This window comes from Rana temporaria, chromosome 3 (genome assembly GCF_905171775.1).
Source record: "Rana temporaria chromosome 3, aRanTem1.1, whole genome shotgun sequence".
Taxonomy (NCBI): Eukaryota; Metazoa; Chordata; class Amphibia; order Anura; family Ranidae; genus Rana; species Rana temporaria.
In genome coordinates, this window is record NC_053491.1 from 127227904 (window position 1) to 127345109 (window position 117206).

The following is a 117206-nucleotide window of genomic DNA, read 5'->3' on the forward strand; positions in this document are numbered from 1 at the left end:
GAATACTTTGAAATTTTTAGGGACATTAAATATTTACAAATTATCCTTTCATTTGGCAAAAAAAAAGTTGGTTCCTAATAAAAAAATATCTTTATTTATTACAGGTACTGGTATAGCACGATCCGTTTACACAATGCTTAACATATACACTTTATTAGGTACACAAATTGCTAATCGGCCAATCACATGGCAGCAACTCAATGCATTTAGGCATCTAGACGTGGTAAAGACAATTTGCTGAAGTTCAAATCAAACATCAGAAAGGGTATTTAAGTGACTTTGAACGTAGCATGGTTTTTGGTGCCAGACGGGCTGGTTTGAGTATTACAAAAACTTTTTCACACACAACCATCTCTTGGGTTTAAAGAGAATGGTCCGAAAAAGAGAAAATATCCAGTGAGTGGGAGCATCCTTAAAATGCCATGGCCTACCCGAGTATTGTCCATCCATTTTATGGCTTCAATGCACCATCTTCTGATTGCTGCTTCCAGCAGGATAATGCACCATGTCGCAAAGATAAAATCTCACCACTGGTTTCTTGAACATGAAAATGAAGTCACTGTACTCAAATGGCCCCCACAGATCTCCATCCAATAGAGCAGTGGTTCTCAACCTCAGTCCCCAAGTACCCCAAACAGTCCATTTTTTTCCACAGCTGCTTTAAATCAATATCAATGACATGGTATTGATCAGAGCCATTTTATCCAAGGGAAGTTCTCAAAACAGGGCCCGTTGTGGGTACTTGAGGACTGAGGTTGAGAACCACTGCAATAGAGCACCTTTGTGATGTGATGGAACAGGAGATTTGCATCATGGATGTGCAACCGACCAACCTGCAGCAACTGCGTGATGCTATCATGTCAATATGGACCAAAATCTCTGAGAAATGTTTCCAACACCTTGTGCCACAAACAATTAAGGCAGTTCTGAAGGCAAAGGGTACACCTAATAATGTGGCCGGTGAATATATTGTACATTCACATCAGTTTCTGGCTTCAAGGAGCTTACAATCTAAGGTCCCTAACGCACATTCATACATACTAAGTTAAATAGAAAGAAGCCAATTAACCTACCGGCATTTATTTGGAGTGTGGGAGGAAACCAGAGGAAACCCGCACAGGCAGAACATTCTGACTACATTATTTAAAACTGAAGACCACTTTTATGTTCAGATTTAATCAATACCTTATCTTTATACTTCTTATTGCAGTACTTAACCTACATGAGTTAGCTTTATGATATGGATGAGGTGATGACATGAACTGTAGACCACAATATTGGGGAACAACCCAGCTTCCTTCTTTACATTATTCATACAAAAAAAAATAAGAATACTTTATTTACAGTAACTGCAGTACTGTAGGCTAAGTGGTTCAATTGCAACTGGAAGCTTACAAAGTATTTTTTTGCATTAGGATCCATAAACAAATAAAATGAATATGCCCTCACTACCTAGTATTTAATGCTAGCTTTGTCTATATGCAATCAAGTATTGTAAGTCATCATGGGAATAAACAGATGACAGTAAGGCGAGTTGCAGGAAAGAAATTTGCTTGATTCCCCAGTCCATGCAGATAATGCTGACAAGAATCCCTCCAGTGATTATTGGCTATGCCAGCCACTAGTGATAATCACAAGTAAAATCCAGCAGGCTGGTTGTACCCAAGTTTACCAATTTTGATCAACTTGGTACGTTCAGCCTACCCATACACAGTTTGAATTGATTTGAAAAGTCTATGGCTGGCATAAGATGACCTGCTCCTAGCAAGGATTGTCGGAACACCCAAGTTGCAGAAGCAAATTAAAACTGTAGAGGTCTAGACAGTGTTTGTTTTACAAGTGTTCTTTGTTTATTTGCTATAGTTGTTTTTTCAATATAGGATTTCCTTAGTTCATAAAAAATGGAGGTAATGAAACGCAGCAGCTGAAAGTGATGATTGTCCATGCCCAGCTCAGTTTGTGCCATGTGTTCTTGGAGATCAAATATATCTTCTGAACCCAATGTAAGTAGCGCATGGTGCTGCAGCCTGAGGACAGATATCCTATGCTTGGAGTTGCCATGATTCAGCATACGATGCATAGCCTTCTCCACTACTTGCAGAGTCCGAATTGTTCCATTTGAGGGCACAAAAAAAGCTGTACCTTCTTTGACTTGCAGTAAGTGATAAGCACTTGTAAAGTCCGGTGGGTATTGTTCAGTCACAAGTGCCCATCTGCACTTGTTACAGGACAGCTGGCTAAAGGCTTTCCTCACAACCCAGCCTGCAAAGTACATTTCCGAATTGTTTACTGCCACAGATAACAGATTGGATGAATAGATGTGATCAGGCAGCTCAATACTTGTGTCTGCAAATGGAGAGGAAACGTTCTGTCCATAGCCACAGAGACTCGGATCTATACTTGTATCTCCAAAACTAGCGCCAGTCTCCTCCACATCTGTATCTACAAGTCCGCACTGTACCACAAGCTTTTCTAGAGCACACCTTACCTCAAAAGCAGTAGGGCTTACATCAGATCCATCTAAAATGACAGAGAAAGTAATCAGAATGTGCTCTACATCAAATAAAAACATTTATCACTTGGCTGCTTTCCAAAATAGGCCAGTTCAGAAAAGGGGTGCAGGCCCCCCAAATTGCTACAGAAATCATTACCGTAATTTGGGGCTCCCTGGTACTTGCCTGCTGATTACTTCAGCTAAACTTCTGCTTTTACATGCACGTCCTTATTTATGAATTTCCTCAAACCCTAATATTCCTTTAAAACTCCAGTTTTGCTATGGGGGCAGATGATTGGTCGATGTTGGATATTGAGTGTTTAACCACTTCAATACCAGGAACTTTCACCCCCTTCCTGCCCAGGCCAAAAAAGTTTGTGGACACTAAGGCCCGGATTCAGAAAGGACTTACGACGGCGTATCTCCAGATACGCCGTCGTAAGTCCAAATGAGCGCTGTCGTATCTATGTGCTGATTCATATAGGTAGTTACGGCTAGGGTTGCCACCTCATCCCTTTAAAACAGAACACATATGAATTACACAGGTTCTGTGGCTGATTAAGGTGGTAATTGAACTCAAGTGGAGCCTCATCTAAATTAAATTAGCCTCAGAACCTGTGTAATTCATATGTGTTCTGTTTTAAAGGGATGAGGTGGCAACCCTAGTTACGGCTGAATTTGGCCAAGATACGACCAACGTAAGTCTCTTACGCCGTCGTATCTTGGGTGCATATTTACGCTGGCTGCTAGGGGCGCTTCCGTAGATTTACACGTCGAATATGCAAATGACCTAGATACGCCGATTCAGAAACGTACTTGTGCACGTCGGATTTAGCTACGCCATTTACGTAAGGCGTCAGTCCGGCGTAACTTTACCCCTCATAAAGCAATGTTAAGGTATGGACTTCGGAACAGCGTCCTATTTTACGTCGTTTGCGTAAGTCGTACGTGAATGGGGCTGGGCGTATGTTACGTTCACGTCGACAAAGCCAATGTATCTTAGGGAGTATTTGCCAAGTGACTCTGAGCATGCGCCGTTCGATCGGCCATGCATTTACATGGGGTCACACTTCATTAAAATACAACACGCCCACTGCCTTGCTACTTTGAATTACGTGGGCTTACGCCGGCCCATTTACGATATGCTGACGTAACTTTGAGAGCAAGTGCTTTCTGAATACAGTACTTGCCTCTCAATGTTACATCGGCGTAGCGCATAGGAGATGCATTACGCCCGCTCAAAGATACGACAATGTATCTGAATCGCGGCCTATCTTTCCAACAGACTAATATACACTGATTTGGGTTATTTTCACAAAAAAAGTAGCAAAATAAATTTTGGCCTAAATCTATGAAGCTTTATTTGCAAAATTTTATAAAGGAAATGAAAAAATAAAAAAAGTGTTTTTTTTTTTTCCGTTTATTTAGCAAAAAATAAAAAAACATGGCAAAGGTGTGTGTGTGCACACACACACAATATATTTTTTTTTTTCTTATTTGTGTCACACAAAATGATATTTTGCACCTTTAAAAAGCCGTAGGCATGTTCATCACATGGTTCAAAGAGGGTGCATGCTTTCACAAGGGATTGTAAGGGACAATGTCAATGCCTTTGTATATAACTGTTCCTAAATCTTTCCAATATAAAATACTCACCTTTGGGCCAGAGACTACTGAAAAATCTCTTGAGGTAATATGTGCTGAATCTGTGTGTGGTGACATATTCCTGCTCTGTCAGCAGATGTGGCAATAGTGCAGACAGAGAAATAATATTCACAAGTAGACCAATTATATACCACCCTCTGAAAAAAAAGAAGAGAAAAATTAGGGGGATGCAAGAAGAAAAATGTAATGCATTAGCGTGTGCACCTCAAAGCTCAAACACATACTTGTGTGCGCACATGTATATTGTGATGGTGTCAGTCGTTTTTTTTTTAAACACCTATTTTATATACATCGCCTTATTCTATAAATATACTCTATACACATCCACTACTTAATGCTGTTCATTTTTCAGGAAATAAATGTCTTGCTGTGTTTTTCTGCCTCCTTGAAATGTCTTCCACAAGCTCCGGAATCTTTTCTTTTTTCCTTTCACTTCCATTTGTTTGGAATAAGCAGTGCATGTTAGCTGCAGTTATGTGCACATTACAAACCCCATAGTCCATAAGCACTTTTCAAATGAATACCTACTTGAATAGAACAGATTTTTTTTCTAACCATGGGCCAATTCTGACACTTCTCTCATATGTAAAAAATATTTTTTGCGCAGCGTTTTTTAAAACAAGTTTTTTTTGGGGGGGGGGGGGGGGATGCTCCTTAATTAAAAAGCAAAAATAAAAAAGCACAATATATAACCCAATTTTTGATGATACGTCGAGTAAATGGATACTCAGCATGTCATGCTTTAAAATTACACACGCTCAAAGCAAACTATGGTAATTAAACATCTCCAGGATGACGTTTTAAACATTTCTACAGGTTACCAGTTTAGAGTTACAGAGGGAGATCTAGAGGTAGAATATTTGCTCTCACTCTGACGTTTGTGGCGATACCTCACGTGTGGTTTGAACAATGTTTACATATGTGGGCGTGACCTACGTATGCGTTGACCACAGGGGCTTTTTTTAAAAAAAAAGTGATTACTTTTATTCCTATCACAAGGAATGTAAACATTCCTTGTGATAGAAATAAGCAGTGGCAGGTCCTCTTTATGGAGAGATCTGGGGTTCAATAAGACCCCACATATCTCCTTTACAATGTAAAGTATTAAAAAAAAAAAAAAAGACATTGTTTACATTGGGCCGGAACCAGAAGTCGCTCCGTTCCTCCTAGACAAGGGGTCTCCAAACTATGGCCCTCCTAGACCAGGGGTCTCCAAACTATTCCCATCATGCCTAGTCATGTCTGTGAATGCCAGAGTTTTACAATGCCTCATGGGACACATAGTTCCGCAAGAGCTGGAGGACCGTAGTTTGGAGATCCCTGTCCTAGACCATAACAATGCCAGGGTTATGGCATATTGCTGCAGCTATAACCTTCGGTATTCCACTTCCGACCTAGGACGTCTTTTGTCTATGGCCCAGATGGCAAGTGGTTAAACCAGAATTTTGTGTCACTTTAAAGGTGTAAAGCTGCCTCTATCTATGACAGTAGGACAATCTAATAGTTTCATATTATAATAGTTGTTACCTTGAGGCCTGGAAAAGGAAATCTATGTCACTGGTCATCAGAGTCAATAAATAATCTCTGGTCTCTTGGAGGATCTGGAGCTTTTCCTCTACGTTAAAGTAATTGATTGAGCCTTTGTTACCATGGAGCCGTAAACTGCTGCTATTGAAGATGTCAAATAATTGACCGATTATCTAGAAATAAAAAAAGTTAAACCACACTTAAGGAATGCTATACGCTAATGGCAAACAAAGCCGGCTTCTCAAAATAAAACAATTCACAGAATTATTATTTTTAAACAAAAAACAGATAGTGACTTCAGTTGTGCAAACAAAATACTTGTTCCCTTTGTGACTTTTCATGTAGCCTTGGCTGTCAATCAGCATGATATAATTGGGGGCAAGTAGTCAGGTAATGAGTGCCTTTATCAGCAATTCACATTGATGAGAAAGTATTAATTGGCTGTACCTAATTTCAACAGTTGGAAAAAATGTTTATATATATATATATATATATATATATATATATATATATATCATTTTTTTTATATTATATAGTCAGGTCCATAAATATTGGAACATCGCATTCAGCCAAATGCTTCAGAACTCATTGGACAGCGCTTCACAGTGCAGATGGACCATGACCCGAAACATACTGCGAAAGCAACCAAAGAGTTTTAAAAAAAAAAAAGGAAATAAGTGGAATGTTATGCAATGTAAAACACAAAGGAGTGCAGCGCTAATAATGAATTAATGAAGTTAATATAAACAACAGATCGGTAATGCACCTAAATGAATTATAACAGACACAGTGAAAATGCTGTACAAAAGGTGAATAAATTGATAAACAGAAAAAACACTCCAAAAAAATAAAAAAATTATAAGTGTTTAACTCTCGCTTCCCATGTGTCTGTAACACCGCCGTCTCAATGGACAGAACGCGATGACGTCACCGGCACCCTACGTACGTTTCGTTTCAAGAGGACTTCTACGGGGGATTTGGCCAATCCCCCGTAGAAGTCCTCTTGCGACGAAACGTACGTAGGGTGCCGGTGACGTCATTGCGTTCTGTCCATTGAGACGGCGGTGTTACAGACACATAGGAAGCGAGAGTTAGCAGATGGAGACGCCGCGGATTTATTTATTTATTGACATGCTGGATTACTCATCGTTGATGCAAGTGCATTACTTCTTTCATTAAATGCTTTTTATCAACATATTGCGCTATGAGAGATTTTGTCTTTTACCCTTTGAGCATCCCTGGATGTATTAGCTGCCGACCCGATTTTTTTTTTGGGAGACCCATATCCCTGTGTTTGATGAGACTGGTTTACACAGTCGTTTCTGGTAAGCAGGCAACTACACTTTTGGGTGTTTGAATACATGAATTCTGGTTCTGCTGGGAAGATTGGTGTTCATTCATCACTTATATCACCTCTGAAGTAAACCCTTTACATGGACTTTTTATGAATGGGACACTGCTCTAGTTTTCTATTCCTAAACACTTGTAATTTTTTCTTTTAAAATGTTCTTTTTTTTTTGTGTGTTTTTTCTGTTTATTATCAATATATTCACCTTTGTACAGCATTTTCACTGTGTCTGTTATAATTCATTTAAGTACATCACCGATCTGTTGTTTATATTAACTTCATTAATTTATTATTAGCGCTGCACTCCTTTGTGTTTTATATTGTATTTTAGGTTTTTGTACTGAACCTCTGTGCTAGCTGCGTTTTCTTATTAATTTATACCAATTTTTTAACATTTAGTGCAGCGTCAGCCTAAAGGCTCATACACACGGTAGGACATCCAACAAAATTTCCCTTGGATTTTTGTCCTAATTGATTTGTCCTGCCACACCCATAGCATACACACAGTCAGACTTTTCTGCAAACTTTTCTAAAAGTTTCCTAACATCACGTGTTTTTTTTTGCTCTTTTCTGCTCTTTACCGCCACCCTTTGGTTAACTTCTGCTATTGTTTGTTGCTTTTACCATTGGTTTTGAGCATTCCTATTTGCACTTTGTCCAAAAGTTGGTTGGATTGCTGTACACACGGTCACACAAAGCACCATCGGACTTTTGTTGCCGAAAAGTTGGTCCGTTTTCAGACCCAACTTTTTGTTGGATGAAACCCGAAAAAGTTGGTCCGATGGAGCGTACACACGGTCAGACAAATTAGAAAACTTGCAGATTTTGAAGTTGGTTGGCAAAAAGTGTGACCGTGTGTATGGGGCTTTAGGGCTATTTTTTTCTTATAATGTTTTGCAATGGCCAAGTCAATCACCTGACCTGAATCCGATTGAGCATGCATTTCACTTGCTGAAGACAAAACTGAAGGGAAAATGCCCCAAGAACAAGCAGGAACTGAGGACAGTTTCAGTAGAGGCCTGGCAGAGAGCATCACCAGGGATGAAACCCAGCGTCTGGTAATGTCTATGCGTTCCAGACTTCAGGCTGTAATGGACTGCAAAGGATTTGCAACCAAGTATTAAAAAGTGAAAGTTTGATTTATGATTGTTAATCTGTCCCATTACTTTTGGTCCCTTAAAAAGTGGGAGGCACATTTACAAACTGTTGTAATTCCTACACCGTTCCCCTGATTTGGATGTAAATACCTTCAAATTAAAGCTGAAAGTCTGCAGTTAAAGCACATTTTGTTTAATTTCAAAGGCATTGTGGTGGTGTATAGAGCCAAAAAGATTATAATTATGTCGATGTCCCAATATTTATGGACCTGACTGTGTATATGTATATATTTATTAATTCATATTTTAAATGAAGCTTATGTTCTTGATAAAACCATGAAACATACCTGAATAAAATTGACAGTAGCTTGTGAATAATCAAAGTCTTTACACTTCAGTTCGTGTATCAGTTTCAATGCATCTGCTACTGTGTTGCTTAGTTTGTTAGCTAGTAAAGGCATTTTAGCCAGCAGAGGGAACATCCTGGAACATCTGGGCATATTGATCAGTTCATTGATATACTCCCATGAAATAGTTCCATCAGGACCCTGTAAAGAACCAAGCTCTTCTACCATGTTAGTAACCGTCTTTAGTTCATAGCACATGTCAAACATTATATAATGCTTAAAATCATTATTAGGCAGAGAGAAGTGTGTCTGCAGGTTCCAGGGGTCTGCAAATGTACAGCCCAGCAGAGTGCACATCTCTTCATTACGTGGACATCTTTCCATGGACACAGTGACCACCTCGAAACCATTCTCACATAGTTCATACAAAGCGTGACAAAGCAGTTGTTTCTGGGCTTGTGCGGTTAAGGATTTGACAAAAAAGTAAGCAAAAGGAACTTTCCAGTGTCCAGCAGTTCCTACAAGCATGAACACAAGCACCTCATTGGCCACTTCCTGATTTCCACTTCCTCCTGCACCCAAGTTTACAAAGCCAACAAACTGATTTCTATGTGGATCAAAGACAACATTTTGCTGAACAGGTATTGTGTCCATAACAATACACACACGGGTATACAGATGAGGCCGGGTTCCTCTTCTCTCTAGCAAGGCTTCAATCACACATGAATTAATTCCAGGACCTTCACAGTCTGACTTAAGCCAACTGGAGACAGAAAAAAAAGGATTGCTAAAACATTAGGCATTATATAATAGTATATATACAGAAACACATACACCCATTTATCGGCGTATAACAAGCACCCTAATTTTAAGAGGCAAGATTCAGGAAAAAATTTGATACAATTTTAAATAAAGAACTTTGAGGCAAAATAAGGGTAGCTCAGAACTTTTTTTAAAATAATATTTATACCTTTAATAAAAAAGGTAAATAAAGTAATATTAAACGCAAATTATTTGCACATTTCACAGCCTCTATACATTATGTAGCCCCCCCCCCCCTTACATTACACAGCTCGCCAACACATTGCACAGCCCTTTTTACATTACACAGTACACAGCCCCCTTACATTGCACAGCCCCCCCCCCCTGCACAGTACACAGCCCCTTTCATTATACAGTTGCACAGCCCCCTGAACTCCCAGGAGACGCCCCAGGCTCCTGGGACAGCCCTGCCAGCATACGTTAAGGTTAAAAATAAATCATTGCCAGACCCTTTTTTATAGATCCTTCCTACATTGTGTCACTGTCATTGTAAACCGATGCCTCTAAATACCCCATTATCTCCATTCTTTCATGGATAGTCACATGACCATTCTCCTCCAATCTAAAGCCACACTCAGAGGAGAAGGAGCAGGAGGAGGAGATCACCCGGAAAGACAGGAGCTAATGAGGTATTAACAGGCACCGTTTTTCAATGACAGTGACACAATGTAGGAAGGATCTAAAAAAAAAAAAAAAAAAAAAAAAAGGGGGACTGGCAGTGATTATTTCTTAACTTTAGAGTACACTGGCAGCGCTGTCCCAGGGCCAGGAGAGGCAGCCCCCCCCCCCCCCAATGTGTGGCACCCACATATTTTCTTCAGTCTGCAAGTGATGAACATAAAATAGAGCAGCTTTCTACTGGCAGGAAACATCAGATTGTACACTTCTAACTCACTCGGGCTCTGTTCACATCTTGGTGTATGGGGGGCGACAATCGTGGTAAAAATCGCACAAATAGAATCGTGGGATGCCCGTCGCTCAAAAGCAGCTCATGTATTTCTTTTGGGCGACAGTAATCCCGCGATTCTGTTTGCGTGATTGTCCCCTGGCGAATTGTGGGGGAAAATCGTGCCGTGTTTGGGGTGCTATCGAAATTGACAGGGAACGCATGGGAGTGTCACGATTTGCCACTATTGCGAATCGCAGCAATTCAGAATGCGGAGAACGAAGCCTCAGAGAAGGAAAGTATATCACCCAAAGCAGACATGACCATCAGGCTTAGTTATACACAGGTTGCAAACCAGCATGTTTTGCACACTGAATGCTCAACGTGTTAAATGTTTAATTGTAAAATTTAATTAGAATTAAAATGTTTAATTGTAAATTAAATAGAAATTGAAAATGCATATAAACACATTTTAGTTTGTAAACTTAACATTATCCAAATTTCATTGCACTTTACCAGAACACAAAACAATCAAAATGAATTATGCATTAAAGCCTATGGCTCTATCTCTATTAAAGAGATAGAGCCATAGGCTTTAATGCATAATTCATTTTGGTACACGTGATACATTCAATGAAGTTTATCAAAAATGCTCTGCCATAACATTACGAACACTGACAGGTAAAGTGAATAACACTGATTATCTATATACAAAGGCATCTGAATCAAAAAGGGTGGGATAGATTAGGCAGCAAGTGAACACGTTGTACCTGAAAGCTGCAAAAATGGGCAAGTGTAAGGATTTGAGCGACTTTGACAAGGGCCAAATTGTAATGGCTAGATGACAGGTGCAAGCAACTCCAAAAAGTGCAGCTCTTGTGGGATGTTCTTGGTCTGCAGTGGTCTGGTCCTACCAAAAGTGATCCAAGGAAGGAAAAACAGTAAATTGGCGATAGGTTCATGGGCATCTATGGGTATTGATCATTGATGCAGGAAGGGAGCAAAGGCTTCTGTAGCTCAAATTGCTGAAAAAGTTAATGCTGGTTCTGACAGAAAGGTGTCAGAACCCAGAGTGCATCGTAGTTTGTTGCGTATGGGGCCGTGTAGCCACAGACAGACCAGTCAGGGTGCCGATGCTGACCCTTGACCATAGCCTAAAGTGTCTACAATTGGCACGTGAGCATCAGAACTGGACCACAGGAGCAATAGGTGGTGTCCTGGTCTCATGAATTCAAGAGTGGTTCTAAATTGGAGCAACTGTGGGATGAGCTGGAAAAAGTCCAATCCATGGAGGTCCCACCTTGCAACTTACAGCACTTAAAGGATCTGTAACTGATGTCTTAGTACCATATACCACAGAATACCTTCATAGGTCTAGTGGAGTCCATGCCTCGATGGGTCATGGTGGGTGGTCATGTTATGGCTGATCCGTGTATATTTTTTATTTTTGAAGCCGGAAAAATGTGAAATGTTCCCTATGAATATGAAGATTAAGCACTTAGCTAATTTTCTTTGTTTTCCTTACTCTACTTACTGCTTTGATCATAAAAATCCTGAAATTTACACACACAAGTAAATGTATCAAAAAGCAGTGACACCCTCTCCTCCGCCTCTACGTTTTCATTTGGAGATGCTTTCCTTACCTCCTCGATCATAATTTTTTTTTTTAAAAAGACCATAATGTACACACACACACACACACACACACACACACACACACACACACAAAGTGACTGTGTCAGAACAGTGACACCTTCCCCTCCTCAGAAAGCATTTTCAATCAATCAGAGACACAATATCTGAAAGAAAAAAAACCTTTTTGCTATGCTCGCTTTTTAGAAAATCAGTTTAAAAATTAAATTCATCCAAAGCCATTATAGCTTCTCTCTATTAAAAAAATGTACTCACTTGCAAAGTCTTTGGGGCCCTGGAAGTGGTAGCTTGATTTCCTTCCGCAAATATTTATAAGACAGCGGGTCATTAAGGTGTAGAGTCAGCGAAAATAGGCGCTGTTGTGCAGAATACTCAGATTCTGGTTTTTTAAATAGTTCTAGGGGAATATCTAGAGACACAAAATGTTTGCTTTAAATAATCATTTAAAATTAATATATTATTTCACCGTTTATCAAAAGCCATACTGTATGTATGTAAATACATTTAAGCCAGCCCTCATATACCCCCCCCCCTCCTCTAACCGACATGTTTTATGAGAAAGGAAAACACAGCCCCAGTTAAAACACAGAGAGGTGGGACCCATGTACAGTGCACCCGGAAAGTATTCACAGAGCTTTACTTTTTCCACATTTTATTATGTTACAGCCTTATTCCAAAATGGATTAAATTAATTATTTCCCTCAAAATTCTACAAACAATACCCCATAATGACAACATGAAAGAAGTTTGTTTGAAATCTTTGCAAATGTAAGAAAAAAAAATAATAATAATAATAATAATAATAATAATATGTACATAGTTAATCCCAGCCTTTGCCATGACAGTCAAAATTGAGCTCAGGTGCATGCTGTTTCCACTGATCATCCTTAAGATGTTTCCACAACCTGATCGGAGTCCACCTGTGTTAAACTAAGTTGATTGGGCAGGATTTGGAAAGGCACACACCTGCCTATATAAAAAGGTATCACAGTTAACAGTGCATGTAAGAGCACAAACCAAGCCATGAAGTCCAAGGAATTGTCTATAGATCTCCGAAACAGGATTGTATTGAGGCACAGATCTAGGTAAAAATGTCTGCAGCACTGAAGGTCCCAATGAGCACAGTGGCCTCCATCAGCCGTAAATGGAAGAAGTTTGTAACCACCAGGACTCTTCCTGGAGCAGGCCGCCTGGCCAAGCGATCGGTATAGAAGGGCCTTAGTCAGGGAGGTGATCAAGAACCTGATGGTCACTCTGACAGAGCTCCATCCTTTCTCTGTGGAGAGAGGAGAACCTTCCGGAAGGACAACCATCTCTGCATCACTCCACCAATCAGGCCTGCAGAGTGGCCAGACAGAAGCCACTCCTCAGTAAAAGGCACATGACAGCCCACCTGGAGTTTGCCAAAAGGCACCTGAAGGATTCAGACCATGGGAAACAAACTTCCCTGGTCTGATGAAACAAAGATTGAACTCTTTAGCCTGAATGGCAAGCGTCATGTCTGCAGGAAACCACGCATCGCTTATCACCTGGCCAATACCATCACTACAGTGAAGCATGGTGGTGGCAGCATCATGCTAAAAGGATGTTATTCAGTGGCAAGAACTGGGAGACTAGTCAGGATCGAGGGAAACATGAATGCAGCAATGTACAAAGACATTCTTGATGAAAAACCTGCACCAGAGCGCCCTGGACCTCAGACTGGGGTGAAGGTTCATCTTCCAACAGGACAACGACCCTAAACACACAGCCCAGGTAACAAAGGAGTGGCTATGGGACAATTCTTTGAATGTCCTAGAGTGGCCCAGCCAGAGCCCAGACTTGAAACAGATTGAACATCTCTGGAGAGATCTGAAAATGGCTGTGCACCAACGCTCCCCATCCGACCTGATGGAGCTTCAGAGGTCATGCAAAGAAGAATGGGAGAAATTGTCCAAAAATAGGCGTGCCAAGCTTGTAGCATCGTACGCAAAAAATAATTGGTGCCAAAGGTGCTTTAACAAAGTATTGAGCAAGGGCTGTGAATACTTATGTACATGTGATTGTTTTTTTGTTTTTAATTTTTAATAAATTGGCAAAGATTTCAAACAAAATTCTTTCAAGTTGTCATTATGGGGTATGAGGCAAATATTGATTTTAATCCATTTTGGAAGAAGGCTGTAACATAACAAAATGTGGAAATAGTGAACTATCTCAATGGACTGCAAGAAAAATAATATTTTTTTTTTTGTCCAATGAGGAATACAGAAGCAGTCAAGACATCTGAAAGTAGTCCAACTGAGGGGAAGGCAACAGCCACTGACAAATCCAAGAAGGGATCAGGAACATTCCACAGCACAGGACTACAAGAAGGGCCAATGGCCAAACCTGAAGCAGATGAGACGAAGTGAGGAATTATCAATTGAGTGGAATGAATGGATCAGCAGCATAATCATAGTGAGATTTTACCTGACTGTAGGATTGTTTTTTTTTTCTTAGACCCCTTTCACACCGTGCATCTGTGGTAAAGTGCCGCTCGTTTTAGCTGCACTTTAACGCTCTTTAAGCAGCGCTTTTTGCCCACTAGGGGAGCTCTTTTAACCCCAAAAAAGGGGTTAAAAACTCCTGTGTTGGGGTGCTTCGGAAGCTCTTCCCATTAATTGCAATGGGCAGGGGCGTTTTGAAAGCGCTGTGTACAGTGCTCCCAAACCGCCTCAAAGATGCTGCTTGCAGGACGTTTTCACCGCCTGGGCGTGAAAGCACCCATTGCAATGAATGGGGGGCACTTTACAGGTGCTATTTCTAGCGCTAAAACGCCTGAAAACTGCCTCAGTGTGAAAGGGGTCTTACACATTTCATTCCCGCCCTTCTCTTGTACATGTCATCTCAGCCTCTCTCTATATTAACTCCTTTAACTACCTCATCCTGCACATTGACCCACCTCATTGCCATTGTATGTGACCTGTACTTCAACTCATTTAAACTCCTCTTCCCTCTGTGTAGGACATTTATATCAAGGCCCACAGACTAAGAATCAATAGGAAAAAAGGGGGGGGGGGTGAACAACGTTAGGAGAGTAATTTTCAACACCCTACAAGCCCCCAAAGTGGAAGGGGGTGAAATTTTCCTGCCAGTTAATGAAGTGTCCAATGACCCACAGGATGCAGGACTCCTTTGGTGAGGGTATAAGCCGAGGTGTCTTGCCCTTCGGAAGAGTACATAAAACTGACTCTTCAGGAAAGGTCACCTAAGCATTTCACAATTTGGATACCAAGAAACAACACTAGGGTGGAAATAAGAGTCATTCCTTTTAGAAATAGCAGGTGCCACAAATAGAGACTGAGGGGACAGGTTCTGATTATGTAGCAGTAGGAACTTATCCAAATCTAACCTGTAGGACAGGGGCGCCTTTAAAGAGGGGGAATCCTAAGGAATACCCAGTACCAAGTGGAGATCAAATTTAGGGAGGAAATAAAATTCCCCTGTATGGAGGAGTGTAAATCTGTGCAGAGAGTAACTCCAGAAGCCAAGTCCCCAGTGGAACAGAGCAAGGGGTCCAAAGAAGCAACAAGGACTCAGGCAGACACACTTCAAATTGTAGTAGCTCAAAAAAAAGTGGCGATTGATAGATGAAGGAAGAGGTTAGCCTAATGGCTAGGAGGGGTGTCCTGAGCACCCAAATGTCAAGGAGAAAAGCTAGAGAAAGATATACAAATAGCCCCCCTCATTTAGAAAGCTTTTAAGAGGGCTTAACTGACCTCTGCCTATGAACCCTAAGAGCTGAGTAGGATTTTGTTTCTTGGGGCCTACAGGAACCTTAAATAATTAAGGGAGAAAAGGGCAAACTTCGTCGGACCACGTCACTGACCTCTGGCACTGAGGAAGGAGCACACTTTGGAAACCTGTGACATAGCAAATCACAGTGTCAAGAGCATGTCTGAAAACAAAACATTCCTTAAAGGCCAACCTGATTGGATGCCCTTAAAGTCAGGTCCACGTTAGCTGCAGTCGCAGCTCGTAGAAGGGGGTCCGCTGAGGCCCTGTTCTCCGTTTCAGGGGCAAATCAGGTCAGAATTTTTGCCTGAATTCAGACCTGAAACTGAGCCAATAACGCACAGGACCCTTTTCCTGTGTGGATTGGGGGTGTGTAAAGCTGCTCCATTGAAAGCCAGTCAGTCTCCCGTTATGCAAATTGTATGCAGGGTTCACATAAGTGTGAACCCAGCCTTACAAAGCTCTGTCATGTTTTCCTGCAAGGACAAAACAGCTGCTCCGTCAAGCGCCCTCTACTGCTCGATGAAGCAGCACCGTCCTTTTCTCAAGGCTATGTATGCAACGTTCACTCTCTCTCCCATCGTCTTGGATGATTGCAGTGGCTGCACCGAAGGAGGTAAAGAGCACACTGCACATGTGTGTTCCAACGGTTACAACTCAGGCTAGACCTGCACATTAAGTCCAGTAGGATAACCAAAGTTAATGCTGAGCAAACACCTGACCAGTAAGTGGCTATGCAGTGACCAGCTTAAGCAAGACATTTTGATTAAAGCCACTGAGGAAAGGCTAGCAAAAAAAAAAAAGAATCAGAAAAAGGTGTCCGTACTCCTAGGACATTGACAAACAAACAAAAACTGAGGCATACTGGGTGGAGGAGGGGTTTGTAGAGTGGCTGTCAGTGTCCTAACCATCAAAAGGTAGCAGTATAACCACAAATGTTTCCGAATACCTGTGGCCCACAATTGATGATAAAAAAGGCTTATGCAACACTATACAGTATGTGTGTCTATGCAGCTAGCATAAAGCAGTTGCATGCTTTAACCAGAAAATCTTGTATTACAAATCAGTTCTTAGCTCATAGTAAAAATTGTAAAATGCTCGCTTGTACCTTCATAGGGCTGAAGAACTTCCTGGAGCTGAACACACAATAACTTCCTCTTCCTAAGCTCCTGGTATATGCTACGACAGGTCTGGCGTAGCCGCTTCTCTCGATCTTTTGCATTTCTTAGCTCCTTCTCTTTCTGGGCCCTGGAATCTTCAGATGCTTGCAGTTTCTTTTTTAACGTTTCAATATCTGGAATGAAATATGGGTGATCCTAGAACAACAAACACAAAGTACATAAATAACAAAACCAAGATTCCCTGACGTCCCCCCTCTATAACTTACCCCTTCCCCCCCCCCCCCATCTTCTGTTTTCTCTCTTGACTTTCTCTACCCTATTTATAGTTAAAATTTAGGCAATTTCTAATGCACGCAGGGCTTGCTCTGGGCATACTTCCTTGCCGGTGGCCCCTTGGTGGGTTCCCTGACCGGGATCTCTCTCCGATGGGTCTGACTGATGCAGGACTGCTTATGTTTCCATTGCTCTCAGGGGCTGGGGAGGTACTATAGTAGGACTGCTATGTGTTTCTTTTAAATCTTTTATGTTTTCAGACAGATTATATATATATATATATATATAAAAATAATAACCGATAATAAGATTTTGAGATGTTTTTGTACAAGGTTCTGCAATGGACTGAATGTCCTCCAGAAATAAAGAATAGTAATGTATCAAAATCTTTTTGTGCGTTTTTTTTGTTTTGTTTACAGAAGATTACCATTACTCAGCTAACAATGTGTATTTGCAGTCCTGCAACTGGTCTCCAAGGTTAGGATGGCAAAGAAAAAAAACAGCCAATTTCTTATATAAGCTAGCACTCCCATAATGTCAAGCATGCATACACAACTTTTAAAATAATCTAAACTGGAAGAGGAGAAAGTGGGTGGCAGTGGCATATTGATGCAGGAGGTAGTATTCCCTATAGCTCTCAGTTGCAGAAGCATTAATTAGACCTGGCTGGCAGCGTGGATGCTGCAGTGCATTCCAGTCATTCTAGGGACCCAGAAAGAGCAGCACAATGGGTTGTCAATAGGCTTAACAATGGGATTTGCACCATCATTGGCTGCCCTATGGACAAGGAGAAAGATGCCAGAAGTGGGAAAAGCTTCCATGAAGATGGCCCCAGTAGATATGGAAAGGCAAGGGAGGAGCTCTCGTCATTGGAGCAGAGCAAACTTGGATATGTTTGTCATAAGCAAGTATTCCAGTGCTGCCATCACTCCCCAAGAACAGTTAACCTCCAAGCAAACAGCTAAAATACAAAGCCGAGATACTGTACATGTAATGAAATTTTCTTGCTTGCCATAAAACTTCACTAGTTTCTACCCTCCCATAGCAAGGGTTATATGCTTGATTATTCTAGGGGAGGTTTAATGCTCCCATGCAATTTGTCTTATGAAGTTTCTCCTCTTCGACAGTTGTGCAGCTGCGCCCTCTCTGTTGCCAATATGTAAAATGCAGACCTGAAGCGGAGGCGAGTGTCAGCTATTAGGGGGGTGAAGACTAAGTAATTATTTCTCACTGGGATTAAATTACCATTTTACCCTTACTATTGGGAAGGGGGTGTGGTGGTGTTACAAATTAGTGAAGTTTAAAGAGGTTATAAAGTCAAAAGGTTTTTTATCTTAATGCATTTGATGGATTAAGATAAAAAGCCTTCTGTGTGCAGCAGCCCTCCTCAGCCTCCCTAATACTTACCTGAGCCCCATCTCTGTCCAGCAATGTCCACGAGTGTCTCGGCCATCTGAGCCTCTCCCTCCTGATTGGCTGAGACACACCATTGGCTCCCGCTGCTGTCAAAGTTGGCTAGTCAATCAGTGAAGAGAGGGGCAGGGCCGGGTCACCGCTCCGTGTCTGAATGGACACAGGTAGCTAGGACTCGGCTTGGGTGCCCCCATAGCAAGCTGCTTGCTGTGGGGGCACTCAACAGGAGGGAGGGGCCAGGAGCACAGAAGAGGCACCTGAGAAGAGCAGGATTCAGGCTGCCCTGTGTAAATCCACAGAGGAGGCAAGTTTAAAAAAAGAATTATATATAAAAATAACAAACAATACATTACAATCACTTTAATTGCTGACTGGATATAATCTGCATATGTATGGCATAGTAACAGGTTTACTCAGTTGCAGACTGGGTGGGTTTAGGGTTCTGTTTATGCAAGATTTCATTGCATTTGTTTATTCTACTGGCTGAACTCATCTGACTTGTGTCTGTTTTCAGCCTGACTATCTGCCTTCCTTGTTTCCTTCCCTATTTGCCAGCTGAAGTCTTTTAAATACTCGATTTAGTACACTTTGGGCTATAAGACAACAGGTGACTCCCAAGGCTCAGTGTCAAAGTAGCCAACAGCTAGATCCAATCACTGTCACTAGGGGTCAAGGCAGAAGGTCTTCAGCTTAGTATAAGTTCCAATGTATATTGACAGTAAGCTTATACATGGCTCACTTTATCAGGAAGCCTAAGCCCACAGGTATATTTAGCTTACATTTTTATAATTCATCTTAGATTGTACCAAAAGGTTTACCATTCCGACTACCTATTTTCACAAACCATGAACTGAAAAAAAGGCACGATTGTGACAATTTAACAACTAACCTGCAACTGTACCTGACAGTTACTTGAAGTATCTGTACTTGTGCTGAAAGTCATATTCTCTTCAATGGGGATTTCAGAAATTCTCAGAAGATCTTTGCTGGGGGGTTCGATCACATCCATTACGTGGCTTTCAAGCACTTCTGGCTTCTGGAGAAAAATTTTCACCTAAAATACCATTCAGATACTTTAAAAAGTGCAAACAAAAGATTAATGCATACAATTTTTTTTTTTTTTTTAATATGCTGTTTGAAAAATATTTTGTAAGAAAGAAGAGATTATTTTACCCTGACCATTAAACCATTCTGGATCCCAGTGGCTAAAACAGGCAACTTAACAGCCATACAGTCTGGAGCAGACTTCTTGTAACATGCTCACACTCAGCCATTCATTGACTTTTAGCACCTCCACTGTTTCTTAGGCCGCGTACACACGATCGTGTGTACGCGGCCTTATAGTTTTTTTTCACCTGTAAGTTCTTTTTCATGTTAAAAATAAATAACTCAAAACAAAACAAAAACTTTTCAAACACTACACTGGAAAGCAGGCATCTTTTGGTACATACAAATTGCCTCTGATCTTTTTTTTTTATAGGAGCTCAATAACCTAAGATTCTAAATATTGATTCCATGGTCAATGGTTCTTCCCCTCGTCACCTTCCCACCTCTAGTGCCCTGTCAATAGCCCATAAATATGAAAGATGGCCCCACTAACCAATAGCAAGGTATAGAAGACAGTGACAATGGTGCCTTTACAAAGTACTAAGAGGGTGCTATTCAATGTGATCACTTACAATTGTATGTAAAATGTATGACACATCATTCTTCATAAAATACACATTAGCACTCAACTGCTTTGGTATGAAGAAAATAAGCAGCTTCCCCCCCCCCCCCCCCCCGCTCAGTACTGTCATTACTCCATCCGGTCAAGTTACTAAGCAGGCAGGCTCTCAAACAATAGTTAATTTTGACAATCCAATATAAGCTTACCTAGATAAATATTCCTTTCATGTTTTGTGTGCTGCCTGTCTGTTGGCCCTCTTTCCACAACTTCCTGGGCTCCATGAATGCTTTGCAGCTTCTCCTCTGCTGTTTACGTTCAAATGTCTGAGGACTATATATCCCATGGTACCTTACTGCTTGCCAGCAGTGATTACTGTACTGACGCCGCCTCCTGTATTGTAACTGTTCCCTCACCAAACCAATAAAGCGCTGTGCCCAGGCTCTATATCACAATTCTAAATATAACCCTGTCCTATCCAACTGCAGAAAGGCAAGTTGACGTGGCTTGGGGCCAGTGCAGTGTTTCCTACGTGCAATATAAAATCATGGCGTAGGAACATCATGGCCAAGATGGAGAGAGAAATACATCATTCATGCTTACACGGGTAAATGCCAATATAAAAGAGTGTCTGTATGTACACGATTACAGCCATGCACTTCTTTGGCTGTATGCACCACCTTCTGGAGTTTAGTAAACATTGGGGGTTATTTACTAAAGGCAAATCCACTTTGCACTACAAAATTGAAATTGCACTGAAAGTGCAATTGGAAGCGCATTCTCTGGAGATCTGAGGGGTAGATCTTAAACGAGGGGAAGCTCTGCTGATTTTATCATCCAAACATGTGCGCTAAATGCGTTTTTTTTATTTTCCTTGCATGTCCCCCTCAGATCTACAGCAACTGCACTTCCAAGTGCACTTTCAGTGTAATATCAAGTGCATTTTGCACTGGTAGAGCAAAGTGGATTTGCCTTTAGTAAATAACCCCCATTGTGTCAGCACTGGGAGTGTTCTTTTATTTCTTTTAAAAAAGAGCTAAGCTAAGATATTCACCCCTTTTGAAGCATTAAAGTACAACAAAAACTATCAGCTAAATAGGCAAAGCTGAGCAGTACGGTATCTACCTGTGAGTCTTCTGTAAAATGAAAAATGCTGGGTATGACGTCATCTCGCAATCTCTTTGTCTGCCCAGTAGTGTCAAAGCAGCTTTGTTGGAAGTGCAGGCTGCAAAGCCTCTGGTACCTGGATGGCACCCATAACTCTCCTGTACTTGTGGCTCTTTTCATAGCGCGACACCATTTATCCAGTAAGGCAGGATTTGATCTAGGAAATCTGCAATAACAATGTTTAGCTTATATTGTATTTATTTTAATGTAGCAAGCAAAACAACCATACAGAGGATCTTCAGTCACCTAAAAAATAAATAAAAAAATTATAATAATTTAAAGTCAGCAGCTACAAATACTGGACTAGGCAATTCCAGAGGAAGTGGGATTGGATACATGTCAGAAATAAGTACTCCCCCCACAAAAATAACTGCCAATAATGTTAGAGAAGGGGGAGGAAAGTGGAACTTCCCATTTAGGGTGAAGTCCTGCTTTAATGGAATTCTAGATGAAAAAGAAAGGAAACTTCTACGACTTTTCTATTGAAAAAAAAAAATCTTTTAATTGGCATCTGTATGAAAATACACCCTGAGAATGATGACCGTGCCTACCTAAAAATGTAATACTTTCCTGAATGAGCTCTCAAAGTTTGGGTGCTGCAGCAACAACCAAATGTATACTGGTTCAAGTCACAAAGTGGGTATTTGTCAGCACACCATGGATCGACACAAAGTAGCATCCAAATGGGTAGTTTATTGCATGATCACAACATAAGAAGAGTGCAATGCTTCGGAGTCACGCAGGACCCCTTCGTTAGTCGGAGATTAACAGGAAAAGTTTCAATCGGAACTCCAGGAACAATATTTTTTTAAAACTTACATTTGTCCAGCTTGTCTTTATTAAAAATATGTACATCTGATATGTGAACCCAGCCTTTCGGCCCTCAGGATATTTGCGGCTGCAGTTTGCAGTCCTGTGCGTTTCTGTTTATTAGTTCACGTGAAAGATGTTCCCTGAATTCACACCCGACCCGGACCCAAAAAACGCACAGGACCCTTTTCAAAACCACATTGCAGCCACCTGGACATGTGTGAACCAGCTCCATTGAAAGCCGGTCACACTCACATGTTATGTGAATTGCATGCGATTAAAAAAGCATCCAATTTGCATATATCTGAACCCAGCCTTAGGGATGCTGAAAATCACTGTAGTAGTCTGCACTACATAGCCTTGTTCTTCCAGCTGCTGCTCTAGCAGCCTTCCCTCTGCACTTTGACTACAGCGGGTCGCTCATTAAGCACCAATGCCATTCAGAGAACACCTTGTATTTTATTTTCAATGCAGGTGTTCTCTGATTGAACAATATGGAGAGGAAGTCACAATCTCCACCTTTTCCAATCAAAAAATTCCTTGTAAGTGAATAGTGGGTATGCCGAATGAGTGACACCATGTGCTTAGTGTGCAGGAAAAAACCTGCGTAACCAGAAGATCACACCTGTCACTCTACGGTATGTAGTGCAGACTACTACACTGAGTTTCAGGAACCCCAGTAGCTCTCCAGATATCACAGAGGGATACTTACACTGAGCCAAGCTTGACCAATGAAGTTTACAAAAAAGATCATTCCTGTAGCTCATGTTTGAAACTATCCATTCCATGATTCAGTCCACAGAATGAATCCAAAATTGTAAATGATCTACACCTAACAGTGGATTGTGGGTGCAATGTATGTACTGGATTTCAGTTATAGAGCTGGAGGAAGTGTCAATGGACTATGAGTGTGCCGATTACCACACTTGGACTGTCTGTCTGCTGTGAAGGAGGAGACAATTACAAAAGTGACAGCTGCAGATGGGGGTGAAAAACCTCTGCATGCTGTCACAGGGGGAGGTGCTCTGTGAGTGGGAGGTTTCTTAGCAACCCATTACATGTCACACCCTGAATGTGGCTGTAACATGTTGCTAAACCCGGAGTTATCCTTTAAGGTTGCAATGTAGATTAAATGTAAAGGCCATTTATGCTAAACCTAATTTTAGTTTTTAAGAACAATCCAAAGAGGCTGCCTTTGCTACTTTCTGAGTTGTCTGGCTGTCAAATTGACCCTTTTGCTTCAGTGCTTTGAGTCACTAAACCAGAAGAAGAATGCAGATAAGGCTTCGGATTTTACTTTGAGAATTTAGAAAATACAGAAGACAGCAGAATACAAAGGCAACAAGTATTTTCTGAAGGAGGTAAACTATGGAGGCGCCGTGCTTCTCTTAATAAAGGCTTACTTTAAAATTTAAATGAAATTTTTTTTTTTTTTTTGTATTATTTATTATCATTATACTGTATATATAATGCTATATCATCCATTATACATTTACAACAATCCTTAGGAAAAAATATAGAAAAACTAAGATAAACAAACATCACGCATACAAGAGTATAGGGTACCTGTGAAATGTAATTCCTTTTTCTCTTGCCTCAATAGTATACCTTGATTTGCATCCGGAGGCAGCACAGGATACCGGCATCTTGATGTTGTCCTCAGAAATAAAAGAAATGAAATGTGAATGAGTGTCAGAGTTTTTCCAGTTCAGAAAGGCCTCACATTCCATGGTAGAGGGAGCAGATGGAAGATGTAGACTGTATCTTGCATGGCACCTCTCTATGTCTGCACATTATACCCGCTAGCACTTCAATTATTGTTATTTCAAACATTCCATTCAACCCTAAAGTGGAACTAAACCCTCCTATCGCTTTCAGCCAAAGAAGCTGCCATCTTAGCCTCTGATTGATTTTCAAGCCTGTGAAAGCAGAAAGAAAAGAGAGACCAGATGCAGATGTGCATAACGCTGGATCGATACAGGTCAAAGGCAAGTGTTTGAGAATGGGGGTGGGGCTGCACAGCAAGTGGTAAAACATTTGTTACCTTAAAGCGGATGTGCGCTGAAAAAAATATTAAAAGCCAGCAGCAACAAATACTGCAGCTGCTGACTTTTAATATTAGAACACTTACCTGTTCTGGAGTCCAGCGCCGTCTGCAGCAGAGGACGAGCGATCGCTTGACACTCTGCCATCCTCAGTGAGGGAACCAGGAAGTGAAGCGCTCCGGCTTCACTGCCCGGTTCCCTACGGCACATGCGCGATTCGCGCTACGCCTGCCGATTGGCTCCCGCTGTGTACTGGGAGCCGAGTGTTCCCAGAACACAACGTGGAGGGGACGGGGGACGACGTCATGCCCGCCGCGTGGCCGGAAGTGGGTGCAAATACCTGTCTTTCTGTACCCCCCTCCCCCTGGAAGGTGTCAAATGTGACACCGGAGGGGGGAGGGTTCCGATCAGCGAATTTTGAAAATGTTACGTCGTTTGCGTAAGTCGTTCGTGAATAGGGCTTTGCGTAGAATGACGTCAACGTTGTAAGCATTGGCTTGTTGCGGGTTAATTTCGAGCATGCGCACTGGGATACCCCCACGGACGGCGCATGCGTCATTTACGTCGGGTCAAGACGTATTAACATAAAACATGCCCCCATCACATACATTTGAATTCCGCGCCCTTACGCCACCTAAGTTACACTACGCCGCCATAACTTACGGCGGAAATTCTTTCAGGATACAAAAAAAACCTGTAAGTTACGGCGGCGTAGCGCATCAGAGATACGCTACGCCGGACAGAAGAATGCGCCGCGCTACGTGGATCTGCCCCTCTGTGTTGTGATCATGCAATAAAACATCCGTTTGGACGCTATTTACGTTGTTCCATGGTGTGCTGACAAATATTTATACTAGATACCCAACATGTCACGCTTTAAAATTGCGCACACTCATGGAATGACACCAAACTTCATTCCTTAAAAATCTCAATAGGCGAAGCTTTTGATTTTTTTTACAGGTTCCCAGTTTTAGAGTTACAGAGGAGGTCTAGTGCTAGAATTGTTGCACGCGCTCTAACGCACGCTGCGATACCTCACATGTGTGGTTTGAATGGCGTTTACATATGTGGGCAGGACTTATGTGCGTGTTCGCTTCTTAAAAAAAAGTATTTTTCTTAATTTTCTTTATTTTTACACTTTTTTTTGTTGATCACTTTTATTCCTATTACAAGGAATGTAAACATCCCTTGTAATACAAATGGTTGGCGAAAGGTCCTCTTTATGGAGAGATGCAGGGTCAATAAGACCCCACATCTATCCTCCAGGCTGGAAAGCATGAGATCAGGAAAATAAATTCACAGGCCCGGATTCACGTAGGAGATACGCCGTCGTATCTCTGACTCTGAGGCGTCGTATCTTGGCGCCTGATTCAAAGAATCAGATACGCCAAAATTTCTCTAAGATACGACCAGCGTAAGTCTCCTACCTCGTTGTATCTTAACTGCATATTTACGCTGGCCGCTAGGGGCGTGTACGCTGATTTACGCCTAGAAATATGTAAATCAGCTAGATACGTCTATTCACGAATGTACGCCCGGCCGACGCAGTACAGATACGCCGTTTACGTTAGGCTTTTTCCGGCGTAAAGTTACCCCTGCTCTATGAGGCCTAGATGAGGCGTACCAATGCTAGGTATGGACGTAGGAACATCGTCGAATTTTTCACGTTTAACGTCGTTTGCGTAAGTCGTTCGCGAATAGGGCTGGGCGTCATATACATTCACGTCGAAAGCATTGGCTTTTTGCGGGTTAATTTGGAGCATGCGCACTGGGATACTTTCACGGACGGCACATGCGCCGTTCGGAGAAAGCGTCATTTACGTGGGGTCACCATACATTTACATAATACACGCCCACATCTTCCACATTTGAATTAGGCGGGCTTATGCCGGCCTATTTACGCTACGCTGCCGAAACTTTGCTTCGAGAATACTGCACTTGCCTGTCAAAGTTGCGGAGGCGTAATGTAAATAGGATACGTTACGCCCGCACAAAGATGCGTTCTCCTACGTGAATCTGGGCCACAGATCTCATGCTGACAGCCAAGAACGCGACTTTGTTTACTTCCAGGAACCCGGGCGTGACGTCAAAAAAAATTGCACCCGTTCCTCCGACTGCCATAGAGATGACTGGTGACCAGATCACCGGAAATCTCTATCGTCGTCATCCGGTGCCGGACAATTCTTTCTCCAGGCCCCCGATGGCACGGGAGAGCCGGGAGATGCACCGGATGGTGGTGGGAGGGGATGTCCCCCCCTCGCCTATAAGAATGATCAAGCGGCTGAACTGCCGCTATGATCATTCTTATTGTGCACAGAATCGCCGGCTGAAAAGAAGGATATCTAAATGATGCCTCTAGCTGCAGGAGAAGAGCATAAACACTTCTCTTATGGCAGAACCATTAGGAGGGAGATCTTTCCCATGTTCCTGTTGCTACACAGAGCGATAACACTAATGTGCATGGGGTGATTAGGGTGTGCCTGGGCACATCCGCAACACCCTGTGCGCACACCTATGGTTGTGATCAAATACCACTAAAAGAAAGCTCTACGTGTGTGAATTTTTTTTAATTAGAAATGATTTGCTTACAGTGTCGCACGCCTGTGCAGTTTCCAGCTAAAGTAGCGCAGTGCTGAATAGCAAATGATCTGGTCATGAATGGGGAGAACCTTCCGGAGGTGAAAGGAAAGAACTTGGCACTTTCACACTGGGATTGTTGGGCACAACTCCATCAAATAGAATGGGATGATATTCCAGAGAGTGTAATCAGAAGTATTGATCACTGATCACACAGACTGATCTACATATGGGGGGTCAGGCGCTGTATACACAGGTCATGTGACCCTCCCTCCAGTCATGATCTCATAGGAGTACTGATACACTTCTATCACTCCAATATGGATGGTGTGCCGGTGAGATCTCACAGTCCAATGTTCTGGAGTTCAGTAAAGAGAACGGCCTCCCTCTCCCCTCTCCTGACACACACACACGCCCTCCCATACTAGAACACATGGCAAACAGTCACACATCATTTTCATAACAAACCTGCGATGAGAGGCTCGAGACACTTACCAACCAAAAGATGGCCACCGAACTACACGTACTGGGAGGGCAGCTTGCCCGCACACTTCCGTCTTCACGGCTTCTTGCCAGCAGTAGAAATGGCGCCCGTGAGGTCACACCGGTGTTCTGTCAAAATAGGCGTCCAGTGGACAGCAAAGGAGGCTCATTAAAAACGTATCGTTCTTAGTAATAATAGACGCCTATGGGTGGCGGATTCCCCTCACTGAACACATTTTCTACATTTGCCTCATACTTTCCAGCTCCAAGTGGAGTTGTTGGAGGGATTGGCGCCAAACGTCATGACGCCAGGTGTGGGCGGGGCGACATTGGATTGTTGGCGGGTATTCTGACTCTGTGTCCGGGTTGTATGCGCTGCTTCTAATCAGAGGGTGAGGGGAACACCGGGGCTTCTGTATACACAGCCTACCGAGCACCGTGTCCTGACAGCACTGATAACGAGGTAAGAAGCATGGAGAGTCTACAGGGGGGCGGCCATCCTTCATAGCTGTGCACCTGGATAGTTCCTTCACACTATAATGTCCATTAAATCACACAGGACTACAAATCCCAGCATGCTCTCTTCTCCCTGGAGTCACAGGTGCAGTGCTCAGCGCCCCCAGTTTGCTGCCTGCGCCCCTCTCAGCCCCCCCAATTGCCGCCTGCGCCCCTCTCAGCCTCCCCGATTGCCGCCTGTGCCCCTCTCAGCCCCCCCGATTGCCGCCTGCGCCCCTCTCAGCCCCCCCGATTGCCGCCTGCGCCCCTCTCAGCCCCCCCGATTGCCGCCTGCGCCCCTCTCAGCCCCCCCGATTGCCGCCTGCGCCCCTCTCAGCCCCCCCGATTGCCGCCTGCGCCCCTCTCAGCCTCCCCTATTGCTGCCTGCGCCCCTCTCAGCCCCCCCGATTGCTGCCTGCGCCCCTCTCAGCCTCCCCGATTGCTGCCTGCGCCCCTCTCAGCCTCCCCGATTGCTGCCTGCGCCCCTCTCAGCCTCCCCGATTGCTGCCTGCGCCCCTCTCAGCCTCCCCGATTGCTGCCTGCGCCCCTCTCAGCCCCCCCGATTGCTGCCTGCGCCCCCCCGATTGCTGCCTGCGCCCCTCTCGGCCCCCCCGATTGCTGCCTGCGCCCCTCTCGGCCCCCCCGATTGCTGCCTGCGCCCCTCTCGGCCTCCCCGATTGCTGCCTGCGCCCCTCTCGGCCTCCCCGATTGCTGCCTGCGCCCCTCTCGGCCCCCCCGATTGCTGCCTGCGCCCCTCTCGGCCTCCCCGATTGCTGCCTGCGCCCCTCTCGGCCTCCCCGATTGCTGCCTGCGCCCCTCTCGGCCTCCCCGATTGCTGCCTGCGCCCCTCTCGGCCTCCCCGATTGCTGCCTGCGCCCCTCTCGGCCTCCCCGATTGCTGCCTGCGCCCCTCTCGCCCCCCCCCCCCCTGATTGCTGCCTGTGCCCCTCTCAGCCCCCCCATTGCTACCTGCGCCCCCCGATTGCTGCCTGCACCCCTCTTAGCCCCCCCCCCCCATGCAGCAAGCACACGAGAGAGCAAAATGAAGGTCAGCAAGCGACGTGAGCTACTTTGGTGCATGTGTAGAGCAGTCTATTGATATGAATATGAGAATACACCCATGAATGTGACAGTGTCAGTGTAAACAGAACCTCAAAGGCTGACTGACATACACTGCAGCTGGGCCCCTTCTCTCCTATATACACCTCCGCTCATGGTCATCTGATAACCTCCCATGGCTTCTGATACCATCTCTATGCCGTTGACACCCAAATCTATCTCTCTACTCCTCACTCCTTCAGTCCGCTCTCGCATTACTAACTGACATATCAGCATGGACGTCGCACCACTTCCTAACCGTGCCATAGCTGAAAGACGGCTACAGCGCAGCTCTCTAATTCCCGGGAGGGTGCCCTTGGACATCCTCCCGGAACCATGTCCCTTGGGTGTGCATCCGGTGCACTCTGCGATCCCTGTGTCCTTTGGACACAGCTGATCACAGATCGTGGTAAAGGGCCAATCACAGTGGCTATTTGCCACGCGATCAGCTGTGTCCAATCACAGCTGATGGAATTGCTGGTTATTGGCATTCCTCTCCTAATGCTATCACAGCATGAGGAGGGCCGGCAATCCTGACAGGGGACATGCACATAGATAATCGGTGCCCTAATTATCAGTGCAGCCCCATAAATGCTGCCCATCAGGGACACATTTCAGTGAAGGAGAAAAATGTACTTATTTGCAAAGTTTTATAATCAATTTTTTTTTTTTCCCCCTAATTTTTTCATCTTTTTCAGTTTAGCAAAAAAAAAAAAAAAAATTAAATATCACCAAAAGAAGGCTCTATCTGTCTTAAAATAATGATACAAATGTCATAAGGGTGCAGTGTTGCATGGTCACGCAATTGTCATTCAATGTGCGAGTGCTGGAAATTTGGTTTGGTCGGGGGGGGGGGGGGGGGAAGTGTCCAGTAAGCAAGTGGTAAGCTAAATCTCCCCCACCCCCTTGTGCCCTCCGTTACTTCTTTCCATCAAGATCAATAATACAACTATTCTTTCCATCAAGATCAATAATACAACTATTCTTTCCATCAAGATCAATAATACAACTATCAGTCCCTCCCCTTACACCAGGGTACTGGGTTTAAATCCTAGACTCTGATCTGTCTTTTTGAGCCCCAAATCCACAAGATTGTAGACTTCACCTCCATAACGTCTCTAAAATTAAAAAATTCACCTTTTTTTTTTTTTTAACCGCTTCAGCTCCAGATGGTTTACCCCCATTCATGACCAGGCCACTTTTTTGTGATACGGCACTGCGTTACTTTAACTAACAGTTGTGCGGATGTGCAACGCTGTACCCAAATAAAATTGATGTCCCCCCTTCACAAACTGCTTTCTTTTGGTAGCATTTGATCACCATTGCAGTTTTTTTTGTGTGAAAAAAGACCAAAGATTTTGGGGAAAAAACAATATTTTTTTGCTTTCTGCTATAAAACATAACCAATGTTTTTTTTAAAAAAATCGATTTCTTCATCATTTTCAGCCAATATGTTATCTGCTACATATTTTTGATGTAAACAAAAATCCCAATACGTGGAAATTGATGGGTTTCCACAAAAGTCATAACGTTTACAAGCTATGGCACTGTCCCAGTGTGAAAGCACTCGAAGGCCTGAGAGGCACTTTTCAGGTGCTAGTTTTAGCGCTAAAGCACCCCAGTGTGAATGGGGTCTTAGGCTGCATTCACACCTGAACGCAGCGCTTTGTCCCGCGACAAATTGCAGCTTTTTGTCTTGCGATTTGCCGCGACAAAACGCAGCGTTTTTTACTGCGGTTTTCGCTGGAGGGATGATTTACACATTGTCGGCTATGGCCGAACGCCAAAGCCGCCTGAAAAAAAGGGTGAGGGACTTGTTTTGAGCTTCAGGCGTTCGGCGTGGAGATGTGAACCATCTCCATAGCCGACAATGTTAAATCACCCCTCCAGCGTATTTCAGGCTGCAATAGGGTCGGGCGTAAAAACGCCTAGGTGTGAATGGAGCCCCAATTTTTCTCGTAAATTCCATCTCAGGAAAATTCTATATTCAATGTTTTGGAATGCTGCTCCTTTATGTTTGGTTTGAACTATGCTAAAGCGTTAGGATTTTAGAGTATTTTGCCTCCTGTGACGATAAAATCCTCTTGTTTTTTGAAGACCTCTTTTTTGTTCCAGTTGGTTTTGATAATTTTAGGATGTGGCACAGTGCAGGTCCTTTTATATTGAATCTTTAATAATACACTGTATTTCTGCATGCCCATTACAAATGTATTATTTCCTATTTTTATATTTAGGTGTCGCACTTGGTGGAGGTCCTGCCTTTAGAGTAATGGAAGGTGAGCTATTTTTTTATTTTTTTTTGCATCCCTTGTGTTTTTAAAATCCAAGTTTGTGAAGTAGCGTGGCAAATTCGCTTCCTTGTTTGTGTAACCTAGTTTATATATTGTAAAAGTAAATCATAAAACAGATATTTTGTTTACCTCGTCTCTTCCACTTGCATATAGCCAGATCTTTTCTCGGCTATATGTAGGGCTGCAACTAACGATTATTTTCACAATCGATTAGTTGGCCGATTTTATTGTTTTTGATTAATCTGATAAAAACCTCAAAGTGAAGTGTATAATTTAGTTAATGTATAGTTTTTAACCACTTGGGCACCTAAACCCCCCTCCTGCCCAGACCAATTTTTAGCTTTCAGCGCTCTCACTATTTGAATGACAATTGCGCGGTCATACAACATTGTACCCAAATTACATTTTTATAATTTTTTTTCCCCACAAATGGAGCTTTCTTTTGGTGTTAATTGATCACTGCTGTGGTTTTTATTTTTTTGTTTAAAAAAAAAAAAAAGACAGAATAAAAAAAAAAAATACAAGACCGTTTTTATATTTTGTTATAAAATTTTGCAAAAGGGTAATTTTTCTCCTTCATTGATATATGCTGAGAAGTCGGCACTGGTGGGCGGCATTGATAGGTGGCACTGATCAGCACTGGTAGGTAAGACTGATAGACAGCATTGCTAGGTGGCACTGACTGGCACCACTGGTGGTCATTGATAGGTGGCAATGATGGGCACTGACAGGTGGCACTGGCACGGGGCACTGACAGGCAGTACTGGTGTGCACTAATGAGGCTGATGTGCCTCTTCCACTGGGGACCAATGTCTCTTGCACAGGAGCCGGTGATCGAAAAAAAAAAAAAGATTACCGAGCATTGTTTACATCACATGATCAGCTGTCATTGGCTGACAGCTGATCACGTGGTAAGGGGCTGGGATCGGTTAAACCTGTCATGCATGGCTTAGTCAGAGCCCAGACTTAAACACCGTTGAAAATCTGTGGAAAGACTTGAAGACTGCAGTCCTCAAACGGTCACCATCAAATTTCACTGAACATGAGCAGCTGCAAAGAAGAGTGGGCGAATAGTGAAAAGTTAGTAGAGACATATCCCAAAAGACTAAAGGCTGTAATTAAAATGGAGGTTCACCCTCAATCTGAACTTTATATCACTAGGAACTGCAGCCTTAGTACATGTATAATCAACTTTTTTTTTTTTTCTTCAAGAGGTCAATGATTACCTTGATTCAGAAGATTTTATCTCGCTTCCAGGTATTGTTTCCCCGCGGGAGTGGGCGTGTCGCTCCTTTTCCCAGATGGCCCAGTGTGTCATGGGAGCTGGGCGCAATGTCTCCTGGGAGATATGTTTCTTGCATATAATTGAGTTACAACGGGGTGTGTATCTGAACTGACGTCGCCCCTTGTCATGGTAATTGGGAAGCGTTGCCGGCGAAGCTCGCCGTCAACACAGCGCATGCGCGAGATTCGGCGGTGCATGATTGCTTCCAGGAAGTCTTTGCTTGTGGGCTTCACAATGCCCACAAGCAAGATGGAAAACGCCTGGAAGAAATTTTATAAGTTTATAAGAATGTAATTCAGTACGATCTGTACTGCATTACATTCAGTGGAAATAACCCTGTCCCAAAAAAATGATCACACCTAGGACTTTTTGTCCCCTATGTAATGAAGGGAAAAAATGTAAGTTACACCCAAGCACATAAAAACCCCCCCCCCCCCCCCCAATCTTTGAGGCCCCCGCATATATGCTTGAACAAATGTAAACGCATGCGTTGGGGCACCTATGCATGAAAATATAGATTTATCTACACATATTACATCAGGGATCGACCAATCCCAGACGCCAGGTCGCATGATGACCAGAAATGCAGTTTAGGCGCCTGGACTCCCGCCAGTTCACCCACCGCTGGCACGAGCAACCCCCACTGCCCAACGCCACAGACATGCAGCTCCTGGGCAGCCAACCAGTTCCAACATCCAAAAATAACTCTAACTCTGCTGCCTGCTTTTAGCAGAGCCAAAGTTTTCGCTTTCCTCCCTACACACCGTCACACCCCCCCCCCCCCCCCAAATCAACCAGTGAGAAGGCGGCACTGCAACCAAATTCAACAGCCGCCCAACCCCCAGATTAATCACAGGGAGTGGTCCTTGCCAGGAGAGCACAGTGAGAGCACAGTGAATACCGTTAGCGGCTATAGCTGGTTCGGAGGACCAACTTGGGTACAATCGGCCTGCCCATAGATCAAAACTTATTTTTACAGTTTGAGTGGAATTCACACAATCCTTATCTCCTCTATTCAGACAATTGTGTGGTGTGACATTTTAATTGGGTACTACACTTGTTTATCTTTAGATTTCAGAGTGTCAATTGATTCCTTAAAGCGGAGGTTCACCCTAATAACATGTATATCTGACCAACTCCCTTTTTTTTATGCTTTACGTACCTTGTAATCCATTTTTTTTCAATCTACTTCTCCCCGCGGGAGTAGGCGTTTCTATGCCTAGGGGGATTGTCATCTGGGAGGTCGCCCAGATGATTGACGTCTGTTCGCCCCGGCAGATAAGGCCCCGCCCCCCGTATTGCATAGGCGCGCACGAGTTACGGGGCTTCCGAAAAAAGCCGAACACGCGGAGCTGTGAGTCGGCTCTATACGAAACCTGCGATCTGCATGTTTCGGCTTTTTTCAGAAGCCCCGTAACTCGTGCGCGCCTACGCAATACGGGGGCGGGGCCTTATCTGCCGGGGCGAACAGACGTCAATCATCTGGGCGACCTCCCAGATGACAATCCCCCATGGCATAGAAACGCCTACTCCCGCGGCGAGAAGTAGATTAAAAAAATGCATTACAAGGTACGTAAAGCATTAAAAAAAAATAACTAATTGCGGACAGTACTTGTTACGACTATAAGGGAGTTGGTCAGATATACATGTTATTAGGGTGAACCTCCGCTTTAAGAGGTGGTGTATCTTTTTCTTCAGTTCATTGTATGCAAGAGGTTGGTCTTATAAATAAACAAATTAAAAAAAAAAAAAATAAAGATAAATAATTCCCTGTTCCCATTTGTGCTATGTGGGAGACATCAAGCACGTTGTCGCATCACACAAACTCATGTCCGCTACAGTGCCATTTATTGTTAATGGCACCCCACAACACGCCTTACCAATGTGTGTTGCAGCAAACCACAATGCACAGTAACTTATTTTGTAGTGTTTTTTTATTTAAAATTAAAATAAAATACATCCATCTTTTTTGGTGCATTTTCTGAGCATTGTTGCTAGATAGAAGCTGTGGTCGCGTAAACTATTCCTGTCTTGACTGCACAGTGGTGGAAAACTGTGACAAACTATTTATGATGACACAGTATTGCGTTAATGTATGGTTAGTTGTGTGTCCCACTACTGATAATTTACCATAGTAATCTGAATTCGGGATATGCAGCAAGAGTTCTACACTCAATCTATAACTGTTGTGTCTATGTAGTGAATGATTCCTCCACATTGTAAATACCAAGTTGAAATTTAGCGTGGACATTTACTATCTGGGACATTCAGATTTGGCATTTCTTGTACATGTGCAAATAGTTTGAAAATCCTTCTGATTGACCGGCACCTTTACATCTAGAAATGTAGGCAGCTTGATGTAGTAAATGTAACGTTATGCTTTTCAATATGTCATTGGTATAATTAATTTGATTTAACTATCAACAAATATCCATTGTTTCAAATGATATCATGGTCTCCATAGCTATACTATGAATGTTCTCTGTACATCTCACCAGATAACGCGGACTTGGAGCTTTTGACTTCCTTGCTGGAGGAAAATGAAGCTGCTGAAAGCAGTGATTCACACTTTTCTGATGCTTCAAATGGGCCTGACGCATTTAATGAATTATTTGATGGCGATGAAGAAGGGTCTTACCACGAAAGTGACGGTGCATGTGAAGAGCAGGACTCCCAGGTGAAAGAAGATTTTAATACACTGTTTGGTGATATTGACGATCTCGAAGATGATAAACCCGCTCTTCCAAACAATACGCAATCCCCTTCACCCACTCAGGAAAAATCTAAAAAGGAGCTGGAAGGTACGTTTTGCTTGTCTCCACAAGTGGAATTGTTTTATGGTGAACTGTATTTCTTGCATGTACATTTCATACCAAAATGTGCATATACTCTACCACATGCAGCTTCAGTGTAGTAATGTAATATGCAATTAGTCTTGCCTTTTAATTTAGCAGGGTATTGTGAGTGAGGCCGGGCCATACATGGTTTTACTGGCCGAGATTCAAACCTGTAATGGGCAGGCTGAATGTACCAAGTTGGTTGATCGATTAGCTTGAGTACAATTGGCATGCCGGATACTCTTAAGATTATGACTAGTGGCTTCTATAGCCGCTAGCAATAATCACTGTCTTCACATAGCGGGGACGGCTTCCCCCGCTGGGAGAAGACCATGGCTTGGCAGGAGGTATTGTCGTCAGCCAGCACTGTTTGTTTATGGGGGGAATCGTGCTTGTTTCTTTCCTGCAACCCATGGTTGCAGAAAAGAAATGTGCACCGTGTGTGGCCGACCTTAGACTATATGCAGTCCTTTCTTCTTACTCTAGCCTATTGTAAACGGTGCTTAATTAAAAAAAAAAATGTTTTTTAGTCTAGAAGTGTGATCTTTTTAAACATCTAGACCACCCTTAAAGAGGCGCTCAAGTCTGCCCCCATAAAAAAATATATGCAGCTATAAATACTGTAGCTGCTGACTTAATCTAAACACTTTACCTGTCCCTGGATCCAGCTCTATCCTCCATTCAATCCGATTCTTCAATCTGCTTCTGGCCCAGACACCAGCACCTTGACTAAGTGAAACCTTGCTGCTTCACAGCAGGCTTCCAACTGTGCATGTGCGAGCTGGGATGCACTTTGTGAATGGTCTCACGGTCTTCCGGGACCTGTGAGGGAAGGAACTTGGACTGAGCTTTCGCTTGGATCGCCACGACGATCAGACCGGCCGTGCGGGAGTAGATACGTCAAAATCGGGTCCTCAATCGATCTAGCACTGTGCACAAATAGATCTCTTCTCTCCCTCTTCACACAGGAACTTGGGCAGCAGCAGGAGCCATTGGCTTCTGCTGCTGTCGGTCAAATACTGTAAGGAGGAAGTGGGAGCAAGGCCAATTCACACTGTGTGTCTATAGAGCAGAGGTACTCAAACTATGGCCCTCCAGTTCAGGAACTACTCCGGTCATGTCTCTGAATGTCAATTTTGCAATGCCGCATAGGACTTGTAGTTCTGCAGCAGCTGGAGGGACGTTGTTTGAAGATCCCTGCTATAGAGAATGGCATGTGCAGCGACTACTTTTTCTTTACGCTGGTTGTGCTTTACTGCCTTCTGATTATTGTGTGTGTGTGTGTGTGTGTTTTTTTTTTTTTTTTAAGAAGCAAGCATAGTCTATGGAATGATTATAAATACTGTATGGAAGATTGTTTGGAGCAATGACTGATGTGAGGGCAGTAAAGACCTGTTCATTTAATCGAACACTAATGGTGGTAGTGACATACTATTTTCTGTTTAGAGGAGCTACAGAAGATGCAGCAGCAAATGAGAAGGCTACAGGAACAGCTTCAGCATACTGGGATTGCTCAGTCACCAAGCGCTGCATTGCCTCGGAAATCGGCTGCCAAAAACATGAGGATAACAGGTGATTTGTGCAGTTTTATTTGACATATTGATTGTGTGTAATCTGGTTTTATGAAACGTGAGATCTAATGAACTATAATATTGTATTGTACAATGTATAAATGCTGCAATACATAGCTTGGCAAAAAAGTGAGAAGAGTCACAACTGTCATACTGCTGGGTTTTGGTCTTCTATCTTTGTATACCACTGCCCAGTTTGTAGAAAAACATGTTCACGTCTGAAATGGGCACGTTCCAGATCAAAAACACATGTGAGACAGGTTTACACTTATGCACCAATACACATTCCAAGTTTGCAGCAGAACTATCACATGCAGATTGCATTTTCTGTGCCTTTTTAAAAAAAAATAATAATTACAAGGTAATAGGCACAGTTCTCAAAGCTTTTTTATTTTGAGGCATGTGAATGTAACTTTCAATGTTGTTGGGCTCAAATGATGGCTAGAACTATGAAAATAAGTGAGTCTCTAGTTAAACTAATCTAAAAGCTTTGGAAATGTGAAATGGTTAGAACTCCTGTCATGTTTTTAAAATGTCCATGTTCCATTTGAAAGTTGTTCTTTCACTTGGTGTCTTTGTGGTCATATTAAAGAACAAAATATTACAGCGCACACATGCAAAAAATTACATTTAACGCCTGCAAGGCTTTTTAAAACCTCTGAACATTAAAAAAAAGCTATATGGTGCTTAAAGGGGTTGTAAACCCTCCTGTTTTTTCACCTTAAGGCATCCTATGCCTTAAGGTGAAAAAACATCTGACAGTTGCCTGACCGCCCCCCCCCCCCCCCCCCCCCCGTTTTACTTACCTGACCCCCAAAATGTCCCACGACTAGCTAAATCAGGGATCCTCAAACTACGGCCCTCCAGCTGTTGTAGAACTACACATCCCATGAGGCATTGTAACACACTGACATTCACAGACATGACTAGGCATGATGGGAATTGTAGTTCCTAAACAACTGGAGGGCCGTAGTTTGAAGACCCATGAGCTAAATCTTTGCCCAGGGTTCTCGGCTCTTGATTGGATATATTGATGGCAGCGCAGCAATTGGCTCCCGCTGCTGTCAATCAAATCCAATGACACGGGGGGCCGGGCAGAGTCCTGTATTCGACGCCGAATGCTGGACTCGGGAGCATGCCTGCAAGGTAACCCCCTTGGTGGAGCGCTTCTTTCTTAAAAACCTGGCCAGTCCTTTCATCTTGCCTTAATGTTTGCATGGTCTGTTGATTTCGGTGTCGGGCCATTAACGGGTGTACAGAATGCAGAAGCAGTAAAGTCAGTTGACTCAACGGCCATTAATGTGTGGAAACAGAGACTGAGGCACTGGAGAAATTCTCCTTGTGTACTGTATAACAAGTAGTTGTGCTTAAATTTTGGTCAGTGTTTGGTTTTTGATACTTGTAAATGCTGCTATTTATCAAATTTTCGCCTGAAAATTTTCTTGCGCTCATGAAAATATTTGCTTGTAGCACCAAAATCACAATGCAGTCTTTTAAAAGAGAGAAATTATAAACCTATGCAAGAGTCCAGTACCTTTGCTGATCAACTTGTCGTTCCATCTACCTCAAGTATGAAACATCAGGATACTGCTAAAAGAAAGCTTCCAATGTCTGGTAAGAACAAAACCCAGTTCTACATTGCATTCTCTCTTCCCTGAATTCTAATATTTATGCTAATACATTTTCTTTTTTGTACTGCAGAGAATAATAGCCCGCCACAGAAGAAAATTCCAATTTTATCTCCAGTTGGAAAATCTGTTGCTAAAACTAGCCCTGCAGCTAAAGCCTCACCTCAGCCTGCCCCAAGCAGACCCTCTTCCAGCCAACAGATGTCTTTTGAAAAATTCTCCGGACTACGACTCAGGTATAAGTCAAGATCTGGGATAACTGTTTTGATTTGGTTTTCTCTACCAATAGTTTCTCCTCCTTTTAAAATGGAGAAATCCAACAACCCTTCCTATGGTATATTATCTTCCTACTTGAGCATTTATGACACGAGGGTTGATTTGCTAAAACTGGATAATGCAACATCTGGTGCATCTGTGTATGGTGGCCAATCGACTTCAGCTTCAATTAAGCTATGACAATAAAACCTGGAAGCTGATTGGGTTCTATGCTCGGCTGCACCAGATTTTGCACACTCCAGTTTTAGTAAATCGAACCCATAGTTCACTGTATATCTGAAGAGCTTGCATGCCCTGTTCATGTGACTAGATCCATTAGCAAACCTTTATGCGACCAATAAGAATCTTATTTACAGCCTGCTTCTCTTCTGCTTTTTTGCACTTATATGCAGTCCAGCAGACACGTGCCTAGTGTTTGAGACTAAACTGCTTTGCATCGGTTCCATTACCCACGCTGAAATAAAACATTTCTCTTGCGATCTGACAATTTTGAGGCCGTGTGACCTTGTACCCAAGTGAATTTTTTATTTATTTTTTGATCACCTCTATACTGCTATATATTGCTATACTAATGTATATATTAGGGCTGTTACTGATCAAAAATTTTCTGTTCGATTAATCTTTTTTTTTTTTTTTAATCGATTAATCGACTAAAGATACAGATCCAACTACTTTTAGCTGATCTCCTTGCAGGCTGGTTCCCAGTGCAGCTACCAACAACTGGAAAAATGTATAGCAAGATACAAAAAAACACACAAAGGCAGCACTTAATGGGAATAGCATTAAAACTTTTATAGTCTTCAAGTAGGTAACCAAATAAATATTGCACTGGAGATAAAATCAATGTAGCTACATAAACTGTAAAAATGGTGCGAGTAATACCAAACTGTACCAAAAGCAGTCATAAAAACATGTAGCTAAGTATGATACTGGTATAAAAATGTGTACGATACCACTGCTGAATCCAGATGAGGAGAGGTTAACATCAGTCCGTCGGCATGTAGATGCCCCATGAAGGGAACTATCACAACTCCCAGTGGATGGTTGTAGAATCCCAGGTTGATGGAGGGAAGTTTAACAGCCCTTACATGTGGCAGATAGTAAGGTCCCGCTGGCATGCAGATATGAAGGCACAGCAAAGGAGCCCTTCAGATGGACACTGCAAGCCCCGCCGGTGTCCGTGACGTTACTGGAACTCCCTGAAAGCCCAGAAGCCGGCAGAGAGGTGAGTACCAATCCAAAGAATTTTAATCGATCAACAAAAATTAAAGATTAATTAAAAGTTAATTTGCACAGCCTTAAAATAGAGATATATATATATATATATATATATATATATATCTCTATATATCTATATCTCTATATATAAATATATCTATATCAGTTTTGGCCAATATGTGTGCATCAAGAGTATATTGATTGGTTTGCGCAAAAGTTATAGCGTCTACAAAATAGGGGATATATTTATGGCCTCGATGCTAGCCAGGCAAAGTGCTTTAGCTGACCTGCGAGTATAGATTTCTCTCTCCCCACAAACTAATTTCTCCCCTTAGGGGTACAATATATTAACTAATACTACATATCCATTTGTATTTGCAGTTTATTTCTGTACACTCCTGATGAATGGCCTATAGCCATGAAATGTGTTGTTTCATGCATGGGGTGCTCAGTCTGGCTCATTACCTATTCACTGGCCCATATATATCTTGTATACATTTAAAATTCATTGAGTACTATGCAACTATTAATGTGTATCCTCCGCCTTTTGGTTTTACAGCAGCTCTGTTGCATATGCTGTATCAATGCCTGATAATAGGAAATGATTTGTATTGCATTATATCAATATTTATTACCTCATGTGCTGAATATATATATATATATATATATATATATATATATATAATAATTTGTTTCCTACCATTGTTACAAATAATGTTTTACTAACCACTCTACCTCCACAAGTCAATTGTCTCATTCAAAGTCCCACATTCCTTTCTTATTTACTTGAACCAGGGATGGAGGTACATTTATTGTGCCTCATTTAAAGTCCCAACCCCCCCCCCCCCCCTCTCTCTCAACGGTATAAGAGAAAGGCACCTCTAACCACCAACGGCATTTTGTTTTTTTGTTGCTTGTCTTTTTAGAAACTACCCGTAACCAATGTTTAGAATTGAGGGGTATAGCTTCTAAATAAGAGGCAGTATATGGCCACCCCTTTGTGCTATGTACATTTTATTACTTAATAAATAAAATGGGGGTTCTAAAATGACGACTGAGCACCTATTAAAAGACTAATTCCAATGAGTACAGTTTTTTTTATTTATTTATTTATTTATTTTTTCACACTTAAGTTGCTTTGCTTATGTTATCTCTATTTTGCACAAAATCAGGAAACCCCGGGTGTCGTCTTTAGAAATGGAGAGGAAAATGGGTGGACGAAAGATGATCAAACTCTTCCAATTACAGAGCAAAATTACTACAGAGAAGTTGGAGGACCAAGATTGGGTTACGTTTGGTGTAATTGTCAAGAAGGTTACTCCTCAGAGCTCTAATAATGTAAGATGACCGTTTGCTAAAACTACAAGCATTTTTATTTTCTTAGGTCTGTTTCATTAGGATTGAGTTTGTGGTGCTCCTTTATGGTGTATTCTCATTATGCAATAGATTTAAGGGATTTAACATTTTATTTAAAAAAAAAAAATTTTTTCTTTTGACTATTTTGGAAACAAAGATGTAATAATGTTGTACTTTACCTTCATATTTCTAGCCTGCTTATTGTAAACAGTTGGTACTGTGTTTAATAGGCAACATGCACTTCTGCTTACTTGGCTATTAGGCCCCTTTTACACGGGGCGGATCTGTTGGTCCGACTCTGCTAGCTCAGCAGGGGATCGCTCCGTTGAAAACAGACCACCTGTCCGCTTTCATCCAATCCGCTGGACGGATGGTGAACGTATCGCCATCCGTCTGTTTTTAGTGGATCTTATCGGACACATATCCGCTGTCACTCTTGCCTGCCCATAGAAGTCAATGGGTGGCCCACTTGGATCTATCTGAAAAATGGACAGGCGGATCCGATTGGGTCAAAAAACAAAATGCTTATCTATATTTGCGCGGCTCCCAGCGCTAAGCTGACTCTTCGGCTCTGTTTTGAGAGCCGCACTGATACGGATAAACCTATATTATGTAAAAAATAAAAATAAAAAAAAAATAAAACAGGGACACTTACTGGTATATTACAGGAGAGCAGGCTGCAGACGACGTAGGCATGTAAACAGACCACGCTCAGCAGCCCTGATTATTGGGATCAAAAAAACAAAAGAACAAAAGCTGGACAGCCGCACTCCAAAATTTTCTTTAAAAGAGATGTCTTTATTTTCAACTGTGCATACAGTCACTGCAAGCCCACAAAAATCAGTATGGCCAACGTTCATTGCGAAACGTTGGCCATACTGATTTTTGTGGGCTTGCAGTGACTGTATGCACAGTTGAAAATAAAGACCTCTCTTTTAAAGAAAATTTTGGAGTGCGGCTGTCCAGCTTTTGTTCTTTTGTTTTTTTGCTATTACCGCATTGCCAGCAACCCTGGTGGTTCAACAACCCCTGATCATCACGAGGCTCACCTGGAGCGGTGAGAATTCTGTCTGTGTGTCTACTCTGGATTATTGGGATCAGTTTACAGGTGGGAGGGCATAGCCAGGCAGGGTCAGCTGTTTATTACAGTATTAAAGGTTATATAGGGGGCCAAATTACACAGCACAAGCACTGTGCTGTATAACATGCTTTTAAGGAACAGAATCTGTCTTGACCCCAAAAAAACGCTTTAAGCTTGTTGGAAGGCAACATTGTATAATATCACATTTCTGGAGGTTCACTTCCTAGGTTGGAATGTAACAAGTTGCACGCTAAAGCTTTGTAGAACAAAAGCTTGGCTCCTGACCACCTGGTATGATAATATTGTAATACGTGATTACAGGCTTCAAAGAGAATAAGGGCTAGCTAACGCTCAGCCTGGCCACTGATTGGCTAGAGCGGATGGATTGAAAGCAGCGCAGCCATTGGCTGACGCTGCTGTCAATCGCATCCAGTGACGCGGCGCGCCTGCAAGGACTACACACAATGCGAGCTCTCTCGCATTAATGTGTGTAGTTCTTACGGGGAGGACCAGAGACGGCCACCGAGGGACCTCAGAACATGTGGATCGGGGCTACTCTGTGCAAAACGAGCTGCACAGTGGAGGTAAGAGTCGGTTCACACTAGGGCGACGCGACTTCCAGCGCGACTTTCAGAGGTGACTCCGACACGACTTGAGCATGAACCACAGGGCGATCTGGGGCGATTTACAACACGACTTGAAGTCGTCTCCAGGACAGGAGACTTTCCAGTGGCCAATCAAACAACAATCGGCTCTAGGGGGGAAGGGGAGGGAGAGGTTTGCCTGAGAAATGTATGTTATCTTCCTGGAAAATCGCTTCAGTTAAGACAGTGATCCGACTTGGAGGCGACTTCCATTGAAATCAATGGGTACAAATCGCCTACAAGTCGGATTGAAGTAGTACAGGAACTTCTTTTTAAGTCGGAGCGACTCGAGTCGTGTCGACAGCGCGACTTGGGACGACTTGAGGCGACTTCAAGTCGGATCCCAAGTCGCCCCAGTGTGAACCGGCTCTAAGTATAACATGTTTGTTGTTGTTGTTATTTAAAAAAAAAAAAAAAAACTTTTGTTTACAACCCCTTTTAAGCAGTATGTTTTCATAGCTAACTTTTATATTATTATGCTATCAACCTTAACATTATCAGAATTTTAATAGACTAGCTAACAAGGAATAGACAAATTAATACATATATGGATCAAATGGAGGAAATCTGTAACCACCCTCGGATTTATTTTGGCATTTATTTCTTGTGCATTGACATTTTTGAACTTAACCTATTTAGTTTTTTCTTTACAGGGCAAAACATTTAGTATTTGGAGGCTGAATGACTTGAAAAATTTTGATACATGTGTATCTCTGTTCTTGTTTGGTGATGTACACAAAGAGCACTGGAAAACGGATCAGGGAGTGGCCATTGGTATTTTAAATGCCAGTCTCATGAAACCAAAAGATGGCTCAGAAGAGGTATGTTGTATCAAACATTAAAAACAAAATGGTATGACCAACCACTAACTTTACTCTATAGCAATTTCTACTCTGTTGACTATTGGGATCTATATTTTATATACAGTTGTGCTCATAAGTTTACAGAATTTGATTTCTTGGCCATTTTTAGAGAATATGAATAACGCACAAACATTTTTCACTCCTGGTTAGTGTTTGGCTTATCAATCAATTGTTCACTCTTTTCTGTTGCCATTAGGATTTAAAAAAAAAAATACCCAAATGACCCTGATCAAAAGTTTACATACCCTGGTTGATTTTTGGCCTGATAACATGCACATACGTTGACACGAAGAGGGTTGAATTGCTTTTAAAGGTAACCATCCTTACCGGTTTCCTAGTAATTGGGGTGTGTATGTGTGTATAAAAGGCTAATGCATTTCTGGACTCCTGACAGACCTTGCATTTTTCATCCAGTGCTGCACTGATGTTTCTGGATTCTGAGTCATAGGGAAAGCAAAAGAATTGTCAAAGGATCTGCGGGAAAAGTTAGTTGAACTGTATAAAACGGGAAAGGCATATAAAGATATCCAAGGAATTGAGTGCAGTGTTCAAACTCTAATCAAGAAGTGGAAAATGAGGGGTCCTGTTGAAACCAAACCACGGTCCAAATAGACCAACTAAAATTTCAGCCACAACTGCCAGGAAAATTGTTCGGGAAGCAAAGAAAACCCCACAAATAACTTCAGGTGACATACAGGACTCTCTGAAACATGTGGTATGGCTGTTTTAAGATGCACAATAAGGAGGCACTTGAAGAAAGATGAGCTACATGGTTGAGTCGCCAGAAGAAAGCCCTTACTATGCAAATGCCACAAAGTATCCCACTTACAATATGTCAAATAGCACAGAGACAATGGTACATTATTGCATGACCGTGCAATTGTCAGTTAAAGCGACGCAGTGCCAAATTGTAAAAAAAAAAATTGCTCTGGTCAGGAAGGGGGTAATATCTTCCGGGGCTGAAGTGGTTAATAGCCATTCAAACCCCATTGTGTTAACTTGTGTGCGTGTTATCAGGCCAAAATCACCAGGGTTTGTAAACTTTTGATCTGAGTCATTTGGGTAGTTTCTGTTGTCATTGTGATATTTTTTTTAAAAAGAGTAAACACAGTTGATTTGATAATAAATGGCTTCAGTCAAACTATGAGTGAAAAAAATTTTTGTGCTATCATTCATATTCTCTGAAAAATGAACAAGACCTCATAAATTCTGCCAGGGTATGTAAACTTATGAGCACAACTGTATACACATACATACACACCAGCATCTACTGCTACTGCTTTTCTGAAAAAAAATTAACTCTGATTTATCTGACCCTCCATTTATTATGTATATTTTATTTTTCTCTGGTATGACGATTTTGTTAAAAAAAATCTAACTGACTGCTGGAAATTAACATTTGTATCACCCCTTTCACTGCCAAAGCAGTTTTTACATCTGTGGGGGGAACAAAAAATAATAATTTTGTGGCATAAATATTTAGTTAAAATCCCCAAACATTAGACCCTGGGGAATAAAATGGTAATGTTCCTGTTATTTAAGTCGGGTGACTTATCTAATGCAAATTTCTAGTAAAAATAAATTACTCAACTTAATTTCTTTATCGTTACATCACGGGACACAGAGCGGCATTCATTACTATATGGGTTATATGGAGTACCTTCAGGTGATGGACACTGGCAATCTCAAACAGGAAATGCCCCTCCCTATATAACCCCCTCCCATAGGAGGAGTACCTCAGTTTTTACGCCAGTGTCTTAGGTGTTGGTCATGGTTTAGCTTGCCTCCGCATCCTTGGGATTAGGTGAGCTAACCGGTTCTGTCCAAAGGCCTCAGCGCTAAAGTGGTCAGTAACCGGACCCCAAACCCTTGGGGTATAGCCCATAATGCTTTTCTTTTTAGAGAGCTGGACCCTGGGCCCAGAACTTAGAAACCTTTGGGTGCCTAATGTTTCTGTTGCCAGAGTGCTATATGGGCCCAGGACAGTGGATCCTTCATAGGAACCCAGGGCCTGAAGGTCTAGACATCCCCACGGAGATGGGGGAAGATTGGGCCTCTTGCTTGGCAAAGTCCTGCGGCATGGAGCAGGTAAGTGAGGGGAAAACTTGCGGAACTTGGTTCTTAGCAGGTTTTTTCTGGGGGGTCACAGGGGACATGCCTAAGGTTATGCGCTGCATCTGGCAAACTAGTCACATATCTTAATGATAGGATGGCTCTATGTGTATTATTCCCCATAAGAAGTGACCTCCCTTGTAGTGTTGGAAAAGCATTGAGTGGGGCCTGTGTGATATAAAGTGTATGTGTGTGTCAGAGAGCTGTGCTTACCTGCAAGCCTCCAGGCGTTGCTCCATCAGTCTTCCTCCTCTGAGCCTGCAAGCAGGCAAAACGATGACCTCCTCGTGGTTTCCAGCTGGAGCAGAGAGGCTCCCTTCCCCCCAACCCCCCCCCCCTATCGGCGGGCGCGCGCGTTCACGTGTTATAGGCGCAATTCGCGCCGTTTAGCTGAGGGGGGAAGGGCGGGTCAGTGGCTTAAGGAAGGGGCGGCCCTTCCTTTTTCGTTCCAAACAGCTCATTCAATACATTGGAACTGGGGAGGAAAGACCAGAGCGGCAGCACGGGGCGCCGAGGACACACAGTGGCCAGAAAGGATATTGCAGTCTTCAGAAGACTGTTTTCAAGCCTAGAAATAGGCTGTTTCTTTTCCATCTCATAGTTTTTTCGTTGCAATACTACTCAGGGGGACAGAATGCTTTTTCTTTCCTGGATTTGAAACAAAAACAAAAAAAAAAGAAAAAGATTGAAAAAAAAAAAAAAAAGTCATCTAGGGGAGAGGAAGCATTTTTTGTCCCCCAAACAGGTGTTTGGGCAATTAACTATTTATAGTTCCAAGTACCAATAAGCTAGCAGGTGTACCTCGGTATTGTACCATGGCATCCGGGTCAGAGGGTACAAGAGGTGGGGATTCCCCCAGAGAGTCTGAGGTCTCGGACAAAGTTATGCCGCTGCTTTCCCCACAGGGAGCCTTAGGGCCATCGGGATCTGGGGCTGGAGCTGGCGCGGGTCAGTCCAACCCTAAGATAGTCACGGACGAGGTATTACTCACCTCTTTAAAGGAGATGGAGAAAAGAATGGGAAAAAATGATAGCCACAGCTATGCGGGGCAGTAAACGGATTAGATCTCCGTCGCCCGAGCGCGGACCCTCAGAAGAGGAGGTCCTTTCCTCAGGGGAATTGGACGACCTCTTGGACAAGGACCAAGTAGGTTCAGGGATCGAAGATCCGGATACAGAGGAGGCAGTCTCCCAAGGGGAGAGCTGGTGGATTCAAGCCTTAACGGACTTGGTCCATAATGCATTCAACTTGCCAGTACCAGATCTCCAGGTATCGACGGTTTCAGCTTTGGGCTCACTGAGGGCGCCTCAAAGCAATGCAGTGTTTCCGATCCACCCTCTACTAGAGGGAGTTTTGGTCCAAGATTGGAACAAGCCAGATAAAATCTTCTTACCACCTAAAAGATTCTCTGCCCTATATCCTATGGAAGATAAATTTTCCAAGAAATGGGCTACTCCTGCAGTGGACGCAGCCATCTCATGTATTAACAAATCATTAACATGCCCTGTAGAAAACATACAGGTATTCAAGGATCCAGTTGATAAACGCTTGGAAGCACTACTTAAGAACTCCTTCACTACTGCAGGGGCAGTAGTACAGCCAGCTGTGGCTGCGATTGGGGTTGCTCAAGCATTATCGGATCAAGTTAAGCAGATGCTTAAACTTATTCCTGCCCAGCAGGCAGAAGAATTTTCGGATGTCCCTAAGGCCATATGTTTTACGGTAGACGCAATTAAGGATTCTATCCAGCAAGCGTCACGTTTATCGTTATCCCTTATCCATATGAGAAGACTCTTATGGTTAAAAAGCTGGGAGGCCGAGCCCCCATGCAAGAAGCTCCTGGTAGGGTTCCCCTTCCATGGAGGACGACTCTTCGGAGAAGACCTAGATAAATACATTCAGACCATTTCAAACGGCAAAAGTACTCTCTTGCCAACTAGAAAGAAGTTTCAGGGGCCTGCGTTTAAACAACAGTACTCCCCTGGGCAGGGGCCCTCTAATACCAAACAGTATCGACGGCCTCCTGCGAAAGCAAACTTCGGCTTCAACAGCAAGTCACAAGGACAGGCTGCTAGAGGCAGAAAGCAGTGGTTTCGCAAACCAGCAAAACCAGCCCCCAAGCCGACCTTATGAAGGGGCGCCCCCACCCACGAAGGTGGGGGGAAGGCTGCGACTCTTTTCAGAGGTCTGGGAAGCCAGCATTCCCGACGAGTGGGTACGGTCTTCCGTGGCCACGGGCTACAAATTAGATTTCCTAAAGTTTCCTCCTCCTCATTTCCAGGCGTCGAGGATTCCAAACGATCCGGAGAAGGGAGCCGCATTAATGTCGGCATTAAATCATCTACTTTCCCAGGAAGTAATAGTAGAGGTACCAGTCCTGGAACAGGGGCTGGGTTTCTACTCCAACCTATTCATCATCCCAAAGTCCAATGGAGAGGTCAGGCCAATTTTGGACCTAAAGATGGTAAACGCATACCTAAAAGTCCGCTCATTTCGGATGGAATCCGTGCGGTCAGCAGCTGCCACACTCCAAAAGGACGACTTCATGGCGTCCATAGACATAAAGGATGCCTACCTTCATGTTCCAATTTATCAGCCACATCAAAGATATCTACGTTTCATGGTGGCTTCGCGTCATTTCCAATTCGTGGCGCTTCCCTTCGGGTTGGCTACGGCCCCCCGGGTGTTCACGAAGGTCCTAGCTCCAATCCTAGCCAAGCTAAGGATCCAAGGGGTCACGATCCTAGCATACCTGGACGACCTCCTAGTCATAGATCACTCGTCTCCCGGCTTGGGGCGAGCAGTGGCCCTCACGGTCCAATACCTCGAAGTTCGGCTGGGTCCTAAATCGAGAAAAGTCAGCTTTCCTGCCCACAAGGCAGTTGGAATATCTCGGCATGAGATTAGACACAGAACAACAGAGTGTTTCTACCTCTGAGGAAGGTCAAAGCCATCAAGGAATTAATCCTACTGGTTCTAAGCAAGAAGGAACCGACTATTCGCCTATGTATGAGGTTACTAGGCAAGATGGTGGCCACATTCGAGGCGGTACCATACGCCCAGAGCCACACTCGCATCCTGCAGGCAGCCATCCTGTCAGCATGGAGCAGAAGGCCACAGGCCTTGGATATCCTGTTGCCGCTCTCATCAAGAGTCCGACAAAGTCTGTGTTGGTGGTTAGACCCTCAGAATCTACTGAAGGGGAAGTCTTTCAGCCCAGTGGCTTGGAAGATAGTGACCACAGACGCCAGCCTGACGGGCTGGGGAGCAATTTTGGATGGTTGCACTCGCCAAGGTACTTGGGCAAAGCCAGAGAAGCAGTTGCCCATCAACATCTTGGAGCTCAGAGCTGCTCGACTAGCCCTCAGGGCTTGGACGTCAAAATTGCAGGGGTTCCCGGTGAGAATTCAATCAGACAATGCCACGGCCGTGGCATACATAAATCACCAAGGGGGAACCAGGAGTCAAGCCGCTCAGAGAGAGGTGAGCTTGATTCTCCTATGGGCAGAGGCTCATGTGCCCTGCATATCGGCAATATTCATTCCAGGAGTGGACAACTTTCAGGCGGACTTCTTAAGCCGCCAGACTCTGTTGCCGGGGGAATGGTCTCTACATCCACAAATCTTTCAAGCACTCTGCCAAAGATGGGGAGTGCCGGACGTGGATATCATGGCATCGAGACTCAACAAGAAGCTAGACAGGTTCATGTCCCGCTCAAGGGATCCGATGGCCTGCGGAATCGATGCGTTGGTTTGCCCTTGGCATCAGTTCAAACTTCTTTATGCGTTTCCCCCGCTCCAGTTACTACCCCGCCTGCTGCGCAGGATCCGGGTGGAGCACATACCAGTCATCCTGGTAGCTCCAGCATGGCCCAGAAGGGCATGGTACTCACTAATCTTAAGGATGGTAGTGGGAGACCCTTGGACTCTTCCTCTACGGCCAGACCTGCTATCGCAAGGTCCGATCCTCCACCCTGCCTTACGGCATCTAAATTTGACGGCCTGGAAGCTGAATCCCTGATTCTCAGGGGTAGAGGTCTGTCTCAGAGAGTAATCTCTACCCTAATCAGAGCCAGGAAACCGGTCTCTAGGGTGATTTATCACAGGGTCTGGAAGGCCTATGTAGGCTGGTGTGAGTCCAAGCTATGGCTTCCTCGCAAGTTCACCATCGATAGAGTTTTAAGTTTTCTCCAGCTAGGAGTGGATAAAGGATTGGCATTAAGCACAATCAAAGGACAGATTTCTGCTCTGTCAGTGTGGTTTCAGCGGCCGCTGGCCACCCACTCGCTGGTTAAGACCTTCCTTCAAGGGGTCTTACGTATTAAACCTCCAGTTAAATCCCCGCTTTGCCCGTGGGATTTAAATCTTGTTCTGTCAAGTTTACAGAAACAACCGTTTGAGCCGTTGGCTGAAATTCCTTTGGTTTTACTGACAAGGAAGTTAGTATTTTTGGTCGCCATAGTTTCCGCAAGAAGAGTATCGGAACTGGCGGCCTTATCCTGTAAGGAACCATATCTTATTTTTCATAAGGACAGGGTCGTTCTTCGCCCTCATCCTTCCTTCCTACCGAAGGTTATATCCAGTTTTCATCTAAACCAGGATTTGGTATTACCATCCTTCTTCCCTAAACCTACTTCCAGAAAAGAAGGGTTGCTGCATACCTTGGATATTGTCAGGGCCATGAAGGCCTATCTTAAAGCTACAAAGAAGATCCGGAAAACAGATGTGCTGTTCATTTTACCGGATGGGCCCAAGAAGGGGCAGGCAGCTGCAAAGTCCACCATTTCTAGGTGGATTAAGCAATTAATCACTCAGGCCTACGGCTTGAAAGGGTTGCCTCCTCCAGTATCATTAAGGGCTCATTCTACTAGGGCCATGGGCGCCTCCTGGGCAGCACACCACCAGATCTCTATGGCTCAAGTTTGCAAGGCGGCAACCTGGTCTTCTGTCCACACGTTTACAAAATTCTACCAGTTGGACGTAAGAAGGAATTCTGATACAGCCTTTGGGCAGGCAGTGCTGCAGGCTGCAGTTTGAGACCCTCGGATTCCGGGGGCTCCTCTTTTTTGAGTTAAATTTAAAATTTAAGAATTTTCTCAACTAAGTTGGATTTATTATGATTTGAGTATTCTCTAAATTAAATCCTTTTGTCTTGGAGATGTTCTCCCTCCCCTCATTGTAAGCATTGCTTTGGGACATCCCATATAGTAATGAATGCCGCTCTGTGTCCCGTGATGTAACGATAAAAAAAAGAGATTTTTAATACAGCTTACCTGTAAAATCTTTTTCTTGGAGTACATCACGGGACACAGAGCTCCCACCCCTCTTTTGAGGACCATTTTGGGAGGCATACTGCTTGCTACAAAACTGAGGTACTCCTCCTATGGGAGGGGGTTATATAGGGAGGGGCATTTCCTGTTTGAGATTGCCAGTGTCCATCACCTGAAGGTACTCCATATAACCCATATAGTAATGAATGCCGCTCTGTGTCCCGTGATGTACTCCAAGAAAAAGATTTTACAGGTAAGCTGTATTAAAAATCTCTTTTTTAATGCACACAAACACAAAATATGAGCCTTTTTTTTTTTTTTTTTTTTTTTTTTTTTTTTTTTTTTCACTTAACATTTTAACATTCTGGATGGTCACCCTGTAAGGGGGCACCAGCTTTGTGTTCCACCATCTCTGGGTGGCTATGACAAACCACCATCTAGGCTTATACTCTCAGGGATTGATTTTCCTCCTTTTCATGTCAAAACATGCATCTAGATCTGTGATTGCTTCTTGGACTTTTTGGTATGAAGCAACGGTTTTCCAGATCTGCTAGGTTGCCACCTGGTCTTCTGTTTACATTTTTTCTACGTTCAACTAGGTGGGTGTTTCACCTCCATTGGATGCCAGCTTCATGCGCTGTAGGCTGTCCCCAGTTCGGTTCTTTCTTGGGCCTGTTGACACTGTTGGTGTGCTGTTGCCCACCCATCAGTTGGACTGCTTTGAAATCTCCCAAACGTGGCTTTCAATGAATGGGGAAGAAAATTGAGTTTTAGATTTCCTTTGTTGTAAGCATATCTCCTTTTCACAACAGGTATGCCTTTCTGTTGACAATCCACAAAAGATCTTGTTACTGGGAGAAGCAATGGATTTGGGAACATGTAAAGCTCGTAAGAAAAATGGTGATCCCTGCACACAAATGGTTAACGTGGTAGGTGGCCAGTTTCTTCTCTCACTTTCTACATAGATATCATTTCCAGATCTTGCCAAGTTGTCCTTATGCACTTCATAACTAATGGCTTTTTACTGCATCTGTTTAAAAAAAAAAAAGATACACGTGTCTGTGTGTATTAGTTATATGTGATTGAAACTTTTTTAAATACATAAAGAATATTTTTCAGTATGTAGCTAAGATCAAGAGCAACTCAAACTAGCATGGAGGAAGCTATAAATCTAACACTGGCAATTATTTTTGACTAAATGGTAATATCTTTTTTTAACTAAATTATTTTGAATAGCTATTTGAGTAATCTGTTGCTGTAAGAGACAGAGCAGGAATGTGGCATGGTCGTTGTGTTTTAGATATGTATTCTATGTATCTACTTTCTTTATCTCTGAAACAATGTTTTGTTCTATTTAGAATGACTGTGAGTTCTGTCAGTATCATGTGCAAGCTCAGTATAAGAAGGTGAGCGCCAAACGAGCAGATCTGCAGTCAAGCTATTCTGGACATGTCCCTAAGAAAATGACGACTAAGGGAGGAAACAGCCTGAAAGAGAAACTGTGCCACAGTGGCTTTCATTATGGTGGTGTGTCCTCCATGGCATATGGAGCTTCACTGTAAGTAGATTGCTAACTTATCTGTAATTTTTGGTATCGAATAATAAAAAAAAATTTTAGTATGTGTTTTATTAAATTCCAATTAATACAGGCAGTCCCGGGGTTACAAACAAGATTGGTCTGTAGGTTTGTTAAGTTGAATCTGTAAGTCGGAACAGGTAAAAAAATATTTAAGTGTAGCTCCAGCCGAAAAAAAGATTTTTAAGCTTTTTGGATAGCCTTGTAATGTTTTGTTCAGAAGATTTCACCTCACTTTCTGTCCCAATGACAATGGGATTTTGAAAATTTGGGGTTGTTGTGGAAACCAGCTTTGGTGATAGAGCACCAGTGGAGGTACTCCCCCATAATAACTCTTACGGGAGTGAATTTCCCTTCCTAGGGGTAGATTTTCTATCACTTCCTGTTTCCCTCCGTTTGTAAGTAGTAATGTTTGTAACTAGGGGACCACCTGTATAAAAATTGATAGTTTACAGAATTAAGTTTTTAGTAGGGTTGTACCGATACTAGTACTACTGGCTTTCTCTTAGGGGACACAAGGCTGCATCTAGGGACATGGCTGCATTTGGGGACACATGGCTGCATTTAAAAAAAAGGTATCGGTATCGGCGAGTACATGGGGAAAAAAAGTATCTTGTACTAAAAAAGTGGTATCGGGACAACCCTAGTTTTTAGTTTTACACCATACCACTGTCTTGCAAGGCATACTTGGAGGGAATACAGAAAATGTTCAAATAGAAGGGGTCTGGATACATTTAGTTCTTAAGACTTTGCGTAAGGTTCTCTTTTCTGTGGCTAATGATCCAAGGTTAGAATTTGTCTACCGCTGTCTTGCTTTGGAAGTTAATTCTGGAATATACATGTATCGGGTCATTAAGAAACTTTTGTAGTCTTGCAAAAATTGTTTGGCTAAGCTCAGCATTGAAAAGTGGCCTCTACAATGTGTCTGATGGCTCCACTAACTTCTGACTTCTTGCAGTGCCTCTAGACCCCAGTATTGAGTTTTTTCAGAAGAGCCCAGTGGCATAGTAACGTTAAAGAAGCCATCCTGTCTTTTAACTTTGTGAATCTGTGAAACAGCAGAGCTGCTTTAAAGACCAGTTCCGCACAGGGCCTGTTCATGCCAACCTGCACAGCATATCACATGATTAAATTTTTAAATTTTTTTTATAACTTTTTAATGTTGCCAAAAAAAATGTAACTTCATGCACCTTGTTGCGCTGCGGTGGCTTGCATTGCACGCTGTAAAATGCTGCTTTTACACAATACACATGCATAGTTTGAACAGCGCACATAGAGCATAATGATTTTCTACAGCATGTGTGCCTGTGCATTAAACAATGCAGATGAGTGCAATTGGCTTAAACAAGCCCTTACAGTTAAAGCAGAACTCATCAGTGGTCCTTACCTGCTGCACTCAATGGTGCTCACATAAATACATTTGATGCCATAACGCCTGGAGGTGGTGGGATGGAAGATGCTGGCCACCATTTAACCTGGAAGACTGGGCGACATCTAGGGGTGGAAAGGATTAACTGGGGGACAGCTCCAGATTGAAATTATTGCAGCAAAAGCTGCTCTTATTTTTAATAATGCTAGCCTCTTTTTATTTTTTAAATATGAATGTTGTCTTTTTTTTTTCCTCCTGTATATTAAATTTGTATTGTTTTTGTGTCTACAGTGCATCAGCTACAGCACCTAAGAAATCTGTCCAAACAACTCTATCCAATATGGTAGTTAGAGGCGCAGGTGCCATAACACTGGAAGCAAAACAAAAAATGGGTATTTATTTGACTTTGCGATCCCAGTACTAATGTCACGTTTCTAGTATAACAATATCTAGAATAACAAACTTTATTCTTCAGCTGCTGCAAAGAAAAACACTGTGCAGTGTTCAGATGAGTTTAAGGAGCTTTTGACTGTACCAACTCCAGGAGCCCTCAATCTGAATAGACATTTGTCCGGCCTGAACCCAAAAGGTAACAGGACTGTTCCACATCCACTCATTTGTACTTTAGGTATTGGGTAGAAACCTTTATTTTGCATTCAAAGGTTGTTAAATTGAAAACTTTATTTTTAAGGAACCACTGCTAACCCTGGGTCGTGTATTCAGTCTCTCTCGGCTTCAGAGCTTCTGAAACAGCAGAGAAAACAGTTGTTGGATGCAAGAAAACGGAAATCAGAAGAGACCCAGAAAAGGTTAATTCAGACTATAGTTTCTTCATCACACTTTCCATATACAAGAAAGTGTATCTGTGGCATGTTATCTTACCCCCAAATCTAAACTCATTGACTATAATTTGAGCCTAATTTAAAGGCTGTAAATAGTACTTTGGAATTGGTTGCTTAGTAGAGCAAACATTGGCCTGATTTTAAGCCTTTAACGACTTCAATGCCATGCTCTCGCACCCCCTTCCTGCCCAAGCCACTTTTCAGCTTTCTGCTCTGTCGCTGTTTAACCACTCGACTACCGGCCGCACAGTAGCTCAATTGTTCTGACAGGACGTCATATGCCGCGTTACTGGGAACACAATGCGTGTGCCCAGTGGCTGCGATGGCCGACAGGGCACCCGCGATTGCCCAGTAACTGAGCAGGACCGTGGATCTCTGCGTGTAAACACAGAGATCCATGTCCTGTCAGGGAGAGGAGACCGAAGCTGTGTCCCTTGTACATAGGACACAGATCGGTCACCTTCCCAGTCAGTCCCCTTCCCCCACAGTTGGAATCACTCACTAGGCTACACATTTAACCCCTTCCTCGCCCCTAATGTTAACCTCTTCCCTGCCAGTCACATTTATACAGTAATCGGTGCATATTTATAGCACTGTTCACTGTATAAATGTGAATGGTCCCAAAAATGTGTCAAAAGTGTCCGATGTGTCCGCTATAATGTTGCAGTCCCAATAAAAATCGCAGATCGCCGCCATTCCTAGTGTAAAAAAAAAAAAATAAATACATAATTATGTCCCCTATTTTGTAGGTGCTATAACTTTTGCGCAAACCAGTCACTATACGCTTATTGCGATATTTTTGGTAAAAAAAAAATGTAGAATACGTATCGGCCTAAACTGAGAAAAAATAAAAAACATTTTTTTTCAAAATTGGATATTTATTATAGCAAAAAGTAAAAAAGATTTTTTTCAAAATTGACGCTCTTTTTTTGTTTATAGCACAAAAAATAAACCGCACAGGTGATCAAATATCAGCAAAAGAAAGCTCTATTTGTGGGGAAAAAAGGATGTAAATTTTGTTTGGGAGCCACGTCGCACGACCGTGCAATTGTCAGTTAAAACGACGCTGTGCCGGAAGCTAGAAATTCGCCTGGGCAGGAAGGGGGTATATGTGCACAGTAAGCAAATGGTTAAATGACAATTGCGCAGTCATACTACACTGTACCCAAACAGAATTTTTTGCATTTTGTTCCCACAAATAGAGCTTGCTTTTGGTGGTATTTGATCACCTCTGCTGTCTTTATTTTTTGCTATATTTTTTTCTCTGTTTATAAAAATTTGTAAAGAAGTAAGTTTTCTCCTTCACTGATAAGGCGGCACCGATGAGGCGGGCACCAATGAGGTGGCACTGACATGCGACAATGATGGGCAATTAATAGGTGGCACTGATGGGTGACACATGGCACTGAAAGGCTGCAATGATGGGTACTTATGGGTGGCACTAATATGCATCCCTGGTGGTACTGGTAGGAATTTTGGATGGGCACTGGTTGGCAGCTGCCTGTGCATTGATTGGCAGCTGCCTTGGCACATATTGGCATTTCCCTGGTGGCATACCTGGTGGTCCATTGTGGATGCCTATCTCTGGTGGTCCTGGGCGGCATCCTGGTGGTCCTAGGCAGGCATCCGAGAGGGGGCTGCGCTGATAGACACAACTCTCCCCTGTCAGGAGAGCAGCCGATCGGCTCTCCTCTACTCGCGTCTCTACTCGAGTGAGGAAAAGCCGATCAACAGCTCTTCCTTGTGGTCAGCCGTGATTGGACACTGCTGATAACGTGGTAAAGAGCCTCCGTTTGAGGCTCTTTACCGAGATCAGTGTAGCTGTGTGTCAGACTGACACACCGCACCAATCGCCGCAACGCGTGCCCCCATTGGTCAGGATAACTGAACCATCGTCTGGCCGTCATTTTGCTATAGGCCGGGCAAGGAAGGACTTTTGGTGTTCAAGGTACAACCCCAAAATATTTAAATTCCTAGGGTGTATCTATTTTTAAAACTATTGCTGAACAAAGTAGAATTTTTTTTTTTGTTACCTTTTTGCCAGTGGTCTGCTGGGAAATAACAGATTTTGTAAGAGCATGTTAGAAAGCTGTATATATTAATTTGGAATCGTAAGAAAATGCAAAGTTTTTGCTGAATTAATACGACCATTACAAAATGTAAATTTTTCCCTTCTCTGTCAGAGGTGGAAGCGGACACCTAAAATGCCATTTTAAATATTAACTATTGTCTGGTTGACAAATGTAATCTTGTCTCATAAAATGAACCATCTTGTTTCTTAGGTTTCTTGAAAGCACAAATGACACAGAACAGTCAAGTTCCACTACAAGTGCTGTGCAGGCAATATTTCAGTCTCCTAAGCAAGCTGCAGAGTTCCCCAGAGCCCAGAAGATATCTGCCCCCAAGTTGGGTCGTGGTGTTACCGAGGGTGAAGATGTTGTCTTCTTTGATGTGTCTCCACCTTCCTGCAAATTAAAGGCTTCTGCAGAAGCTAAAAAGGTATAGTAATAGTTCATAGTAAATATACAAATTCTTATCTTGGTACTTTTTTATAAAAATAAAAATAAAGTGTCTTAAATGAAAAGGTGAACTAGCTCACTACATCATCCCTGCTGGGAAGGGGTCAGGAAGTGTTTTTCATGTGTCCTGGTGTCTGCTCTAAACCTGCAACACTGCTGACCTTCACTTGTTTTTTTTTTTCCTTTGTGGCAGCTCTCGATGCTGCATCACAGGAGGGGAGGCCTGGATTCGTTTGAAGCAATTAGTTGGGCAGACTGCACTCTCTATCCTCTCCTTGATATATGGTACAGCTAGGGACACATGCACAGTGCACCAGTACCATCATCGGGGACTGGCTTACCCATGACGGCAAGACCGGGAGAGGAGCGCACAAGTTTCTGTGCTGGTAGGAGCTTGCTGCACACCACTTCTAGGATCACTGGGCAGTAATCCTTTTATATTTTTTCCTCAGGGTACGGGTAGAACACTTGTTTTGGTACTTTTTTTGGCTGGCCCTACTACCATTGCCCTTCAGCCAGCTGTGGACTGCTTTCTTGGCTAGAGCCATGCATTGTCAGCAAGCCATGTCTCAGCGATAAAAGTAAGAGGAATTTGGGAACCTTCTCTCCTATCAGGCAGGGAGGAACCTTGTTGTAGCTCCCCTTGCAATGGCTCCCTTGGGGGGGTCAATTAGTTCCAGGTGGCTCTGATTCTCAATGTTTCTGTATTTTGCATTACAAAGGGTCATCTTTCAGTTCCTTTGTGTCAAGTGAGGATGTTGCACATTGTTCCTCTGAGGAGTCTACTCTTTAAGAAGCCCAGTGTTCTCTCAAACCTCAAAGGGCATTTGTTGATTTCCTTGCAGAGGTAGTTTGAACCAAATTTCAACAACTGATTTTGCCACTTCTAGCGATGCCTTCTCAAAGTTACCAGACTGGTGTCATGGCGTCTGCCTTGGCAGGCCTAATCTGTTCTGTTCACCCTTGCTTAAAGGATGTGATCTATACAGATTGGGCTCACCCTGAAAAGGGGTGTGTCCCACTAAAGAGGTTTACTTAACAGTATCTTATGAAAAGTGAGTTCACCAATAATGGAGCAAGCCCGCTGTCGTTCTTGCGGTTTCATATCTGAGCAGGACCTTGATGGATCCTGTGGACGAAGTACTGGTCTTTAATGATTCTTCAGGCTTAGAGGCACTTATCCCATTTAAGCCTTCTATTGTCTAAGTAGGGGGAGTTGTGCAATCGACAGTTGCAGCCGTGGGTGTGTCAGGCTCTTAAGGTTTGGGCTCCTGGGATATACTGAATCTGCTAGGTGCCTGGAGTATTTTCCTTGAGCACTCAATTTCTCAGTGGATGCCTTGAAGGATTCCATTCAACAACTTTGTCCCTGTACATATGCTCAGAATCCTTCAGCTGAAGTGTTGGTCAATGGGAACTGCCTTGTGAAAAACATGTAGAATGTCTACCATTTCAAGGAAACTTTTGTTGCCTGGGCCTGCCTTGGATGATTACATCCAAAAAGTGACCATGGGTAAGAATATCCTTTTGATCCTTACTGCTGAAAAATGTAAAGTCCACTACCGCTGAAAGGCAAAGTCGCTCCATCCCACTTCCAAAAAGCCTGCCTTTTGTGCTTTGCAGGCCTAGGGCTCAAAGCTGAAACCCAGTTTTGCAAGAAGTATTGGCCAATGAGGGATTTGCAGTGCAGTATCTTGGGGTTACAAATTGGAATTCCTAAACTTTCCATTAACTTTTAATGCTCTCAGATGTTTCACTGAATCCCCAAAAAAAAAATCTTATTTTTTTCAGGCTCTCGATTGATTACACAAAATGTGATCGCTCTAGTCCCAAAGGGAAAAAGGTTTCAGTTTCTTTTCAAACCTTATCACTGTAACTAAATGGCAACGTGTACCCAGTTCTGGAGGGGCTCAACAAGTTCGTTCGTATGAAAAATTCTGAATGGAATCTGGTTACCTCAGGAGTCTTCCGCTTAAAGTCCAGTCGGACAATGCTACCAATCATTAACCAAGGCAGAATTTGAAGTCTCGCCGGTCAGGCAGATATTCTCACCAGACATGGCTGAATCGGGGGAAGTGGGCTTCTCACCCACAGGTGTTTGAGGCATTCTGTTAGCAATGGGGATGCTGGAAGTGGATCTTTAATGCTGCAGTTCAAGACGAAACTGGACATGTTTATTTCCACTACCAGGGACCCTTGTGATGGATGCCCTGATGACTTTATGGGACCGGGAGTTTTTTTTGCCTTCCTACTGCTACAACTTCTACCTCAACTGTTTCGCAAAGCACAGTTAAGGTGGGTGGGGGTATTCCTGTGATTTTTGGTACCAAGAAAACGTAATACTTTTGGATGTGGTTCCTGTGTTTTATCTGTGGTTAACAGCATCGATTCAACAATCTGACTTCTTTCTCTTTCCCTTCCTTCCTTCGGAATGATCACAGATTACTACAAATCTGCTCTTTCTAGATAAGCTTGAAATAAACTGACAAATCTAAGACCTTACAATAAATGACTGGGCCCTTCCTTTAAAGAGCTTTTTCTACCGGGAGCCTTGGTGCATTCTAGGCTATTCAACGTCCAGCTTTTGTAATTCAAGTTTGAGGCTGCTACATGATCTGATCTCCAATCCATTCCTTTTACTGAGTTTTTCCAGGCAGCTGTTCGGCCCCTGTGGACACTACCTTCGGGAGATGGGTGTTGCAGGCGACAGTTAACCTGTGTGTTTGGATCGCTTAGCTTCTGCTGTTCTGCTCCCCTTATATATTCAATGCTTTGGGACATCCCTACCATAATGGATATAAAAACGCCCTGTGATGTACTCCCAGAAAAGGATTCTACAGGCAAACAATCCTTCTTCCCCTTTTTTTTTTTCCTTCTAGGGCCATTTGGTGTAATTTTACATCCCTGCTTTTAGTTGGTTTTACCACTGAGGGACTGATTGATGACTTCATATACTAGGTGGAGTGTTGCAGGCACATACTTTGTGTTCTTTTCACCATTCAGTGTTGAAGCATCATCCTGCTGCTGCTCCTAACTGGGACATATGAATTATGCTTTCTGCTTGCCTACAGTGTTATGGTAAATTTCCTACCAGTAGCTATAGCCTGAGAATTCAAGGAACTAGCCTTTTGTTGCTGAGCTGCAGTCCTGCTGTACCAGGTACCTCCAACTAGCCACTCGCCTAACTGCTTTAATGCTGCCAGCAATGTACTGCTGAAGGTCCCTAAACTGAATGGAATTTTACCCTCTGAGTATGTTATCTGCTGAGTGTTCCCCTAGCTCTGTCGGGTGTTGCCAGTCCTTTTTTCTGTTCCTGGAGAAATTCATTGTAGTCGTGCTTAACTTTATGGGCCAAATTGCAACTTGTTTTACTGACCCACTGCAGAGACCATAAGCATGAATCCAAGCCTTCCGCTGCAGAGTTTGTCTGCCCCCCAGTGGTCTTGACAGGCTCAGTGTCTTTAGACTCTTTAGGATGCGGAATCCCTTAAGTTCCTAATGAACAATGTTGCTGCTGAGCGTCACAGGCCTTTCCTCCCAGACCCAGAGTCTGTCTTAATCCTATAGAAGCGTATTTCATCTCCTTAAAATTAGGAATGTCCCGATACCGAGCATTTCCCTGAGTACTTGTACTCGGGGAAATGCTCCGATGCTTCACCCGGTACCGGGGCTGCCAGGGGTGATCGGTGCGGTGGGGGAGTTGCAAGCACTGATCTGCCCTCTTTTCAGCTGCTTTAAAGTTACACAGCGGTGATCAGTGCTTGTAACTCCCCCCCCAAAGCCGCACCGATCACTGCTGACTGTCCCTGTATCTTCCTCCGTACTGCTTTCCCCCTCTGTGCACCGTGTCCCCCTCTTGCTGCTCTCCCCCTCCATGTCCTCCTCCACCCCATCGATCTGTCAGGATGGAGAGCGAAGGTAGGAGCCACTAAATCCGGCTCCTACCTTTTCCTAACTAACAGTCGGTGATCACTGACTCTGTCCATTCACATAACTGAGCATCGTAACCTGTGTTTATGATGCTTCAGTTTATGAATGGAGAGGAGCTTCTCTCCATTTATTTTAGCTGAGGCTGCAGAGAAAGGGACTGGGGAATCTGTGTCCTTAGTCCCTTTCTCTGTCTCAAAGGGGAGATTTTTTTTTTATAATAAAAATGTAAATAAGACACAATAAAAAAAAAAAATGGCATCATGGCTGTTGAAGCCTTGTGTTCTGAGAGACCTACAATGTTACAAGCTGGGAAGTCTACTTGCCTTAAGGTCTACCTTCATACATGGATGGCCTACTTTGTTTGGAGCAAAACTTTCATTCTCAAATTATGTGTTGTATGAAATCCAGGCCCTCCTGGATGCATCCCAAGAGTCAGATTTCAGTGGTTGAAATCCTCTTCCAACGATCACTAGCTTCCTGTTCCTTAACCACTTGCTTACTGGGCACTTAAACCCCCCTCCTGCCCAGATCAATTTTCAGCTTTCAGCACTGATGCACTTTGAATGACAATTGCGCGGTCATACAACACTGTACCAAAATAAATTTTTATTATTATTTTTTTCACACAAATAGAGCTTTCTTTTGGTGGTATTTGATCACCTCTGCGGTTTTTATTTTATGCTAAACAAACAAAAAAAAGATGGAAAATTTTGAATTTATTTTTTTATATATTTTGTTATAGAATTTTGCAAACAGGTAATTTTTCTCCTTCATTGATTGACAGGTGGCACACATGGGCACAGATGAGCTGGGCAGCTCTCTCTGATCGGGACCGATGTCCCCCTGTCACCTGCCAGTGATCGGATTTTTTATTTTGTTCTCCTCACGCTGTTAGCGTGAGGAGAACCACATGATCAGCTGTCATTGGCCGGCAGCTGATCGCGTGGTAAGGGGTCGGGATCGACCCAGTGAGTCTCATAGACTCGCTGATCACAGAGCGTGCCCTGCAGGGGGTGGAGCGCAGGCCGCTCGAGCACGGCAATTCAGGTCCACAAGTCGTTAATGTCATACAGGAAGTCTCACATGTGACTCAATGGAATCTGAATTCTTGTTTCCCCAAATAAACTACAAGAAATGGATTTAATGGCAAGTTAAAAATTTCAAAATTTACTCTTTACAGATTGCTGCTTTTCGGAAATTACAAGCAAAAGGACAAGTGCTCACAAAAGAGAATCCGAACGGTATTAAGAGAAAACGTTCCAGCGCAATGGACATTGACCAAGTGGCCGAAAGGGTGGACAGAGATGTCACATCACCTGAAGGTAATCTGCCCTGAATGGCTGTTTTGCAGTTGCATTGAAGAGAAGTTGTCACAGAGCACAATGCCTTTTCCAGATGTTTCCCAATAGAAGCTTCCCTTCCTTCTTCTTCTTTTTTTTTTTTTTTTTTTTTTTCTCTTTTAAGACTTTCTGCCCCAAAAACTAGTATGCCACTCTAATCCCTTAATACCTATCTAAGGGCAGCTATGACGTTCTCTTTATTGTACATCCCAGAACACGGGGTGTATTCATATCCATTATAGGGTTCTTCTGCCACCTTCAGGTGATTGAACACTGGCAAAAAAAGGTAGGTATCCCTGCTCATGCATAACAGGAAATCCCCTCCTAAGCATAACCCCTCCCAGCTAGTCAAGGCTTCACTTTTTTTTTTTTTTTGCGATTGTCTTAGGTGATGGTCTTGTCTGCAGTTTCTATAAATGGCTAGCTTCTTAATGATTCTGGTTCACATTGCTGCTACTTTGAAATCGTGCAGGTTAGCCCCATTTCAGATGCTACTTGTAAGACATCTGTGCTGCTTCGTGCACAAGTCGCATGACAAGTTGTTCCCGATGATTTTCAATGACAACCATTCATATTAAGACTTCAAGTCGTGCTGACTTTAAAGTAGTCCCTGCACTACTTTTGGTCCGACTTTGATGCGAGCTACACAGGTATTCCCTAAAATTGTGGCCACAAAATCGCGCAACTTTCAAGTCAGAGTAGTACGAAAGGGGCCTAATGTCGCACCTGTAATCGGTAAAGTCGTGCAGGAACTACTTTTGCAAATCGGCGCAGCAATTGGACCGGTGCCATTACCGGCAATAGGCTGCGACTTGCGATTTGACCTGGCTTCTCTGAATCCGTTGCCTAGGGCTTACTATACTCTGTGGAATAGTACCTGGACCCCACACTGGACATGCGGGCACGGTGGGCACTGGCCCCTATGTGATTGGACCCTGTGTAATGTTATATTGACTTGTGAACCAATAGGGTACTATACAGGTATAAGGCATGAATTCCCAGCTGGAAGTTGAGTCCCTGAAGGTGCTTTTGTGACATAGCCTGCAGAGGTGGGTCAAGATTGGACCTCCCTGGGGGTCCTGCATCACACAATGGTGAGTGCCCTGGCAGAAGTTTAGTGGCGACAATCATGGACACCACATGTGTCGGTGTGAGAGTGGTTCCGTGAGGTGCTATAGGAACTACATGCCACAGCAAGTATTTTTTAAGGGGCCGCACAGTAGTTATGATATGCTATATATCTCCACTGCTGCCTCTCTCATTTACACTGTCACACTTCCCATTTATTATTCATGGCTTGCCTCAATTTAACTGATTTGGGAAACCACCACATGTAAGGGCTGTACAGTACTATTTTTTTTTTTTTTATTATTATTATATTTCTAAAACTGCACTATTTCTCCTTCCTACGGTTTCCACCTTCCCACATAACCAATCGGCAGTTTATCGAAGAGCTTTTAGGGAAACTTCAGTGTCCCGGTCTGTGTGTTACTATTACAGTTGTGGGCTTGTTTTAAAACTTTCATTGAGTTTTATATGTGGGACATTTGCATTCAAAAGGGTGTAAAGTGAATGTAGGTTGAGTCGCACAAATATTTTTTGTGTTTAATTTCCCACAACTCTTAAGCAATTAGCATGGTGTATTGATAGTTTTGTGATTTGATTTCTCCAGCTGATGACGAAGAACCAGTCATGAAGAAACACAAGGAACAACTTGCTTATTTACAGTCTGAGGAGTTCCAGAAGATTTTAAATGCCAAATCAAAGCACACAGGTGTCCTGAAGGAGGTAATACTAAAAAATGTTTTCTTGCTCGTGCAGAACAGAGGCGTGACTTTTCTAGACTTTGTTTGGGTGTGCTACCACCTTCAGGTGAATGTACACTGGGGAAAAAAATGAGGAATCCATGTCAAGGTATAAATGGGTGCCAGTCTGGTTGCTACGGCCAAGAGATACTGTGCTTGGATCTTGCATGCAAGAGTGGGGAGGGCCTGTAATGTAACGTATATTGGTAAGAGCTGGATCCTAGAGGCAGCAATCCAGCGTACAGTGTAGCGCTGACCTTGCTTGCAGGGTGCCATACAGTGATTCCCCTGGAGGGCATTTGAGTTTTTGGAGGCCTTGGGGGGAATCTGTAGTGATGGGTGAAGACTGGGCCTACTGTAGCGTGCCTTTGGGCTGTGGAATAATAATATCCCCCTGAATGTTCCCTGTGACTTGTTAGCATGCTTTGGTTCTGTCTGAGCAATTCTTGAGGCACTATACAGTGCTGGCAGAGTACCACAAGGGCGGTCTAGCTCAGTGGCAGTTCTCACGGGCTTGGATGCCTCCCATGAGCTTCCCCTCCTCTTTTCAGGTGCTGGAGGAAATTCTCCTTAAAGGTTGAATAGTTTGAGAATCTGGAATCCTCTGGAAAGTCCTCCCAGTTTGGACCTTGGGGTCCGGGCTGTCTGACACAAGACCATGATGGGCTTCCTAAAGGATGTGTTACGCTCTAACCTTGTGTTACTGCTGCCAGAACCCTCTTCTCTTCTCTTATAGTCACTGGGTTTTGGGCCTGGCATCTTGCAAAAAAATCTCATCCTTTCACGTGTACATGTAGGGGGAATTCTACAAAAAATAAAAAACCTGTTCTCCAGCAGTTGATTGATTTCCTACTTCATGATGGTCCTGGTATGTGAGGCCCCAGGTTTTAGACTCCACAGATAGGCGGTTGGAATCCTTGTTCAAGCCATCTTTCTTTGGTACGAGCAGCTTTAATAGCCGCAATGGGAGTTTTCCAAACCCTTAAGGTCTAGGTGAAGCATATTCCCCACTCTGACCTCCAAAGGTCCTGCAATTTGGCAGTTCCTGGAAGACTTTTCGAGAGCCTTGAGATTCTTGGTTGATGTTCCATTTCACCCAGAGTGTCGGTGCTTTCTGGGCTATTCAGCATCAAATGTTCTATTTTGGGGATGACCTTGTTGCTGGGTTGTTCTCCCCATCGTGTTCCTTGCTTTACAACCTCTGTGTCCTGGGATATATGATTAAAAAATTTGGATTTTTAGTTTACCTATAAAATCCTCAACGCCTTTTCAGTTATTGCTTGCTATAAAGCAGACTGGAGCTGAGAGGGGGTTAGGATTCCTGAACTTAAAATTCACCTGAAGGTGGCAGCAAAACTCAGGTATTCATGATTAATGGGGTTGTAAAGGTTCATTTTTTTTATTTTCTAAATAGGTTACTTTTAAGCTAGTGCATTGTTGGTTCACTTACCTTTTCCTTCGATTTCCCTTCTAAATGTTGACTGGATTTTGTTGTTGTTAATTTGTAAAAACAAATCATTGTTTAAAAATGTATTATTATAAAAAAAAATTAAGACAAATTAAAGAGATGTAGATGTATATAGACGACAATAAAGACACAACCTAAATATAAATTTCACTGAATTGTCCTAATAATGGACATATTCAACCCAGCTTTAGGCCTAATTGACAGATTAGACTATAGTCATAACAAGTTTGCTTTCCATTTATTTTATTACAATGCAGATCTATATTAATTGATAAATTATGCGATCTTTGAATATGAGTACCAGTCGGGAATGCAAATTTGGTTACTATCTGAATCTCTACACTTAAACTGGTAAAGTGAACCCTTGCCTTTCAGGGATAGGTGTATGCACTATCCAAGTAGCCCGTTTCCTGCCTCGGGTCATGGCGGGTGACAGGCACTCTCCGGGCTTTAGGAGGGGGAAACCTCACTTTACAAAACCTGAGTGGTTTGTTGGACCTGCTGCTTGTTCTAAGTTATGAGTGGAGGTCTTTGGTAACTGTCTCTATTTGGGCGTACGTTCAAGGTAACCTCTATTAAAAATGAATCCTTAATGTGCGCTTAGTTTGTCCAGGTGTAACAGTACTACACCAGGTCAACTCAATGTCTTGCATTTGGCCATCTTCATCGGTGCAATGTAATTGCAATGTGTGAAAATCAGGCTAGGTATTCCTATACCCAGCCAATGTATTTTTTTTCACATATGCAATGAGAAGCTTAGTCCTACCCAGTCATACATATCCATATCTAATGCCCGCAAGGTCCCGTTTTTCTTAAATAGAACTTGGATGTGGAGGTTGACTAGCAAAGAAGTACATTTTTTTTTTTTTTTTTTCCAATTCGCATTGGCAGATTTCACTTGTTGCCTAAAGTTGGCTCCTAAGATTTAACTGGATTTTATTCTGATTTTAAGGCTGAAGCAGACTTGCAGGAACAATATTTTGAGCCTCTTGTGAAGAAAGAACAACTAGAAGAAAAGATGAGGGGCATAAGAGAGCAAAAGTGTCGTGCAGTGACCTGCAAAACGGTGAGTTTCCTGACTAAAGGTCTTGTATTCCTCCATAAACGGAACAATTTAGCACACTGACTTACATTTTTCTTTGTAAATATCTGTCCCTGCCCTTGTAATGGGGTGATCTTGAGTTGCTCAGAAGCTATTGGAGCCCATTTACACTTTTGTGTTTGCATTTTTTTTTATTTGCTTAAGGAACCATAGAAACGCAGTCCGGATGCGTTCTAGATGCTTTTCTGCATGTGTTTTTTTTTTATGTGTTCCCGTGCGTTTTTTATGTAGTTCAGAGCATTTTTACCCTCCTTTTTTTCTTAACCTGAAATAAGGGTGCGTGCATGTGTTCCAGTGCGTTTTAGATGCATTTTCAGTCTTCCAGTGCAGGAAAAATGCATCATGTTCTATTTTTTTTTTTTTTTTTCCTGAAACTGCAAGCACTGGTGTGAACTTTGCCACTGAAAGCCATATAATCTACTTCGTATGCATTCTTGATGCATAAAGAAAAATGCACTGGACTGCATGTGGTGTGAACTGGCCCTGAAGCGTTTTCCAGTGAAAACTTATGTTTTATGTTCATTCCCTTTTTATTTCAGTAGACAATACAAGGGGGAAAATGGAAAGGTGTGAACCCAGCCTTATTCCTTTTCATGGAGGGGTTAAGTTCCTATAAACATTGAACTTGTGACAGCTATGACGGTGTTCCTCAAACATTTTTCCGTCAAGGCACCCTTTTGTGCATGGCTTTAATCTTGAGGCACCCGATTCTAAAATGTGTAAAATTAATAAAGGTTAAATGCAGCAGCATCCACACACAGGACACCCAACATTAGACGTGATTTTTATTTTTACAAGGCAAACAACTTTTATACACTGGTACTGATTGGTGTTCCAATGTTTCACTTCTCCAGTTTCTCTCCCGCACCCAGCTTATATGACCCCAGAGGCAGTAAACAAGCATGCTGTGCAGACACCCAATGCTCTTCAATGACATTGGTTGTTGGGGTGCCTGCACAGCACAGTGCCCAAGGTTGTAATGCTGCACAATAAAAACCATTTTGGCTTTATGTAACAAAACAATTAGGGCTGTTGTCGTCCGTTTTTTCATAGGAATGCATTGATGTCCTTTTTCATCCATCAACTGATGGATGAAAAACGGATGACCTGTCCTTATGTGTGTAAGGGGCTTTACTACTTGTCCTGGCGACACCATAGAAATAAGCAGTAATTTCCAACACTAAGCACATGAAATCTGTTTGATGCCTTAACCACCTTAGTGAAACTATATGGAAGGCAAAACTCACAATTTTTTTTTTTTTTTTTTTTTTTTTCCCCATTTGTATTAACAGTGCAAGTACACTCACTATAAACCCCTAGACACTTGCGTAAGTGAAAACCATGATTTCCACTGGCATGATGCTGTGAAGCGTTTCTTCAAATGTCCATGTGGCAACAGAACAATCTCATTGGACAGACTTCCCAAGAAGCCCTGCAGGTATGAGTCTTACAAACCATATTTAATTTCTTTATGCAAGATGCTTTTTTTTTTTTTTTTTTTGTAAAACTTTATTTGGTGCAAGTACGTATCTTAACATATATTTGCAGTATTCAGTACAATAGTGACACATGTTTTATCTTGCGCCATTGTAAACAAGAACATAAAATAGAAATGTACATAGTGTAAAGGTGTTACCTTGTAATAAGAGGCTAAATGGCTCTGTATCGCCGTCGGTCAACCACTTCAAATAATGTTAGGGTTACAGTTTTCAACCATGTATTTGCCAGCAGGGGTGGGCTGCTCAACACAAAAACCTACTTTTCGCTTCACTCTAACCCCAGCCAGTGCTTCGGTCTAGATAGACTCCGACGCAACTAGTGCCTGCAGCATGCCTCCTCCAGTACTTTGCCCAGGCCACGCCCAAGCCCCTCCAGAGCACCAGTAGGGGACAGAGTAGTACTGCATTCAGCTTGGCAACCCACCCCCTGTCAGCTGGAAGTTAATCCTACTGCTCATCCATGGCAGCCTGAGAAGGCATATAGACCAGACCTAAATACAGTATTGATATCAGGAGAAAAGTGAAAGTGAGAAGGGGGTAGAGAAAAAGGGATGAGAAAATAGAATAGAGTAAGAAGGATCGGGCTCATACCTATAAGCTCTTGGCCACTGTCGTCACTCGCACAGGACTCCCACCAGCAGGGCATTTGTATCGTCCTCCAGGGCAGAAAGAGGCAATGTTCTCTGGCAGTGCTCCAATCAAGGGAAAGTCTACTCTCGCTACTACTGAGGTCGAGTACGCTGTCTAAGCGCCGGTTCTGCCAGCTACAGCAGTGCTACATCTAAGGACACTTGGGCAGAGTCAGAAATATAATCCACCCACAGGGACCCTATGTTAGTGTACTGTTCTCTGGAACCTCTACAGGTAGCTACCCAATCTTCCGCCTCTCTGATCTCATTCACGCTGCACACCCACTCCTCCCTGGGTTGGAACCTGCTTTCACTTCCAGTGAATAGGGAGCAGTCTCTTGGCTGCGTTTAGCAAGTGAGGCAGCACACTCTTTTTAAACAGACGGATTGGCACTGGAGGAACATGCAGGAGAAAATGGACCGGAGAGAAGGGGATATTCAAGCCCAGTACTTCTTTAATCTGGTCTCTAATATCCTTACAGAAAGGGACAATCGCTGGGCAAACCCACACTAAGTGTAGCATTGTACCTCAGTCCCCACAACCCTGCCAGCATAGCTCAGAGGTGGAGGGGTACGGGGGGTGGTCTCTTTTTTCCGCTGTCCTTCCTCTGATCTCTCGACGCTCACTCCCTGTTGTAATGCTAAGGCCGACATGGGGCAGGACCACCCAGTGATGTCATCCGGAGGCTCAGCCCCCTTGTGACGTCAAGTCTAGGTAATGCATCATTTAGACTTTACCCTTTTTCTGCCACTTTTAAACTGGTGGCCAGACCATTTTAGCTATTTTTGCTTTTTTATCTTCCACTTTTAGCCTTCAGAGTTTGTGAAAGACCAAAAAACATGTTTTCTGAAAGCACATGACCAGTAAAATAAAATTAAGGTGCTACTGATTTTGTAGGCCCTGCGGGAAATGTTTATCGAACAATATTTTTGCTAAATACACTAAAACCATTATTGGCAGATAAAAACTACAGTTAATTTTGCAAAATTCCTATTAAATATAAATGTTTATCCTTTTGATGAGTTAATAAATTACAAATATTTGTAAGTTTTTTTAAATTGCGCCTTTTTGCAAAATGGTGAAGATCAAAAGTACCCAAAAATTTCTCAAATCCTGGAGGTTTTAATTTTTCACTTACAGCTTTCAGAGTTTGTAAATCCTGCCAAACCATATATTTTCTGAAGGCATATGGCCTATAGAATAAAAGGAAGGTGCTACTGATTTTTTAGGCCCCCTTTATCAAAACCAAGATTTTCTCAAATGCACTAAAATGATAATTGGCAGATAAAAATGCAGCTGCTTTTTTTTTTTTCCCCAAATTCCTACTAAATATAAAAGCTTAAAGTGATTGTCAAGTCTCACGTGTGTTTGTTTAAAAAAAAAAAAAGTTATACTTGCCTGCTCTGTTGCAGTGGATTTGCACAGAGCAGCCCGGATCCTCCTTTTTGGGTGCCCTTTTCTGTGCTCCTGGCCCCTCTTTTGACAGGTACAGCACCAGCCCAGCACCCGAGCAGAGCTGCAGCTCCGTGTGTCCATTCAGACATGCAGCTGCTGTGCCCTGCCTCCTCTCTCCCCTGATTGGCTAATTGAATTTGACAGCCCGGGAGCCAATGGCGTCACGTCTGTGCCCCAGCCAATCTGGAGGAGAGTCCCGGATGGACGAGGGAATCATGGACATCACTTGATGGGTAGGGCTCAGGGTAAGTATTAGGAAGGCTTAGGGGGACTTCTACACACACAGAAGGCTTTTTTATCTTGATGCATAGAATGCATTAAGATAAACCTTTTGCCTTTACAACTCCTTTTTAACCCTTATGGAGTTAATAAATAACAAATATTTGTTAATTTTAAATTGCCCCTTTTTGCAAAATGGTGAAAATCGAACATACCCAAAAATGTCTCTAAAAAATCTGGAAGTTATCATTATTCACTTACAGCTTTCGTAGTTTGTAAAAGACCCCTCTCAATCATATGTTTTCTAAAAGCACATGACCAGTAGAATAAAAAGCAGGTGCTACTGATTTCTAAGGCCCCGCAAATGTTGATCAAATCACTATTTTCACACAAAAAAAAAACACTAAAATCCTTATTTGCACACAATATAACTTGCGTAATTCCTACTAAGGCCCACGTTCAGTGGGATGTGCTAAACCGTATGCCCATGGAGGGCCATGTTTATCTGCATGGGGATACACAGGATTTCTGTGCATCCCTGTGCAGGCAGTCCTATTCATGTCAATTGGGACGCAGCAGCTGCAAGGACAGATCTGACATCCATGTGGGTGTAGGTGCATGGACCCAAGCGCAGACCGTGTTAGTTCAGGGACATGCACCCACACTGATGTCAGTTGAGAGCAGTGGCTGTGTCCTTGCAGCTGCTGCATCTCAAATGACATGAATGGAACGCCTGTACATCCCTCTGCAGCTAAACGTGGCCCTGTAGCAGTATGCCCTGCATTAACAAGGCCTTTAAGCTTTTAAACTTGCAGTTGGGGGGTGCGACCAAAGTGCACGATTGAGCTGCGTTTCTGCCACCCACCAGCCACACCCCCTAAAGCTGCTATTGGGGGGGGTTACATGCTGGGTCTCCAATATTTTGTGCCCATGGCAGAGTTGACCTGATTTGTAGCAATGCCGCCTGCCAAATGCTACACATTCAAATTAATGGGGAAACGCTGCAAATGCCCCGCAATTGTGTGCAATGCATGAAGTTGCAGCTCATTTCTCTAAAAATGGGGTTAAAACAGGCGGTAAGGACATATCACTTCCTCACTGCCTGTCGGTAGCCTCAGGCTTCGGAGGCAAGGATAATTTAGACACATGTCTAAATTTACCATTAGGTCCTTTTCACACAGGCTGTCTGATCAGGTCCGCCTGTTAGTTTTTCAGGCAGACGTGATCAGACACACCAGTCTCCCCTATGGGACGGCAGATTTCAGCTGTGACCTGTCCGCTGACATCTGCCGCTATTCGGTCCTGCCTACAAAAAAAAAAACAGATGGTGGTCCTATTTTCCATCCGTCTGGCGGATTGGATATGATCAGATGAAAATGGATAGTCCCGTGTTCACCCAATCTCCCCATAGAGGAGAGCGAGACTCTGTACAGAGTGTAGATGGACCTGTCATCCGCGGGGGATTAGCAGTCCGATCCCCAGTTGAGCAAGCTGATTCCGTCCCACAGGGGTGCCTGTGTAAAAGGGGCCTTGCTATGATTTTTATTTTACAACTATTTATTTTTATTTTTTATGGAGAGGGGGAGACATCAGGGGTCTAATTGGACCTCTAGTGTGTGTGTGTGTGTGTGTGTGTGTGTGTGTGTGTGTGTTTTTTTTTTTTTCTCATTTGTGCCTCCCCTGCAAGCATAAGCTGGCGGGGAGGGCAGAGGAGGAAAGCCGGAAGCTGTAAGTTCTGTAGGACCATATGGACCTGGCAGTGAAAGGGTTAAAGCTTCCATACCATATACTTGAGTTTAGAAATCATTCAGAATAAAGGAGCATGCTGAGGTCCTAACTGTGGCTCAGTTTTCGGCGCTGAGTAAGATTGCCTAATGCGCCATATAAACATTGACTTTCTTGATTGTGTTGATTAAATGTATTTTGTAAAGGAAATATTCAGAGCTAATTCTTGGGCTATGTTTTTTATGTGTTTTTGTTGTGTTTTTCTCCACTAGCACCTGCGGGGTTTTCAAATGGGAAAGAGATGGCATGCTTAAGGTAGGTGTACTTGATCAAATGTTTAGATTTTCATCTAATGTTCATTCTCAAGATGCAGGGTGAAAATACAATTCTGGCAAATGTTTTGGCTGTACATAGAAGTTCTATTCTTTCAACATGAATTGGATAATGTGGGGTTAAAAACTGTAAATGGTCCAAAGTAGTCACTGTTGTAATTGTACTGAACATTTATGCCTCGGCACTGTTATCAGTGCTTCATTCCTCTGTGCACTAGTACTATGGTGCTACAGCAAACGGAGGGGTGTGTGCAATATATCAGAGGAAAGTGTATTGGGTAAATGTTTTAGGTTATTAAAGATAATGCTTTTCATCAAATGCATGTCTTGTTTTCTAACAATCTGGAAGATTGTTACGTTAAGATTTCTTGTTGCAGTATGTTCTTGATTTTTTATTTTTATCTTTTTACCAATAGGAAAAAAGAGGTCCAAAAATTGGAGGTGAACTGCTGTTAACAAGAGGAGAGGAACATGGGAAATTTCTCAATAGCCGTTAAATAATTGTCTTGCATAACTCCAGTTAATGGACTGGCTGTCTTCAGACTGTATAATTGGGTTTACAATAAGAATTTGGATGGGGACCCTGAAAAGCCCCTGGAGCCCTGTCATGCTATTCTCACCATGACTGTTGGAGACAGATATTTTATTTTTCCCTTACCTGTCAACACAAAAGTGATCTTGTTTGATAAATGGACAAGACTGCCTTTGCTAAACTTCTATAAATGATGGTGGCCTGACTGTCAAGCTTATCCAATGGCTTCAATCTTTGTCACTGAGCTAGAACAAGTGTGTAAATCATAAGCTGAGCAGGGTATACACAGAGTTGGTGTGCGTGTGTGTGTTTTTTTTTTTTTTGTACAACCTGCTGGTTAAACAAGACACCCAGCATCCACACAAGCGATGTGGAATTTCCCCCTACTGCGCTATTGTATTCTAACCGTGGGTACTCCCAATCAGAATACCTACATCAGGGCTGCTGTTTTCCAGCCGAAGAAGCTGTTCCAAACCTCCTCTTCTGTTGAACAGAGGAATACACACACATCACAATTCGTCCTGTTCCTGCTAAACCCACCAAGTTTTATTATGTGTATACCCTGTTTTTAGAATTTTATATTGATCGGTGTCAGGACTTTGCATCGAAACTGCAGGATTGGCGTGACTGACTGGAAACTAATATTTTCTCAGAGGTTAGCAGTGGTATTCTACCCGTTTCTCCTATGACTGGTTACCCTTTTTTATGTTTTTTACTGTGTTTTAAGCAAATATATGCTAGCAGATTCTTGTTTACATTGAGGGGAAAAATGTCAATATTTGATGTGGATTACCCAGAAAACTTTAGTGTATGGCTGGCAGAAAGCATTTTACCTTTTTTTATTGTTACTGTGAAGCAGTGGACTTGTATAGGAAAATTAATGTAAATATGTATGTGTTCTTTTGTGATTTATTTTTTACTTGTACATATATAATGCATGCTGCAAATACAGTGCACTGCCACTACAATTCTATTTATATATGCCATTCTGAATGACAATAAAACTGTTTTGTATAGTACCTTTTCCTGCCTGCTCTTCTACTGCTGCTAGGCTCGACCTCTGCTTTTCACCTCAGGTGGCCAGACCATTTTTCACTTGCAACTTAAAGCGGTTGTAAACCTTAATTTTTCACTTTTACCTACAGGTAAGCCTATAACAAGGCTTACCTGTAGGTAAAAAGAATATCTCCTAAACCTGTACGGTTTAGGAGATATTCCCCTCGCAATGCGGGCGGCGCATGCGCAGGGGGGGATCCACGGCGAAAGATCCGGCAGCCGCCGGACCTTGCCGATTTTAAATCTCCCGCTCGGGAGTGACGTCATCGCCGCTCCAGCCAATCACAGCGCTGGAGCGGTGCCGCTCCAGCCAATCACAGCGCTGGAGCGGCGATACCCGGAAGACACGCCGGAGCAAGATGACATCTCGCTCGGCGTGAACCAGGTAAGTGTTGTTCACCTCGTTTTGAGGTAAGTATTTCATAATCAGCTATTATGCGGTGCACACTAGCTGATTATGCATTTTGCCTTGCAGGTAAAAAAAATAAAAAAAATTATATATGCGGTTTACAACCGCTTTAAAGAATTTGTAACCCGTGAAGGTATGCAAAACTGTTAATAAGCCACTTGCACTAAAAATCTGAACATTGGCTTTAGACCTACTTGTCATGGCGATGCCCGAATCATAGTGCTGTGTGTGTGCATTTCGATGAAGTGATTTGTGATAAAATGATCCAGGCAAGTCTTTATATATTTTTTATTGCCGCAATTGGGCATGTACAGACCCATTGCTGCAGGATACCTTCTTTTGACAGTAAAAGATAAATCCAGAACATGAGATTAATGCAATAATTGCACTGAGCAGGATTATGTGACATATTGCAATGGAGGTTTTGTCCCTCAGATAAAGTCCCCTTTCACACCTGAGCATTTTGTATCTTAAAGCTCCAAGATACTTAATAAACAAAATCCCATTAATTTCAATGACTTCTGTTCACATCTGAGAGTTTTGTCACCTGTAGCAGAATGACTGTTGCTAAAAAAAAAAAGTAAATTGGCTTCTTTTCAGGCAGATTGGAGTGTTTTTGGCCCCATAGACTTCATTGGGAATGCCCTGAAAGGTCACGACATGAGCAATGACTCCAGTAGCGGACTGGGGTATCTGTCAAGGGGCATCAGTGGATGGATAAAATATCTTCTGTCAGCTAGGTCATAAGTCTTTTGCTAAGGTATACGAAGCTGCAAAATTGAGCTAGTATGAAAAACGGCCTGCTCAGTAGCGTATATAAGAGGGGCAATTGACGGTTCACGGAAGTGTCAATATCCATTCTGCTGATATCTTTTTAAATTTCCCAGTGCATCCTCTGCCTTTATAACTCTGTATAGCAGTAATGCTTGGTTTATCAGCCTCCTAACAGCCAAAGATTTGTATGGGGAGCAGCATCGACACAAGCGGAAAAAAACCCAATAAGGATTAGGGCTGAAAGTCATACGACCTGAATTCTATGACTGTTGTCCAAAAGGGTCTAATTTTGCTACAGCTCCAAATCGTATGCAACAAGTTATATACTCTACCCCTTGACATTTATGACAAACAAGTGTGTCCATTTAAACATTTTAAATCTGTATGGAGTGAAGGAGACTGAGTACATGAGCTGAATCAAGATCTGCTGTTACTCCCCCATTGATCTTTAACCTTTTGTTAGAAGCTGGACTGGAATGTTTTTGTGAAAGCCAAATTGGGCTAGGGAAGTATATTTGAAATAGGACTCATCAGGTAGGTTGTAAGTCTGCAGGTAATGGTTGGAATTCTCCTTTAATGTACAGTTGATGGAAATATTTATTTTATTTTTTATTGCCCATTCAGCACTATCAGGATTTGATTGGGATTACATAATTTTGAGTTGTTAGACGAGGTTGATAAATCTGAACTAGTCGATTCTTGGGAGCAAAGCGTGAGTATTTTTTTAGGACATTTTACATAACAATAAGCCAATGATCAGGAGCAAAATACTTCAATAGTATATTAGGCTTTCATAGGATAGAACAAGGGCAGTTTGTTACCACGCCTGCATTGTTTAGGTGCAGTAACGGCCACCAGTGAATGTATACCAGTTGGGAAGCAAGTAATGGAGGAGGCTGGACAAGGCTAATCCACCTTGTGTTCTGTGGCGCTGCAGTATGGATGGTGAAAATCAAGGAAGTTTAGAAACCCAAGAACTTTATTCTTTAAAAAAAAAAAAAAAAAGTTGGGGGGTTAGAACCAGTGGCGGCTGGTGAAGTTTAAGGATGGGGGGCGCCAGACCCCACCCTTCCTTTTTGACCCCTCCCACTTTCCATAAGCCCCACCCCTTATAGAATACTCACTCCGTCACCTGTATTTCACTTGCTTCCACCCATAGTATCAGGAGTATACAGCCCCAGCGTCGCAGCACAGAGTATACAGTCGCAGCACAGAGTATACAGCCCCAACGTCGCAGCACAGAGTATACAGCCCCAGCGTCGCAGCACAGAACAGATTACACCCTCCTGTACATACCCCCCCCCCTCTTCCCTGTACATATTTTCCCCCTCCTTGTACATAGTACATCCACCTATACATATTTCCCCATCCCCCTGTACAAATTTCCCTCATCCCTGTACATATTACACCCACCTGTACATATTACCCCCCCCCCCCTCTCTCTCTGTATGTAGTACACCCTCCCTGTACACAATACCCCCTCTTGCCCACATTTACCCCCCCCTTCCTTTTACACATCCCTTTGTGTATTGCATCCTCCGTGTACATATTGCCCGCCCTCCAATTCTCCTACACGTTGCCTTCTTGTTCCTGCACTTGTCCACTATCTCCAAAAATATGCCTGGTAGGGGTTAAAGATGTTGCTGACTCACATTCTCTCCTCACATTCTTGAGATCGCTAATCTGCTGACCTGTCAGTTCCTTCGAGTACACAGGACAGCAGAGCTGAGAAAATTCACATGGTGATGGCATAACAAGTCCCTGAAGTCAGGGCTTCGCAGAGAGAGGTCTGAATCTGCTTACCTGGGGGCAGTCACAGCGCAAGAGATGACCACCTGAAGCACACCTATGTGTAGGAGCTGGGGGACAGGGAGGAGGTAAGCCAGGAGGAGGAAGAGCTGCTCTGTACTGCCATAGCGAGTGACGCTACTGCTCTCCACAAAAGCAGTGAGTCGGAAGTGACGCAGCAGTGGCCGCAAAAAGCACCACCCAGTCTTCATCCGTCCTCAGACTCCCCACCAATCAAAAAATAGAAAAGGAGGCCATATACGAATCAGTGAGGTGTGGGAGTGTTTGCGGGCGCAGTGCTTGCGCCCCGAACCCTCCCTTAACACGGGCAAATCAGCTTCCCATAGACTGCTGTGTGTCCGGCGCCCGGACGCTCTTAAAGTGACTTTTTTTTGTCAAAAGCTTGGGGGGGGGGCGCCCCCTATGGACGGGCCGCCACTGGTTAGAACATAGAATAAACTTGGATAGAGTGGCCAATTTTTAAAGGGGTTCACCCAGCCCATCAATTTTAGATTACTCCAATTATATATCCTGTTTTTAAAAGTTGTTATAAGTGGATTCAGGTTGTTTTGAATGCACTGTACTTTATTTCCTAGATATTGGAAATGTTGCATGAAATTATTAGAGCTGCAACTAATAATGATTTTCATAATCGATTAGTTGGCCGATTTTATTGTTTCGATTAATCACCTGCGTTTTCATATTTATTTTGGCCAAAAACGTATTCCATGCTTTTCTGCAGCTTCTCCATTGAAGTCTATGTGAATGCACAGTGAATGTGACCCATAGGAAACCAGGTTATATGAACTGTAGTTCGTTTCTGCAAAAAGCACCAAAAACACATGTGACCCAGGCCTAAGATGTTTAGTGACATAATGGGGTTAATTTTTTTTACTGTGGAACAGTGAAAGTAATATTTACAGTAGAGATTTCCTCTTTTTGTACTATAAGGCAAATTTTAATTTTTTTTTTTTTAACCACTTCCATACCAGGTACTTACGCAGCTTCCCGCCCAAGCCAATTTTCAGCTTTCAGCACTGTCGCACTTTGAATGGCAATTGCGCGGTCATGCTACACTGTACCCAAACAAAATTGGCGTCCTTTTTTCCCCACAAATAGAGCTTTCTTTTGGTGGTATTTGATCACCTCTGCGATTTTTTTTTTTTGCGCAACAACTAAAAAAAGGCTGAAAATTTGGAAAAAAAATTACGTTTTTATTTTTTTCTGTTAATTTTTTTGTAAATAAGTTTTCTCTTTCAATTACGGGCACTGATATGGCGGCACTAATGGGCACCGATGAGATGGCACTGATGGACATCGATGAGGTAGTACTGACGGGCACAGATGAGGTGGCACTGATTGGCGGCGCTGGTATGCGACACTGATGGGCACACATAGGCGGCACTGATGGGCACACATAGGCGGCACTGATGGGCACACATAGGCGGCACTGATGGGCACACATAGGCGGCACTGATGGGCACACATAGGCGGCACTGATGGGCACTCATGGGCGGCACTGATGGATACTTATGGGTGGCACAGATGGGCACTGCTAGGTGGGCACTGGGCATGGATGGGCACTGTGGGGTGGCGCTGATGGACACTGGGGTGGCACTGATGGACACTGGGGTGGCAGCACTGATTGTTGCCAGTCAGTGCCCATTTGTGGGCACTGACTGGCATCTTTTTTCTTTGTTTTTTTTTTTATTTATTTTTTAGACTTTTTTTTTTTTCTGTTTTTTTTTTTTTTTTGCCCACCCTGGTGCTCCAGGGTGGGCATCCCTGGTGGTCCAGTGTGGCGATCCGAGGGGGGGCTGCGCTGATAAACAATCAGCGCGAACCCCCCCTGTCAGGAGAGCCGCCGATCGGCTATCCTCTACTCGCGTCTGTCAGACGCGAGTGAGGAAGAGCCATCGGCGGCTCTTCCTGTTTACATCGTGATCAGCCGTGGTTGGACACGGCTGATCACGTGGTAAAGAGTCTCCGCCGGAGGCTCTTTACCGAGATCGGAGATGCAGGGTGTCAGACTGACACCCCGCATCACCGATCGCCGCGATGCGCGCCCCCGGCATGAAATCCTGCAGGACGTTCTAGAACGTCCTGTCAGGATTTCATAACCACTTCCCGGACGTAAATCGGCCATAGGCCGGGCGGGAAGTGGTTAAACCTCATGTTACTGGCTGATTTAATCGATCATGAAAATAGTAATCGATTATGAAATGAATCGATTAGTTGTTCCTCATCAACAGAAAAGATGTTGGACTTCCCCCAATGTATTTTAAATGTAGAATAGGTTCTAAATTCTTTTATCCAGAACTTACCTGCAGGGTGTGTTTTTTGGATTGGATAAATAAGCATGCCCTCTGCATATAATTACTCTTTCCAGGTGCCTCACCATGTCGCTATGAATGTGTAAGCTCCACATCAGAGTCTGTGCTGGTGAACCTTGGCACCCCAGATGTTTTGGAACTACATTTCCCATAATGCTGGACTACACTTTAGTGTGCATGAGCATCATGGGAAATGTAGTTCCACAACATCTGGGGTGCCAAGGTTTGCCATGGCTGTCCTAGACCCTCAGAACAGCCTCCTTTTGCAGCCAATGTTTGTTTTCTGTCTTGAGACCTAGTGGTTGGTTCCCTGTTTGGTTGGCATGTCAGGATTTGCCAGAAAAATTCAGGTGGGGGGTATGGAAAACATCTGCGTTCTTAACGGTTCTAAATCTAAGGATGTTGCAGTACATGGACATTAATCCAGAATGGACTCCCCTTGACCTAAGGAAAAGAGCTCTAAGCCAGCTCATCATGGCAATGACGCTTCTCCAAAGCACTGAAGTCCCTGCACAGATCAGAGACTCATGAGGGTTTATTTACTAAAACTGGAGAGTGCAAAATCCTGGTGTAGCTGTGCATGGCAGCCAATAAGCTTCTAACTTCAGATTGTTCAATTAAGCTTTGACAACAAGACTGGAAGCTGATTGGTTTGGTTTCTGTGCAGAGCTACATCGGATTTTGCACTCTCCTGTTTTAGTAAATCGACACCTTGGAATATTCTAGTGTTTGACACTAGAAGGGTGGGATTTTTGCCGGGCCTGTACAGAGCAGGTGATGCTGGGACAGGGAGTATGTGAGGCTTGTTTCATGCAGGCAGCCCAAAGCTCGATTACAGTGTCTGAAGAGGTCAGTTAGTTAAAGAAGGAACTGCAGTCTACTCACATAATTTGTAATAAAAACATCTTTGCCATTCTAAAAACTTCCCTCCAACCACCTTGCATATTATTTTTATATATATATACTGTGATTCTGTACTTTCCAAATATGCTGCAGAAATCTCCCTCCACTGAGTCTGGCTGCATCCATTTTAACTGTGGGCAGCTTAAAAACCTGTCCCTCAGGGACAAGATTGTAGACCTACACAGGGCTGGAATGGGCTACAAGACCATTGCCAAGCAGCTTGGTGAGAGGGTGACAACAGTTGGTGCGATTATTCGCAAATGGAAGAAACACAATTACTGTTCTCCCTTGGTCTGGGACTCCATGCAAGATCTCACCTCGTGGAGTTTTAAGGATCATGAGAACGGTGAGGAATCAGTCCAGAACTACATGGAAGAATCTTGGCAATGATCTCAAGGCAGCTGGTACCATAGTTACCAAGAAAACAATTGGTAACACACTACGCCGTGAAGAAATGAAATCTGGCCGTGCCTACAAGGTCCCCCTGCTCAATGAACATCTGAATGATTCAGAGGAGACCAAAATCAAGCTCTTTGGCCTCAAGTCGCTGTGTTTGAAGGAGAAATGCTCCTTTATGACCCCAAGAACACCATCCCCACCTTCAAACATGGAAACGCTATGTTTTGGGGGTGTTTTTCTGCTAAGGGAACAGGACAACTTCACTGCATCAAAGGGAGGATGGATGTGGTAATGTGCTGTCAAATCTTGGGTGAGAACCTCCTTCCCTCAGCCAGTGCATTGAAAAAGTGTTGTGGATGTGTATTCCAGCATGACAATGACGCAAAACACACAGTCAAGGCAACAAAGGAGTGGCCTAGCCAGTCTCCAGACCTTCATCCCATAGAAAACAGGGGGCTGGACACTGCAAGGTGAAAAAACATAGGTTTACAACCCCTTTAATTCTAGCCAGCTGTTAAAACTAAATATGCAGTGTATTGCTTGCATAGTAAACACATTTACAGGCCCAGTTTTATTCTATTAATATGGGGACTGCAAGAAGTATAGAATATCATGTGGTCATATATGCAGGATGTGCTAAACAGTTTTGGATTTTGGTCATTGAGCAAAATTAAGGGTATTCATTCCATTGAATTGTCAATGACTACACGCATTGGAGTCAATGTGAAAGGCAAAATTAAAATGGATAATGGGGCAAAAAATTATTTTTTTCAGTAACAGTATAACAATCATATATGCACAAAAACAAACTAAACTGGACTGCTGTAAATGGAAAAAAAAAATGCCTAACCAGTTCAATGAGGGAAACAGTCTGAAATTCCCGTGATGAAAAATAATTTCCCTGAATATAGTGCCTTAAAGTATTCATACTCCATAAAATTTTCCACATTCACACTAAAAACGTAAATGTATTTTATTCGGATTTTATTTGATAGACCAACACAAAGTGGCACATAATTGTGAAGTGTTTTTTTTTTTTTTTTACAAATAAATATCTGAATAGTGTGGTGTGCATTTGTATTCAGCCCCCTTTACTTTGATACCCCTAACTAAAATCTAGTAGAACCAAATGAAAAAAATGTAAAACCCAGTATACATACAGTACGCTGTAATCTTACAGATTACAGTACTGTATCAAATTATTTCACATCCCCTTTGTCCCTAGTCGTTTGTGCAGTGCAATGCATGCAGTTTTATATTATAAATAATTTTCTTTCTGCCTGGAAACTGGAGATTGTCCATAGCAACCAAAAAGTGTCCGTTTATGTCAAAAGTGGTTTTAGACCAGCTAAAAAACAGCGATAATAAATTAGAATCACTTGCAGAATTGAGTGATAGTGATTTGTGGGGAAATTTGTCATCGAACACTGAAAGTAACGACAGCGACAATTCTGCAACTGAGCAAATTTCAGTGTTTTTGATTTGATTGCATTATTGAATCCTTTTTTTTATTTTTATACTATTTATTATAATTTGTGATTCTGTTTTAAACTTTATCATACCCGGGATGTCTACAAGACTCTTGTTTGGACAGATTTAAGTGACAGTTTGCGCAGTGCTTTACAACGTCGGGGAAGACATTACAATTCAATACAGGAGGAATCAGAGGGCCCTGCTCGTTAGAGCTTACAATCTAGAAGGGAGGGTCAAGTGGAATAAACGGTAGTAGCTGTGGGGGATGATCAGATGAACAAGATGAAAATACAGTTGTTGGGTGTGGGTAGCATAGGCTTCTCTGAAAAGAAGGGCTTTCGGGGATTGTCTAAAAGCTAATGGAGTAGGAGATAAACGGACAGATTGGTGTAAGGCAGGGATATGCAATTGGCGGACCTCCAGCTGTTACAAAAAAAAAAAGTCCCATCATGCCTCTGCGTGTCATGCTTGTAGCTTTCAGAGTCTTGCTATGCCTCATGGGACTTGTAGTTCTGAAACAGCTGGAGGTCTGCTAATTGCATATCCCTGGTGTAAGGAGTTCCATAGGCTTGTAGAGGCTCTAGAAAACTCCTGAAGATGAGCGTGGGAGGAGGCAATGAGAGAGCTAGAGAGCAGGAGGTCTTGCGAAGAACGATTAGGTTGGTATTGGTATAAGCCATAAGAAGTCCCATTTGCAGTTTCCGAGAAGCCATGTGGGAGGGACAGTAAACATATGGAAAAAGGTGCTCTGGTCAGATGAGACCAAAATTGTACTTTTTGACCTAAAAGCAAAACGCTATGCGTGGTGGAAAACACTGCACATCCCCACTGTGAAACATGGTGGTGGCAGCATCACGTTGTCTGAATGCTTTTATTCAGCAGTGACATAGAAGCTGGTTAGAGTTGATGGGAAGATGGATGGAGCCAAATACAGGGCAATCTTAGAAGAAAACCTGTTAGAGTCTGCAAAAGACTTGAGACTGGGACGGAGGCAGGGCCGTTTGAAGGAATTTGGGGGCCCCAAGCAAAATGGACATGGAGGCCCCCAAACCCCAGAAACACCGAACCCCCCCCCCCCCGCACGCAAAGCCTACAGGAACCACAGCATAGGGATACAGTTTATGTTCACCCGTACGTTATATAAATAAAAAAGGTTTACAGTGCAAATACTGCTGCATATAATGTGCATAAAATTTGAACAATTTCAACAATTGAACATTTGCAAAAAACACCACTATACCATAAAATCAATTAATATACATAAAAAAGTGCACAATAACTAAATCCAACATATTTCTTACTCCCCCCTCCCGCCCCACAGCAGGTGTCCCCATCAGAGTCCCCCCACAGCAGGTGTCCCCATCAGAGTCCCCCCCCCCCACAGCAGGTGTCCCCATCTAGGGTGCCCACATTTCCAAACTGCCATTCAGGGACAATTTTGCCAAGGACCAGGGGGGGTCATGTTGAATGTAGTTTCAGGGTTGGCGGGATTTCGGTGCAGAGTGTTTTGTCAGGTGAATACCATGCTTGGAATATAATTCCATTATTACATTGTAATAATAGACCCCCCCTCCACTAAGTATAGGCCCCCTACCTCAGTACGGACCCCCTCCCTCAGTACGGACCCCCCCTTCACTAAGTATAGGCCCCCTACCTCAGTACGGACCCCCTCCCTCAGTACGGACCCCCCCACCACTAAGTATAGGCCCCCTACCTCAGTACGGACCCCCTTCCTCAGTACGGACCCCCCCCTCCACTAAGTATAGGCCCCCTACCTCAGTACGGACCCCCTCCCTCAGTACGCACCCCCCTCTCCACTAAGTATAGGCCCCCTACCTCAGTACGGACCCCCTCCCTCAGTACGGACCCCCCTCTCCACTAAGTATAGGCCCCCTACCTCAGTACGGACACCCCCTCCAATAAGTATATACCCCCGCAGATATCATACAAGAGGTGGTCAGAGACTGCAGACATGATACAGAAAATGCTCAGAGACCAGTGTGCCACTTTCCACCTGTAGCCTGCCTCCAAATGTCAGGGGTCCATGCTGGGACATGTAGTCCTTCAATATGGGGGGGATAACATTCCTAGATGTCAGGGGTTCATGCTTGGACCTGTAGTTCTTTACTTTTGGGGGGGGTCACATCCCAAAGGTGAAGGACTACAAGTCCCAGCATGAACCCCTGACATCTAGGAATGTGATCCCCCCCATATTGAAGGACTACAAGTCCCAGCATGAACCCCTGACATCTAGGAATGTGATCCCCCCATATTGAAGGACTACAGGTCCCAGCATGGACCCCTGACATCTAGGAATGTGATCCCCCCCCATATTGAAGGACTACAGGTCCCAGCATGGACCCCTGAGAATTAAGTGTGTGTGAGCTCATAGATTTCACATGCTAATACTGGGACCTGTAGTTCTTCACTGATTGAGGGGGGCATCTTCAGTTCTGGGGGGTTCATGCTGGGACCTGTAGTCCTTCACTTTTAGGGGGGGGGGTCACATCCCAGCATGAACCTTGCCCTGATATTTAAGGATCTGTCCTCCTTCCATCCCTCGAGGGTGTAATCTCATCTGTTGGTGTCCTCTCCTGCCGACCCTGTCCTCTTATCAGTGTTTGCTCCAGGCTGACACACACTCGGAGCTCCTGTGACGTGCTGACAGTTCAGCACAGCACGCTGGCTGCTGGGGGAGATCTAACTGAGCATTTTAACCCCAAACTGCCATGGTGAGTGCATCGGTTTGTACTTGCCTTTTATTATCCTTTCCTTCATGAATTTATGCATTCTGCTGTTTGGACGCAGGGAAGAGGTGGGTGGAGCAAATCAGTAGGTACTGAGGAGGAAGTAACACATGGGGAGGAGGTGGGACAGCCTACCTCCTCCTCGTACATGCAGAATACACAACAGCCGCCAGGCGCGAGGGAGGGGCCCCCTGCACAATCAGGACTAACGATCAGGATACCCTGGCGCTCTGCGGCGCCGCAGCCAGAGTGGACAGGCATGCGGGCTGCTGCTTGGGGGCCCCTGACCAGCTCGGGGCCCCAAGCAGTTGCTTGTATTGCCTGTCCTGTTCCGACGGGCCTGGACGGAGGTTCACCTTCCAGCAGGACAACGACCCTAAACATACAGCCAGAGCTACAATGGAATGGTTTAGATCAGTGGTCTCCAAACTATGGCCCGGGGGGCCAGATGTGCCCCTTTGCTTGCCATTATGTGGCCCTTGGGGCACTTTTCCACAGACAGACACCATTCCCCTTACTGACACCATAAATAGGCCACTTTTCCAACGATAGGGCACTGAGGAGCATTTTCTACTCTCACTGACCACAGTCCGGCCCCCCAAATCAAATTGGCCCCTTGCTTTGAAAGTTTGGAGACCCCTGGTTTAGATCAATGCATATTCATGTGTTAGAATGGCCCAGTCAAAGTCCAGACCTAAATCCAATTGAGAATCTGTGGCAAGACTTAAAAATTGTTGTTCACAAACGCTCTCCATCCAATCTGACAGAGCTTGAGCTATTTTGCAAAGAATGGGCAAAAATGTCCCTCTCTAGATGTGCAAAGCTGGTAGAGACATCCCCAAAAAGACTGGCAGCTGTAACTGCAGATAAAGGAGGTTCCACAAAGTATGGACTCAGGGGGGCTGAATACAAATGCACGCCACACTTTTCACATATTTATTTGTAAAAACATTTGAAAACCATTTATCATTTTCCTTCCACTTCACAATTAGGTGCCACTTTGTGTTGGTCTATCACATAAAATAGTTACTTTTTTGGTTGTAACATGACAAAATGTGGAAAATTTCAAGGGGTATGAATACTTTTTTCAAGGCACTGTAATTTCGCTCATCCTTACTTGTAGCAAATGCATTTCTGTAGCATTTAAAAACTCTGTTTTGGTGTTTGAGGCCTAACTGCATGTGTTAATTTATACGGATAAAGGACTAAAAATTCCACAGTGCCAGCAGCTTCTTAAACAGGTGTCATTTATAATTGTTCATCTCATTACATCACTTTTCATGACAACACTGCTTTATGGGTTTTTTTGGTTTTTTTTCAATCCCATCCATACAAAAAAACAAATAAAAGTAACACTGTGCTTACTATGCAATGGCAGCCAAACAAACTGATTCAACCATTTTAGTTATTATCCATTTTTTTCTGAAACAATAAGGATCGGAAGAGTTCTCTATACACATAAAGATTCTGTTTGATTAAAACCAATGACTGCCATTTTAAATACATCACACTATAATAGCACACATACTACAATCCAACTGTGGTGAATGCAAATTTTTACGACTCCGCTTATCCTCATATACGATATGATCATAGGTTTACCATCATACAGCTATGTCTGTTCCTTCATACAAAATTCAGTTTAACCTAAGTTGATTGTGCAATCAAACTGCGCTGTGTGTGGGTCGGGTTTTATTGAATAGAAGATGCACTGGCAAGCTGTTATCTGTCAAACATTTTTTTTTTTTCCTGCATGCAAGATTCAGAGAGAGAACAAATTTTACAACAGAAAGAAGAAAGAGCCTACAAATAATATAGAAACCTGGCAAGGAAAGTACAGCTTGTGCTCATTGGATATTGCTGCTCTGAATTGAAGATATGAATTCTACGGCAGAATTTTCTTTGTTTGAAAACTTATGTACATTAATTCTACATTCTCTTAAATGTTTTGTCGCTGGTAAATGTAGGAAGGAGAAAGTCCATCATAGTGCCATTGGCGCCACTGTTCAACCTGTTGACGAGTGCGTTCTTCTTGTTCTGTAGGCAGATTTGAGAAACAAATATTAGTAAATTATTTATGCATATGTGACCAAGGTTAGACATTGGCTTTAGATTTAGTACCATTGGTGGAAGTTAAAAAAAAAAGAGGAGGGTTTTAAAAATAAAAATAAAATAATCCACCCAAAATGTGATATTATACAGTCGGTATAGAAAATAATCACTGAGTTGAAAAAAAATCACCCCCTTGTCAGCATTTTGTTGAACCATCTTTTGCTTTAATTAGAGCCTTTAGTCTGTTGGGATATGTCTCTAGGCATGGGTGCTCAACCTGTGGCTCTCCAGCTGTTGCAAAACTACAATTCCCATAATGCCTCAGCCTTTGGGAGACATGCTTGTACCTGTCAGCGGCTTGCAATGCCTCATGGGAATTGTAGTTCCGCAACAGCTGGAGAGCCACAGGTTGAGCACCCATGCGTCTAGTGCAACTTATAACATCTAAGTGAAAGATATAACACCGGCATGTCAGAATTAAAAAATAAATAATCAAAAACCGAATCCTTGGAGAAAAAAAAAAAAAGTGTTATGGTCAGATGAGACTAAAATTGAATTATTTGGCCTCAACATTAACCACTTAACGCCCGCCGCACGACTATTTACGTCCGCAAAATGGCACGGACAGGCAGATGGGCGTATATATACGTCCTTGCCTTTCCGCGGGTCGGGGGTCCGATCGGGACACCCTCCACTGCGTGCGGCGGGAGGCTTACCTCGGGGAGCGATCCGGGACGACGGCGCGGCTATTCGTTTATAGACGCTCTGTCTCGATCGCTCCCCGGAGCTGAAGAACGGGGAGAGCCGTATGTAAACACGGCTTCCCCGTGCTTCACTGTGGCGGCGCATCGATCGTGTCATCCCCTTTATAGGGGAGACACAATCGATGACATCAGACCTACAGCCACACCCCCCTACTGTTGTAAACACACACTAGGTGATCCCTAACTCCTACAGCGCCCCCTGTGGTTAACTCCCAAGCTGCAACTGTCATTTTCACAAAAGAATGCAATTTAAATGCATTTTTTGCTGTGAAAATTACAATGGTCCCAAAAATTTGTCAAAATTGTCCAAAGTGTCCGCCATAATGTCGCAGTCACGAAAAAAATCGCTGATCGCCGCCATTAGTAGTAAAAAATAAAAATTCAATAAAAATATCCCCTATTTTGTAAACGCTATAAATTTTGGGCAAACCAATCGATAAACACTTATTGCGATTTTTTTACCAAAAATAGGTAGAAGAATACGTATCGGCCTAAACTGAGGAAAAAAAAAATTATATATGTTTTTGGGGGATATTTATTACAGCAAAAAGTAAAAAATATTGCATTTTTTTCAAAATTGTCGCTCTATTTTTGTTTATAGCGCAAAAAATAAAAACCGCAGAGGTGATCAAATACCACCAAAAGAAAGCTCTATTTGTGGGGAAAAAAGGACGCCAATTTTGTTTGGGAGCCACGTCGCACAACCGCGCAATTGTCTGTTAAAGCGACGCAGTGCCGAATCGCAAAACCTGGCCTGGGCATTTAGCTGCCTAAAGGCCCGGGGCTTAAGTGGTTAAATATGTCTGACGGAAATCAAATACAGCTCCCCATCCAACGAACACCATTCATACAGTAAAGCATGGAGGTGCTAATATCCTGTTATGGGGGGGGGGGGGTTCCTTTGCAGCAGGGACTGGAGCATTTGTCAGGATAGAAGAAAAATGTATGGGGCAAAATACCATCAAGTTCTTGAGGATAATCTGCTGCCCTTTTTCCAGAAAGTTGTCAATGGGAAGAAGGCTTACCTTACGACATTACAATGACCCAAAGCACCCAGCAAAAATGACCACAGAGTGGTTGAATAAGAAAAAGGGGAATGTTCTTGCATGGCCTAGTCAGACCAGACTTAAACCCCATTGAAAATCTGTGGAATGACTTGTATTCTGCAGTCCACAAACGGTCACCATCAAATTTAAAGTGGAAGTAAACCCTCCTATAATTTTCAGGCAAGGAAGCTGCCATCTTGGCCTCTGTTTAATCTTCAACTGCCATGATGCTGCACATGTGATCATTTATGACACCAGCCATTGGATGGTTTGACAGTTTGGTTGAGAGCACAACCAATGTGACAGTTAGCATTCCCGGCATGCCAGGAATGTAACTGCTTTTTCAAACTGTTAAATTGATGGGTTTACTTCCGCTTTAACTTAAAGTGGAAGTAAACCCTTCAATTTGATAGTTACAAAAAACAGTTAACATTCCCGGCATGCCGGAAATGCTAGCTGTCACATTTGCTTGTGCTCTCAGCCAAACTGTCAAACCATCCAATGGCTGGTTTCATAACAGGTCACATGTACAGCATTATGGCAGTTACAGATTAAACAAAGGTCAAGATGGCCGCTTCCTTGGCTGAAAACGATAGGAGGGTTTACATCCACTTTAACTTGAGCAGTTCTGTAAAGAAGAGTGAGCAAATATTGCAAAGCCTAGATGTGCAAAGCTAGTAGAGACATATCCCAACAGACTAAAGGCTCTAGTAAAAAGCAAAACGTGGTTCAACAAAATACTGACACAAGTAGGTTATCCTATTTCCAACTCAGTGACTTTTATTTATTTAATTTTATTTTTTTCTGACATCTTTCACTTGAATGTCATAAGTTGCACTAAGTAAATACAGCTGTGTGTCTGTCTTCATTTCAGGCTGCAACAAAATGTGATTATTTTAAAGGGGTGTGTTTCTTTTCTATAACAAAGCTAGCCCACCCAAAACTGATATTGTAGTTTTGGATAGATGCTGGAAGGTGAAACCACCTGACCATTTCTTATTTCACAATCGTCCTATTAGACAAGATCACTTGGGAGTCCTAGCAAGGGGATTGGCCCTAGACGTCATTAGCCAGAGTCTGACTCTACCTATAAAAAATATAATTTTCAGGTGGACTGAAGCTTTAGACTTTACTTTATATTTTTGTGCCTTAGAGGAAACTTGTACTGAGTAAATATGTAGGCTGCAATTGCTAAGTTTTCCTTTTGAAAATACTGGGTGTTGATCAGGCAACTTCAATAGTTTCTGAGTCACTAACCCAGATCAGGAGTTTAGACTTTTCTAGATGTATGCTTGTTCCAGAATAGTGAATGTATTGAGGCCAGAGAGACAGCAAACTAGTGTGACTTTGAAACATGTGCCACGATGCCAGGGCTGGATTGGGACCGAAATTTGGCCCTGGACTTTATCCAGACTGGCCCACTTTGACAGGTCTCTCCTATGGCGGCCGGACAACTCCCGCAACCCCCCCCCCCACCGGGCCACCCAAGCCCCCTCTCCCCCTTCACTAGCCACTAGCTGTTCTACTTTATTAGAGTAGAACGGCTGGTACTGGTACTCTTATAGGCAGTACCAGTGGGGAAGCTAGACTTTTTTTCACCCGGGGCAAAGAATCAGTTCGGTGCCCCCCCTTATGGGACAAGATTAGGCAGAAGTAAGAAACTCCCAGGCCATAGCTGTTGGGTCAGCTGTCTGTCCCCTCCCCCATGTTTCTCTGTCGTCCCCCCTGCTCCTCTGGTCCTCCCCTTGCTTCTTTGTTCCCCCCAGGTGAGCGCTGTGGGGAGGGAGAGGAGGTGAGTGCTGCTGGAAGGGAGAGACAGAGGAGCGGAGGGGGGCGGCGGTCCACTGTCACTAAAGCTGGCCCACTGAGCCATCGGCCCACCGGGAAACTCCCTGTAGTCCCTATGGCCAGTCCATCCCTGCACGATGCCAAGAACAGACGTCACAGGGGCGTGTAATAGGAGACTATATATGGACTAAGTAAAAAGGGGGGGAACTAATGCGCAAAACCAATCTACCCAGGGCAACTAAATAAAATACAATAAAATCAATAAAGGCAGCAGCCACTACTAAAACAGTGATCACGCACCAACAAGCATATATAAAACAGGGAGTGTAATGGCGCTTGCCAAAGGGAAATATAAATACGATACAATATATTACTCACATACAATGCATAAAAACGTGTGAGTAGTGATCAGTGATGTTCAATCAAAATGTGTTCCACTCCTAATTTCCTTGCAGACCCTTCATAACATCCATAATTCAGATGTAAAGGGTAGGAGTAGTGGATATAATAGATAAATAGATTTACAATGATACTATGGAAATCATTGATTGAAATGAATGTACAAATGAAATGTAAACAAAAGCTTCCAGTGATAACACCAAAATGAAGTGCTCAAGTGTTGACGTGAAAACAAATTCCCAAATAGGAAGTACTTTGTATATCAATTAATATAGCGAAATGAGACAGTGTGCTCAAAGATACAAAGTGCAACGTGAATAAATACTGTTATAAATGAATTTCATGAAAAAAATATAATAGATAGAAATAAATATATATAAAAAATGTCATAAATATGTAAAAAATATTCCAGTTGATAATGTGTTCAAGTTGACTTCCAAAATTTCATATAAAAAATGTTCAAACGTTGTGTTCCAAACGTGCAAAGAGATAAAAAAAAAATCAAATAAATGAAATGAGATATAAAGATATTCAAAGTGCATAAATTTTAAAGATTTCCCAGCGGTGAAAAAGTTGTTCAAACCAATGCTCCAATCCACCATGCGATCCTCCAAAGTGACTGTGCAGATAAGATAGATAATGCTAGCCTCTCACCTCAATTGCGATAATACAAGCCTGTTGGATAGGGGATGAAACCCAGCAGTAAACACTCTGCATACAGGAAGGTTCAGGTAACTCCGATCCTCCACCTCCAAATTCCTCCAGACACTCTCAAGAGAAGCAAGAAGCAGGCTCCATAGTGCAGTAACTCAATGGTAATTTTAATATAAAAAAATAGTAACACTCACAGTTGATACGGCTGTGAACAGCATGCAGATAACTCCACAGTATTATTTACAGATGGTCAGCAGATCTCCGCTCTCGGCCGGAGTGTCGTTGGTGACGTCATCTCCGCTCTCGGCCGCGAGCGGAGATCTGCTGACCATCTGTAAATAATACTGTGGAGTTATCTGCATGCTGTTCACAGCCGTATCAACTGTGAGTGTTACTATTTTTTTATATTAAAATTACCATTGAGTTACTGCACTATGGAGCCTGCTTCTTGCTTCTCTTGAGAGTGTCTGGAGGAATTTGGAGGTGGAGGATCGGAGTTACCTGAACCTTCCTGTATGCAGAGTGTTTACTGCTGGGTTTCATCCCCTATCCAACAGGCTTGTATTATCGCAATTGAGGTGAGAGGCTAGCATTATCTATCTTATCTGCACAGTCACTTTGGAGGATCGCATGGTGGATTGGAGCATTGGTTTGAACAACTTTTTCACCGCTGGGAAATCTTTAAAATTTATGCACTTTGAATATCTTTATATCTCATTTCATTTATTTGATTTTTTTTTATCTCTTTGCACGTTTGGAACACAACGTTTGAACATTTTTTATATGAAATTTTGGAAGTCAACTTGAACACATTATCAACTGGAATATTTTTTACATATTTATGACATTTTTTATATATATTTATTTCTATCTATTATATTTTTTTCATGAAATTCATTTATAACAGTATTTATTCACGTTGCACTTTGTATCTTTGAGCACACTGTCTCATTTCGCTATATTAATTGATATACAAAGTACTTCCTATTTGGGAATTTGTTTTCACGTCAACACTTGAGCACTTCATTTTGGTGTTATCACTGGAAGCTTTTGTTTACATTTCATTTGTACATTCATTTCAATCAATGATTTCCATAGTATCATTGTAAATCTATTTATCTATTATATCCACTACTCCTACCCTTTACATCTGAATTATGGATGTTATGAAGGGTCTGCAAGGAAATTAGGAGTGGAACACATTTTGATTGAACATCACTGATCACTACTCACACGTTTTTATGCATTGTATGTGAGTAATATATTGTATCGTATTTATATTTCCCTTTGGCAAGCGCCATTACACTCCCTGTTTTATATATATGGACTAAGCCAATGAAATGTGTTCACGTGTGTGATATCATGTTGTTAGTAAAAGGAGCCGCACAGGCTCCACCTCTTTCTCTTGAGGTTGAACACTGGAAGGTGAAGATGTAGATTTTTTTTTCTCTCTGGTCTGCATGTTTCACTATTATGATTTGGGTCAAACGGCAGAAATGGGTTTCGCCCTGAGAATTGTGTCAGGGGTCATCATTATCACTAGTTCTTACAGATGGGGGATAATCAATGGTGTCCTTATATCTCCTAAATATTTTCTTTAAAAACCAGATCCTTCCAATCATGACAGACCTTGTCATCAATAAGGAAATTAACAATTATAAGAAGAACTTATTTGTGCAGGGTGTTGAGATGTTTACAGACTATGATTTAGTAAATATTCTTCATTGATTTGTAAAGAAATGATTGTGACATAAGAATATTTGGCTTCCAATAAAATGTTTTTAAAGCACATCAACAAAAAGTAATTTTCCGAAAGCAGAACTTTACCCATAATGGCTTGATAACAATTAATGTTCTTTAAAGCCTCATACACACGATCTGACTTTTCTGTGGATTTTGGTCCGAATAGGTGTTGAACTTGTTCTGCATACACATGGCAGAACATTTTCAGCCAGCATTCACCAAATCACATGGTTTTTCAGCTCTTTACCACCATCCTTTGGGCAACTTCTGCTTTTGTTGTCTGAGGTTTAGCATTGGTTCTGAGAATGCGTGTTTGTACTTTGGACTTGTGTACACACGATCGGATGATCCTCCATCAGACATTTTGTTGTCGGAAAGTTTGAGAGCATGCACAGCAAACATTTGTCCGTGGAAATTCCGACAACAATTGTCAGATGGAGCATACAGACTAGGGTTGTCCCGATACCGATACTAGTATCTGTATCGGGACCGATACAGAGCATTTGCGCGAGTACTTGTACTCGCGCAAATCCTCCCGATTCCTGATCCGATACCTGGGAGAGAGAGGCAGCGTGTAACGCCTGTGTCCGTCTATAATGCTCAGACGGCAGCCATCTAGTGTATAAAAGCCGCGCCTCCTCCTCGTCTGTGATAGGGGAACACTCCCAGCAAGTGAGTCAGTGTTTTGCCTATCACGGACACCCTCTCATCCTTATCCCATGGACGAGGATGAGAGGATGTCCGTGATAGGCGGAACACTAACTCACTGCTGGGAAACTGAGTTCCCCTATCACGGAGGAGGAGGAGGAGGCACGGCTTTTGTACACTGGATGGCCGCTGTTTGAGCATTATACAGGGACACAGGCATTACACGCTGCCTCTCTCTCCCAGGTATCGGATCGGGCAATGCTGTTGGCAGGAGTTTTACTGACAGTGATCTCACTATCCTGGACGTAGCATGCATTTGATGTTACCTGAAGGTGAACTTCCTTGTATAGTGCTGTCCTGAACCAACACTTCCCATCGTAGGACTTAGACACAGACAGATTGTTCTGAACCATATTATACTGTCTAGTTGCTTTACACCCAAAAGGTCGCTGGGGACGTAACATTTTATATTTATCTCTGTTCTGATGGCTGAATTTAATTAGATGGAATTGACCTTTTTTAATTAGCTTACATAATTGGGGATCAGTCAGGCTGTGAGGTAGGAGTGTAAATCCCACCATCAGGATAATTGAAATAGGAGTTGGAGGTAAAAATGGTTCTTTTGAAGTGGGCTTTGGCAATGGTAATTGTGGTGGATGGTTTGAGATCTGGTGTTTTGATAGGAGTGTCTTCCCATGGCAGACCCTTGATTGGGAAGAAGTCGATCCATGTCGATCCATGGTTTTCTGTCTTTTTTGGTGCACCAGTCTAAAAGTCAGTTTTTTAGTGCTACTGTGAGAACAGGTGATTGTTTCAGTCCTTTTGTTTGATTTTTTAGCATTGATTATATTCCAACCAGTGTGCTGCCATGGAAGCTATTAACTTTTTAAACAATCAACAGTTTAGTCCAGAAGCTGTCACATGACATTAAAAAAAGTATCGGTAATCGGTATTGACGAGTACTTGAAAAAAGTATCGGTACTTGTACTCGGTCTTAAAAAAGTGGTATCGGGACAACCTTAATACAGACGGTCAGATTGTCTGATAAAACACGTCTGTCGGACCGTTGTTGTCAAAAAGTTTGATCGTGTGTATGGGCCTTAAGAAAAAAACATACATTCCACATAAATAATTATGCTACCAACATTAGTAGCGGGGTGATGGTTGGGGGCTAAAAATGTTGAACTTTGGGGCTGCAGAGTGTTGACGGAGACAGAGAAAGCAGCAGTTGGTGGATGGCAATTGGAAAAGTATGCTAGGGAAGGAAGAGTTTTGAAAGTGGTGGTGTGGTGGGGGGGCAGCAGACAAGCAAAAAGAGTTACACATCCGTGGTCCCAAATGGCCGCCATCAATATGGCGGTGTTATGCACACATGTGCAGGGTATTGCCTCCATATTACTGGCAGTTTTTACACAGCCAAAATCCTATGCTCCCATTGTGTAGGTTTTGTTTGTGCAAATGTGTCCATAAACTATACTCTACTGTACAGGCTTTGGGAAATGCAATATATAGTGAAAAATGGGACATGTAAGAAATTGCGCTTAGTCAGCATGAAGGGTAGTGGAAATTGAAACATAAAAATAATTTTGTGCAACAAAGCTGCCATTGTAAAAAAAAACTTGTCCCAAATGTTTCCATCGTCTGTGGAATATATTTTTTATATTGCCCTTTCTAAGTAGAATTTTACTTTAAGCAATCATTTCAGATTTACAATCAACTATTGTATTGATTAATCTATATATTTGTTATGAACATACATCATGATGAAACTATATATATATATTAGTGGTCTGAAGTGTGTGCTGCTTCCACTCCAGGGCTCCTACCATAAGACTTCTTATGTTTTGCTGGTTTTAGGTGATTATTCTGTCAGATGTCATATTAATTCAGTCTAACCGATCACAGTGGGAGAGGTGGTTTTTAATGCTGGGTTTGTGTGTTTACCTTCTAGTCGTGGTCCACCGAAATGTTAGGTTCCACTTTCCTCTACCTCCTTGATGACTAACTGCAGAGCTCTGGAGCATTTCCTTGAGGTTTTAGGGCATTGAGGTTTTGTTAATAAACTTTAAGCTGTATATGTGGCATTAAGTGGAATATGGTGGTCAGTGAATATAAGAATATTTTTTTTACCAATCTATTTATTTATTTATGCCCAGCTGTGGGTGGTGCAGAATGCATGGTGCGCACCACATAGGTTACTGGAAGAGTATGTTAAGCAAAAAGTGCTCCATTTCCATTTATTTCATGTAAAATATGTAGGTCATTTATCATGTCAACTACATTTTCCCCAATCCTTATACATAAATAAGCAATATGTTGGAAAAGAAGTAGAAGTAGTCTGTTCCATCGAGAGGATCTGCCGTTCAGAGACCATTGATATGAGCTTGTCTGCACTGTTTGTCTGGGTAACCAATAGTGGTTACCTTTTAAATGCTTGCTTTGAACCTCTGTCTGGTATGCAAAGTAATAGGTCATACTAAATGATCCATCCTCATGATCTAGAGTGTATTATGACATACAGTATATAGAATGGTACAGTTGAACCTTGGATTACGAGCATAATTCGTTCCAGGAGTATGCTCGTGCTCCTAATCCAAAGTACTCGCATATCAAAGCAAGTTTTCCCATTGAAGTCAATGGAAAAAAAAATAATTTGTTCCGCATTGACTTCAATGGGATGCTATACCGAATGCGGCCAGAGGTGGGAGGGCGCCAGAGAGCCCTGAAAACGTCCGAAAAGGCCAGAGGACACTTCGACTCGTCTCATGCGCCCCCGTACCTCAAGCCAAATGAGGTACTGCAGGCCATTATTCGGCTTTTCTCGGCTCCTGCGCCCCCTTGTACCTCAGGCCAAATGAGGTAGTGCAGGCTTATTTAGCTTGAATTCTGCTCGTCTTGATAGTTAACACTCACAAACCGAGTCAGAATTAAAAAAAAAAAAGTTTCTCGCAAATCAAAACGCTCTCAAACCAGGTTACTCTTAAACCGAGGTTCCACTGTATTTGATTCCTTCTCTGACTTTCATGGCAAGTTTTTTTGTTACTTCCTCTTAATTTATTTGGGACTAAAGTGGATTTGAATATGCCACTATATGATGGAGATAGAACATGTAGATTCAGGCTCCAGTTCATGGTCCTAGATGATGTATCCAGGCCACAAGGTTTGATGGATAAACAACTTGACTCTTAAGATGTGAATGCCACAAATGAAAGAAAAACTAGCAGCACAGCAATTACCAAATGTTTATACTGAATATGCGATTACAAAAAAAATGTAATATACAAAAATACAAATGTAGGGACCTGCCTTCAAGAGCAAAAAAAGGAGCAACATTTCAGCTTTAAAGCCCAACTCCAGGAATACTATGACTTGAAATAGTTTGTTTGAGCCAAGCTGGCCCAAACAAAAAATGTCTTTACCAATTGATACAGTGGCTGTCAGCGCTGTAGTCTCTTTTATGGCCAAATGCGGTACTGCAGGCCCAATTAGCTTAAATTCTGCTTGTTTTGCGAGACAACACTCGCAAACGGAGTCAGAATTATTTTTAAAAAGTCGCTCCTCTTTCAAAAAGCTTGTTAACAGAGTTACTCGTAAACCGAGGTTCCACTGTATTTCCAATTGTTGCCTGGGCAAGAGTACTAAGGAGACTTCATGTAAACTGCCAGACACAGATTCTTTCTGCACCACAGGACTGTCTGCTTATGGAAAACTAGTGTAAATAAGGAGACAAATAAATGTGTTTCTCTCCCTTTTGCTAATCCTTTCTGCTTGAGAATTAAGTGCGATAAACATTTTAGGAGTGCGCCCTGGTTCACAGTGATAAACAAATCCTTACCATCCTGTTCTTCCTCCACATAGTTCTCAAACTCATTCCTCTGCTCCTCGTAGTACTCTCTCCTGCGCTCATCTGCGGACAATCTCACCCTGTTCTCGGCTGAAAGCAAATACATTTTTTGTTACAGTATAAAAACTACACATTTGTTTTGCATTTTATTTACCTCAGCAACAATATGAGACAAATGAACACCAATTGTGTTCCAAAAGATCAATTTAGTAAGCGAAAGTCATCTATTCCACAGTAGTTGCTCACAGAATGTCACAAAACATATGCATCTAAACATTACTTGCTGTTTACATTGATAAGATAACTTGGCCACCCAAGCCGGATCAGACTGCTTGATTTTTTTTTTTTTTTCATTGTCCATACACATAAGAAAGCACTTGTGTGATGTTTAAAGGAGTTGTAAAGGTTATTTTTTTATTTTCTAAATATTATTATTATTATTAAACAGGATTTATATAGCGCCAACAGTTTGCGCAGCACTTTACATCAATAGGTTCCTTTAACCACTTCCTGCCCGGCCTATGGCCGATTTATGTCCGGGAAGTGGTTGTGAAATCCTGACAGGACGTCCATGGATGTCCTGCAGGATTTCATGCCGCGCGCGCCCGTGGGGGCGCGCAGCGCGGCGATCGTTGATGCCGGGTGTCAGTCTGACACCCTGCATCTCCGATCTCGGTAAAGAGCCTCCGGCGGAGACTCTTTACCACGTGATCAGCCGTGTCGAATCACGGCTGATCACGATGTAAACAGGAAGAGCCGTTGATGGCTCTTCCTCACTGACAAACGCGAGTATAGGAGAGCTGATCGGCGGCTCTCCTGACAGGGGGGGTTCGCGCTGATTGTTTATCAGCGCAGCCCCCCCTCGGATCGCCACATGGACCACCAGGCCAAACAAAAAAAAAAAGCATGAAAAAAAAAAAAAAAGCCCACCTATCAGTGCCACCCATAAGTATCCATCAGTGCCACCCATAAGTGCCGCCCATGAGTGCCCATCAGTGCCGCCTATGTGTGCCCATCAGTGCCGCCTATGTGTGCCCATCAGTGCCGCCTATGTGTGCCCATCAGTGCCGCATACCAGCGCCGCCAATCAGTGCCACCTCATCTGTGCCCGTCAGTACTACCTCATCGATGTCCATCAGTGCCATCTTATCGGTGCCCATCAGTGCCGCCATATCAGTGCCCGTAATTGAAAGAGAAAATTTACTTATTTACAAAAAAATTAACAGAAAAAAATAAAAACGTAATTTTTTTTCAACATTTTCAGTCTTTTTTTAGTTGTTGCGCAAAAAAAAAAAAACGCAGAGGTGATCAAATACCACCAAAAGAAAGCTCTATTTGTGGGGAAAAAAGGACGCCAATTTTGTTTGGGAGCCACGTCGCACGACTGCGCAATTGCCATTCAAAGTGCGACAGTGCTGAAAACTGAAAATTGGCTTGGGCGGGAAGGTGCGTAAGTGTCTGGTATGGAAGTGGTTAAGCTAGTGCATTGTTGGTTCACTTACCTTTTCCTTCCATTTCCCTTCTAAATGTTTTTTTCTTTGTCTGAATTTCTCACTTCCTGCTTCTCTCTCACTTCCTGCTTCTCTTACTGAGGAGAAACAGGAAGTGAGAAATTCAGACAAAGAAAAAAACATTTAGAAGGAAAATGGAAGGAAAAGGTAAGTGAACCAACAATGCACTAGCTTAAAGGAACCTATTTAGAAAATAAAAAAATAACCTTTACAACCCATTTAAAAATAAGACTCACTTCATAATATTGGAACACTAATGTAAAATATTACTTCAGTGTTCACCCCAAACTAATATATCAGTTTAGGTAGATAGAGGGGGGCCCTAATTTACCAGTTCCAGGTCAGCTACCACAACAAGGCCATAACAGTGGGCACTTTAGAATTCGGGTGGTAGAGTGTTAGTTTTAATGGACATTGGACATTGATTGGATCTAGTGGTTGCTTTAGGGCACTGGCTATTCCTGGTCGTCCTACGGCGGCACACAATGGGTTAAGCTTTCTCCTAACCCCAAAAGGAAGAAAGAGTTAAACTAGCAGTGAGACAAGTTAGATTTAATTGATTGCCCATAGTGGGACCACCTGTCCCTGCCCTATAAACTGCCCCCAATAACACCAACACACGTATTTTTTTCTTTCTTCATACCTGGAAGAAGAAGAAGAAGTCGTGAGGCAAGTGCTCACCCCCGGTGCTTCCGGGTTCTTGAGCGGAGGGGAGGCTGTATACCGGGTGCTATCTCCGGTCCCTCAGCCTGTGCCCCATCATCCTCTGGTCCGGCAGCAGGAAGTATCTCCCGAGAGGCCGCCATACTTTCCCCGTCCAAACGGCTACATGGATACCAGAGGCTTGTTTGCGCTCCACAGGCCGGAAACGTCACAGTGGACCGCGCGTATTGATGACGCACTTCCGGGAGTTCCGGAGATCGCGTCCAGAGACCGGAGGGACGGTAAGGTAAGCGCCTGTGGCGACCGTTTACCTCTCTACACCCACTCGGGGACATACATTTTCGGTCTCACTACTAGTTTAACTATGGTATGGATAACAGAGGGGTCTCATCTCTGGGGGGTTTCCCACATACCGCGGCCGCGTCACTTCCGGTCTGAGTGTCCACACTATTTCTGGCCGGCGGGGATCTGCTATGGCTACACTCAGCCTTAGGCAGCAGATCCCTTGGCCGGTCAGAGGTAAGAGCATGTCTTGGGATTTCTGTTGAGACACCAGTGTGGAGGCTTTGGCAGTTCTAAAGAGGGATTTCTCTATCTCTTGTTTTTTTCCCAGATGGCGTCCTCTGGTAAAGCCAAGAGAAAGTCCAAACACACCTTTTGTAGCAAATGTGAGCAGCCCATGCCGGAGTCTTATACAAGTGACACCTGTGCATCATGTTTAAACCCGTCTGACAATACCAACTCATTTCTATCGTGGTTTAAAGGGGAAATGTCCAATACCTTTAAAGAAATTAAGGACTCTTTGGTGCCCAGGAAAAGAAAGAGAAGTTCCAGGGGTATTTCCCCCACTGCAACTATCTCCTCTGGGGAATGTAGTGCTTCCTCTTCGGATCAGGAGATACTATTTGAGGACCTAGATGACGATTTGTATTTATTACCCAAAGACAAAGTTCCCAAGCTGCTGTCGGCGGTCAAGGACACTATAGAGTCATCCAAGGATGTGTCGGCTAGGCCAAAGAAAGACCAATTATATTACTTTCCTCAAATCCCAGATATGAAGTTTCCGTTTCACCCCATTCTTGCTGACTGGTTCAAGAAGGACTGGCCCAACCCTGACAAAAAAACTGATGCAGGAGCCCGCTTTAAAACCTCTTATAGGTTGGATTCTAAGGTTTCGTCCGAATGGGAAAATCCACCCAAGCTGGATCTGGCGGCTGCCCGGATGGTAAAAAAATCGCTGTTTCCCTCTGACGAATCCTCCAAATTGTCCGACCCTTTAGAACGCAAGGCGGATAGCTTAGCCAAAAAGAATTATCTGGCTGCAGCCTCCACCTCAAAAATTGCAGCCTCCTCAATTCCAGTAGCTAGAGCACTAAGGGTCTGGCTGAGTCAATTATCCTTAGATATAGAAGAGGGGGTGTCTAGAGAATCTTTGCTAAAAGATGTTCATATGATGAAGTCTGCCGCGGAATTTTTATGTGATGCCCCGGTAGATGTTCTAAAGTTTTCATCCAGATCCCTCGCTTTATCTAATGCGACTAGAAGGGCGCTTTGGATAAAGCAATGGACGGGTGATTTATCCTCTAAATTCAGTTTTGTTAATATGCCTTTTCACCCTTCATCCATGTTTGGCCCTCATTTGAAAGACATCCTTAAATCTTACAATGAGGAGAAGGACGCATCTTTTCCCGTAGAGAGGAGGAGGCCTAATAGACCTTTTTATGGAAGATCCAGATACTCCCCAAAGAAGAATTTTTCCTTTCGGGGCAGAAGACCGTTCTATAAGAAAAAGCAGGATGCAACCGCGGCCAAAAAGCAGCCCTTCAACAAGCCCAAAGAAGCCTGACGCCACCAACGCCTCTCCTCCTGTGGGAGGCAGGCTGAGGTTTTTTTCTCAGGTCTGGCAAAAGACATCATCGGACTCCTGGGTAACAGACATCGTCTCCAGAGGGTACTCCCTAGAGCTGAGTTCTTTTCCTCCGCAGAGGTTCACGCTCAACAAACCCTCCAACCCAGTAGTTCTAGAGTTAGTGGAGGATTTTATAAAAAAGCATGCTCTAGAAGAAGTTCCAGATCGGGAGAAATTCCAGGGCCTCTACTCCCCAATTTTTGCAGTTCCCAAAGCCTCCGGGGGGTGGAGGCTAGTAATAGACCTCTCTTTCCTAAACCAGTTTTTCGTGAAACGCAAATTCAGGATGGAGTCGATTCGGTCTGCCATTGCAAACATAGAAGAGGGAGACTTCCTAGCGTCAGTCGACCTCCAGGACGCATACTTGCACATCCCTATCCTAAGATCTCACAGGAAGTATCTACGGTTAGCTCTGATTTGCAACCATCAGATTCTCCATTATCAGTTTACTTGCCTACCATTTGGCATCACCTCAGCACCTCGAGTCTTCACAAAAGTCGTGGTGGTCCTGACAGCAGCCCTTCGCCTACAGGGGATATATGTGACACCCTATCTGGACGATTGGCTAGTCAGGGCTCCCTCGAAAGTTGTGTTAAGACAACATCTTCTCGAGACCCTCCGAATGCTGGACTCTCACGGGTTCATCGTGAACATAAAGAAATCCTCTCTGATCCCTACTCCAGTCATTTCCTTCCTTGGGTTCACAATAGACACCCTTCAGATGAAGCTGTTCCTTTCTCCTCAGAGGGCTTCCAATGCCCAACAGGCAGTGCGGGATCTCCTACAATCCAATCACTGCTCAGTGAGGAAGGCAATGAAAGTCCTAGGTACGATGACTTCGTCCCTGGAAGCTGTTCCATGGGCCAGGGCCCACTTCAGGATGCTTCAGAACTGCATCCTGTCCCAATGGGACAGGAGCCAAGACTCTTTGGACAGGATTATCATCATTTCTCCCACAGTGAGGAAGGACCTCGTCTGGTGGATACACCCTCAACGTTTCCGGGGAGGCAGACTCCTCAGGACTCCGATTCAAACAGTCCTCACCTCGGATGCTTCAGGCTCAGCCTGGGGTGCCCATGTAGGGGACCACTGGGTACAAGAGGCCTGGTCTCGGAGAGAGCTTCAGATGTCTTCGAACTTAAAAGAGCTTACTGCGATCAGGAAGGCACTCATTCATTTCAAGTCCGAACTTCTCCACAAGTCGGTTCAAGTACAGTCAGACAATTTGGCGTCAGTCTTTTACCTGAACAAACAGGGAGGAACACGGAGCCCCTCCATGCAGAAGGAGTGTGCCCGCATCATGCTCTGGGCGGAGGAAAACCTGTTTTCCCTGACGGCCACCCACATCAGGGGTGTAGACAATGTGAGAGCGGACTGGCTCAGCAGAAACTCGATCCTGCCAGGGGAGTGGGAACTAAACCCTCAGGTTTTCAGGAAGATCACCTCCAAGTGGGGTTTACCCGAGATGGATGCTATGGCGAATTCCCAGAACAAAAAGCTCCCCCGGTTCTGCTCCCTTTCCAGTATGGGGGGTCCGCTAGCAATAGATGCTCTCTCAATGAGCTGGAGGAAACTTTTTGTCTATGTCTTTCCCCCGACTCCGCTGATCCCGAAGGTACTGCAGAAGATTCGGGACGAGAAGGTGAGAGCAGTAGTAATCCTACCATTCTGGCCCAGGAGGGCATGGTTTCCGCTAGCCTTGAATATGGCAAGGAACCAGATCTGGAAACTACCCATCCAGAAGGACCTTCTTCTCCAATCAGGGATGCTACATCCGGACCTCGAGAAACTCCAGCTTGCGGCTTGGAATTTGAACTCAGATCCTTGACAGCTCAAGGCCTGTCGCAGGAGGTTATAGCTACCCTCATGGCTTCAAGGAAGCCCGCTACCTTGAAAGTCTACGGCAGGATATGGTCCCTCTACTCCGCCTGGTGCGCCAGGACTTCATCTTCTCCTGAACAGGTAGCATCTCTCTTACAATTCCTACAAGAGGGCTTCCAAAAGGGCCTGAAGCCAAACACCCTAAGGGTCCAGCTGACTGCTATTAACTCCTGCCTGAACGGAATATTTTCAAAAACTCCCCTCGTCAGCAGGTTTTTCAAGGCAATTAATAAAATAAGACCAGTCTTCCAAGAACCATTGCCAGCTTGGAGCTTGCCCTTAGTACTAAAAAGGTTAACATTACCTCCCTTCGAGCCTCTGGAGAGTTCATCCTTAAGGTTCCTCACATTTAAGTGCACTTTTCTGGTAGCAATTACGTCCGCCAGAAGAATAAGTGAACTGCAGGCCCTGTCATCCAAGGAGCCCTATCTCAGATTACTTTCGGACGCAGTAGTCCTTAGAACTATGCCGGGTTTCCTCCCCAAGGTTTCCACCTCCTCAAACATCAATCAGGAAATTGTGTTGCCTGTATTCAAAGATAGATCTGAAGATAACATACACCTTTTGGACGTAAAGAGGATCATCTCTGCTTACTTGCAGAGAACCTCGATGTTCAGACAGTCTGAGGCCCTGTTTCTACAGTTCCAAGGCCCAAACAAGGGGAAAAAAGCAAGTAAATCTTCACTGGCACGGTGGATAAGAGACACTATCAAACACTGTTACCTTTTGGAAGGCGAAGATTCCCCTCTTCTCCTTAAGGCTCACTCTACAAGATCTACAGCTGCGTCCTGGGCAGAGAGGTATCATATTCCAATGGACCAGATCTGTAAGGCGGCGACGTGGGCTTCACCGAACACCTTCATAAAGCACTACAGAATAGATGTAGTATCGTCCGAGGGATCGGCCTTTGGCTCAAGAGTGCTTCAGGCGGCTTTAAACCATTGATCCCCCCCTTTTTTTCATTGCTTTGCAAATCCCATTGTGTGCCGCCGTAGGACGACCAGGAATAGGAAAATTTATTCTTACCTGAAATTTTCTTTTCCTGTAGTCCGTAGGCGGCACAGCTCTCCCTCCCATTAAATTTACTCTATTGCTGCATAAAATACGTGTGTTGGTGTTATTGGGGGCAGTTTATAGGGCAGGGACAGGTGGTCCCACTATGGGCAATCAATTAAATCTAACTTGTCTCACTGCTAGTTTAACTCTTTCTTCCTTTTGGGGTTAGGAGAAAGCTTAACCCATTGTGTGCCGCCTACGGACTACAGGAAAAGAAAATTTCAGGTAAGAATAAATTTTCCTAGTGTTTCAGAGCGGCTAACTTTTGTTATTTGTTGTATTTTAGCTATGACGATGAGGAATTTGTGTAATAATTCCCCAAGGTGTTGGCTCTCAACTCTTGAGGCACGTTTTTAATTGAAAAAAAATATATATATCTGGACCAGTTTCTATGACTTGACACTCATCTTTTTTTTTTATATATCAGGTGGTGCAACGGTCTTGCTATTTAATCATTTTTTTTACATCTAGGCTCCTTGCACACTGGGCTTAAAAAAACATCTGTTCTTTTTGGAGTAAAAAACTTCCATATAGAGCAGGGGTCTCCAAACTGAGGCCCTGGGGCCAGATGCGACCCTTTGCTTGCCTGTATCCGGCCCTTGAGGCTCTTTCCACTGACACCAACAATGGGGCATAAATCCTCCCACTGTCACCAACAATGGGGTCATAAATCCTCCCACTGTCACCAACAATGGGGCCCATAAATCCTCCCACTGTCACCATGGGGCCTAGATCCTCCCACTGTCACCAACAATGGGGTCATAAATCCTCCCACTGTCACCAACAATGGGGCCTAGATCCTCCCACTGTTACCAACAATGGGGCCTAGATCCTCCCACTGTCACCAACAATGGGGCCTGGATCCTCCCACTGTCACCAACAATGGGGCCTAGATCCTCCCACTGTTACCAACAATGGGGCCTAGATCCTCCCACTGTCACCAACAATGGGGCCTGGATCCTCCCACTGTCACCAACAATGGGGTCATAAATCCTCCCACTGTCACCAACAATGGGGCCAAAAATCCTCCCACTGTCACCAACAATGGGGCCAAAAATCCTTCCACTGTCACCAACAATGGGGCCAAAAATCCTTCCACTGTCACCAACAATGGGGCCAAAAATCCTTCCACTGTCACCAACAATGGGACCATAAACCTCCCACTGTCACCAACAATGGGGCTATAAGTCCTCCCACTGTCACCAACAATGGGGCCTAGATCCTCCCACTGTCACCAACAATGGGGCACTATTCCTCCCACTGACGCCAACTGTTTCTCCCCCCTAATACCAAAGATGGGGCATTGTTTTCCCCCACTGGGCACAGTCCGGCCCCCCTAAAGTCTGAAGGACAGTGAACTGGCCCTTTGCTAAGAAAGTTTGGAGACCCCTGATATAGAGCATTTTTTGTACAAAGTTTAGACGAGTTTAGGAGAGTTTTTATGTTTTTTCTGCCAATGAGCTCCAATCAGAAACGCGAATGAGAAGGTTTTTTTTTTCCTGCCTCTAAACATTGTTCTAAAAAATATGCCTGTAATCGTCCTAATGTACATGGACACATAGGATAACATTGAGTAGCTTTTACAGGCAGAACACAAAACTCCTGTAGAAACAACATTTTTTTATTCCAGTGCGCATGGAGCCTAAGCATATTGCAACTGGAAAAGAGAGGCTTATGGCTACAGTAGGGAGAACAAAACTGGAAGCACAGTTGGGAAATCCACCAAGGAGATCTGTTAATGCAGATATGTTAATACAAAGGGCATGTGGATATTTCCGCAAAGTCCACCCACAACTTAGTTGAAGTCAACTGACCCTTTCAAGACATTACATTATTAACCACTTGCCGCCCGCCAATGACATATTGACGTCGGCAAAGTGGTTGTAGAATCCTGACCGGACGTCATATGATTCTGGGGGCGCGCATCGCGGCGAACGTTGTTGCAGGGTGTCAGTCTGACACCCCGCAACACCGATCTCGGTAAAAAGTGTCTCTCACAGAGGCTCTTTACCACCTGATCAGCCGTGTCCAACCACGGCTGATCACGATGTAAACAGGAAGAGCCGTTGATGGCTCTTCCTCACTCGCGTCTGACAGACGCGAGTAGAGGAGAGCCGATCAGCGGCTCTCCTGACAGGGGGGGTTCGCGCTGATTGTTTATCAGCGCAGCCCCCCCCCCTCGGATCGCCACACTGGACCACCAGGGAAGCCCACCCTGGACCAGGGAGTGGCAAAAAAAAAAGTCTGGGGGGAAAAAAAAAACATTTAAAAAAAAAAAAAGATGCCAATCAGTGCCCACAAATGGGCACTGACTGGCAACATTGGTAAATCAGTGCTGTCCTTCAGTGCCACCCCACAGTGCCCAGTGCCCACCTATCGGTGCCCATCTGTGCCACCCATAAGTATCCATCAGTGCCACTCATAAGTGCCGCCCATGAGTGCCCATCTGTGCCGCCTATGAGTGCCCATCAGTGCCGCCTATGAGTGCCCATCAGTGCCGCATACCAGCACCGCCAATCAGTGCCACCTCATCTGTGCCCGTTAGTACTACCTCATCAATGTCCATCAGTGCCATCTCATCGGTGCCCATCAGTGCCGCCATATCAGTGCCCGTAATTGAAAGAGAAAACTTACTTATTTACAAAAAAATTAACAGAAAAAAATAAAAACGTATATATTTTTTTCAAAATATTCAGTCATTTTTTAGTTGTTGCGTAAAAAAAAAATCACAGAGGTGATCAAATACCACCAAAAGCAAGCTCTATTTGTGGGGAAAAAAGGACACCAATTTTGTTTGGGTACAGTGTAGCATGACTGCGCAATTGCCATTCAAAGTGCGACAGTGCTGAAAGCTGAAAATTGGCTTGGGCAGGAAGGTGCGTAAGTGCCCTGTATGGAAGTGGTTAAGAAGCGCCCTAGACAGGAAGTTTTAATGGACTCACACTTCACAAAAAAGATAACTTGTACAACTTCAACGATACCAGTTTTATAAACACAAGTTCCATAAAAACGTAAGAAGGAAAAAGAAAGCATTGCATTTAGCAGTAATGCTCTAATGACAGCTATAGCTGAAAGAGAGTCTTTTGCAAATAGCTGTGCTGTCCTTGCCCAGATCCTATGAGCTTTGTAACATGAGCTGAAGGTGAGAGCACTAAACCTCTTTTCTCCATGCTGCCCTGCACCTCCTGCAGCTGCCCAACACACAGCACACATATTCTGCTTCTGAGTCCAGTAGACGCTCTAGGAGGAGAAAGAGCCCTTCATTGTACAGTGTAATGCAGGCAGCCCCGGCGGTAAGAGGAATGCTTCTGTAGCTATCAGACCATGCACAACATGTCTAAATAAACTGTCTATACTACAGTACAGGTTTACTGAATTCCCCTTCCACCTCACTTTAACAAGGTAGTTGGCAAAGAAACAAAATCTATCAGGCAAAATATAATTAAGATTTAATTTTTATTTCTGAAGGTTTTATAAGTGTGTAGGACAGTGGAGAGCTTAGATCCTCCTCTGAAAATGTGTTATTTAGTAGTAGATCGCAAGGGATGGTACAAATGATGTGGATATATGTATAATTGTACAAAGTAGTAGCTTTTATTTTGTGCACTAGAGGAATGAGCGTTGTAATGTGGTTGCTAACATCTACAGCTCTGCTTTCTTCCAGTTTTTATATACTTAAAGCGGATGTCCGCTGAAATTTTTTTTATTAAAAGCCAGCAGCTACAAACACTGCAGCTGCTGACTTTTAAAATTAGGACACTTACCTGTCCTGGAGTCCAGTGCCGTCCGCAGCAGAGGACGAGCGATCGCTCGTCACTCTGCTGCCCCCCCCGCCATCCTCGGTGAGGGAACCAGGAAGTGAAGTGCTCCGGCTTCACTGTCCGGTTCCCTACGGCACATGCGCGAGTCGCACTACGCCTGCCGATTGGCTCCCGCTGTGTACTGGGAGCTGAATGTTCCCAGAGCACAACGGGGGGGCGGGAGGTGACGTCATGCCGCAGTCTGCCCGAGACTGTGTGGCCGGAAGTGGGTGCAAATACCTGTCTTTAGACAGGTATCTGCACCCCCCTGAAAGGTGTCAAATGTGACATCGGAGGGGGTAGGGTTCCGATCAGCGGGAGTTCCACTTTAGGGTCGAGCTCCGCTTTAAAACTCACTGCAATTGCCTACAATGTCCATTGCTGGTATCAGATACAGTAAAACCTTGGATTGTGAGCATAATTCGTTCCAGAAACATGCTTGTAATCCAAAGAACTTGCATATCAAAGCTTTTTTTTACAGGGTATAAAAAAGAAGAGAGGCACCTCTAAGTGTAGCAATATGTTGCTAAATGTTGTACCTTCATTAAATGTAACCATATTGCTACACGCAGTGATGGCCAACCTTGGCACCCCAGATGTTTTGGAACTACATTTCCCATGATGCTCAGCTACTCTGAAGAGTGCATGAGCATCATGGGAAATGTAGTTCCAAAACATCTGGAGTGCCAAGGTTGGCCATCACTGACTTAGAGGCTCCTCTCTTCTTTTTTATACTCAGTTGTGACATGACGCTACTCTTATATCAAGACATTGCTTGTATATCAAGGCAAAAATTATTAAAACATTTTGCTTGTCTTGCAAAACGCTCTCAAACCAAGTTACTCTCAAACCAAGGTTTTACTGTAATATGTTGAAATGATTCACTAACACTGGAACATAGAGGGGAACTGAGTTCCCTTAGGTATTATTCTCCAAAGTTACCTTCAAGTGCATTTGTCACTTTGCTTATTCAGGAATCCCCTTTATAGTCCACCACCTTCCAACTGATTCTTGTCATTGCCATGCTCCCCCACTGCCTTGTTCCCCCATCAGAGGCCTGAGTCAAGAGACCTGGATAATGTTAAAGCTGGATCTTAAAGCGGGAGTTCACCCAATTCTTTTTTTTTTTCTATTTTCCCCCTAGCTTCATGCTCGTTTTGTCTAGGGGAATCGGCAATTTGTTTTAAAATATGAGCCGTACTTACCCGTTTTCGAGATGCATCTTCTCCGTCGCTTCCGGGTATGGGTCTTCGGGAGCGGGCGTTCCTTCTTGATTGACAGTCTTCCGAGAGGCTTCCGACGGTCGCATTCATCGCGTCACTCGTAGCCGAAAGAAGTCGAACGTCGGTGCGGCTCTATACTGCGCCTGCGCACCGACGTTCGGTTTCTTTCGGAAAATCGTGATGCGATGGATGCGACCGTCGGAAGACTGTCAATCAAGAAGGAACGCCCAGTCCCGCAGCCCATACCCGGAAGCGGCGGAGAAAATGCATCTCGAAAACAGGTAAGTACGGATCATATTTTAAAACAAATTGCCGATTCCCCTAGACAAAACGAGCATGAAGCTAAGGGGAAAAGGTGTTGGCTATGGGTGAACCTCCGCTTTAATGAACCTTACCCAGGGTCTATACCCCCCACCCACACGCACACACACTTCAACATGATAGTACATAGGTCTGTCAATTGGTTGCCCAAGCGCCGAGCACTGCACTGTGGGAAAAAGGGGAGAAGGTCACATGCTCTATCATACCCCGAAGTACCTAGATAATCTCTAAGGACCCTGGGAATTAAGTGTAGATGCAGGGATAGCAGCAAAGGTGTGTTTTAGCTGGAATGGGGATGTCTTATATAGATGTGACGAAAGTATATGTTACTGTAATTCATGTTGTGCCTGTGAATATTTTGTATTGAGTCTGAGAATACTGTAATGGTCAATACAAAATGTGTAAATACCTGGTACAAATTACTTGGAATGGGGGTCTGTTGTATGGTTTACTTATAGAAGTCATACACTTAACTCTTAAATTAAAATGAAATCTTCTGGCACCCTTCTAGGGCATTAGGCTCATTTAGAAACATCTTTGTAACCAGAGACAAGGCAGGAATGCCGTCTAGTAATATATCCTTACAGTGACAGCAGGAATCCTGGACATTTTCAAGGAAACTGTGGGACAGAAAAACAAACAAACGTTTCCACAAAGCTAACACCCTCACCATTGATTTCATCCTGGGATTTTGTTGATCTCTTGCCACGTTTTTTGAAGAAGTTGGAAGCGTCAGATTCCTGCATGAAGATCTTCTTCAAGCCTGGAGTGAAATTTATATTAGGTTCAGTTTGTAGAATGCTGTATTTTACCAAAGTTTATTGTCAATGGAACAATATCATGCAAATGGATCCTTGTCCTTTATAAAGAACGATTCTAAAGTGTTAACATAGTCTAGCGTCTTTAATTTATGTACTTACTTTCTTTTTTGTCAGTTGCCCCATCATCACGGCTTCTCACTGAAGCACTTTCAGCCACCTGGGAGACTAGAGAGAAAGGTGAACTTACTGAATATAGTGCCAATATAGAAAATATTCTCAATGGCACAACTCCTGAGGGTAATGCCCAACAGCTTATTACCCGTAATTCTAAACTTTTGAGTTTACAACTATTTCGGTAAGCCTAAATTGCATGCATGCTAACCACCACATCCTAAATTTTACCAGCATTAATTAATCAGAGCTCTACTACTGTACTTAGCAATTTAGGGATTTGGAAACAAGAATTAAAGAAGTTGAATGCAGTAATGCCGCGTACACGATCAGGCTTTTGCCCGGCCAAATCACATTGGAATTTCCGACGAAATTCCATCAGAAAAAAATAGAACATGTTCTATATCTAAACGCTTACATCTTAAGCCTCGTACACACGTCCGAGGAACTCGACGGGCGAAACACATAGTTTTGCTCGTCGAGTTCCTTGTGAAGCCGCCGAGGATCTCGCAAGCCAAATTTTCCCATTCCCTTCAAGGAAATAGAGAACATGTTCTCTTTTTGGCCCGACGAGATCCTCGACGGTTTCCTCGCCGAAAAGTGTACACATGACCGGTTTCCTCGGCCAAAAAAAAAAGCCAGCAAGCTTCTTGCTGGTTTTTGCCGAGAAACTCAGTCGTGTGTACGAGGCTTTACACTCTTCCATAGGAGTCCATGTGTCCGGCGTCCTAAAAGGGGCCAGGCACGTGGATAGAGAGGCAGCGTCCGTGCACCCACAATCACTGCTCGGTGGATTGTGGTAACTGTGTCGGAAAGCCAGCTGTCATTTGTCACAGAAGCACCAGATTTACCAAGGTCTATGGTCTGATGGAATTCATCGGAATTTCCGATGAAAAAACTCCGATGGGGCTACACACGATCAGAAAATCCGATGGAAAAAGTCCATGTGACTTTTTCCGTCGGAAATTCCTACCGTGTGTACGGGGCATAAGTCTGCAGCTCGCGTTGGCTCCTTTAACATTTCTAATGCCCGGTACACACAAACCGATTATCGGACGAATGATCGTCCATTTTTTTTTGTATGCTAATCTCACGTCGAATCTGATGAATTTACTAAAGTCATGAAAATTCTCGTATGGCAGAATAAAAAATCGGAAGTGATGTCATGTGTTGTAATGCATTTGTATTGCATTTTTGAATGACAGCTGTACTGATTAAACGAAAATCGTATGATCTGGCATTGTACGAAAAATAATTCCGTGCATGTCCGATAGAATAAAATCGGATGAACTGTCCTCATCGGCTCTCGGAAGCTCTGTACTAACGATCCGACTATCGTACGATCGTTTCGAAAGCGGCATTTTTCGTACGATTTTCGGATCGTGTGTACGGGGCTTAACACTGATCAAGGAAAATTAAATAAACCTTCCAAAGGACGTACATAGAATATAACTGCACGTTATTAAAAATTATTGCAGTATGTGCAGGATATCTGGAAATAATAATAATAAAAAATTTGCATTGATATCTATTACTTGATGTGTACTGCAAGCAGGAGAAGTTTTTTCATCCAATCATACATTTCCATGCATTGTGCAGGCTCCCTCCACTACCCAACATTAGTGTAATTTCTGGAAAAGAAAAGCAATCAACCAGGTAATTCTAAACTAGAAATCTTCTGCCAATGATTTATATGGCAAATTGGGTGGTACCAACATATATGCTATCATCTCCGAGTCTGACCAGAATTGTTGGATTGGGCATCTATTGAGAGCTCTGGTGCACAATCACTGCATGACCAAAGGAATTGTGTTTTAAAATACAGACGTCATGCTTTAACGTATATTTAAATATTTAGTGGTGCATTTTACAATAACGAAATATCCCTTTAAAAAAGCACACAAAGATCACTCTAAATTCAGCATCAGAAGAAACAAGTTGCATGCTTATCCCAAAATAAAGGTAGACTTTTCTTACCTGCTAGAAGCACGACTGCTGCAGCAAAAGATAGAAACAGGACCTGTTTCCAGTTCATTTTGGCTGAGATTTCTTGCCTTGTCAATACACAGCAGAACACTGAGGAAAAAGTAGCAAATTCCTCATGTGTCAGATAGGAAGGTGAGGCAGGCAGCTGGGATGTAGGGGAGGAGGAGGGGCATGACCAGCCAAATATTCCGCACAGAACTTGCCCCAAACATCATAAGAGAGGGGGGGACATAAGGAAGTGATCATTAGGCTTGTAGCCGAAAACAAAAACAACGTACCCAGACGCTTATGTCTTTTCACATTCATTTGATTTTTGAACTTCGTATTAAAAGTTTATGATATCAGGAGTAGTAAGGGTCGAGTATATTTTGAGCTTTTGAAAATGAACATATTTAGGGGTAGATTCAGGTAGGGAGCGAGTATTTGTGTGCGGGCATAACGTATCCTATTTACGCTACGCCTCCGCAACTTTGACAGGCAAGTGCAGTATTCACAAGGCAAAGTTGCGGCGGGATAGCGTAAATAGGCCGGCGTAAGCCCGCCTAATTCAAATGTGGAACATGTGGGCGTGTTTTATGTTAATTTATTGTGACCCCACGTAAATTACGCTTTTTACGAACGGCGCATACGCCGTCCGTGAAAGTATCCCTGTGCGCATGCTCCAAATTAACCCGCAAAAAGCCAATGCTTTCGACGTGAACGTAAATGACACACAGCCCTATTCGCAAACGACTTACGCAAACAAAGTAATCGACGGAAAATTTGACGCTGGCCCGACGTCCATACTTAACATTGGCTGCGCCTCATATAGCAGGGGTAACTTTACGCCGGAAAAAGCCTAACGTAAACGGCGTATCTGTACTGCAACGGCCGGGCGTACGTTCGTGAATCGGCGTATCTAGCTGATTTACATATTCTAGGCGTAAATCAGCTTACACGTAAATCAGCGTAAATATGCAGTTAAGATACGACGGAATAGGAGACTTACGTTGGTCGTATCTTTGACAAATTCGGGCGTATCTGATTATTTGAATCAGGCTCCAAGATACGACGCCTCACACTCAGAGATACGACGGCGTATCTGGAGATACGCCGTCGTATCTCCTACCTGAATCTGGCCCTTAATTTATTAAAGGTATGTATATAGCACCATCAATTTACACATATACAGTAAAACCTTGGTTTGAGGGTAACTTGGTTTGAGAGAGTTTTGCAAGACAAGCAAAATGTTTCAATACATTTTGCCTTTATATACAAGCAATGTCTTGATATAAGATTAGCTTCATGTCACAACTGAGTATAAAAAAGAAGAGAGGAGCCTCTATGTGTAGCAATACGATTAAATTTAATGAAGGTACATCATTAAGAAACTTATTGCTACTCTAATGCCGCGTACACACGATCGGTCCATCCAATGAAAACGGTCTGATGGACCATTTTCATTGGTTAACCGATGAAGCTGACTGATGGTCAGTCGTACCTACACACCATTGGTTAAAAAAACGATCGTGTCAGAACGCAGTGACGTAAAACACAACGGCGTGCTGAAAAAAACAAAGTTCAATGCTTCCAAGAATGCGTCGACTTGATTCTGAGCATGCGTGGATTTTTAACCGGTGGTTGTGCCTACTAACGATTGGTTTTGACCTAAATTTAAAACAAGTTGGCTTTTTCTAACCGATGGATAAATAACCAATGTCGCCCACACACGATCGGTTTGGACCGATGAAAACGGTCCATCAGACCGTTCTCATCGGATGGACCGATCGTGTGTACGCGGCATTAGAGGTGCCTTTTATACCCTGTAAAAAAATGCTTTGATATACAAGTGCTTTGGATTACAAGCATGTTTCTGGAACAAATTATGCTGGCAAACCAAGGTTTTACTGTATATATATTGTACATTAACATCAGTCCCTGCCCTCAAGGAGCTTACAATCTAAAGTCCCAAACTCACATATATACACATACTTGGGCCAATTTACACAGGAGCCAATTAACCTACCAGCATGTCTTTGGAGTGTGGGAGGAAACCTGCACAGGGAGAACATGCAAACTCCAGGAAAGTGGTAACATGGTTGGGATTTGAACCAACGATCTTAGTGCTGCTAGGAAGTGGTAACCACTTAGCTGCTGTGCTGCCCTTGAAATGTATTTGCACTATTACTGCATTGGCATCACATGCATACTTTTGCCTTGAAGCTCTGGGTTTGAATTCTACCAGGATTTTTTTTAGATTGGGGTTGGGGCACTCCAATCAGACCATAGACCTTGGTAAATCTGGTGCTTCGGTGACAAATGACAGCTGGCTTTCCGACACAATTACCACAATCTACTGAGCAGTGGTGGCCTGTGTATTGTGGGCGCACAGGCGCCGCCTCCCTGTCAACGCGCCTGGCCCCTTTTAAGATGCCGGACGCATGGACTCCTATAGCGGGGGTGTTTTATTTTGAAGTACCTGATTAGAGCCAGAAGCTCTAATAGGCTTCAAGAAACGGATGGGTTCACCCAATTGTGTGACCATAGCGAATACATTTTTGCTATTTTCACACCACAGTGCCTCCCTGCCAATCAGACAGAAGAGGAGACAGAGCGGAGGAAGCATGAAGAGCGGACTCCTCTGCTGCCGCTGCTGCCTGGAGGAGCCACAGGAGGAGAGGACATCCAAGCCCGGTACCTGCTAAGTAGCTGTAAGTGTGCTGCGAGCAGGGTGGTGTGTCACTGTGCCGCAAACCATGCTGATCTGTATACCCCATCTGCGATGCTGACCTGCATACCCCATCTGCGATGCTGACCTGCATACCCCATCTGCGATGCTGACCTGCATACCCCATCTGCGATGCTGACCTGCATACCCCATCTGCGATGCTGACCTGCATACCCCATCTGCGATGCTGACCTGCATACCCCATCTGCGATGCTGACCTGCATACTCCATCTGCGATGCTGACCTGTATACCCCATCTGTGATGCTGATCTACAGTATCTCACAAAAGTAAGTACACCCCTCACGTTTTTGTAAATATTTTATTATATCTTTTCATGTGACAACACTGAAGAAATGACACTTTACTACAATGTAAAGTAGTGAGGCCCAGATTCTCAAAGGACTTACGACGGCGCAACGCCATGTACGCCGTCGTAAGTCCTAATCTGAACCGTCGTATCTATGCGTCTGATTCTTAGAATCAGTTACGCATAGATATCCATTAGATCTGACAGGCGTAAGTCTCTTACGCCGTCGGATCTTAACTGCATTTTTTTTTTGACCGCTAGGTGGCGCTTCCGTCGAATTCCGCATCGAGTATGCAAATTAGCTAGATACACGAATTCCCGAACGTACGCGCGGCCGACGCAGTAAAGTTACGATGTTTACGTTAGGCTTTTCCCGGCGTAAAGTGGCCCCTGCTATATGAGGCGCAGCCAATGTTAAGTATGGCCGTCGTTCCCGCGTCGAAATTTGAAAAAGTTACGTCGTTTGCGTAAGTCCTCCGTGAATGGGGCTGGACGTCATTTACGTTCACGTCGAAACCAATGACGTCCTTGCGGCGTACTTTGGAGCAATGCACACTGGGAAATTCCACGGACGGC

General features: G+C 43.4%; 2 protein-coding genes across 2 annotated transcripts; one reads left to right on the top strand and one right to left on the bottom strand.

Annotated features, from left to right (window-relative positions):
• Positions 1-27496: 27496 nt before the first annotated feature.
• On the top strand, positions 27497-74532 carry MCM10 (minichromosome maintenance 10 replication initiation factor). Its single transcript, XM_040343407.1, has 20 exons — positions 27497-27610; positions 30974-31015; positions 34814-35116; positions 36599-36724; positions 38194-38337; positions 38425-38587; positions 41018-41183; positions 43580-43747; positions 51983-52099; positions 52529-52728; positions 54407-54507; positions 54591-54704; positions 54807-54924; positions 57240-57456; positions 62587-62728; positions 64419-64534; positions 66972-67085; positions 68414-68559; positions 72922-72964; positions 73398-74532. The coding sequence occupies exons 2-20, from the start codon at positions 31009-31011 to the stop codon at positions 73476-73478; spliced, it is 2586 nt and encodes an 861-aa protein (XP_040199341.1). The 5' UTR covers positions 27497-27610; positions 30974-31008; the 3' UTR covers positions 73479-74532.
• A 12093-nt stretch (positions 74533-86625) lies between these two features.
• UCMA (upper zone of growth plate and cartilage matrix associated) lies at positions 86626-113747 on the bottom strand. Its single transcript, XM_040343408.1, has 5 exons — positions 113607-113747; positions 111618-111683; positions 111368-111460; positions 98325-98423; positions 86626-87432 (listed from the first exon to the last, which is right to left on the bottom strand). Exons 1-5 carry the CDS (start codon positions 113662-113664, stop codon positions 87335-87337), a joined length of 414 nt encoding a protein of 137 aa, XP_040199342.1. The 5' UTR covers positions 113665-113747; the 3' UTR covers positions 86626-87334.
• Between the last annotated feature and the right edge of the window lie 3459 nt (positions 113748-117206).

What these genes read in the sequence shown, in the direction of transcription:
- UCMA (XM_040343408.1), bottom strand. Translation starts at nt 113,664, where the DNA reads ATGAACTGGAAACAGGTCCTGTTTCTATCTTTTGCTGCAGCAGTCGTG. An exon ending in AGCAGTCGTGCTTCTAGCAG is followed by an intron (nt 111,684 to 113,606) that starts GTAAGAAAAGTC and finishes CTTTCTCTCTAG; the next exon opens with TCTCCCAGGTGGCTGAAAGT. An exon ending in TGTGGAGGAAGAACAGGATG is followed by an intron (nt 87,433 to 98,324) that starts GTAAGGATTTGT and finishes ATCTGCCTACAG; the next exon opens with AACAAGAAGAACGCACTCGT.
- MCM10 (XM_040343407.1), top strand. An exon ending in GGAAGCAAAACAAAAAATGG is followed by an intron (nt 54,508 to 54,590) that starts GTATTTATTTGA and finishes TTTATTCTTCAG; the next exon opens with CTGCTGCAAAGAAAAACACT. An exon ending in AGATGTCACATCACCTGAAG is followed by an intron (nt 62,729 to 64,418) that starts GTAATCTGCCCT and finishes TGATTTCTCCAG; the next exon opens with CTGATGACGAAGAACCAGTC.